Source organism: Gambusia affinis, linkage group LG15 (genome assembly GCF_019740435.1).
Source record: "Gambusia affinis linkage group LG15, SWU_Gaff_1.0, whole genome shotgun sequence".
Classification (NCBI taxonomy): domain Eukaryota; kingdom Metazoa; phylum Chordata; class Actinopteri; order Cyprinodontiformes; family Poeciliidae; genus Gambusia; species Gambusia affinis.
Window position 1 is genome coordinate 195,978 of NC_057882.1, and position 134,023 is coordinate 330,000.

At 38.4% G+C, this 134,023-nt stretch overlaps 6 protein-coding genes and 1 long non-coding RNA gene across 14 annotated transcripts in view; 4 read left to right on the top strand and 3 right to left on the bottom strand.

The window, feature by feature from the left end:
* The first annotated feature begins 2,507 nt into the window (after positions 1-2,507).
* Positions 2,508-10,753, top strand: zgc:171929 (uncharacterized protein LOC100124596 homolog). 2 transcript variants are annotated; one of them, XM_044140705.1, is made up of 4 exons: positions 2,508-2,682; positions 2,785-3,005; positions 7,438-7,627; positions 10,023-10,753. In XM_044140705.1, exons 1-4 carry the CDS (start codon positions 2,583-2,585, stop codon positions 10,343-10,345), a joined length of 834 nt encoding a protein of 277 aa, XP_043996640.1. In that variant the 5' UTR covers positions 2,508-2,582; the 3' UTR covers positions 10,346-10,753. The 2 variants fall into 2 exon arrangements, with proteins under 2 accessions (XP_043996640.1, XP_043996641.1); XM_044140706.1 differs by lacking the exons at positions 2,508-2,682; positions 2,785-3,005 and adding an exon at positions 5,989-6,022.
* A 7,300-nt stretch (positions 10,754-18,053) lies between these two features.
* On the top strand, positions 18,054-36,849 carry LOC122845327 (vasodilator-stimulated phosphoprotein-like). Of its 2 annotated transcripts, none has more exons than XM_044141534.1 (13): positions 18,054-18,227; positions 31,883-32,054; positions 33,145-33,325; positions 33,420-33,468; positions 33,549-33,825; positions 34,502-34,611; positions 34,844-34,892; positions 34,985-35,027; positions 35,200-35,239; positions 35,363-35,425; positions 36,156-36,222; positions 36,382-36,439; positions 36,607-36,849. In XM_044141534.1, the coding sequence occupies exons 1-13, from the start codon at positions 18,223-18,225 to the stop codon at positions 36,630-36,632; spliced, it is 1,140 nt and encodes a 379-aa protein (XP_043997469.1). In that variant the 5' UTR covers positions 18,054-18,222; the 3' UTR covers positions 36,633-36,849. The 2 variants fall into 2 exon arrangements, with proteins under 2 accessions (XP_043997469.1, XP_043997468.1); XM_044141533.1 differs by having other exon boundaries at positions 18,055-18,227; positions 35,197-35,239.
* Positions 36,850-55,590: 18,741 nt separating this feature from the next.
* LOC122845328 (golgin subfamily A member 6-like protein 22) lies at positions 55,591-77,239 on the bottom strand. Of its 6 annotated transcripts, none has more exons than XM_044141535.1 (5): positions 77,096-77,239; positions 76,921-76,987; positions 72,701-73,286; positions 62,996-71,967; positions 55,591-59,370 (listed from the first exon to the last, which is right to left on the bottom strand). In XM_044141535.1, exons 4-5 carry the CDS (start codon positions 63,482-63,484, stop codon positions 57,739-57,741), a joined length of 2,121 nt encoding a protein of 706 aa, XP_043997470.1. In that variant the 5' UTR covers positions 63,485-71,967; positions 72,701-73,286; positions 76,921-76,987; positions 77,096-77,239; the 3' UTR covers positions 55,591-57,738. The 6 variants fall into 5 exon arrangements, 2 of the variants coding, with proteins under 2 accessions (XP_043997470.1, XP_043997471.1); XR_006373009.1 differs by having other exon boundaries at positions 77,060-77,239; XR_006373011.1 differs by having other exon boundaries at positions 72,701-73,999; positions 77,096-77,233.
* Positions 73,995-75,125, top strand: LOC122845329. The gene is made up of 2 exons (XR_006373012.1): positions 73,995-74,119; positions 74,510-75,125. It is a non-coding gene; the product is annotated as an uncharacterized LOC122845329 (long non-coding RNA).
* Positions 77,240-82,218: 4,979 nt separating the features above from the next.
* smfn (small fragment nuclease) lies at positions 82,219-86,826 on the bottom strand. Its single transcript, XM_044141537.1, has 7 exons — positions 86,467-86,826; positions 85,222-85,305; positions 85,063-85,140; positions 84,792-84,903; positions 84,252-84,360; positions 83,351-83,404; positions 82,219-82,355 (listed from the first exon to the last, which is right to left on the bottom strand). Exons 1-7 carry the CDS (start codon positions 86,746-86,748, stop codon positions 82,232-82,234), a joined length of 843 nt encoding a protein of 280 aa, XP_043997472.1. The 5' UTR covers positions 86,749-86,826; the 3' UTR covers positions 82,219-82,231.
* A 7,131-nt stretch (positions 86,827-93,957) lies between these two features.
* On the top strand, positions 93,958-114,499 carry hlcs (holocarboxylase synthetase (biotin-(proprionyl-CoA-carboxylase (ATP-hydrolysing)) ligase)). The gene is made up of 11 exons (XM_044141539.1): positions 93,958-94,401; positions 95,985-96,116; positions 96,730-96,892; positions 98,364-99,352; positions 102,089-102,268; positions 103,007-103,263; positions 110,018-110,085; positions 110,158-110,318; positions 111,738-111,852; positions 111,979-112,192; positions 112,908-114,499. Exons 1-11 carry the CDS (start codon positions 94,132-94,134, stop codon positions 113,077-113,079), a joined length of 2,721 nt encoding a protein of 906 aa, XP_043997474.1. The 5' UTR covers positions 93,958-94,131; the 3' UTR covers positions 113,080-114,499.
* Positions 114,500-116,348: 1,849 nt separating this feature from the next.
* sim2 (SIM bHLH transcription factor 2) overlaps positions 116,349-134,023 on the bottom strand; it is an 18,770-nt gene continuing 1,095 nt past the window's right edge. Inside the window, exons 2-10 of the mRNA XM_044141540.1 lie at positions 123,832-123,908; positions 122,300-122,389; positions 121,853-121,961; positions 121,463-121,548; positions 119,128-119,327; positions 118,845-118,951; positions 118,125-118,272; positions 117,876-118,029; positions 116,349-116,703 (exon numbers count right to left, since the gene is read on the bottom strand). Coding sequence (XP_043997475.1) covers positions 116,662-116,703; positions 117,876-118,029; positions 118,125-118,272; positions 118,845-118,951; positions 119,128-119,327; positions 121,463-121,548; positions 121,853-121,961; positions 122,300-122,389; positions 123,832-123,908 — 1,013 coding nt within the window. The 3' untranslated portion in view covers positions 116,349-116,661. The remainder of the gene's footprint in view (positions 116,704-117,875; positions 118,030-118,124; positions 118,273-118,844; positions 118,952-119,127; positions 119,328-121,462; positions 121,549-121,852; positions 121,962-122,299; positions 122,390-123,831; positions 123,909-134,023) is intronic.

Consider the following 134,023-nt stretch of genomic DNA (forward strand, 5'->3'; position numbering starts at 1 on the left):
GTTTGTCATAAACACTTTCTCTTCCTCATTATATAAAAATGTTGTTTTACTTCCATGTTTCTTTTCTTAGTAATGTAGTGGCATTAGACTGTGTCTATTTCCTCCCACAAAGAAGATAAGATTTCAGCCTGAAAGTGAGCTACAATAAGTTGCTGAAAAACAAAGTAACATTATCACTACATTTTCATGCTGGAGAACACACATAGCTATTTTGCATACAGTTAGAGCACAGCTCTGAAAGTGCAAGGATGCAGAGTCGAGTCAACGTTCTCTGGGAGACACTGTTGGAAATGCTAACAATAAAAGCAACTCCTGTCACTGGACAATCCCAGATTTATTATTAAAACATTTTGAGTAGTACACATGTTATGGTATTTATATTTATGATTAAATATTTCTATTCTTCCAACATTTAATTAACAAAAAATATAAGACTGGGTATCAATGGGTATTTCTTATACAGTAATAGATTTTATTTTTATTTTTCTAACTTCTTATTCTCTAATAGACATTATTTTGATTTACATTTACTGTACTTTATGTAATATTTACAGTATTTCAGTCTTCAGCCACAATTTGAAATACCAATAATTAGAATTAGCATCAAGGCATTTCTGATTCTGGATCCTTTTTTTTTTTCTTTTTTTTTTTTGCAATGAAGAAAATCTGACACGTCCTGTGTAGAAAGATAACAAATGGCACGGCATGAAAGCAATACAAAAGGGAGAATGTATTTTGTTGTCTATTATTATTGGACAACAAAATACTATGTAATGATTGGAAGAGCTCATCCACTTGGTTACAAAATGTTTTGTTTGACGGTGATATTTGCTTTAGTTTCATATTTGTATGTTTCGGGTTTACAGTCTGTTGGGAACAAAATGTGTCATTTTGAATGTCACTGAATAGGCCGGCGTGTTATCCGTTTTGGAAATGTGGAGTTGCTGCTGACTACAATTAAGAACAAACATAACAAAAGTACATTTTATTTAACTAGTGCTTTTCTTAACACTCAAAGATGCTTTACAGAAACAAAGTTGGTGACTTTACATGTCACCAGGGCCCCATTTCAGAAAGCAGTGTTAACAAGCCCTGAGTAAACTTAGCCAGATCTGTGATACTCAGGATTTTAAGTTTCTGAACAGGACATGCCAATTTGGTCACTGAATTACCAGCTGTAACAGCTGTAACTGTGTTGTGTCTCTTTAAGACAGCCTAAGTTATTGCTGTCACAAATATGTAAACACTGTTTACAATGTGGGAGAATCGTGCTGCTGAAGGATAGATGGACTGAAACGGACCTTGATACTCCCTTTATGGGTTATATGGACTCTGCTTTTTTGATGTTTGATTGTGAGGCTGCTTGCAGCTTTAATTATCTTTGGACTTATAGAGGAACAATCTAGAGTCAACAAACAGCTTAAGTTATTACAGCTCGGAACTAGGAAAAGGAAAAGTCTTACAATCTAAAAGAAAATCAGCTTTCTCCTTCCACATGTCCATGTTCTCCTGGACAAGGCACTGAAGCCCCAAGTTGGCCATCGACCTGAGTCTCGCTGTACAAATGTGTGCACTTGTGAGTTGACTATGTGAATGTGGCTCTAGCCCAGGGGTCTCAAACTCCAGTCCTCGAGGGCCGCAGTCCTGCAGTTTTTAGATGTGCCATAGGAAAAAAACACTGGAATGAAATGGCTTAATTACCTCCTCCTTGTGTAGACCAGTTCTCCAGAGCCTTAATTATTCTATTCAGGTGTGCTGCAGCAGAGGCACATCTAAAAGTTGCAGGACTGCAGCCCTCGAGGCCTGGAGTTTGAGACCCCTGATCTAGCCTAAAGCTCTTTGAGTGGAAAACTCAGTTCATTTAGAATTCTCATATGAATATGAAGAGTATTTCCACGAAGTCATTCATTCTTGGATATGTAGTCTTGTTAACACCTGTTTTAGTTGAACTGGTGCACAGCATCTGGCAGTAACCTAAATTACTGTCAGGCCCTTTCTTGAGTCTCCTTAAGTGATCAAATGATTTTTGTGAAAATAAGGTCCACCTCCTCTGCCTGTTAGCCACTAACAATACAGATTGTGGAGGAATATCCACTAGACAATTATCATGAGAAAAATCTGATTTACCTGTCAGTTAAGATTGTGGCTTCACTGTATTTGCTCCTGTTACTTAGACCGTGCCCTTCCTCTGAGACCAGGGCTTAGTCCAGAACTTCAATTTGCATGTCAAAAGCTACTTGAATGAGAAGCTCCCCGGATACTCAGTACCTGACATGCAAATCCATTGGAAGACCGGTTAAAATGGCGGATATGCACAGTCATCACAGGTGTATGACTGTCTACACAGAAAGTCTCCTGCAACAGCCTCCCACACCCACCCCTGCCATTCTCTCTCCACCATTCTGTCAAGAGAGAATGCAAATTTTTCCTGTGATTTTACTGGGATGTTTCACTTGCAGATTGTCTAGGAATAAAACTGTAGTTGTGAAGGGGGATATACATGTTAGTGAGTAACAGATCTCACCAGCTATTTCAATTTTCAACATCAGAGTGTACATTTTAAGAATAAACAAAAGAAAGAAATGCCAAGATCTTTTCTTGTGAAGAAAAAGCGCAGTGCCTGCGGTGCATGGCAATGGAAAGAACCAGAACAGCACCAATGGAAAGAGGACAATACTATACGTAAGATGCATATATTTTTGTTCTGATTTTATTGCAGTATGGATTTAACTTGGCTCAGTTGTTTAATTCTAAACAAATGTTTTCTTAAATCTTATTTTTCAGTGACAGAAAATACTATGGAGAAAATAATATTCAATCATGACATCCAACAGCCCCTCACAGGGAATCACTTAGAACAGATTGCAGGAAGTGGGACAACAGTGGAAGTTAGAGTCCCAGTATCTTCCACAGGATCAGGGGACCAAGGATCAGAAATCAGAAGCTGGTCAAAAATGGGGCCTTTCGGTTTTCCAGCCGCATTAGCTTCCATCGGCAGAGCAAAGGTATTGTCAGTCTTATTGTTTAAACCAACTTTTTGTTTTACCTTCACTGTATTAAGAATGTTGTCCTAACTAGCAAAAATTGAATAAGAACTTTTTGTTATTGGAAAAACATAAATGCACATTAAGAGAGAAAGAAATTTGAATCTATCAAAAAAGATCTTTGACATCCAAGTCAAATTTAAATGTGACAAAGGAACCAATCCCCATTTTAGCACTCTTGTAGTTAAGGACAAACTACAACATTTATGAAGTTGTTTGTCAGATTCAGATTCATTTACAAGCTCAGTCACGTCAATTAAATCACCAGTTCAATGTGAGGCTTTATACAAAAAAAACTAACTTTATTTTAGCACATTAACTGATCAAACCTTGGTTCATGTAAATTAAAAAGCCTGTGCTGTTATTTACATATCAGATGGTCAGAGGAAAACAGGCTCATGCCAGCAAGCTGGAGAATTCTCATTTACATGCAAAACCAGCATGGAGGCACAACTCAGAAGAAGGGTTCGGCTTTGAGCATTAGGAGTTCATCCATCCATCCATTTTCTGTTTACCCTTCGTCCCTAATGGGGTCAGGAGGGTTGCTGGTTCCTATCTCCAGCTGCGTTCCGGGCGAGAGGCGGGGTCACCCTGGACAGGTCACCAGTCTGACGCAGGCATTAGGAGTTCCTTTTTCTATTCTTACAAAACTTGAAAGAGTGTAAGAAAGAGATCCATTTCATTAGGACAGTGTATAACGTTTAACACTGTGTGGCAGCCAGCAGCACTACAACACTTTTTAGATTTAATTCAGTGCAACTAGGAAGAAGAAAACACTGAAAGCCAACATGCTGCATCTACTAAGATTTTTTTTGTTTACAGCACAAAATTAACATGGCCAGAAAAAGTTGGTGATACAGTCACTTGACTAGTAATTAAGTTGTCAGTAAATCTGGAAACCACTGGCATTTACATACCAAGCTCCTATTTACTTAGAAGCTTAATGACTCTCCCAAAGAATGTACCATACAGATAAATAAAGTGTTAAATAAACTCCACAGCTGTTTAGCTGCTAAACAGAGACAAACACAAGGTAATGCTAAGAGAAGGTTGGGAGAGGCTGCAAAAGACTTACGGTAAGACTGTGGCAGAATTTCATAACTCAGTAGAACTGCCACCCTAGCCATGCAGCCAGCACTACAGGGGAGATCAAAGTATTCTCTGTTCATGTTGTTTAATGGCCCAGTCAAAGTCCAGACATACCAGGCACGTGCAGAGGGGGGGGGGGGGGCGAAGGGGGTTTGAGCCCCTGCCCTTTTTATCCGTGATGCCCCTAATGCCCTTTTTTAAAAAAAAAAAAATTTTCAAAAAAAAATTTTTTTTAAATGTTTTATTTCTAATCTGTATGTCAGAAGCCTGTTTGTGCCCCTCAGCAATAATATTTTGCTAAATATAAGTTAGCAAAATAAACTAATCTGGCTGCCCTCAGTCTAATAATGACTCCCAGAGCCTCCATGTTGTTCACACACCGGGTCCATGGTGAGGAGGAGGGGGAGGATCTGTGTCCTCTAACTATCAAATTATGGGCAAGAATATTTTTTATACATTGGTTTGTGAATAAAAACGTAGGTCTGATGTTGACGTTAAAAAAACTGTATATTTTTATAATCGTTCTTGCAATAGAGGGACAAAATCCGCCTCGTCCCTAAACACAGAAATACTTCAGCTGCAGAGAAAACTTCTGACTTTAACTTCATCATTCTGCTAAAAGCCTGATTCACTGCAGGCAGCTTGAGTCGGTCCACCGCAAGTCACAACGCAGCTCAAAGCCCCAGTACCCCCCGTTACCCCCCGTTACCACCCGGTACCCCCCGGGTGGTACCACCTGCTGACTGTTTGCTCTGCTTCTCCTTAACGTTTCTACCAGGCGGTTTAAAGCCGCTGCTGACGGGATCTGGGCTGGAGGTTCGCGGCTGTAGAAGTTATTGCAGAACCTCAAGTGTTAAAGTAAGATTCGGCCCAGAGCATTTGGGCTGAATTCACAAAATAAACATCAGAGAAAATATTGTAGCAATAACTAGAACCGCAGCAAAAAGCCAAACATGCCACAATGAAATGAATCAAAATGTCTCCAAAGCATCGGGGGACTGACAGGGGGATTCCAGGTAGATTCCAGAGATGTGCTTTGCAGCAGCTGCTCATGCAGGGCCGGCCCAAGGTAATATGGGGCCTTAGACAGAACCCCCCTCCCTCCAGAACCATCCTACTAAGAACCTCAGCATCACTAACATGTTTAAATATTGATAAGGTGAATCTGTGAGAGGGAGACCAGGTTTATTGGCAGAGTTTAAAATCAATCACTGATTATTGGTTATTTGCTATGATGTATTTGTGAACAAACCCAATTCAAACACAAAGATTACACCATATTGTAGCCATGGTAACAACAATCAAACTATCAAGATGATTCTTTAAACTTTTACAAAGTAAACTTCCTAATAAAATCCTAAATGTACTATTTATTTTTCTCAGCTGAATGCATTAAATAAAATTTTGAAACGTTGTTATTCTCTATAAATGATGCTACAGGTTTAGATCTATGGCCTGTCTTACAATTTCTAGGGGCCCCTGAGTGTCTGGAGGTCCCTGAATGGCCCCAACCAGCAGTTACTGAGTTTTCTTTGCCTTGACATTCCAATCTTATTATTCTAGATTTCAGAATTGCTAACATCAAACTATTATACAGAGTTAACCCCTTTGAGCTTATTGGATCTATAAATCAGTCTGCAGTCAGGTTGTTCTAGAGCAGGGATGGGCAATCCTAGTCCTCGAGGGCCGGTCTCCTGCAACTTTTAGATGTGTCTCTACTTCCACATACCTGAGTCAAATAATGAGGTCATTAGCAGGACTCTGAAGAACCTGACTGCACTTGGGAGGTGATTCAGCTGTTGGATTCAGGTGTGTTGGACCAGGGAGACATTTAAGAGTTGCAGGACACCAGCCCTCGAGGACCAGGATTGCCCATCCCTGTTCTAGAGGTTAAATAGATATTATTAGGGCTTAATTAGTAAAATGGCAGCAAATTAGCTTATTTCATAACTTTATAACCAGAGACTTTCTCTCCTCTGGTCTGTTTAACAGCCACAATCTCAGATCAACTCAGACCTCCAGGACTGTCAGCAGCAGAAACAGAAACTTTATACCTGTTGGGGAAAATATAGATTATATTTGCTTCGCATTTCCCCGGATGATGGCAATGATATAGTAGGATCCAGTTAGATTATTGATTAATATGGGTTGTTGCTATATTGTTGTACTGAGTTTTTGTTCAATGTGCCCCTTTTTTAAATTTGAGCCCCTGCCCCTCCAAAGGTCTCTGCACGGCCCTGAGACATACAGTACATCCAAGTGAGAATCTTTGGCCAGATGTTTGTATGACTCGCATGCATGGCTTTTTTCCTACTTAATGTGTTGGCCTATCACAAAATTAGCATAGATACCCTAACCCTGTAACCTGACTAAATTCAAATTTGTCAAGTTACTAAAACCTTGCAGGGTTTCCTCCAGAAAACCTATTGAGCCCAGTGGTCGGGGCATCGAGGTGGTCCACCGGGGTTTTGTATTTAGAAGATGTTATGTTGACAGGAAATGGAAAAATATTACTGGTTATGTTATGTTATTGGGAAAACATTGTCAGTGAAATGCTATCTAAACCCACAACTATAAAGTCTTAAAAACAATAAATAATAATAAAAAATACAATTAAAATGAATATTAATTATTTGCACTTCTGTTTAATCCAAATTAGGTCAGTGGCTCCATGTGGCCCTCCAGGGCTTTAGGGACCAATAAATGCTAATATTTTAACACAAATTGCAGAGATATAAATGTAACATTTGTTTATTGAGAATATCAATGCTGCTAAATTTGAACATTTAAATGTAAGATTTTAAGGAGCTTTCAAGTTTCCTTTGTAAAAGTTCAAAGAACAATATTCATAATTAGATTGTTTTGTCACCATACCTACAGTCTGATGCTATGAGTTTAATCTTTGAGTTTGAGATCTGTTTGTTCACAAATACAAATTAGTAAACTGGAATTATAACTTATTTCTTTTTAGGTTATCCAATTAAACTAGTCCCAGATTTCACTAAATCTAACAAAGAATCTGTTTTTAGAAGCAAGAAGGGCCCCTAAGCTAGATTTTGCTCAAGGCCTGATACAACCTTGGACAGGTGTTCTTTCTAAATACATCAACTATAAACCTATTTTCTCTAAATCCATGTTTAATGAATAAATCTGCTCCACCAGTGAAACGCGCAGAAAACAGAGACCTTTGCAATCACTATACAGTAAAACTCAATGGAATATAGTTCCAATTCTTCATAATAACAGAAAATGAATCCTGTAAATGTCTGTAATCAACTTTCTTAAATGAGTGTTTCTCTTGCAGGCCCGCCCTCGCAGTACGCCTGTGTCGGGTGATTTTGGGTGCTCACTGTGCCACAAAATCTTTCCCCTGCAGCGCATGTTGACACGCCACCTCAAATGCCACAGTCTTGTAAAGAGACACCCCTGTCGATTCTGTGGCAAAGGATTCAATGACACCTTTGACCTCAAGAGGCACATGCGAACACACACAGGTTAGAGATGTCAATTGCTTATATAAATATAATTTATGTTCTCTTCACACAGAATGAGAAAATATGTAGGAAAGTTATAGAACATATGGTTCACCGTCTGGAGTTCACAGCTTCAAATAACGATGAAACAGAAGACCAATTAAAGAAAACAGTTATATTAAAACATCCAGATTTTGTAACATTTGTTGTATTGGTAAATTTTCCTTTTTGTGATGACGTGAAAGGGATGAAGCTTGAATAAATGCTGATAATTTAATCCTTGCTCAATGCAGTTTTATTTTTTAACTTCAGACTTTGCTCACCTCTCATCATCAAAGGGGGAGTTTGTGTGTAACATCAAATTCTTGGGCATCCACATGACCTCTGACCTGTCTTTGTCACACATGTCTTTTCTGGAGAAGAAGGACCAACAAAGACTCTTCTTCTTCAGGAAAGTGTTGAACTCTACCCTCAGCTGCTCAGAAACATTTACAGAGTTGTAATTGAGAACATCCTCTGTCACAATATGACTTTGTGATACTGCAGCTGCAAAATTGCCTCTGGCATATATAAAAAAATAGTTTAAATTTATTTTTCCAAATATTCTTCAGAAAAGACATCCAACATCAACTCTCAAAAATATCCCAAAATAATTCAACTAAAGCGTACCTAACTCAGGATACCAAACCAAAAACTGACTTCACACAATGAACACACAGGGGAATTTAAACACAAAGGTTAGCCTACACAAACGAGGAGGGATGGGAGATGAGACAAAGACAAACAATGTATAAACATAAACAACTAATTTAAACCAACATATTTTGACTACAACACAACTGTAAAAACAAAACAGCCCAACACCAACAATGTTTAAGGAATTATGCTATTAATAGAGAGGCAGGTTCTTTAACATCAGGTCTCCTGCTTCCAGCAGCCTGATGGTTTGTTCCACTTCCTGGTTTGTCTTTCAAACAGTCTTCTCCCTCAGCCAGTCCTTTAAACTCAGCAAAACAAAGCAGTTAATAATTAAAATAAACAAAAGGTGTGTACTAAATGTGTGCACCCATAACAGTAAACAACCTAATGCAATAAACACAAAAGAGTGAAATTATAAATACATTGTGTGAACACATTTAAATAAATACTAACACTGGGGAAGAGATGGAGGAACCTCCTCACTCTCCAACTGAGGGAGAGCTTTAAGCAAATTCAGGAGTGCTGGACAGGGGATGGAGGAAAAGTCGCAAGCTTGGAGCTCGTTAAATCTGGACACTGTCCTAAGTTAACTAAGATGCAACTTTTTGGTTGACAAGATAAATCACATTATTATTGGAACTCTATATTCTAGATTTTTGCTGCAAAATGTCTATCTGACCTTTTTGGGGGAAATTCACAAGTTAATTTTGTGAAAAAGTTATGCACAAACTACATTTGAAAATCAAGGTCAAGAAAGAACTTTTTCAAATTATCACAGCCTTTTTTTTCTGGATCAGATGCTATAGTCCTGTATGATATGGAATCCATTCATTGATGGTTATGTTTCTAGGAATCATTGTACTATCTTCTATAGTCCACAGTGTGCATTGATAACCCTCAGATTGAGGAGAAGAAATATTTTACGACCCAGTATAACACTCACGATGTGATTACAGTTAATAGAACAGACAATAAGACCAGTACCAGGTTCGGCGACGCCAGAAGTGAAATGTATAGGTGTATTAATGACCACAGACCAGAAAATAAGTTTAAACTGCCAGCTTATTATTTGTTAAAAAAAAAAAAAAGAACACAACAATATTACAAACAGTTGAAATACAAGGACAGAAAATTCAATCTAAAATAGTTTTCCTGTTTCTTTCAGAATATTTTATTTAATCCCTGTTTTGAAATTTAATCCTAATGTCAGGTATTAAAGGATACTATTTATTCAACCAAGGTTATTTAATTTCCAGTTAATACTGCTAATGTACTTTGATTTAGTTTTTTATCTTTTAAGTCTATTTGAGTTACTTAGTATTTTTTCAAGAGGATAAGTTTTTAATTTCCTATTTTAATCATTTCTTGTTTCTATTTTAAACCCAACAGAAATGTTTACATTTCATCATACACTGTAATAATGAATATTGAATGTGGTTTAAAAAAAAAAACAAAACAAAAGGAAAAACAATAAAACGCAACAGAAACAATCCAGATCGAATAACCTGTGCTTCAAATCAACGTCTGTAATTATTATTTTTTATATTCTTAACTATTTTAAAACCTATTTATTCTCTAGTTATTCATTTATTAATCTCCTATTCATGCATTTTATAGCTATTTTTATGAAAAGGCTTTTATTTAGTGAGGGCTATGTTAACGTGGGTTACACTAACTTACTACTACTTTTTATTCTTTATTCTCCTCCCTTCTGCAGGTATCCGTCCCTACAAATGTGAGCTGTGTGAGAAAGCTTTCACACAACGTTGCTCGCTGGAGTCCCATATGAGAAAGATTCACGGTGTTCACCAGCACTATGCATACCGGCAAAGACGCTCTAAGATCTTTGTATGTGAGGACTGTGGCTATACCTCTAGTCGGCCTGATGAGTACTTCCTTCATGTGAGGCAACACCATCCAACCAGTCCTGCGCTCCGTCGCTACTATCGCCGACAGGCCCATGAGAACAGCTCACTTTCATCAGCAAATTCTAAACTCAACCCTTATCTCTTGTACTCAGCTCAGAATTACTATATGTAGAGTTCATTGCATTTCTTGAGTCATGTGAAAACCAATATTTAATCTGCATTTATTACAAGGTATTTCACTGCCATTCATTAAGAAATACTGGATTGGATTAAACGTTTCATTGTGCAGCATTTAGAAAATCTATTTCCTCTAATATTAAACAATCTTTGGTGTCAACAGTCATGCTATGCTTTGAGTCGATATTTTCTGTCAAGAATTAAAAAAAAGATGTCCTACAAATACCAATTATTTTACTCAGTTATAACTCTTTTCTTTCTTGAAAAATAGTTTTAAGGTATTTGAGGATAAACTGAACCTTATCCTCCCCTGCTGATAGTCTAAACATTAAAGTAAAAGAATCAGGAGAAAGTCAGTTAAGTACTAGATAAATATTGGTATACAAAGGTAAGGTATAGATTAGTGGTGTGTAGTAAATAATATATTTAATACATGTGTTTTATGTACTTCCATTGGTAACAAATACATACATTTTGTAACAACATTGTGCTAGTTGTCCTTTATTGTTGTTCTGATGTTCTGCAAATTATTTACTGTTATTAAATTTATGGACAAGTTTAATTTAATTTTAGCATTTAATTTATGCTAAAATTTATTGTTTTCAATACTAATTGTTAAAACTTAAGCTTTATGCAGTTCATATTGTTGATGAAATGTATAACTTTAAGTATAATTTAAAGTTCTCAGAACTTTATGTTAAATATCACCTGAAGTGATATTAGTAATTTGATATTAGTAGAGTTCTATCACTGAGAACCCTCATTTGGGATCCCAGTGATAGAGCTGGCCATATTGAAAGGTTTTTAGTTCTCAAAGCAGCTTCCTGAGTTCAGTTCCCAGCTCTGGATCATTTACTGCAGGTCTTCCATCTGCTTTTCCTATTTTCTTTTCTCTCAGGTTAAATAAATGAAACTAGTGCCACAAAATCTTTAAATAATAAATATTTTCTAATTTCTTACCTGACCTCTGTTCAGTTCAATTTATTGTATTGATATAGCTCTGTATTAAAGTATTCTAAAGGAGTAATCCACTGAATCTCATTTGGTAAAATTTCACAATCGTCTTTGAATGGCCGCTGATGAATGAAAATGTTCTGTGTTGGTCCTGCTGGACCTCAGTGCCGCCTTTGATATTGTTGACCATGCAACTGTGCTGAACAAGCTGAATGTTCTGTCTGGTATCCTTGGCTCTGCATTGGGCTGGTTATCATCTTATCTAACTAATAGAAAATTCCACATTAACCCTCTAAGATATTGTATTGTATCAAAAGATGACTTCACCAGGTCAAGAAGGACTCATTTACGCATCGTAAATGAGTCCTTCTTGACCTGGTGAAGTCATCTTTTGATACAATACAATATCTTTGTAATGAAAAGTTTTCATCACATCATATTCCAGGTATTCCTCAAAAAATATGTTATTGATATCATGTGTTACGGCCCAAGGCCTTTCCTTTGGGTTGAAATCCCTATTTTGGAGCTTCTGATTGGTTCTGATTGGAAGTGGAGGCAGCTGGCCAGTGTCTTTTGGAGCAGTGTTCTAGAGAACAACTGGTGAAAATTGCTGAGCACTATAAAATAAGTGTTGGTGATAAACGGTTGAAAGAAAATGTTAAAGCAATTTTAAGGGAAAACCTAATTGAAATGGGTGTTTTGTCTTTGCCTTCAAGACCTGAAGATTTGGATTCTCAGGTTTTAGAGCCCAAATTTTTTAATTTTGAACAACAAAAAGAAATGTTAAGATTAAGAATGCAATTGGAAAGGGAAAAAAAGAGTTGGCTTTGGAGAATTTACGACAGCAAGCAGATTTGGAAAAGGTTCTTTCTTTGGAAAAGATAAGACAGGAAACTGACTTAGCAAAAATAACGCTAGAAAGTGAGAAATTAAATCTGATGAAAGAAGGCAAATTGTCTGTGGAATCTGGTGTTATGGACTCAAAATGTAAAGCCTCGGATGTTTTAAGTGACTTGCGTTTGGTGCCTAAGTTTAGTGAAAAGGATGTTGAAATTTTTTTCACTTTGTTTGAAAGGGTTGCAGAGACAAGAGACTGGTCTGATTCAGACCGCATAGTTTTGCTTCAGTGTGTTTTGGTTGGTCGTGCTCAAGAAGCTTTCTCCATGTTGAGCTTAAATGATGGCCAGGATTATACCAAGGTTAAAGCTGCAATACTGAAAGCATATGAATTAGTCCCTGAAGCATATAGACAAAAGTTTAGAAACTGGAAAAAGGTGACAAAACTTATGTAGAGTTTGCAAGGGATTTGGAGGTTAATTTCAATAGATGGTGCACTTCCTCTGACATTAAAACGCTTGGTGAACTCTGTAACTTAATGGTTCTGGAACAATTTAAGAACTCTGTTTCTGAACGTATTGCAGTGTACATTAATGAACAGAAGGTAAAAACTGTATCAGAAGCGGCAGTGTTGGCTGATGATTTCGTCTTGACACACGGAGATGCTGTTGGTGAGCACACAGCTTGGATGAGTGCGTCAAACTGGCGTTCAACACGTTCTGGTTCTTTTTCAGACCGCAGTAACCGTGATCTGGACAAAATTTGTAATTATTGTCACAGAAAAGGTCATTTGAAGAAAGACTGTGCTTTGCTGAAATCTAGAAATAAAAATGGAACTCAGGTTAAACCAGCAGCACTTGCTGCATCAGTTTCTTTAAATGTTTCCAACAAAATGATTGAAGTGCCAATTGCTGAAAAACCTGATTTGAGTTCTTATAAACCATTTCTTATGGAAGGACAAGTTTCTTTAGTTGGGAGTGACGTCAGAGTGCCAGTTACCATCTTAAGAGATACTGGTGCATACGATTCATTCATTCTGTCATCAGTTTTGTCTTTTTCAGATAAGTCTGACACTGGATTATCTATACCTGTGTTGGGTATGGGCATGTCTGTGTTTTGTGTTCCAGTACATAAGCTCATGCTTCATTCAGAGTTGTTTGATGGGGAAGTAAGGATGGGTGTTCGACCTGCGCTGCCTGTGGTTGGTGTCACAGTGATACTGGGGAACAATATAGCTGGAGGAAAAGTCTGGCCTGATCAACCAGAGTCTCCAATTGTTGTTCCAGTGCCTTTGATCAGCAGTGGTCCTGACGACAATGAAAAATCACACCCTGAAGTTTTTCAAGCATGTGCGGTGACACGGGCAATGAAAGCATCCAGTGATGTACATCAGGATGAAGACTTTGGAGAAGATAAACAGACGTCCTCTTTTTGTTTTTCTAATATTCCTTTGTCTATTCCACAGAATGATCTGGTGCAGGAGCAAAGATCTGACCCTACAATACAGCACTTGTTTCAGTCTGCATTACCTGGTGAGGAGATGCAGAGTTATGCTCATGGATACTTTGTTGAAAACAAGGTATTGTTAAGGAAGTGGATGCCATGTGGTGACAATGCTATTGGGGAGCCAGTTTATCAGGTTGTGCATAAATAAATAAGTGCAAGTTTGTACAGATTGGGGTACAGTGACCGATGATTAGCCCAGTATTCCAGGGGGTTCTCCAGCCTGCATATGTTTGCCTCTGACAGGTAGCGCTGGACCTCTATGGTGGCATCTGCTGACACATTTTGAGTCCTGTTTGCCTCCATGACACTAGTGTCCAACCTTTGCCAAAGTCACTTACATAAATGGAAACCACAGGTCAAGTTAGTAAGTGTTGTAATAGGAATAAGTAATCTCAAAATGTAATATAAAAGATAACCTCCAGTGAATTCTTGAGAGGTAGAAGCCTGGGGAATCTCGTGAGTGTTCTCTTCTGTGTTCCTTTACAGAAAATAATAAACAGTGAAAAATACAGTTCCTCATAAGCAAACCTAATGCATCTGCAAATGTTCAGTTCACCTTACCTTGTTAGGGCTTATCAAATCGAAATGATCCCACATAGGGGAAATCCTCCTCTTTCTCGCTGGCTCCATCCTACTCCTATCCTGTCCTCGCGCTCCTAAATCTCCTATCTATCTATCTCTCTCCTAAACTCTCCAAACACCAAACTAACTGTCTCAAACGAAATAACCACTATCCAAACTCTGCTATCCAAACTATCAAAACTCTATCCACTCTCTCAACTGACCGCAACTCGCCTACAACAACCCACATTTTGAAAGCTGTCAAACCCCGTGCCGAAATCTGAGCCACTTCCCGAAGCAGTCATGTGGTACAGCCGGGCAGCGAGGCTTCGGACGTCATCGTTTTTGGCTCCTCCCCTAAATGAAGCAAGCTTCGATACGCGCTTTACGGAAACGCCCCCTCCATTACTCGACACACGCCTCGAAGGCACATTAACTCAAGTTAGAGAACAATATTGGATTTTGAGAGGCAGACAGCTTGTAAGAAACATTGTCAAAATGTTACATTTGCAAAAAACTAAAGGTTAAGGCAGCACAACAGATTACTGCTCCCTTACCTCGAGACAGAGTAACAGAATCACCTCCTTTTGAAGTTACTGGGGTAGATTTTGCTGGACCCTTATATGTTAAAACTAAGGACGGGTCTGTAAAATCATATATAGCACTGTTTACATGTGCAGTGACAAGAGCAGTACACTTAGAGTTGGTCTCAGACAATGCTAGAATATTCAAAGGGGCTGACAAAGATTTAAAAGAGTTGTGGCAAAATATCTTAGGATCGACACTCACAGAGTTTTTCACTGACAAGGGAATCACGTGGAAGTTTATCGCTGAGCGAGCAGCTTGCTGGGGGGATTCTGGGAAAGGCTTGTGAGATCTGTAAAAACATGCTTAAGAAAGGTACTGGGGAAAGCATCTTTGAGTTTTGAGGAGCTCACAACTGTTCTTACTGAAGTGGAGGCAGTGTTGAACTCTAGGCCTCTGTCCTATGTAACTAGTGATGCATTAGAGCCCCAACCACTTACTACATCTCATTTCCTAGTTGGTAAACGCTTAACTTCCTTGCCACCAAGGATTATTCCTTCACCTCACCTAAATCAGGTTCCCACTGCAAACCGCAAACAGCTAGGTAGAAGGTGGAAATACCAACAGAAACGTTTGATAGGCTTTTGCAAACGCTGGCGCAGAGATTATTTGATGGACTTGAAATCAGCCCACAGGGTGAACAGTCTTACTCCAACAGTACTTAAAGTAGGAGATGTAGTTCTTTTGGGGGAGGACAATACACCCAGACAGACATGGAAAATGGGTAGAATTGTAGAGGTCTTTCCAGGCAGGGATGGTCTCATACGTTCATGCAATGTTCGCACTTCGACTGGTGGCTTGTTACGCAGGCCCATTCAGTTATTGTTCCCTTTAGAGGTATCTTAAATGAAAGGAAAATCCTACACAGATGAACAGTTGTTCATCGGGCGGGAGGATGTTGTGACTTTTTTACACTTATATTTTAAGCATAATTTACATGATGATTATTAATTGTATTGAACATGATTGTATATAATTACAAAGGTGAAGTGAAATATATTTAAGTGCAAGACATGATTTATTTGAATAGAGGAAGTCCTTTAATTTGAAGAATGCTTAAGGTTCTGTTACTGTTTTGTTGACTTTTGATAGCTATTGGTTACAAACGTTTGGTTTCCCGTTTGTTTTATCCTTTTCTGCTGAGGCCGTTCTTTTTCTCTCCAATAAATACTGAACAGAAAGGTTCAGTAAAAGAAATACGAGACTCCGTCTTGTTTGAGAAGAAGCTTTACTCCGTAACAGCAAGTTCCTCCTGGATATTCCGACTGGCAGTCGAGCCGTTTCTCTGTCTCCGTTCCGCCTGAACCAACCTGTCCGCCCCCCGACGTCCTCCTTCACTACCTTCTGGTTTTCTGTGGCTAAGCGCAGTTCCTCCTGGACCACAAGGAAATTAGGACCCCGAACACTGCAGTTTACCCTCCAAAAACAACAAACGCCTGCTCACAATGTGCTGATAACTCCGAGAGCCCTTCCCCCCTGGATAAGACTCGTCATCCCCGCTCCATTCTCTAGTTGCTGTTCTAATAAACTCATTTATACATTTTATTGCTCTCCTGTGTCGTGTTCTGCACGTGGGCTAGAAATATAGAACCCAATATGACACATACTCTGTCTTTCCACGTTTCAAAGATGTCAAAGGCTTGGTAATTATTTATTTTAATAATTTCACAGTCATGTAAAAATTGTGTATTTTTGTGAAGTCAAAATGAATACAATTAATGTGGCTGGGAAATGTTTTAAGTTTTTTACTATCTACATTGTAGGTGGAGCAGGATTTTGTCCTGATGTTTGGAGAAGACGTGTCTGGCAAGTTTCTGGAGAAATGGACGACCATGTTCAAGAGAAAGATTGTATTGTGTGTTTTTTCTTTTTTCCGCCACAGATGGGAACCAACATCCAAGAACATCTTGATGCCATCATGACGAGCACACAGCCCTATCTCCTGGCTGTGGGACGGAGGAAGAAAGTAGCTCAACAGTTCTTCATCCTTGACAAAAATGCCATTGCTTGCTGGTCAACTTCCTGTCTTGGTGCTTTTGACAAACTGTTTAAGGCACATTACGTGTTTGCCACAACATACAAACCCATGCTGTGCAACATGTTTATGTTCATCCAAACCACTATGTGCAATATAGATGTAGGTAAAGTGAATGAAAGTCCTTGGGTTAGGTTGCTTCACTAGTAATTGAGAAAATCTGTTGGGTATGAAGTGTTTTGTTTGTTAGGCAGAGTTAAGTTGCACAAATGCACTTGTTTGGTATATACAAGTAGTTAGTTCATGGTTATTTGGATGGAAAAACTCTGCCTTTAATGTACTCTGTCAGCTTCAAGCCGTCTACTGTGATGGGATGTACGTCGTGATGTTACTGTGACACTACCACAAGTTAACAGTGGATGTTAAAAATGTGCTTTAGTTCGATAAATAAGGTAAGGTAAATTTCTGTGGTAACCTGATTTTATTCAATTGTACATTTAACTCTACAAAAGTGTAAAAATAGCACTTCATATTTATTTGTGCAGAGTTGTTTTTTCACAGCTAAAGAGTAAATGATCAACACAGTAGTTATATGGGCCTCCAGTGTAAACCTTCAATAACTCAATGCAGTGTTGAAAAGCACGAGAATCAGTTGTTTTGTCACCATTAAGGAGTAACTTATTAACTCTGATTAGAATCATATATACTCTTATCAGAGTTATTTGACTAGGAGTGTTAAGTTGTATTAACACTGTACAGTGTTAGTCAGTGTGACTTTATTTTGAGTTAAATTGTACTCTGAAAATGGAGCACTGTGGAAAGAGTTAAATTGACACCATTTCTAATAAGGACCAAATAGACTTGGACACTGTTAAATTTAACTCTAAGTGTTTATTTAACACTACAAAATTTACTGTGTAGGAAGTGTTTTGCTTGAGCAAACAAAAGAGAAACTCCTCTAATACACCAAACCGCTTTATGTGAGCCTGCATTGGTTAACGTGAGGATGTCAGTTATGTTAACCACAGAAACAGACAAAGATGTAAGAGCATATTTATTTTGCACTCAAATTACCTATCCTTTCAACTAAACACAAATCATACTCAATATAAACTGATAAAACAAAACAAAACCATGTTCTGAAAATAAAAGAGCAGAACAGCGTGCACCCATTGCCACAGGTGAAAAAAAATAAAGGGGAAATGAGGGTTTAGAAGAAGTTCAAACAAGAACAGGAAGAGAGCCGAAAAAAAAAAAATAGCTGAAGAAATGAGAATACAAAGGCAGAAGTGCAGTTAGTTGGTTTCAGTGTCAGGAGAGAATGCAACAGCGCTTCTCAGACACAAATGACAAGCAGTTTTTCAGCTAACAATTACAAGGGAGTGAGAGATTTTTGAAAAGAAGCATTTTTTTGTAAAGCAACTCAATCACTGGACTTTCATTGCAGCTTTAAAATGAGGTAAGTTATGTTCTAATAAATGTGATATTAAAGTTCTACAAAACTCTACAAAATTGAAGTATAGACTAATTAGCTTCTGAACAGTAAAAAGAAACAACTTTATTATACATGACTCTTTTAAACCTTTTAAATATCATAAAAAACTATTAGTTTAAAATTTTTTCTATAACTTTAAAGAAAAGGAAACTAAATAGTTCTTGTGTGCGGTCTACATGTCCTGCCTTCTATTGCATCTCAACCTCATGTCAGGTTTTTTACTTTTGTCGTTAGAGAGAATGAAATGTAGCAGTTCAGTAAAATGAAACTGGCTTCTTTTCCTTTCATCTCATAGCAGCAAACCTTGAACAGAAAAAAATCTAGTCTTCCATAAAAGGAAATGGACTGATCACAGGAAGTGGTCAAAGATAAAAAGCTGCACTTTGACAGGAAGTTAAGATTTCACACAGACTTAAGTTGAGACAAAATGATGCATGTATATGTCTCTCTCTCTCTCTCTCTATATATATATATATATATATATACATATATATATATATAGAGCACATGGTCACGTTTATTTTCGAATGGGAAACTTACAGGTTCAGCTCACATCTCTTGTGCACAGCAAGAGCACCACCAATGGCGATTTGTTATATTTCCTTTTTCTTCAGATTTACAACCAAACAGCCTCCCAAACAGGAGCTTAATCAGACCAAAAGTCTCTAACAATCTTAAATCTAGAGGTTCAATTATTTCTGTGTCTGGAACACCACAGCTTCTCCCCTGCAAAATTAATACTTAATCAATTTAAAAATTTTCAGGTTTTTTTATGATTTATGAAATCTAGAAACACTTTCTTTTTTTTTTCTCAAAACCCTCATTTAGAGTTGTAATTTCCAGTTCAGTCCATCAGGAGGTCGCCGGTTCCTCACTGGACAAATTGTTTCTTTCGACTGTGGATGATGGCCAGTCTATTGGTTGATTCCCAACAGTTTTTTCTTCCATCTGTTGAGCCACACCTTTGGTTGTATCAAGATCATCATCATCCCAAAAGTTTCCAGCACAAGAGTCTGTTTGTGTCAAATGAGCTGGATTTCCATTTACACCCAGAATCTAGTTTACATGTTTTTTAACACTTCCCATTCACTTCCACACTGTAAGTACAGGATCAGGATTTCTTGTACAACTCCACTCAACCGCTTCTTCCCTCCCCTGTAATTCTTAACCAATACAGGTTGACCTACTGTGAAAACTCGAACACGTGGAAGAGTTGGTTCTGTTTTGTTTTGCATTTTCTGGAAGAACTGAGGTCTGATCAGTGACAGTCTTGTTTGAACCTGTCGTTTTAGGAATAACTCAGCAGGACTTTTCCCTGTAGTGGTATGGGGTGTGTTTCAGTACCCTAAAAGAAAATTTGCAACACAGTGCTCAGGTGTCATTCCACCTCCGGCTTGATTCTTTGCAAGCGACTTCTTAAGATTTTGGACTAAGCGCTCTGCTAATCCATTGCTGGCAGGTGACTTAATGTGCTGCACTCCATTTTTATTTAGAAATACAGTGATCCCTCGTTTTTCGCGGGGGTTACGTTCCTAAAAGAACCCGCGATAAGCGAAATCCGCGAAGTAGGAACATTTATTTTTTTACCAATTATTATACAATTAAATACTCCATAATACATTTAAAACAAAGAACAAAACCTTTTTTTTTACAGGTTCAAGCATTTTTTTTTAACAAATAAAAGTACTGTATAAACGTTTTCTTTTTTTCTTTTTTTTTTTTTTTTTTTTTTTTTTTTTTTTTTACAAATAACTACTATACTGAAAAATAATAATTTTAATCATGAATACGAAGTGAAGGCTTCACATTGCGGAGATCAGCGCTGCCCCACTGCGAGCCGAGTCATTTGATTAGAACGGAAAAATATGATTATGAAAAAAACTACAAAGTGCAGTAGGACAAATAGTGATTCACCTGTATTTCACTGCTCCTCCTGACTCCGCGGTGCAGGTGTGTTTGTTCGGCAGAAGAACATAGATATCAGTAGTTGTTGTTGCTCTTTTTTCTTCTGGGCAAAAGGCTCTTATAAACCGACATACCACCATCGATTATGTTAAATTTGGCAAGTTGTCTTTACGTACATGTACATATTAAACCACAACGTTATAGACACACAGGTATGGAAGTAGCAGAGAGACTGTTTAGCCAATCAGAATACAGAACACAATGCACGATGCAAATCCACGAAGCAGCGAGACCGCAGAAGGTGAACCGCAATATAGCGAGGGTTCACTGTAACTCAAACTCTTGTGAAATAAACTGAGGACCATTATGTGTTACAACCTCTTTTGGTAACCCGTAAGCAGCAAACACATTTCTCAGTGTTTCAATGGTTTTAACTGAAGTAGTAGTAAGTTATGCATAGGAATAATCTCGGGTCATCTAGCACAGGCATCCATAGCTACCAGAAACATCTGCTTGTGGTCTTCTGCAAAATCAAGATGGATTCTCTCCCAGGGATTTCCAGCCCATTTCAATTTATGCACTGGTGCAGTAAAAGGCATACTACGCTGCTTTTGACAAATGGTACACTCACTGACTTCCTGTTCAATGGACTCACCTACTGCTGGCCACCAGAATAAACTTCTGGTGACGGATTTCATCTTTACTATGCCCCAGTGGTGTTCATGCAGTTCAGAAATCAACTGATCCCTTAATTTCTTAGGAACCACCACTGTGGAGAGGATTTCTGTGAAAGTTTAAAGGTACGGACATGGAGATCTCACATTGGGTTTAAATTGTTAAACCAAAGGTAATAATCTGAGTTTGTTGCAGATTACATGTTAGCATGTTTAAAAAAAGACAACTGCCAAAGACTGTCTGCTGTAACCCCACAGCAGACAATCATCTTCAACATCTAACTCAAAACGTCTCTGAAAATATGGTTTCAGCAACTCATCCTGTACATGTTTAGGCCAGCCAGTTAACACCAACTGTTTCACCACCTTTAACACAGGATCTTTGTCTGTTTCTTTTGCGATCTCCCTTGCAGTGATAGGTAACTCATCAAGGTAAGATACTTTGTAAATAGGGTTTGACACCACATCCACACTTGGTTTCATCGGTAACCTTGATAAAACATCTGCATTACTGTGTTGCTCAGATCTTTTGTACTGAATCTTGTACTTGTATGCAGATAGGATTAGAGCCCATCTTTGCAATCTAGCAGCAGCTAGCGTAGGCACACCTGTTTTTGGTCCCAAGAGTTTTAGAAATGATTTGTGGTCCGTCACCAAAATAAATTTCCTTCCGAAAATATAATCATGAAACTTCATAACATTAAACACTAAACCAAGGGCTTTCTTTCAATCTGAGGAGTTTTGTTCTGTCTTAATTAGTATTCTTGATGTATATGCAACCAGTCTTTTGCTTCCATCTTTCATTTGGTGAATGATTACAGCACCAATTCCATAAGGAGATGCATCACATGCTAAGATAATTGGTAGCTCTGTGGCAAAATGTGTCATCTTAAAAAGCTTTCTTTGCATTCTCAAAGGCATTCTGACAGTTTTCTGACCAAATCCAGTCTGCATCTTTGTGTAGCAATGCTGACATTGACTGGATCAGAATCAATAAGTTTGGTTTAATAGAGCCAAGAATGACCTAAGTTCAGTTACATTTCTTGGAACTGGAGCCTTCTGATGGCAGTTGTCTTTTCCTTCATAGGATGAATGCCGGTGGCATCAATGACATGTCTTAAATATGAAACACTGTCTTGCATGAACTCACATTTTTCTTGCTTTACTCTAAGGTTGTAACTTTTGAGCCTCTTAAGAACCTCTTTTAAGTGGCGTCCTGCATCTTTACCAGTTATCAACATATCATCAAGATGGCAGATAACATTATCTATACCCAGAAGTACTTGATCCATTATTTTCTGGAAGATTGCAGGAGCACTGCCAACACCATAGGGCAACCTGTTGTATTAATACAGCCCTTTGTGAGTGTTTATGGTCAGGTAACACCTGGGGCCACCAACACGGTGCCCGTGGGCACCCGGTCGCCCAAGAGGACATTGTCAGTCAGCCAGAACAAGTTCTAAAAATAGCCACTGTCATTATGGAGCACTGCCTAAAAATATATTTATTTAAATGTTTTTACATTGAAGTAATAACATTTGTTTATATTTAGAATTTAAAATTTTTTTATAAAATTTTATAAAAAAATTATAAAAACATTTAAAATAAATTGCTTTATGTATAAAACTTTTTCCTACGGTTAAAGCTCAGAATTATGTGCAGACGCAGATATTATCAGAGGGCAGCAGCGCCTGAACCTGTACACACTTTGCGTACATTGAGATTTTCCTTTAAGTAAAAAAAAAAAAAATAGTTAAACGGAATTTTTATTATTTAACTCTCTTTACTATTGACAAAATTGTGAAAAAAATATATTTTGTGCCAAAACATCTTGTATGTAGCGCACATCTGTGTGAGTCTCTGGGGGTCAAAGGGCACCCAAAGCCTAAATCTTTTTGGTCAGTTTGCTTTTGCTTATTTGGCGGCTTGGCGCTTTTTCTGTAACAATGAATGACAGGAGTTTGAACTTTCCGTAGTTCTAAGAGCAGTCATTTGGACCCAGCAGAGCTTTTTGTGTGCGTTTCTGGCGGGTTGTCGGTTTTTGAGCTTCTTTCATGTTTCCCGATCTGGAGAGCTAATGGGTCACCTGTCGGCTGACATCTGCCGCTCTTCCTGAGTGTCATGCTAAAACTGTGGGTAAAGCAATTAATCTAGTCGACTTTAATCTAGCAAAAACAGTAGAAATTAAGCAAATATTGTTGCTTCACATTTTCGTCCTCTGGACGTCTGACACCACCTTGCAATCAACACTCTCCTCTTTCTGCGGAACACAGAGGAAGGCTTTTCTTTCATGTCTTTCGTATTTAGCATCGTTTGTAAAAAAAGAAAAAAAAAGTCAGCTGCCATTGTGGTTTAGTTTTGTGCTGGTTTTGCGTTGTAGAGGCGGTTGTGCTCTTGTAGGTCAGGTGCAGTGATAGTTTTGTGCTACTCTCTGATCTAACTTTTTTTTGTCCGGCATCTGCTGGTGTCAGCCAGCAGGTGACCCGTCAGCTTTTCAGTTTGCAAAACCACAAAAAAAGCTAATAAACTGGCGATCCGCCAGAACCGCGAACACTGTAAGAAGCTCAGGCGGGATCTTAGAACCACTGGAGGTTCTAACTGCACTCATCATTTTTAGCTCACAGAAAAACGCCAAGCCATGAACTAAACTAAAGCAAACTGACCAATAGGATTTAGGCTTTGGCGTGCTTATCCATACAGACTCATACTGATGTGCGCTACGTACAAGATGGTTTGACATAAAAGATCTTTTTTTTCTCCACAATTTGTCAATAGTAAAGAGGTTTGGATAATAAAAAGTACAATAACTAATTTTTTTTTTTTCTTGAGGAAAATCTCAAGGTACTCAGTCACGGTCCGTACCGCCGTACAGCTGCAGCTGCTACTGCAACAATCCAAACTTTCAGTTACTTGTGTGCAATTTAGTGTAGCAAGTGTCTAAAACTGTTTATATTTCACCTCAAATCTATCCTCATCATCTATGTATATTTGTTTTTTAGTTTTTGAATTGTATTTTATTTTGGCAAAGCTTTTATTTTCTTGTTTCCTGTTTCCGCGTCATATCCTGTGTGTTCCCGCTGCCCTCCTCGGTTCATTCCGAGCTGCTCAAGCCACTGTTCACTCTAACTGCTGAACAGAAGAGGAAGGGCAAAACCAAACAACAACAAATATGGGTTCTTACGGAAAACTGAGACCATCTGACTGGACAGAGGAATGTGAAAAAGCCTTTTGAGTCTTAAAGAAAAGTTGTTGAATTGTGTTGTTCTTGCACACCCAGATTTTTCACAGCCTCTGATTTTGTCTATTGACGCTTCACTGGACGGACTTGGAGCTGTCTTGTCTCAAGTACCAGCTGGAGAAGAGAAGGCTTGCCCCATCGCATTTGCCAGCAAGACACTGAGTAACTCTCAAAAGAAATACCCGGCGCACAGGCTTGAATTCTTGGCTTTGAAATGGAGTATATGTGAGAAGTTCAGTCATTGGTCAAACATTCACGGTGTGGACTGATAACAATCTGCTCACCTACATCATGACAAAGCCAAAACTTGATGCTTGTGAGCAGCATTGCACTGTAAAATGTAATAAGTTCACTTTACTTAAAAAATGTTAGGAAACCGATTGCCTCAAAATCTTCAAGTAAAGTAGCTAATTCATTTTAAGGTGTTATTGCTAAAAATAACTATGTTTAGACCACTCAGATAAAGGCAGTAAACCTGAGTGCCGTTAACTCAAAATCATTAATTGGGTTAACTGTAAAATATTCATTCAGACAACTCATGCAATGGCAGTAAACTTGAGTGCCGTTAACTCAAAATCATTAGTAAAGTTGACTATAAAATGTCAATTATGACTACTTCAAATTGTGAGTTATGTCAATTAAGCAGTACTCATAAAAATAAGTTATGCTTACACGTTTAAGAGTTCACATTACTTGCAAAATATCAGGAAACCAATTGCCTTGATATGTTCAAGTAAGATGAACCAAAAGTGTTAAGTTATTGGAACGAAGAGCCAACAGACAACAGTTTGAATGGAAAAAAATGTTTAATAATTAAACAAGTTTACCTTAAATACAAGGTTCTCAAGTGTGGTTACATACACACTAACCTGGAAACAAAGTTTTCCATAGACTTTTTTAGGGAAAAAAATGACATGACTTTTTTTCTAGGGTAGCCTTCAATCTAATATTGAATCCTTCAAATGGCCCTCAGTCTTTAAAACTTTGAGAATCCCTGCTTAAATGTCTTTGTTGACTGGTGTGAAACAAAAACTCAATTCTCAATACTAGAGCCCAACATTTATCATAACATTGATAAAGTAAATAGTGAAGTAGTGAAGTGAAGTAATGTTTCTCCTCATTAACATAAAACCATTTAGTAGTCTGCAAATGCAATGATGCTCTCTCCAACAAAAAAAGAATCAAACAAGAAATAAAATCACTTTTCCAATAATGGTAAAGGTATCAACGTTGATCCATAACGTCACATCACATTCACTCATTGCATCAGAAGATTTTTGAGTGATTGTATTTTTGGTTTTAGGGATTTATGTCCAAGTGAGAGAAGCACCCTTTGGATGAAGTCAAAGGTGTACTTCAGTTGTTGAGGGTACTCCAAATTCAGAGAATAAATAAGTCCAAAGAGCAAGCACATGGCATGTGGAAGATTCCCAAGATCATTCATGACAAGACTTCCTTCCAAAATGATGGCAGTACTTGAAGACTGGAGGTGCAGTGAGTCAGTGGAGGCCTGCCTGTCCTCAGGAATGATGGTCAGGATCCCAATGGGGGTGTGAGACACGTCTGGGTCTTCGCAGTCCTAACAACAATAGAAGCAACACCACAATTACATATCAACGCAACACTTCTTCATCACGGCTGCTTCTCCTACAGTTTACAGCTGCCCTACCTATGGCAGTCTACTCATCATAAGCCTTCTATAACAGTACAGCGGCTTTTTTAACCCGCCAACATCTTTATCCTTATCCCTTTTCCTTTTTTTGTTTTGCGCCCCGGACAGTTTTTTTGCACTGCCGCTCCATCTTGTTGCCACTAAATAAACATGATATTTTCGACTAACGTTAGTCCCAGGCATCGCTAAATCATTACACATAAAGTTAACCTCAAAACCTGGACTTATGGATGAATTATACGGCCGAGATAACGAATATAAGTTTGCTCAAAAACAGTGGGACTTACCGTGACAAAACGTAGCTGCAGCAACCGCCGTATTGTTGACAGTTTGGCGCTTCTTTCAAACACGTCGTCACTCGTCAGTGTCCAATGCGCATGTGCGTTCAACGAGAGCTGCCGAATGATGCCGAGTTTTTTGCTGGTTATGCAGATGCGTTTTGCTCACTCATAACTCCAAGTTCGGGTTACTTGCTGCTGATGAGTTTGATTACTTGCCTCAGTAGAAAGTTGTCTTTGCTAAGTTTAAGTTAGTATAGTCAACAGAGTAAGCTGGAATGAGTTCAGGTCACTTTTCTTTTTGAGTACACTTTACTTTTACATTTTACAGTGTGGGTTGCAAAACTGGCACTCTTCTCTTTTGATCTGAAACACACACCTGGATCCAAGAACACAGTGGCTGACGCACTCAGTAGGGATCCATTTGCAACAACTGTCAGTCATCGGATCATCACTGAGGGCTATTCTCCTCTCCTTATTGAAGCTCATAGTATTAGCCAAGATGGGGTCCAATATGCTTTTCACCTAAAGGTTCAGAGCCAAAAGGTGAAGAAACCATCTTGTGGTGGTCCAGAACTTCATTGTAGTTCGCAACCTTACCAGTGTGACAGTCAAGGCTCTTCTGGACATGCATGACCAGTGAGATTTGGTTACTGAAACCCATGCAGTAGCACTAATTCAGTCTGTCCAAGATTTGGGCATACCAGGCCAAGATTCGCTCCCTATGTTCACTTTGGATGAATTACAACATGCCCAAAAGCTTGACCCTGATGTTTCCAAAATCTTGCCATTCATTATTCGAGAGAGACGTCCATCCAGACGTGAAAGAGCAGGACTCAGCATAGGAGCTATGGTGTTCATTAAACAGTGGGAGAAGCTCAAGATTAAAAATAGGATCTTCTATAGAGTCGCTCAAGATCCCCTCAGCAAACAGAAAAGACATCATTTTGTTCTTCCTGATAGCCTCAAGGACAGAGCCTTGCAAGGCATTCATGACCTGGCTGGACATCAGGGGCAGGCACGGACTCTTCACCTGGCAAGACAGAGATTTTTTTGGCTGAATATGGATACTGATGTGAAGGAGTATGTCAAGTGTTGCCAGAGGTGCATTCTTGCCAAAACACCATAACCTTGTGCTCGAGCCCCTCTTAAAAGCATAAGAACCTTTACTCCAATGGAGTTGGTGTGTTTAGACTTCTCGAGTGCGGAGGATAAAAAGCAAAACTCAGTGGACGTGCTTGTCCTGACTGACCATTTCACAAAGCTAGCCCACGCATTTCCATGCACCAATCAAACAGGAAAGCAGGTTGCTAAAAGGTTGTGGGACCGCATATTTTGTGTGTATGGATTTCCTGAACGGATCCATTCAGATCAGGGAGCAAACTTTTTTTTCCCCCACCACCAGGGGGTCTTTTTGTGGGCTCTAGTGTCCCTTATATGACAGTAGGCTGACAGGAAAGGGAGAGGGAGAGGGGGGAAGACATGTGGCAAATGTTGCCGGGTCCGGGAATTGAACCCGCAACAGCCGCGTTGAGGATTCAAGGCTTCCAAACGTGGGTCGCGCTGTCCCCTATGCCAGTGGTCCCCAACCACCGGGCCGCGGACCGGTACCGGTCCGTGGACCAATTGGTACCGGGCCGCGCAAGAAATAATTAAATATGTCAGTTCTATGTACTGAGTATGGAGGAGCTTTTATTTTGAAAATCGTACACCGGATGCCGAGGTTTGAGTCATGCGCTAGCTCACAACGCGCGCACCCCCCCCTCCGCCCCCGTTCGACCTTCACAATGCACGCACCTTAATAAATTAAGTTGACCTAAAACATTTGCTTTAAATAGGAGTAACAGAATTATATGGTGCTGAAATAAAGCAAAGTAATCGGGTGGAAAATATTTCCATGATTTTTTTATGTTCATCCAAGGAGTTATTTTTTTCAGTGTATTTATTCTTGCACTTTGACCATAGCCATAATTTTCTGTTTTAATCTAATCAACTTTAGATTAACTCATTAATTAATAACTTGCATCCTTACCTGTTCTGAACATTGTGTTTTTTCTACGATACACTCTTTAAATGGGATGCATAAGTTTTGTCGCAGCCTTCCAAAAACCAAAATTTCCAACAAAGGTCTCTAGGGGGCGTAGAGTAAGAGACAGTAACAGCGAGCTAGCCATCCAGTAAAGTTAAGTGTAGCCATATATTTATAGTTTTCTTCTGTTACCACAGCCAGGGTCTTCGTCTGCTGGTTCCTCTGCCCATTACGCACAACACAGAGTACATACAACAGATGAGTCTGAAGAGGGTGGCTACATTAGAATCACACAAAAAAGCTCCAAAAGGGAATCAAACCTAAAACTCTGTGAACTAAGAAGTTCCAATCACATAATATCAATGAACCATATCTGCTATGGTAAATTATTACTGATAACTATTCTGAGTATTCCCTTACATGAATAAGACCAGACCACATGTAATCATATATGTAAATGTATTATTGTTATAAAGGCTGAGCCAAGAAAATTTTTTGTCTGTATCAAACAAGTAGCCCTTCATATTACTACTCTGTACCCGTGAAGTAGCTCCTAGTCTCAAAAAGATTGGTGACCCCTGACCTAGAGCTTTCATCTAACAGCATTTCTCAGGGGGCGCTGGCGGAAATTTTTACAAAAGGACGGCGCTGAGATTCCTTTAGCGTTTGCTCGAAGGTAAACTTTACACCTTAAATGCACAACAATACCAGTTTAGACTTTGAGCAACTTACTAAAAACTGTATTGTGTAACATCAAAACATCCTTGGCTGCAACTGTATCGATGGCAGCTCTTCTTCTCTTCAGTGTTTGTAGCTTTTTGGCGCAGCTCCGCGGTCCTGCTACTGGTAGCTTCACCGCATCAGTTCAGCGTTACACCAGCTAATGACGGTGCTGTTATTCACTTGTCTGGTGTCTGATTTTCAAATATTTGATGTTTTATTGAGGATTTTTGTACATATGTTTGGCAGTGCTGTGATCATGTCAAAGCAGCAACTTATATTAAAACGTGTTTTATTGCCCGCTTCCATAGAAGAACAACAGAATATTGCTCTTATAAACATGTGATGACTAAAATCACGATACACTCACCGTGTATCCCTCTGAAAAATGAACTAAGATAAATGAAAAAATCCATCCATGGGTGATACCACAGAGACCGTTCATTTGATACCGTTAACCTCGGTGCTGAAAGTGACCCGGTATGAAACGGTAGTACCACAGCACTTTTGAATTTTAATCATCAGAATACCTGAACTAAAAGGTTGACGACAGTCTGCTGTTCTAAATAAATTAAATAAAAATCTAAATTAAATACAGAAGAATAAACTGGTATGGCAAGACCTTTCGAGTATTAATTAACACAGAGGACTATATGGCAAGAATAAACAGACGCTGCTTTCAAATAAAAGGTAAAATAACATTATTGAAGTGCCATGGGGTTTTTTGAGACCACATCTAAGAAGAAATATATTTTACAGACCATAACAGCAATAAGGAGCCTATTGCTTATTTATGTTTTTAATTAGATTTTTTTATTTCATATATTTATTTCTTCAATATTATTTTTCATGACGGTGTTAATGTCATGAGGCTGTTCAGTGACTCCATAACACTTTCAATTTGACTCACTAGGATTTGATTGTTCTTTGTAATTTTTGTCCAGTAAAACTATTAATCTATAAATCAATAGACAGGCTTGTATAAAGATTTAATCCATGTTTCTGTCCCATCTGGAACTTTTACTTTTCCACTGAAAGCTCTGGTTTACACAGTAAATGCCATGCGGGTGAAATTTTATGGATGATACTCTGATGTCCCATTCTCCTGAAGGCAGCACAGAGCTGCACCACCATGACAGAAACACCGAAGAGAAGAGTTATGATTGACATGAATGCAGTTCTACCCATGTTTTAATGCTGCAGAGCACTGTCTTTTTGCAAATACTTCAAAGTTCAGACTTGTATTGTTGTACATCTTTTATCTGGTCATTTTGTGCAATATTTAACATCGTATGTTAAAAATGGCACAGAACAAGAACATGTTTTTCCTCTCTGATTGGCTGCTGATAGGCCTGCCGATTTTAAGTTGAATGTCCATTCATTGCATTTTTTGTAGATGCCTGTAAAAATAATTTCTATTCCCATGGCTTTTTGTTCTTTGGGAAATTATTTTGGACGATAACTTCAGAAACAACCATGAAAATCAAAACATCAACAATATTGATAGTAATATTTATAATACAATACTATTCAGTGCAAAGTAGCCTACAGATTCTTTGATGGGGTGGTGAGGGACCTGGATGATGGATAGCGGGGCGCCGGCCCAAAAAGGTGAGAAACACTGTTCTAGACAATTCAAACCTGGACTAAATTATTCTCAACTCATAGCAGAATATTTAGAACCATGTTTGTGATTTGTGAAACCTTTTTCTGATTTGTGAAACTTCACTTCACTTAACAGACTTCTGCAGAAGATTTTTCCTTCCAACAGCCATCACCATCTACAATTACCCTTTGAAGAGTTACACCAAATTTTATTTCCCATTGGGACTATTAAAGTGGTTTTGACTTATAATTGAATAAAAAAAAACTGCATGGAAGAAGTGTGAATAGTAATCTAAATTTTAGTGAAGTTTCACAAATCATGTAAAGGCTTCACAAATCCCAAACATGGATTAAAATATTCTGCTATTAGTTGAGAATAATTTAGTCTATACTTGAGGAGTCTAGATGTTGTAGTTTTGGAATTGGAGCAGTTATACTATGACAGAGATCCAAAAAAAGTAGTAAAATAGCTCTTTATTGTAGTTTCACAAATCAGAAAAAGGTTCCACAAATCACAAACATGATTTGTCGGTGTCCAGTTAAATATTCTGCTGTTAGAGCAGAACAACACAGTCTAAGAGTCTATGAGTTGTATTTTAGGAACTGGAGTGTGATCCAGATGTAAAAAAGTGGTAAACTCAACCTTTATTTAGATTTCACAAATCAGAAAAAGGTTGCACAAATCCCAATCATGGCTTTAAATATTCTGCTATTAGTTGAGAAGAATTTAGTCCAGGTTTGAAGAGTCTAGGTGTTGTAGTTTTTAAACTAGAGTCAAATAAAGATGAAGAAGGTAGTGAAAAATTAGGTGGAATCGCCCTTTTGCCATTTCCCGAATCGGAAGCTGGAATTGGAAATCAATTTCAGCTTGGTACAGACTGGCAACCTGTCCAGGGTGACCCTGCCTCTTGCCCAGAATGTTAGACCTCCTGACCCCACTAGTGACAAGGGTGTTAGAAAATGGACTGATATTTTATATATATTTTAAAATTTCCCTTCTCACCCACCGCGGGTGGTGATTCTTCTTCCTCTTAGCTCGGGTCCTCTACCAGAGACCTGGGAGCTTGAGGGTTCTGCGCAGTATCTTGGCTGTGCCTAGGACTGCACATTTCTGGACTGAGATGTCTGATGTTGTTCCTGGGATCTGTTGTAGCCACTGTTCCAGTTTGGGGGTGACTGCCCCGAGGGTCCCGATGACCACAGGCACCACTGTGGTCTTCACCTTCCAGGCCCTCTCCAGTTCCTCCCTTAGGCCCTGGTATTTCTCTAGTTTTTCATGCTCCTTTTTCCTGATGTTGCAGTCACTTGGTATTGCCACATCCACCACAACGGCTTTCCTCTGTTGTTTATCCACCACGACTATGTCTGGTTGGTTCGCCCTCACCATTTTGTTGGGCGAACCAACAAAATGGATCTGTTGGAATATATATATATATATATGCTTTATGCTTTATGCTTTTTGCTCCTTGTTTTTCCCATCTGCTTCTCTCTTCTGTAGTGAGTCCAGCTTGTGTGCTGTGAGAGCGACAGTCTTGCTTTATGATGACAGCAGTAAGCGCTGGGTACCGGCAGGGTCAGATGCGACCCATGTCAGCCGTGTCCAGATCTATCACAACGCTACAACAAACACCTTCAGAGTGGTGGGCCGCAAACTGCAGGCTGACCAGCAGGTATGGGACAAGAAAACACGTCCTCCAATACAATATGCAATTTCTCATTTGCTTTGAAAAACGCTGAACTAAGATATTCACTTTAGAGAACACAGAATGTTATCTTAATATTTAAGGGCAACTTTAGTCATAAGACATAATGCACTTTCCTCCATGCTCCATTAATATCATGATCATCTCAGTACAACTGAAATTTCTGTATGACACTCTTATGTTTTCATCATTTATTTTCTGACATAAATCTTACCAATTCTCTCTTCTGACTTTTTTTTGCTGTTTGTTGGATTTAAGGATTTCCTTAATTTGTTTATCCTCCTACAAATTAACCAGCATTATTTTTAACTTTTTTTTTAACACCACAGTACAGAAGCTCTTGTCAGATTTTGACAATGATAATAGCTTTGAAAAAGCAGGATGAATTCCAATGAATATGAATCTGTGCATGTAATCATAGCTAATCTGTACTATTTAGTCATACTTGATGTGAAAAAATTAAGAAAATGTAAACAATAACTTGGAATATTCATAATTCATTTAAACTAAAACAAAATGAAGTAATGCTGTATTAACTACAGGAAGAAAAAAAATGGAGCTTGACAATTCAAACCTTTTGTCGAGTTTTTGGAAATCATGTTGGATTGTATATTTCTGCTGTAAGATTCTGGAAGAGACAAACAAAACCATATCAATCCCTAATTTGTCAAGTCATATTCTTGCATCTTTGCTGCAACCTCTGTCCCTGTTAAGTTGATGTGTTGAATGCAGGCCAACATTTCATTGCCAGCTTGTGCCAATAAGATACTGCCTTGAATCTTCAGTCCATGTTATTCAATCATTTTGCAACAGAAAAAGATAAAAATTCTCAACATTTGTCACGAACCCTCTTACTGCAGAATTATATGAGCATATAAACCAACTCAACATGACAAATTTACAGCTCTTAACATTTGGGCTCTGGCTCTAGTATGAATGACATGAATACTAAAAAAACTAAATAAAATAGAAATAAAAATAATGATAATAATAACAACAACAGCAATAATAATGATGTAAGAAATGTAATACTTCATCTGTGGATCTTTTATGTCAGGTAGTGCTCAACTGCCCCATTGTCAAAGGGATGAAGTATAATCAAGCAACAGCAACCTTTCATCAGTGGCGAGATCCTAAACAGGTGTGGGGATTAAACTTTGGCAATAAAGAGGATGCAGCTCTGTTTGCCAACTCCATGACTCACGCATTAGAGGTTCTCAGTGGATCTGGAAGTACAGGTACCCAAAGCTGAGCAAGGCATATTCTTATATATATATATATATATATATATATATATATATTTGTTGAGTTGATGCACTAACTGTCTCACAGGTTCTGCTAACAATGGACCATCTCCACAGCAACTTGAAGAGCAGAAAAGGTACAACTATCCAGAACAGTCATGTGTTGATTTTTTTTCATTAAACTTTGAGCATAATTTAAGCTTTTGCTTTTGTTCAGACTTGAGCGACAGAAGCAGGAGCAGCTAGAGAGAGAGCAGAAGAGGCCAGATACCCCCGCCTCTTCTCCAGCTGCTCCTCCAGCTGCTCCTCCAGCTCCACCACCACCTCCTCCAGCTCCAACCCCACCAGCACCTCCACCCCCTCCCTCTGGTGGTACAGTCCCACCTGCACCACCTCCACCCCCTGCAGGAGGAAGTGGAAAAGTTGGAGGACAAGGAGGCGGTAGTGATCTTGCATCCGCCCTTGCAGGAGCTAAATTACGGAAAGCAGTAAAGGTAGAGGCATCATGCAGGATGTATAAAGTCTGTGTGTGTAAAAAAAAAAAAAAAACGTCAGAGTTTTCTGACTTGGATGGAAGAATCCACAAAAAAGTGCAATCTCCTTTATTTTTGGTACATTTTTCTTTGTATTATCCACTTTATTTCCACAACAGATCGCATGCAAACCAAACACACCCAAACAGCTGCAAACAGATTGCAGCTGTTTGGAAGCCACGTTGGAGCTGTGCTGTGTTGAGCCACAAACACAGTGCAGGTTACGCTCCTTTGACCACACAATATCACATCGTTGAGCTTGTAGGCACCACCAGAGGGGCAAGAGAGGCTTTTCTTTACTAGCTAACTGTTGGTCATGCAATCAAAGGAGCCTAAAATTCACGTAGCTAATTGAGCAGGATAAAAATTCAGTATTATAAATTCAATGTCTAAAAAATGTTGAATCCTACTGAGATAATTTCCTTCATAAGTATCTTATGTTTGCAAATTTAATCAAGGAGTAATTGTTAAAGGACATCCGTTAAACTTTGTGAATAAGATTTAGTGTTTTTGATCCCTTACCATTTTTTCTCACCATAAACATTAAGCTATTTTGACATTTGTCTTCCTTAACATCAGAAGACAAAAAAAAAACCCAAAAAACCCCCAACTAATTAGAGTGCTTTGATTTCTGAAGGATGAGGGCGCGGCATCAGCCCCGGCTCCCAAAGCACCATCCTCATCATCATCTGGTGGGGGCGGAGGAGGCGGCCTAATGGGAGAAATGAGTGCAATTTTGGCAAGAAGGTGAGTTGGAACTAACAGATCAATTTTCTCAGCATTTCTGATCCACCAAAGCAAATGAACAGAATGAAGTACAACTATTAAGTTCAACCTCCAGAACATTTAGTGTATCATAGGAGTAGTTTCTCATTCCTTCCTACAAACTTACCTATACTACCTATACTTATTAGTCAAAAAGGGTTAGGGTCAGTCTACCTTATGTATTTTTTATATTTATTTCTGTTTCTCTTATCAGGAAGAAAGCTGCTGATAAGCCTTTGGAAAAAGTGAAAGAACCTTGCGATGTAAATATTCCTCTTTTCATGATTTTATTATTTATTGAGTGAAAAGGGGACTATCTTGACACTACATGTGGTTGATTTGTGTGCCACCACAGGAAGAATGTGCTCCTGTAAATGCAAAGTTCTCTGGATCAGGGGGTGAGTAAATTCTTCCATTGTTGTATAACACAACAAAAGGCTTACTTCTTCCTACTTACTATGCCTTCCCTCTTCCAACTTTATAGAAATAATAATTGAATGTGTTTATGAATAAAATTTCACACAGCCAAATAACAATAAGATCACATTGTAAAAATAATTATTTTAGCAGAAACCAATGAGCCGAAATATAAATCTGCTTCAACACCAAGGTAAGAGAAGGCTTCAGTATTTAAGGTACTGAGGGCTGGTGTTATATAATGTGCATTAAAACACTTTTATCCCTCTGTAAATGTTCAGCAAGCCTTTGTTAAACAAATACTGTTATGCAACAGGCCAAAAACTGCCACCCAGAAAGACATCAGCTGCAGCACATCTGCCCAGAGTCCTGGGTCCAGGTACAGCCAGTGTCTTCTCATATTGTATGTGTACTTATGTGGTGCCTACAGTCTTAAGCAACACTATAGCAAAAGGACATTTTTGAGCTATATATACGGTATATATTTAGCAGCTACATTTCATAATCTATTTGGGTGACACAAATCTTTTCTATTTTTACAGCTCAAAATGTTAGCTTTCTGAAGCAAGTTTAAATGTTAGTATAAATGTTTTAATACGTTAGATTCTTTTCTGTTCTGGAAAAAAAATGACACACTTGAGCATATGCACACCACTTAGGTGGATTTAAAGAAGAGTCCTTGTCAAACCTGTTCGATTCGACATAGTGACAGAAAACAGAGAAATCAGTTGAAATAATAAAAATAGATTTCTTTAAAGTAATTTTCTTCCCCCACCTGTTCCTCTAAAATGGATATAAGCACATTGACAGACTGAGAATTACAGTTCATATACAATTATATGGAATGTAAAGTTCCTATAAAGTAGATGTACACAGTGTAACTATAAAGTACATGTTGATAGGTATACAAAAACATAAAACAAAAGCTCATGTGAACCCAGAAAGCTACTTTCTGGGTTCACATGAGCTTTTTTTTCCCCTTTCCTCTGCGAGACAAAATGAGTAATTTTTGGAACTGTCTAAAACAAGCTCTGCTATGTGTATTTTTGGGCATTTGCTTTCAAAATATAGCTTTAACTGAAAGTAAATGTGTTCTTTTGCCTCAACAGGCTGAAAGTGGTGAAGAAAAAGTCAGATGGTGAAGAAGGAGATGATGATATGGAGCGTGTCAAACAGGTTAGGTCCTCAGTTTGTTGCAGCAATCACAGCAAGAAAGCAATGTTTGCTTTTCTTTTCTTTGCAATAATTTAGAAATCAAGTTAATTTGTTTCGAAACACAGAACAATGCTTTTGCAAAAACTGCATAGATCTTACTGTGCCATTTTATGTCTTAAGGAAATTATAGAAGAGGTGAAAAAAGAGCTTAACAAGATGAAGGATGAGATTATCAAAGGTAAGGTTTTAAACTATTTTTTTATTTATTTCAAAATGTCTTCAAGAAACAAAAAAATTCAGTTGCTATTTAAAGTTAGGTCCAACACTTGGTTGTAATTGTGTGCTGTGCATTTACTACAAAATACTAGAAATGTTATGACTGACGTTGATTTTTGTCTCTTCAAGCTTTGATTGAGGAGCTCCAAAGATAAATGATGGACATTCCAGACAGCAGAAAGGCCTAACAATATGATGAAGAGATGTGATTTTTTTTTCCTCATGCAAATCGCTGGCAAATTACTTCTTGCAAGTTTGACTGAATTAAATATCTAAACATCTTTTATCTCTTTTTTGATGCTATTTAGATTTTAATTCTGATATTGATGCTAATATAAACCATTATAAATAATAAATTGATACAAATCTAAATTTACTTTTTTTCTCTGGCTTTATGAGATGAGCAGCAACTGCATTTTTTTGCAGTTGTCACAAACTTCTTATTACACAATCTAATGTTTTAAGTGGATTTTTTAAAATGTCATCTTAAGATTTATGCTAGCAGAAAAGCATTAGTTACCATCTTCATATAAGCATTCAGATACACCATGTGACTACTTAGACATCATCACACATCCAAATGACAACAATAAGCACCATAACAATCAAGAGAATGTGCCGAGATTGCAAATTAACTTACCAATAGCAGAATAGATTTGACTCTAGTGAAACATGCATGTGTTTTTAATACACTGTTTATAAGGAAATGCATTCTCATTTTTGAGCTGAAGCTTTGTGTCATGCAATGACATGCTTCTTAATGTTTATTTCAGAATACAAATACTAATAAATACCAATGCTCTAGATACACAATATCATTTATTATCTTATTGCAATGGTACATTATGATCCAGGATTATTATATTATATTATTATGGTGACTTACATTTTGTCATGAAATGGTGGGGGAGATGCCGTAGACCCAGGTTAAAGTGAGAAATTAATGTTTAATGATGAAATCCCAAATAAAACAAACAGTCCAAAACCCAGGCAGCACTGTGTTAAGGAAGAGTTTTTAAAATTAGCTTAATTTGGAAAAAGCTTGGCTCTCTCTTCCTCTGATCCCAGGTCCTCTCAGCGGGCGGCGACAAGGAAAACAACAATGCGTGATGACGTCACAGAATTACAGAGTTTAATCCCATACAAAGCAGCGTATGAATTAACAAGAAAACCACAGAGTTACAGAGATATACATTCTTTACCTGAGACAAAAAGAAATAGAAAAAGAAAAGATAGAGACAGAAAAGGCAAAGACATGTCTTTGGAGAGAGCTGGTGCCAAAAAGCAAAATAATGGCAGCTATCTGAATTATTATTATTGTGCACGAACTCTTATAGTGAAGGTGTTTCTTTCCTTGTTAATGTATTCAATTAAGGCGTACCTCTGGTTAACCAACCAGAAGCTACCTTGGACACTCAGAAAAACTTAGAACTTCCCTTAATTTCACGCCAAGATCAAAGGCCATTTGCTCTCTGATAGGATAAAGGAGCAAGCAGCTGCATCCTGGCTTTCTGGGCTCTAGGGCCACCTGGGCAAATAAAAGCATAAAACAAGACTTCACAGATACCTGTGAAATTCGGAGTGTCTCCCGTTATCTTCTCCTTAACAAAGCTAAATCCAGTAATTTGGTTCAAGGAAAGGTTACCTTCACACACTCAGTTTTGCTCTGCTGCATCCAGCATTCTCAAAAGACTTAAATCCTTCCTTGCCACATAAAAAACAAAACAAAATGAAACAATTGCTTTTCTTAATCTATGAAACATAACATTCAAACAATTTCCATTTGATTCAGATATTGTCACAGATAGTACAATTTTCAAATACATTCATCATTTACTAGATTAGTAGTTCTAAACTTAGATAATACAATATTAATTTAAAAACCTGCTATTAATACTTAGAAAAATGTCTTAGAAATTAAATAATGGTTTCAACATTCTATGTTATATTCAGTTTTATACCATGCCAGATGTTAGTTGGAAGACCTTTGATATTCTGTGAACCAAACAGGCTTCTGTCCTGCAGTAGATGCTAATTTCATGGCCTCCTGACCTCTGATAACACAGCAGGAGCCTCACAGAGAGATCCCCTTTTGATCTGCATTTGGTTCCTGTTTCTGAATACTTACCGATTGAATAGTTTAGTTTTAAATCCTTAACACAAACCTGTTTAAAATTAAGAAATTTGTTCAAAATAAGAATGTTCAATATACCTTTTACACATGGCGTAAGATTAACTGTATTAAGCACTAAAAATAATCATTTTTCCTCAACAACTGCTAAGCGGAAGCCAGTGCTTAACACAGGTAGCTCTGGGTGAACGAATGGACGTCACGACAGAGACAGCATGATGGCACCAAATGAGACGAGGACCCAACAAAGACACAGAGACACAGGTGACACTAAATACACAAGAGGTAATCAGGGAACGAGACACACCAGGGAATAATCAAGGGGAGACAGGACAACGCGGAGACTCAGACACAGAAACTCGAAATAAATACACAGAAAAACACGGGACATGACACATTTCATCGAATGATTTGAAATACATACATTAGGCCAGCGTTTCCCAATTCCGCTCCTCAAGACACACAGCCCTGGATGTTTTAGATGTTTCTTTGCTTTAATACTCGTGGCCCAAACCAGTTAATCAGACATCAACTGAAATCAGCTTAGTTGAAGCAAAGAAAAGCCTAAAACATACAGAGCAGTGTGCCTCGACTTCCAGGGTTGGGAAGCATTGAATTAGTAATATTTCAGAACGAATGAGTGCAGTGACTTGGTGGGAGAATGTTGTTGGACAACTTTAAAGCACATTTATTAAACATAGACATGTATGTCTCACATGTTCCAATACAGACATTGCGTTAAAAAAAATCCAGGGCAAACACGAATTTGTCTAAGTAAATTCAGGCACCAACCCCCATGACTCAGTTAAGGATTAAGATTTTGCTACTGGACAATTTGAGAGGCTTGGGATTGTCAGAACTAACATTATTTTGAAATTAGCCTTCTTTTTTTTTTTTACTGATGTGCTGTAACTTATTTTGATTTTGGTATGTACTTTGAGAATTTTTTTTTTCCTGTAATTTCAGACAAGCAGTATAAATGTCATAATTTGTGGTGAGGTAAACACGGTTGGACCCAGGAGGAGGTGCAATAATGATGGTTTACTGACAAAGTACAAAATCCAAGCAGCACAGGTGAGCAAAAGGCTAGGAGCTCAATCACTGGTAGTGACTGCTAAAGAAACAAATATAATGCCATATGACTGCAATACACACCTTCCTTGTGTATAAATACACACCTTCCTTCCTTGTGTATAAATACACACCTTCCTTCCTTGTGTATAAATACACACCTTCCTTCCTTGTGTATAAATACACACCTTCCTTCCTTGTGTATAAATACACACCTTCCTTCCTTGTGTATAAATACACACCTTCCTTCCTTGTGTATAAATACACACCTTCCTTCCTTGTGTATAAATACACACCTTCCTTCCTTGTGTATAAATACACACCTTCCTTCCTTGTGTATAAATACACACCTTCCTTCCTTGTGTATAAATACACAGGGAAAGTAATCAGGGGAAACAGAACACAGCTGGGATCAATCAGAGGGTGGACAAGATTACAGGAACTAAATAAACACACAGAAAACCCAAATCCTCACAATAAGACTGATACTTCAGCCTTATTGTCTCTGAAAACTGCGCTGCATTGACTGTTTAAAAAAAACCAAAGCAACATTTACCTAAATTTAGGCCTGTCACGATATCAAATTTTGCTGAACGATTAATTGTCTCAAAAAACTATTGCGATAGACGATAGTATTGTCAGAAGACCTTTTTACACTGATTTAATGGAAATGACGAAATAATGCATGCGATTTCTTGCCAAAGATGTATACCCTTTATTTTCAAAAGAACACTCAACACTAGAACTGGTTAATAAAATAAAACAAGCAGAAATAAAAATAAAATGGACTCAGATTTCAGGTTTTCTCCCAGGGTGTCAGTAGTATGGTTATCTGGGACATTTCTGGTCTCTAAACATTTAGAGTGCAGGGTCCAGCAAGCAGCTATATAGTGAATGGTTTTGCTCATATAAGGGGTCATATTTGAACTTGACCACATATCCGACGTAGCAGAGTAAAATGAAATGTATTTTATCTCCTTCAGTATGTCCTCTTTAATACTGCTGTACAGTTGTGGAATTGCCGTTTGTGATATGTATGTTTTTCCGGGGATTTCGTACCGTCTATCAAATGTTTGCAACATTTTTCGAAATGCCGGCTTTTCAACAATATTACATGGGAGCATCTCTTTAGCAATTAAGCGAACTACGCTGTCTGTGAGCGCGCACCACTTTGCGCCGTCCTTTTTGTACGCTTCCTGTCGATGAAATGTTTCAATGACGGTGGTGTGTCCCGAACTTGAAGACGAAGACGGGCCACCGGTTGTAGCTACTTTTCGTCCTCAGCTGGAAAAACTTTACTGGATGGTTGTGCTTTAGGTGCACATACAAGTTGGTTGTATTGCTGCTCTTAGTTGCTACTGTTTTATGACAAATGCGACATACCGGCTCGCAAAGGTTCAGCGGTTCACCTCGGTCATTTGGTTTGAATCCAAAATACTCCCACACTGCGGCAGTTGCGTTCGGCTTTGAAACCAGTTCCATTTCGAGTCCCTCCTCCCCCAATATGAGATAGTGTTTCTTTACCTTGCTAACTCCTCATGGGGCTCTAAAGCTGCAGCAGTACAAAATGATGCGCGCGCTGACTACCTGAAGTAATAGTCCACTCCTCCTCCCTTCTCATTTTCCCCTTCCTAAAAAATGAGGAAGGGAGGGGTCAGTGGATAGCACCGGAGTTGAGCCTTCACATCCAGCGCCATCAATAGAAAGAGAAAAATACAGGCAGAGACGATATGGACGATAAATTAAATGACGTCGATAGGTTTTTTTTATCGTACGATTAATCGATTTACGGTTTATCGCGACAGGCCTACCTAAATTACATATTAGACTGGTTACTCTTTACACTGTTACTTTTACTTAAATAAAATGTCACCATAGTACCAGCATATTTACCTTATTATGCTTGTGCCTTTTCTACACATGGTTAAAACTTACCGTCCTCACCAGCTGTGGCTCAAACCCCACAGTCAGAGATCAAGAAGCTATTCAAGCATTTTATCCAGAAGGGAGGAAACTGAGATGCAGTTTCCTCCCTTTCAAGAGCTCGGGTGTGTGGGGGCACCAAACGCAGAAGGAAATTATTATGTACAGCAGATTTTCTAAACATTTTATGGATTATAAAGAACTGCAAACAGTCATTCTTTGAATGTGCAGCATTAAGTGGTCACATGTACGGTACTAAAATCAAAAGCTATTTCAATCAACAAACTGAGTTCCATGTTAACATAGAACCTTCTTTGATATCACCTGCACAATTCTTGATCCATTGATCAAGAAGCTGCATTCCACCCTCAGATCTTCCGCTTGAGGAAACTCCAAAGGTTCTCAAAAGGGTTGAGGTCAGAGGAGGATGGTGACCACACCATGAGTTTCTCCCCTTTTATGCCCATAGCAGCCAATGACACAGTGGTATTCCTTGCAGCATGAGATGGTTCATTGTCATGCACCTGAAGGTACGGCTCTTCTTTTTGAACCATGAAGGAAAGTGATCAGTCAGAAAGTCCATATACTTTGCTGAGGTCATTTTCACACCTTCATGGACTCTGAAGGGGCCGACCAGCTCTCTCTCTCTCTGATGATTTCGGCCCAAAGCATGACTCCGCCACCTCCTTGCTGACGTCACAGCCGTGTTGGGACGTGGTGGCTGTCCACCACCGATCCACTACTGTGCCCATCTGGACCATCCAGGGTTGCACTGCAGTTATCAGTGAACAAGTTTGTTTAAAAATTAATCTTCATGTACGGCTGGACCCACTGCAGCCATTTCTGCTTGTGAGCTCTGGTTAGGGGCCCAATAGTAGGTTCATGCACCACAAGCCTCTGGAGCAGGGGTCACCAACACGGTGCCTGCGGCCAGGGGCGCAACTACATATTTTGGGCGAACATCTCACCGGTGCCCCCCCAGGACATAAACTTGTATAAGGAGACGGGGAACGGCTGAGAGCAGGAGCTGCGTGGAGCCGAACGAGAAGCCAAACCAAGCCCTTCTTACAGATCAGGAACGAGGATTACTTCGGACCAAAGAACGGGGAATCTTTATGACCAGGAACGAGGACTCACTGGAAGCGTAGAACCATCTGGCAGCGATATCAGGCTCCGGCTTCTATAAAACCTCTCCTCCTAATGGATAGATGAGCTCCAGCTGGCCGCTCCTGTCCGACACGACCTGCAGGAGAGAGGGTAGGGGACAACACACACTCGCAGCACTGCTTATGGGACATGACAATGTAAGGTTTTTCCATGAATGTTAATATCTCGTTGTGAAATATCTGAAGTTTTATATCTTTCTTTAGAATGCAAAGGCACCACTAACCTATGATATAAACAGAAACCTTCCGTAAGTAGGAAAGAAATATAAATACTGTACATCCAAACTATATTTCTGAGTTATTATCGCGGCGTAATAAGTCATCTGACAGTTTTGATCGTGTCGCTGTTGTGTTGGTTAGCTAAATGGTTTAAAGAGCTGCTTTTATGTTCAGTTCCATCTCAACCTTAACAGACATAAATATGCGGTGAATGAATCGATTTTCAATCAGTTTTTTGCACCAAAGACTTCATAATAATAAACACGTTTTATTATTAAAAACACGACAAACTAATTATGGTAAAGGGCCGTATTGGGTTAACTCGGGGAATCTCATCTGTCCGTGTATCAATTAGCTCCAAACCACTTCTTTGTTCTGTCACATTTATCAATTTATTCCATTTTGATTATTATGCTCCAAACTTTGCAAGGACTGACCAACCCGCTCACCGTTTCCTCATACACACAAACCAGCAGGTCAGTAACCTTCCCATTCATACTTGATGACGTCACTCCCACATCGGCACACCCACCACCTAAGTGTCAAAGTCGCGTGCACCTATCATATCAATAATTACTTATTTCATTCATATGGCTCTTACAGAGCCTACGTGCAACTGTATGGCTGCACACACTCTGCCTACCTTAAGATTTTCCTTGAAGTAAAAAAAAAAAAAAGAATAATTTCTGAATTTTTTATTATTGAACTCTCTTTACAATTAACGAAATTGTGGAGAGAAAAAAAAAGATCTTATGTGTTGTTGTGATTTTAAAAATCACCAGAACGGACCAAAAACATGTGAGCACACGTGCAGAAAATCAGCCGACACAAATAATCAGACTTTACTTAGTTTATTCTTTTTAGCGCTAAAAAGAAAAAGACTGTTACCCTCACAGACTAATTTGTTGTGACGTGAATACACCGGGATTAAACAGCATTTGATCAAAAACGGACGATCCATTCTTTATATCTAAGACACGCCTTACTGGTCGTCTGATGAACTATGTCAGCTAAGGAATGTCTGCTGAGAAGTAACTTGATATGGCGTCAGCTTAAGTTTCACTTCTACAGAAAGCCTTTTGTTTGAAGGTGAAACATGCAAGGTCAAGTTTCATTTCTCCAAAAAGCTCTCTGTGTATAAATGCTATGTGTGAAAAACACCTGTGTGTGAATGAGTATATGTGCAACTCTGGATAAGCGTCCCAACAGTGTCACAATGTCTTGTATGTAGGTACATCTGAGTGTGTGGGGGTGAAAGGGCACCCAAAGCTTAAATCTTATTGGTCAGTTTGCTTTTGTTTATTTGTCGGCTTGGTGCTTTTTGTAGCGAACGCAAGCAATTAGGTCATCACTTGGTCACGTGATGCTTCGATATAAGTCTGTAAGTTTCGTTTTCATACTCAGTTGGTGTGCAAGCGGTAATAGGAAAGACAAAGAACTGAAATACGGAAGAAATGGACTTCTAGCAACTCCTAACCTGGTTGGAGAGGCATACGGTATGGACAATTGAGTGAAATATTCTTGTGTTTGTATATGTGTAATAAGTTTCATTTGAACAATTCATATAAGGGAACATGACGGCTTTACTGATGTATATTTGTCACCGTGTATTTTATTGCAGTGTTCACGGTGGTCTTGGGCATTTATGCAACAGAAAATTCATTTAATAAAACCTTTCAAACCATCAGTCGGAGCGTTGCACCTTCATCAACCAGTGAGAAAACGTTGGGAGTAGCTATACTTTTTCTGTTAGCTAAAAATGAATGAGCAGAGTTGGAACCTCCCGTAGTTCTAAGAGCGCTTTGGATCCCAGCGGAGCTTATTTTTTTTATTTTTTTTATTTATTTTTTTTACCGTGTGCGGTTCTGGCGGGTCGTTTATGAGCTTCTTTGATGTTTCCCGAACTGGAGAGCTGATGGGTCACCCTTTAGCTGACATCTGCTGCTATTCCTCGCGCTAAGACTGTGGGTTAAACAATTTAAGCTAGTCGAAACGTTCCCCAATTAAGCAAACTTTGTTGCTTCATCTTCTCCTCCTTTGGACTTCTGAACCCCCTGAACCTGGGAATCAATACCCTCCTCTTTCTGTGGATCTCATCGGTAGGCTTCGTTTCCATATCTTTATTATTTAGCATCGTTTGTGTAAAAATAAAAAAAGGGTGCGCTGCTTTAGTGGTTTAGGTTTGTGCGGTTTTTGCACGACGCGCAACATGATGCGCGTTGGAGAGGTGGTTGTGCTCTTGCAGGTCAGATGCAGTGATTGTTTTGTACCTTCAGATCTGTCGGGGTCCTACAGACTCACACTGATGTGCACTACATGCAAGATGTTTTGGCACAGAAAAACTTTTTCTTCTCTCCACAATTTTGTTAATAGTAAAGAGGGCTGGAAAACAAAAAATACAATAACTTTTCTTTTTTTTATTTAAAGGAACATCTCAGTGCATACATCTTTATAGCTGCAACAATCCATACTCTCAGTCACTTGTGAGTTTAGAATCACACAGAAAAGCTCCAAAAGGGAATCAAACTTAAAACTCTGAACTAAGAACTTCTGATCACATAATAACAATTAACCATAGCTGCTGTGGTAAATTATTACTGATAACTGTTGTAACATTAACATCTTGTTTGTAGCGCATGTCTAACATTAACCTCTAGAACCCGACGGACCCACCGGTGGGTCCAGCTGCCATGTGACCTCGGCTCGCTTAGGGTGTAAGAGGTTAATATGATTAGGCAGCATGTAATCATGTATATATACTGTTATTATAAAGGCTGACCCTTTATAATAAATAGGAAAATTTATGTCTGTATCAAACAAGTAGCCCTTTGTGTTACTCTGTACCCATGAAGTACCTCCCAGTCACAAAAAGCTTGGTGACTCCTGGTCTGGAGGATTCTCCACCTTGAGGTTCCAGCAGCTTCTAATAACTGTTTGCTGCTTTGTAAGGACATTAATCCGAGGCTTAAGCAATGCATCTGTTGTGGCAGAGAATGTATTGAGATAAATGTTCATATAAATACCAGAGCTTAACCTTGAGTGAAGCTTGCTCAAACTGTTGACTTCTGTTTGGAATTATACGAAGGAGAGATGCATCTGAAGTAGGCCTGTCACAATAGCAAATTTTGCTGAATGATTAATTGTCTCAAAAAACTATTGCGATAAACGATAGTATTGTTTGAAGACCTTTGTACACTGATTTAATGGAAATGACATAATAATGCATGCAATTTCCTGCCAAAGATAGATAAACTTTATTTTCAAAAGAAGATTTAACACTGGAACTGAAGTGTAAATAAATACTGCCTTCAACCAAAAGAGTGCAGATTATGAAGTCTGTAAACTATATTGCCCTTCAGTAATCATTAGATTTAAATAGAGAAGATGGAACAATCTTAGAACTTTGATCGTACTAAGATTGTCGCTTGTGATCATCCTGTAGTGTGTGGTGTGTTACGGTAGATCGTTGTGGCCCCTCTGATTTAAATCAGGGGTTTTCCCCAACGGGGAGAGTAAATGCAGCCTATTGAATGTGCCAGGTAGCCAATCAGAAAGCCGGATTCTCCTCCTGCTTTCTGAGGGGAAATTACAGAAGGGAATCCCAAGCAGCTGACACGGCGCAACCCGAAGTCCAGCGGACATTGGAGATGATATGTGGAAACAACATTAATGTTTATAAAACATTTGGTGCAAAGAATATAGAAATGAGAGGGGAGGAGTTGGAGCCAAATTACTAGGCAATTAATGCACCCGGTAACTTTTCAGCTGTTCTTCGTTAACGTGACATAAATAGGTTCTAATGATTTTCATTCAGTCAGGACGTTACGCTGACACTAGAGACACATGCACTGCAGGTAGATTGTAGTAAAGCATTGATTAATGCCTGGTTTTAAAATGAGTTCACTGGACTTGTGGCCATTATTTTGTACCCATTGTTGGACACCACACGGCCCGATGGAACCCGATGGAACATTTCTGTGGGCTAATGTGTGATCTCTCAGGTTTTGAAAATGGGCAGACAATCGACCGACAGCTCTAAGATGGTGTAGTGTGAACTGGACATTACACTGAGGAAATGAGGAAGGGAGGGTCAGTGGAGAGCAGCGGAGTTGAGCCTTTTTTCATTTAGTGTCATCAACAGAAAGAGAAAAAGGCTGGAAGAGACGATAAAGCTGATAATTAAAATGACGTCGATAGTTTTCATTTATAGTACGATTAATCGATTTATAGTTTATCACGACAGGCCTAATCTGAAGCCTCAACATCTTTACTGCAGCAGGGTAAAATGCAGATTTTTGTCACTGAGAATGAATACAGCAACTTTGTTCTATGGACCAAGAAGGACTTTGCTGTTGTACATTGTGCTCCAGACCTGGCAGCTATTTTTGAGAAGGCAAAATAATTTCCTGGATGTGTGAGTCTCCCTGAACTTGTAAGATGCAACTTCACAAAGGTACAGGGCTGCACGAAATGGGATTCCGCCCCTGCCCTTTTTATCCGTGATGCCCCTAGTGCCCTCTTTAAAAAAATTTTTATTTCTAATCTGTATGTCAGAAGGCCTGTTTGTGCCCCTCAGCAATAATATTTTGCTAAATATAAGTTAGCAAAATAAACTAATCTGGCTGCCCTCAGTCTAATAATGACTCCCAGAGCCTCCATGTTGTTCACACACCGGGTCCATGGTAAGGAGGAGGGGGAGGATCTGTGTCCTCTAACTATCAAATTATGGGCAAGAATATTTTTTATACATTGGTTTGTGAATAAAAACGTAGGTCTGATGTTGACGTTAAAAAAACTGTATATTTTTATAATCGTTCTTGCAATAGAGGGACAAAATCCGCCTCGTCCCTAAACACAGAAATGCTTCAGCTGCAGAGAAAACTTCTGACTTTAACTTCATCATTCTGCTAAAAGCCTGGTTCACTGCAGGCAGCTTGAGTCGGTCCACCGCAAGTCACAACACAGCTCAAAGCCCCAGTACCCCCCGTTACCACCCGGTACCCCCCGGGTGGTACCACCTGCTGACTGTTTGCTCTGCTTCTCCTTAACGTTTCTACCAGGCGGTTTAAAGCCGCTGCTGACGGGATCTGGGCTGGAGGTTCGCGGCTGTAGAAGTTATTGCAGAACCTCAAGTGTTAAAGTAAGATTCGGCCCAGAGCATTTGGGCCGAATTCACAAAATAAACATCAGAGAAAATATTGTAGCAATAACTAGAACCGCAGCAAAAAGCCAAACATGCCACAATGAAATGAATCAAAATGTCTCCAAAGCATCGGGGGACTGACAGGGGGATTCCAGGTAGATTCCAGAGATGTGCTTTGCAGCAGCTGCTCATGCAGGGCCGGCCCAAGGTAATATGGGGCCTTAGACAGAACCCCCCTCCCTCCAGAACCATCCTACTAAGAACCTCAGCATCACTAACATGTTTAAATATTGATAAGGTGAATCTGTGAGAGGGAGACCAGGTTTATTGGCAGAGTTTAAAATCAATCACTGATTATTGGTTATTTGCTATGATGTATTTGTGAACAAACCCAATTCAAACACAAAGATTACACCATATTGTAGCCATGGTAACAACAATCAAACTATCAAGATGATTCTTTAAACTTTTACAAAGTAAACTTCCTAATAAAATCCTAAATGTACTATTTATTTTTCTCAGCTGAATGCATTAAATAAAATATAATAACATTGTCATTCTCTATAAATAATGCTACAGGTTTAGATCTATGGTCTGTGTTACAATTAAACCATTTCTAGGGGCCCCTGAGTGTCTGGAGGCCCCTGAATGTCTGGAGGCCCCTAAACGGCCCCTACCAGCAGCTACTGAGTTTTCTTTGCCTTGACATTCCAATCTTATTATTCTAGATTTCAGAATTGCTAACATCAAACTATTATACAGAGTTAACCCCTTTGAGCTTTTTGGATCTATAAATCAGTCTGCAGTCAGGTTGTTCTAGAGGTTAAATAGATATTATTGGGGCTTAATTAGTAAAATGGCAGCAAATTAGCTTATTTCATAACTTTATAACCAGAGACTTTCTCTCCTCTGGTCTGTTTAACAGCCACAATCTCAGATCAACTCAGACCTCCAGGACTGTCAGCAGCAGAAACAGAAACTTTATACCTGTTGGGGAAAATATAGATTATATTTGTTTTGCATTTCCCCGGATGATGGCAATGATATAGTAGGATCCAGTTAGATTATTGATTAATATGGGTTGTTGCTATGTTGTTGTACTGAGTGTTTGTTCAATGTGCCCCTTTTTTAAATTTGAGCCCTTGCCCCTCCAAAGGTCTCTGCACGGCCCTGTTCAGAAGATTTGCCTTTACCTTTCCAGAGCTCTTTGGTTCCTCCTATCAGTCTGTAGCTTCTCATATTGAGGTCAAAGTTCAGATCTATCATAACTGACTGACACCTCAGGTTTGCAACCAGCTTGTGACTGAGAAACCAGTAACCTCTTCCCAGATGATGACATGAACTTTTTAGTTCCTCTGTCCATTGTAGTAGCTGATATATTGTGAAAATCCGGTAGAAATGATGCACTAATCGAGTCATGTTTACATGGAAACAAAGCACCGCGAGGCTTGCGGTCACGTGGGTCGTTTGTGGGCGGAGCTTGGTAAGGTCCATTCCATGTTATGTCTCATGGTTGGTTTACACTCAGAATGTAATAATGAACACAAGACCAGGTTATGAGTGATTAACATCAGAGTTTACATCTAATATATAGGAATCAAATGACAAACAAGCTCCTGCATGGAGCCATGAAGATTAACTAGGCTAAACTTGTTCTGTGTAAATATTCTTCATCATATATTAAATGTATTAAGTGTTAAAAATGAGATTCAAAACAAACAGCAAACAGACTTCACCGACGGAAGAATATGGTACGCTATCATTTCTTTAATAAAAAGAATATATAGGAAACTACAATGACATTGCACTACATTTCTAGCCTTAAACATGATGCATACTTACACTCAAGATTTGCAAAACAAAATTGACACTATCTGTGCTGAATCTTAAATAAAATTGTTATTCGCAAGACATCTAACATTTTCATTTACTAAGAGTAAAATTGCCAGCAGAAATACTTAGCTTACACACACACACACACACACAGACATTTATATATTTTAGGCATTCATGATTCCATTTTTCTTTGGGCACACATGTTTTCGACAGGTACAGCAATGACAGCAGCAGCGGCAGCAGTAATGTTGCAGCAAACAGAGGAGTCTGCTTGATGTCACTGCATCGTTTTCTCCTCTTGCTTCGTCCTGCTCTTGCATTTCTTGCACCTTTGCTGGAATTATTTCCTTCTGAAAAGTTTGATTATTTTTTTCATAAGAAAAAAGTGTCTCACTTGTGTTCTCTTTCAGTTGAAGTCTTTCTATCTGACTCAGCATGTGAAACTTAAGCTGTTGAAGCTCAACATATTTTATTTTGGCAGTTTTGGTAGAACTGTCAAAGTTCCCCTGAGTTGATGTCTGGGTTCCTTTTTCTGGTAATGAATTGTCTATAAGGGTTTCTTTTAGTGTTATTTTACCAAAATGAATTATTTCTTTTAGCCTTTTATCCAAATTATTTCTAATCTCCTGACCTCTGTGCTTCATCAGATTAATCTCCTTGAATTCCATTCTGGTGTCCTTCCAAGACCTTTGTAAGGAATTACTTTTCAGATGTTTAGAATAGTCCTCTGTCCTAGTTGAAACCCTGGAAGAAGTTGCAATCTTCTTTCTGTCCACTACATCACTATTATCTATGAGTGCTGGTTCTGGCCATTCCCTGTCAAAGGTTATATATTTACTCAAAGTTTTTAAATCATCATCCTCCTTAGAACCTAGGTGGTACTCAGTTTCAACAGGTTTGAGATTCTGAAACTTCATTTCAGGTGTACCTATTTTAAATGGACTCACATTCTGTTTATTTGTCTCAACTCTCTGAAGACTCAGACTCACAGTTTGTGTTGCCTTATCACATACGATTTGGTTCAAGTGTTGTCTTTGTTGTTTTATCCAGTTTAAATGACGATGGATCCTGTCTCTAATGAAATGAATTTCTTTACTGGTTTTCAATGAAGACAAAGAGTGGGTGAGATCTTGACTTTTTCCTTCCAAACAGTCTATGCTGTTTTGGAAGAGTTCAACTATCATAACATTAAGATGTCCTAATCTTTCTGCGAATGAAGAAAACATCTCGATCTTCATCGGTGCTTCATCTATGCTCTGGTCTAGTTCCTTAATTTCTTCAGAGAAACTGTTGGCTTCTTCTGCCTTCTGGTCTAGCTCAATTGTTGTGCTGTTCACTCTATCGCTTTCTTCCTTAAGTGTTAGTCTTAGGTTTGCTGTTGGCTTCATTACATCCAAGAGTTCATCTTGTCTCATTTTGCACTCTGACAATTCTCTTTCCAGGCGCTCCTTCTCACTTGACAGTTTCTCTCTGTCTTTTCCAATGTTCTTCTTCATGGAAATGATTTGTTCTATGTCTTTATGGACACTGCTCCTGGAATCTTTAACCTTTTCCTTCATGCTGTTAGCATTCTTCATCCAAGCCTCCAGCTCTTGTCTTTTCTCCTGTAATTTCTTCCTACAGAGTTCCAGATTTTGTGTTTGTGTGAGAATTTCTGGGCCTTTTTCTTCTTGTTCTTGCGGTTTTGAACTGATTGCTTTCATGAGAGCCTTCAGTTGATCGCCTTGTGTTTTCAGACTGAGGTTAAGACCTTTGAGCTTAGATTTCTCTTTGTTGACTCCATCAAAGAGATTCTTGGTTTCTTCTGTCTTCTTGTGCAGTTCCACCATTGTGCTTTCCAACTCTTGCTTATGTTGTTGAATGTCTTGCTTGTCTTGCTGTAATATTTCACTTTGTTTCTGGATGCCATTCCTAATCAGCTCTAGGACCAGTTTGTCTTTCAACATCTTTTGTTTCTCTACTTCCAGATCCTGCTTTTCTTTTTTCAGGGTTGCTTCAAGAGAAGTAACGTTTTCTTTTTCCCAGTTGATTGTTTGCTTCCAACGGTTGTCCATATCTTCTCTTTGTTTTAGTGTATCACAAAGGAGACCACGGAGAATTCCTTTTCTCTTTCAAATACCTCTTTATAACCAGCCACATTTTCCTTCTGTTCAGTAAGACAAAGAAGCTTCTGTCCAAACCAACAGAGAGGTTTTCTACACCTGCAATCCTTTGTTGTATCCGGGCCATTTTCACTTGAATGTTTTCACTTAGTTTCTCTTTTATGTATTGGATCTGTCCTTGGTGACGTTCTGTTATTTGACTTTTATCCAAGCCACTTGGTGTCAACCCAGGCCTCTCTCTCAAGTTCTATATTCTGTATTGAAAGCATTTCTTCTTCTGGCTTGTGCGTCCTCATATAATCCACTTGTTGCTTTTCCTTTTGGGTGGTGATCATTGCAGCTTTAATCCAGTCTCTCATCTGACTAACAGTTGTCATCAAACGTTGCATCTCTTCCTTTTCTTTCTGTAGTAGAAGTCTTTTAGATTGTAGTTCCTGTGCTTGCGTTTGGAACAGGTGATCTTTCCGTTCTCTGCCTTGTCGTTTTAGGGCAGTCGTGTTCATGATGTCATGGAGTCTTTCATGATTTCTTTGGACTGAAACCGACAAATGTCTAAGTTTGAGTTTCTCTTTGTCGATCTCTGCCAAGCAACTGCTGGCTTCTTCTGCCTTCTGGTCTAGTTCAGCCTTTGTGATGTTTATTCTCTCTCTTCTTCTTGAATATCTTGTTTTTCTTGTTGCAGTATTACACGCTCTGTCTGGATATTGGACATCAACACTTCCAAGGCCTCTTTTTCTTTGTCTACTTTGTCAGCCGCTCTTTCCAGATTGTGTGTTTCCCGTTTCAGTTCTTCCTTCGTTTTGTTTAGATCTTTTATATCCCTGTCCACCATTTGTTTCCATTGATGTCCCATCACTTCTCTCTGATTCCTCAAGGAAGAAATGATGGATGTTAGATTGACCTTTTCTCTTTCAACTACCTCTTTGTAAGGAGTTAGTGTTTTCATCTGGTCACCAATAGACGAAAGACTTTTCTCCACTGAAATACATAATAACTGTGTGTCTTTATGACCTTTGTGTAATCTTCTCATTTTAACATTGGTCAAGTCACACGCTTTGTCCTTTACTCCTTCAAGTCTTAGTCTTAGGTTTGCTGTTGGCTTCATTACATCCAAGAGTTCATCTTGTCTCATTTTGCACTCTGACAATTCTCTTTCCAGGCGCTCCTTCTCACTTGACAGTTTCTCTCTGTCTTTTCCAATGTTCTTCTTCATGGAAATGATTTGTTCTATGTCTTTATGGACACTGCTCCTGGAATCTTTAACCTTTTCCTTCATGCTGTTAGCATTCTTCATCCAAGCCTCCAGCTCTTGTCTTTTCTCCTGTAATTTCTTCCGACAGAGTTCCAGATTTTGTGTTTGTGTGAGAATTTCTGGGCCTTTTTCTTCTTGTTCTTGCGGTTTTGAACTGATTGCTTTCATGAGAGCCTTCAGTTGATCGCCTTGTGTTTTCAGACTGAGGTTAAGACCTTTGAGCTTAGATTTCTCTTTGTTGACTCCATCAAAGAGATTCTTGGTTTCTTCTGTCTTCTTGTGCAGTTCCACCATTGTGCTTTCCAACTCTTGCTTATGTTGTTGAATGTCTTGCTTGTCTTGCTGTAATATTTCACTTTGTTTCTGGATGCCATTCCTAATCAGCTCTAGGACCAGTTTGTCTTTCAACATCTTTTGTTTCTCTACTTCCAGATCCTGCTTTTCTTTTTTCAGGGTTGCTTCAAGAGAAGTAACTTTTTCTTTTTCCCAGTTGATTGTTTGCTTCCAACGGTTGTCCATATCTTCTCTTTGTTTTAGTGTATCACAAAGGAGACCACGGAGAATTCCCTTTTCTCTTTCAAATACCTCTTTATAACCAGCCACATTTTCCTTCTGTTCAGTAAGACAAAGAAGCTTCTGTCCCAAACCAACAGAGAGGTTTTCTACACCTGCAATCCTTTGTTGTATCCGGGCCATTTTCACTTGAATGTTTTCACTTAGTTTCTCTTTTATGTATTGGATCTGTCCTTGGTGACGTTCTGTTATTTGACTTTTATCCAAGCCACTTGGTGTCAACCCAGGCCTCTCTCTCTCAAGTTCTATATTCTGTATTGAAAGCATTTCTTCTTCTGGCTTGTGCGTCCTCATATAATCCACTTGTTGCTTTTCCTTTTGGGTGGTGATCATTGCAGCTTTAATCCAGTCTCTCATCTGACTAACAGTTGTCATCAAACGTTGCATCTCTTCCTTTTCTTTCTGTAGTAGAAGTCTTTTAGATTGTAGTTCCTGTGCTTGCGTTTGGAACAGGTGATCTTTCCGTTCTCTGCCTTGTCGTTTTAGGGCAGTCGTGTTCATGATGTCATGGAGTCTTTCATGATTTCTTTGGACTGAAACCGACAAATGTCTAAGTTTGAGTTTCTCTTTGTCGATCTCTGCCAAGCAACTGCTGGCTTCTTCTGCCTTCTGGTCTAGTTCAGCCTTTGTGATGTTTATTCTCTCTTTCTTCTTGAATATCTTGTTTTTCTTGTTGCAGTATTACACGCTCTGTCTGGATATTGGACATCAACACTTCCAAGGCCTCTTTTTCTTTGTCTACTTTGTCAGCCGCTCTTTCCAGATTGTGTGTTTCCGTTTCAGTTCTTCCTTCGTTTTGTTTAGATCTTTTATATCCCTGTCCACCATTTGTTTCCATTGATGTCCCATCACTTCTCTCTGATTCCTCAAGGAAGAAATGATGGATGTTAGATTGACCTTTTCTCTTTCAACTACCTCTTTGTAAGGAGTTAGTGTTTTCATCTGGTCACCAATAGACGAAAGACTTTTCTCCACTGAAATACATAATAACTGTGTGTCTTTATGACCTTTGTGTAATCTTCTCATTTTAACATTGGTCAAGTCACACGCTTTGTCCTTTACTCCTTCAAGTCTTAGTCTTAGGTTTGCTGTTGGCTTCATTACATCCAAGAGTTCATCTTGTCTCATTTTGCACTCTGACAATTCTCTTTCCAGGCGCTCCTTCTCACTTGACAGTTTCTCTCTGTCTTTTCCAATGTTCTTCTTCATGGAAATGATTTGTTCTATGTCTTTATGGACACTGCTCCTGGAATCTTTAACCTTTTCCTTCATGCTGTTAGCATTCTTCATCCAAGCCTCCAGCTCTTGTCTTTTCTCCTGTAATTTCTTCCTACAGAGTTCCAGATTTTGTGTTTGTGTGAGAATTTCTGGGCCTTTTTCTTCTTGTTCTTGCGGTTTTGAACTGATTGCTTTCATGAGAGCCTTCAGTTGATCGCCTTGTGTTTTCAGACTGAGGTTAAGACCTTTGAGCTTAGATTTCTCTTTGTTGACTCCATCAAAGAGATTCTTGGTTTCTTCTGTCTTCTTGTGCAGTTCCACCATTGTGCTTTCCAACTCTTGCTTATGTTGTTGAATGTCTTGCTTGTCTTGCTGTAATATTTCACTTTGTTTCTGGATGCCATTCCTAATCAGCTCTAGGACCAGTTTGTCTTTCAACATCTTTTGTTTCTCTACTTCCAGATCCTGCTTTTCTTTTATCAGGGTTGCTTCAAGAGAAGTAACTTTTCTTTTTCCCAGTTGATTGTTTGCTTCCAACGGTTGTCCATATCTTCTCTTTGTTTTAGTGTATCACAAAGGAGACCATTGAGAATTCCCTTTTCTCTTTCAAATACCTCTTTATAACCAGCCACATTTTCCTTCTGTTCAGTAAGACAAAGAAGCTTCTGTCCCAAACCAACAGAGAGGTTTTCTACACCTGCAATCCTTTGTTGTATCCGGGCCATTTTCACTTGAATGTTTTCACTTAGTTTCTCTTTTATGTATTGGATCTGTCCTTGGTGACGTTCTGTTATTTGACTTTTATCCAAGCCACTTGGTGTCAACCCAGGCCTCTCTCTCTCAAGTTCTATATTCTGTATTGAAAGCATTTCTTCTTCTGGCTTGTGCGTCCTCATATAATCCACTTGTTGCTTTTCCTTTTGGGTGGTGATCATTGCAGCTTTAATCCAGTCTCTCATCTGACTAACAGTTGTCATCAAACGTTGCATCTCTTCCTTTTCTTTCTGTAGTAGAAGTCTTTTAGATTGTAGTTCCTGTGCTTGCGTTTGGAACAGGTGATCTTTCCGTTCTCTGCCTTGTCGCTTTTAGGGCAGTCGTGTTCATGATGTCATGGAGTCTTTCATGATTTCTTTGGACTGAAACCGACAAATGTCTAAGTTTGAGTTTCTCTTTGTCGATCTCTGCCAAGCAACTGCTGGCTTCTTCTGCCTTCTGGTCTAGTTCAGCCTTTGTGATGTTTATTCTCTCTCTTTCTTCTTGAATATCTTGTTTTTCTTGTTGCAGTATTACACGCTCTGTCTGGATATTGGACATCAACACTTCCAAGGCCTCTTTTTCTTTGTCTACTTTGTCAGCCGCTCTTTCCAGATTGTGTGTTTCCGCTTTCAGTTCTTCCTTCGTTTTGTTTAGATCTTTTATATCCCTGTCCACCATTTGTTTCCATTGATGTCCCATCACTTCTCTCTGATTCCTCAAGGAAGAAATGATGGATGTTAGATTGACCTTTTCTCTTTCAACTACCTCTTTGTAAGGAGTTAGTGTTTTCATCTGGTCACCAATAGACGAAAGACTTTTCTCCACTGAAATACATAATAACTGTGTGTCTTTATGACCTTTGTGTAATCTTCTCATTTTAACATTGGTCAAGTCACACGCTTTGTCCTTTACTCCTTCAAGTCTTAGTCTTAGGTTTGCTGTTGGCTTCATTACATCCAAGAGTTCATCTTGTCTCATTTTGCACTCTGACAATTCTCTTTCCAGGCGCTCCTTCTCACTTGACAGTTTCTCTCTGTCTTTTCCAATGTTCTTCTTCATGGAAATGATTTGTTCTATGTCTTTATGGACACTGCTCCTGGAATCTTTAACCTTTTCCTTCATGCTGTTAGCATTCTTCATCCAAGCCTCCAGCTCTTGTCTTTTCTCCTGTAATTTCTTCCGACAGAGTTCCAGATTTTGTGTTTGTGTGAGAATTTCTGGGCCTTTTTCTTCTTGTTCTTGCGGTTTTGAACTGATTGCTTTCATGAGAGCCTTCAGTTGATCGCCTTTGTGTTTTCAGACTGAGGTTAAGACCTTTGAGCTTAGATTTCTCTTTGTTGACTCCATCAAAGAGATTCTTGGTTTCTTCTGTCTTCTTGTGCAGTTCCACCATTGTGCTTTCCAACTCTTGCTTATGTTGTTGAATGTCTTGCTTGTCTTGCTGTAATATTTCACTTTGTTTCTGGATGCCATTCCTAATCAGCTCTAGGACCAGTTTGTCTTTCAACATCTTTTGTTTCTCTACTTCCAGATCCTGCTTTTCTTTTTTCAGGGTTGCTTCAAGAGAAGTAACTTTTTCTTTTTCCCAGTTGATTGTTTGCTTCCAACGGTTGTCCATATCTTCTCTTTGTTTTAGTGTATCACAAAGGAGACCACGGAGAATTCCCTTTTCTCTTTCAAATACCTCTTTATAACCAGCCACATTTTCCTTCTGTTCAGTAAGACAAAGAAGCTTCTGTGCCAAACCAACAGAGAGGTTTTCTACACCTGCAATCCTTTGTTGTATCCGGGCCATTTTCACTTGAATGTTTTCACTTAGTTTCTCTTTTATGTATTGGATCTGTCCTTGGTGACGTTCTGTTATTTGACTTTTATCCAAGCCACTTGGTGTCCACCCCGGCCTCACTCTCAAGTTCTATATTCTGTATTGAAAGCATTTCTTCTTCTGGCTTGTGCGTCCTCATATAATCCACTTGTTGCTTTTCCTTTTGGGTGGTGATCATTGCAGCTTTAATCCAGTCTCTCATCTGACTAACAGTTGTCATCAAACGTTGCATCTCTTCCATTTCTTTCTGTAGTAGAAGTCTTTTAGATTGTAGTTCCTGTGCTTGCGTTTGGAACAGGTGATCTTTCCGTTCTCTGCCTTGTTTTAGGGCAGTCGTGTTCATGATGTCATGGAGTCTTTCATGATTTCTTTGGACTGAAACCGACAAATGTCTAAGTTTGAGTTTCTCTTTGTCGATCTCTGCCAAGCAACTGCTGGCTTCTTCTGCCTTCTGGTCTAGTTCAGCCTTTGTGATGTTTATTCTCTCTCTTTCTTCTTGAATATCTTGTTTTTCTTGTTGCAGTATTACACGCTCTGTCTGGATATTGGACATCAACACTTCCAAGGCCTCTTTTTCTTTGTCTACTTTGTCAGCCGCTCTTTCCAGATTGTGTGTTTCCCGTTTCAGTTCTTCCTTCGTTTTGTTTAGATCTTTTATATCCCTGTCCACCATTTGTTTCCATTGATGTCCCATCACTTCTCTCTGATTCCTCAAGGAAGAAATGATGGATGTTAGATTGACCTTTTCTCTTTCAACTACCTCTTTGTAAGGAGTTAGTGTTTTCATCTGGTCACCAATAGACGAAAGACTTTTCTCCACTGAAATACATAATAACTGTGTGTCTTTATGACCTTTGTGTAATCTTCTCATTTTAACATTGGTCAAGTCACACGCTTTGTCCTTTACTCCTTCAAGTCTTAGTCTTAGGTTTGCTGTTGGCTTCATTACATCCAAGAGTTCATCTTGTCTCATTTTGCACTCTGACAATTCTCTTTCCAGGCGCTCCTTCTCACTTGACAGTTTCTCTCTGTCTTTTCCAATGTTCTTCTTCATGGAAATGATTTGTTCTATGTCTTTATGGACACTGCTCCTGGAATCTTTAACCTTTTCCTTCATGCTGTTAGCATTCTTCATCCAAGCCTCCAGCTCTTGTCTTTTCTCCTGTAATTTCTTCCTACAGAGTTCCAGATTTTGTGTTTGTGTGAGAATTTCTGGGCCTTTTTCTTCTTGTTCTTGCGGTTTTGAACTGATTGCTTTCATGAGAGCCTTCAGTTGATCGCCTTGTGTTTTCAGACTGAGGTTAAGACCTTTGAGCTTAGATTTCTCTTTGTTGACTCCATCAAAGAGATTCTTGGTTTCTTCTGTCTTCTTGTGCAGTTCCACCATTGTGCTTTCCAACTCTTGCTTATGTTGTTGAATGTCTTGCTTGTCTTGCTGTAATATTTCACTTTGTTTCTGGATGCCATTCCTAATCAGCTCTAGGACCAGTTTGTCTTTCAACATCTTTTGTTTCTCTACTTCCAGATCCTGCTTTTCTTTTTTCAGGGTTGCTTCAAGAGAAGTAACTTTTTCTTTTTCCCAGTTGATTGTTTGCTTCCAACGGTTGTCCATATCTTCTCTTTGTTTTAGTGTATCACAAAGGAGACCACTGAGAATTCCCTTTTCTCTTTCAAATACCTCTTTATAACCAGCCACATTTTCCTTCTGTTCAGTAAGACAAAGAAGCTTCTGTCCCAAACCAACAGAGAGGTTTTCTACACCTGCAATCCTTTGTTGTATCCGGGCCATTTTCACTTGAATGTTTTCACTTAGTTTCTCTTTTATGTATTGGATCTGTCCTTGGTGACGTTCTGTTATTTGACTTTTATCCAAGCCACTTGGTGTCAACCCAGGCCTCTCTCTCTCAAGTTCTATATTCTGTATTGAAAGCATTTCTTCTTCTGGCTTGTGCGTCCTCATATAATCCACTTGTTGCTTTTCCTTTTGGGTGGTGATCATTGCAGCTTTAATCCAGTCTCTCATCTGACTAACAGTTGTCATCAATCGTTGCATCTCTTCCTTTCTTTCTGTAGTAGAAGTCTTTTAGATTGTAGTTCCTGTGCTTGCGTTTGGAACAGGTGATCTTTCCGTTCTCTGCCTTGTCGTTTTAGGGCAGTCGTGTTCATGATGTCATGGAGTCTTTCATGATTTCTTTGGACTGAAACCGACAAATGTCTAAGTTTGAGTTTCTCTTTGTCGATCTCTGCCAAGCAACTGCTGGCTTCTTCTGCCTTCTGGTCTAGTTCAGCCTTTGTGATGTTTGTTCTCTTTCTTCTTGAATATCTTGTTTTTCTTGTTGCAGTATTACACGCTCTGTCTGGATATTGGACATCAACACTTCCAAGGCCTCTTTTTCTTTGTCTACTTTGTCAGCCGCTCTTTCCAGATTGTGTGTTTCCCGTTTCAGTTCTTCCTTCGTTTTGTTTAGATCTTTTATATCCCTGTCCACCATTTGTTTCCATTGATGTCCCATCACTTCTCTCTGATTCCTCAAGGAAGAAATGATGGATGTTAGATTGACCTTTTCTCTTTCAACTACCTCTTTGTAAGGAGTTAGTGTTTTCATCTGGTCACCAATAGACGAAAGACTTTTCTCCACTGAAATACATAATAACTGTGTGTCTTTATGACCTTTGTGTAATCTTCTCATTTTAACATTGGTCAAGTCACACGCTTTGTCCTTTACTCCTTCAAGTCTTAGTCTTAGGTTTGCTGTTGGCTTCATTACATCCAAGAGTTCATCTTGTCTCATTTTGCACTCTGACAATTCTCTTTCCAGGCGCTCCTTCTCACTTGACAGTTTCTCTCTGTCTTTTCCAATGTTCTTCTTCATGGAAATGATTTGTTCTATGTCTTTATGGACACTGCTCCTGGAATCTTTAACCTTTTCCTTCATGCTGTTAGCATTCTTCATCCAAGCCTCCAGCTCTTGTCTTTTCTCCTGTAATTTCTTCCGACAGAGTTCCAGATTTTGTGTTTGTGTGAGAATTTCTTTTTTCTTCTTGTTCTTGCGGTTTTGAACTGATTGCTTTCATGAGAGCCTTCAGTTGATCGCCTTGTGTTTTCAGACTGAGGTTAAGACCTTTGAGCTTAGATTTCTCTTTGTTGACTCCATCAAAGAGATTCTTGGTTTCTTCTGTCTTCTTGTGCAGTTCCACCATTGTGCTTTCCAACTCTTGCTTATGTTGTTGAATGTCTTGCTTGTCTTGCTGTAATATTTCACTTTGTTTCTGGATGCCATTCCTAATCAGCTCTAGGACCAGTTTGTCTTTCAACATCTTTTGTTTCTCTACTTCCAGATCCTGCTTTTCTTTTTCAGGGTTGCTTCAAGAGAAGTAACTTTTTCTTTTTCCCAGTTGATTGTTTGCTTCCAACGGTTGTCCATATCTTCTCTTTGTTTTAGTGTATCACAAAGGAGACCATTGAGAATTCCTTTTCTCTTTCAAATACCTCTTTATAACCAGCCACATTTTCCTTCTGTTCAGTAAGACAAAGAAGCTTCTGTCCCAAACCAACAGAGAGGTTTTCTACACCTGCAATCCTTTGTTGTATCCGGGCCATTTTCACTTGAATGTTTTCACTTAGTTTCTCTTTTATGTATTGGATCTGTCCTTGGTGACGTTCTGTTATTTGACTTTTATCCAAGCCACTTGGTGTCAACCCAGGCCTCTCTCTCTCAAGTTCTATATTCTGTATTGAAAGCATTTCTTCTTCTGGCTTGTGCCTCATATAATCCACTTGTTGCTTTTCCTTTTGGGTGGTGATCATTGCAGCTTTAATCCAGTCTCTCATCTGACTAACAGTTGTCATCAAACGCTTGCATCTCTTCCTTTTCTTTCTGTAGTAGAAGTCTTTTAGATTGTAGTTCCTGTGCTTGCGTTTGGAACAGGTGATCTTTCCGTTCTCTGCCTTGTCGTTTTAGGGCAGTCGTGTTCATGATGTCATGGAGTCTTTCATGATTTCTTTGGACTGAAACCGACAAATGTCTAAGTTTGAGTTTCTCTTTGTCGATCTCTGCCAAGCAACTGCTGGCTTCTTCTGCCTTCTGGTCTAGTTCAGCCTTTGTGATGTTTATTCTCTCTTTCTTCTTGAATATCTTGTTTTTCTTGTTGCAGTATTACACGCTCTGTCTGGATATTGGACATCAACACTTCCAAGGCCTCTTTTTCTTTGTCTACTTTGTCAGCCGCTCTTTCCAGATTGTGTGTTTCCCGCTTTCAGTTCTTCCTTCGCTTTTGTTTAGATCTTTTATATCCCTGTCCACCATTTGTTTCCATTGATGTCCCATCACTTCTCTCTGATTCCTCAAGGAAGAAATGATGGATGTTAGATTGACCTTTTCTCTTTCAACTACCTCTTTGTAAGGAGTTAGTGTTTTCATCTGGTCACCAATAGAAAAGACTTTTCTCCACTGAAATACATAATAACTGTGTGTCTTTATGACCTTTGTGTAATCTTCTCATTTTAACATTGGTCAAGTCACACGCTTTGTCCTTACTCCTTCAAGTCTTAGTCTTAGGTTTGCTGTTGGCTTCATTACATCCAAGAGTTCATCTTGTCTCATTTTGCACTCTGACAATTCTCTTTCCAGGCGCTCCTTCTCACTTGACAGTTTCTCTCTGTCTTTTCCAATGTTCTTCTTCATGGAAATGATTTGTTCTATGTCTTTATGGACACTGCTCCTGGAATCTTTAACCTTTTCCTTCATGCTGTTAGCATTCTTCATCCAAGCCTCCAGCTCTTGTCTTTTCTCCTGTAATTTCTTCCGACAGAGTTCCAGATTTTGTGTTTGTGTGAGAATTTCTGGGCCTTTTTCTTCTTGTTCTTGCGGTTTTGAACTGATTGCTTTCATGAGAGCCTTCAGTTGATCGCCTTGTGTTTTCAGACTGAGGTTAAGACCTTTGAGCTTAGATTTCTCTTTGTTGACTCCATCAAAGAGATTCTTGGTTTCTTCTGTCTTCTTGTGCAGTTCCACCATTGTGCTTTCCAACTCTTGCTTATGTTGTTGAATGTCTTGCTTGTCTTGCTGTAATATTTCACTTTGTTTCTGGATGCCATTCCTAATCAGCTCTAGGACCAGTTTGTCTTTCAACATCTTTTGTTTCTCTACTTCCAGATCCTGCTTTTCTTTTTCAGGGTTGCTTCAAGAGAAGTAACTTTTCTTTTTCCCAGTTGATTGTTTGCTTCCAACGGTTGTCCATATCTTCTCTTTGTTTTAGTGTATCACAAAGGAGACCATTGAGAATTCCTTTCTTTCAAATACCTCTTTATAACCAGCCACATTTTCCTTCTGTTCAGTAAGACAAAGAAGCTTCTGTCCCAAACCAACAGAGAGGTTTTCTACACCTGCAATCCTTTGTTGTATCCGGGCCATTTTCACTTGAATGTTTTCACTTAGTTTCTCTTTTATGTATTGGATCTGTCCTTGGTGACGTTCTGTTATTTGACTTTTATCCAAGCCACTTGGTGTCAACCCAGGCCTCTCTCTCTCAAGTTCTATATTCTGTATTGAAAGCATTTCTTCTTCTGGCTTGTGCGTCCTCATATAATCCACTTGTTGCTTTTCCTTTTGGGTGGTGATCATTGCAGCTTTAATCCACTCTCTCATCTGACTAACAGTTGTCATCAAACGTTGCATCTCTTCCTTTTCTTTCTGTAGTAGAAGTCTTTTAGATTGTAGTTCCTGTGCTTGCGTTTGGAACAGGTGATCTTTCCGTTCTCTGCCTTGTCGTTTTAGGGCAGTCGTGTTCATGATGTCATGGAGTCTTTCATGATTTCTTTGGACTGAAACCACAAATGTCTAAGTTTGAGTTTCTCTTTGTCGATCTCTGCCAAGCAACTGCTGGCTTCTTCTGCCTTCTGGTCTAGTTCAGCCTTTGTGATGTTTATTCTCACTTTCTTCTTGAATATCTTGTTTTTCTTGTTGCAGTATTACACGCTCTGTCTGGATATTGGACATCAACACTTCCAAGGCCTCTTTTTCTTTGTCTACTTTGTCAGCCGCTCTTTCCAGATTGTGTGTTTCCCGTTTCAGTTCTTCCTTCGTTTTGTTTAGATCTTTTATATCCCTGTCCACCATTTGTTTCCATTGATGTCCCATCACTTCTCTCTGATTCCTCAAGGAAGAAATGATGGATGTTAGATTGACCTTTTCTCTTTCAACTACCTCTTTGTAAGGAGTTAGTGTTTTCATCTGGTCACCAATAGACGAAGACTTTTCTCCACTGAAATACATAATAACTGTGTGTCTTTATGACCTTTGTGTAATCTTCTCATTTTAACATTGGTCAAGTCACACGCTTTGTCCTTTACTCCTTCAAGTCTTAGTCTTAGGTTTGCTGTTGGCTTCATTACATCCAAGAGTTCATCTTGTCTCATTTTGCACTCTGACAATTCTCTTTCCAGGCGCTCCTTCTCACTTGACAGTTTCTCTCTGTCTTTTCCAATGTTCTTCTTCATGGAAATGATTTGTTCTATGTCTTTATGGACACTGCTCCTGGAATCTTTAACCTTTTCCTTCATGCTGTTAGCATTCTTCATCCAAGCCTCCAGCTCTTGTCTTTTCTCCTGTAATTTCTTCCGACAGAGTTCCAGATTTTGTGTTTGTGTGAGAATTTCTGGGCCTTTTTCTTCTTGTTCTTGCGGTTTTGAACTGATTGCTTTCATGAGAGCCTTCAGTTGATCGCCTTGTGTTTTCAGACTGAGGTTAAGACCTTTGAGCTTAGATTTCTCTTTGTTGACTCCATCAAAGAGATTCTTGGTTTCTTCTGTCTTCTTGTGCAGTTCCACCATTGTGCTTTCCAACTCTTGCTTATGTTGTTGAATGTCTTGCTTGTCTTGCTGTAATATTTCACTTTGTTTCTGGATGCCATTCCTAATCAGCTCTAGGACCAGTTTGTCTTTCAACATCTTTTGTTTCTCTACTTCCAGATCCTGCTTTTCTTTTTTCAGGGTTGCTTCAAGAGAAGTAACTTTTTCTTTTTCCCAGTTGATTGTTTGCTTCCAACGGTTGTCCATATCTTCTCTTTGTTTTAGTGTATCACAAAGGAGACCACGGAGAATTCCCTTTTCTCTTTCAAATACCTCTTTATAACCAGCCACATTTTCCTTCTGTTCAGTAAGACAAAGAAGCTTCTGTGCCAAACCAACAGAGAGGTTTTCTACACCTGCAATCCTTTGTTGTATCCGGGCCATTTTCACTTGAATGTTTTCACTTAGTTTCTCTTTTATGTATTGGATCTGTCCTTGGTGACGTTCTGTTATTTGACTTTTATCCAAGCCACTTGGTGTCAACCCAGGCCTCTCTCTCTCAAGTTCTATATTCTGTATTGAAAGCATTTCTTCTTCTGGCTTGTGCGTCCTCATATAATCCACTTGTTGCTTTTCCTTTTGGGTGGTGATCATTGCAGCTTTAATCCACTCTCTCATCTGACTAACAGTTGTCATCAAACGTTGCATCTCTTCCTTTTCTTTCTGTAGTAGAAGTCTTTTAGATTGTAGTTCCTGTGCTTGCGTTTGGAACAGGTGATCTTTCCGTTCTCTGCCTTGTCGTTTTAGGGCAGTCGTGTTCATGATGTCATGGAGTCTTTCATGATTTCTTTGGACTGAAACCGACAAATGTCTAAGTTTGAGTTTCTCTTTGTCGATCTCTGCCAAGCAACTGCTGGCTTCTTCTGCCTTCTGGTCTAGTTCAGCCTTTGTGATGTTTATTCTCTCTCTTTCTTCTTGAATATCTTGTTTTTCTTGTTGCAGTATTACACGCTCTGTCTGGATATTGGACATCAACACTTCCAAGGCCTCTTTTTCTTTGTCTACTTTGTCAGCCGCTCTTTCCAGATTGTGTGTTTCCGTTTCAGTTCTTCCTTCGTTTTGTTTAGATCTTTTATATCCCTGTCCACCATTTGTTTCCATTGATGTCCCATCACTTCTCTCTGATTCCTCAAGGAAGAAATGATGGATGTTAGATTGACCTTTTCTCTTTCAACTACCTCTTTGTAAGGAGTTAGTGTTTTCATCTGGTCACCAATAGACGGAACTTTTCTCCACTGAAATACATAATAACTGTGTGTCTTTATGACCTTTGTGTAATCTTCTCATTTTAACATTGGTCAAGTCACACGCTTTGTCCTTACTCCTTCAAGTCTTAGTCTTAGGTTTGCTGTTGGCTTCATTACATCCAAGAGTTCATCTTGTCTCATTTTGCACTCTGACAATTCTCTTTCCAGGCGCTCCTTCTCACTTGACAGTTTCTCTCTGTCTTTTCCAATGTTCTTCTTCATGGAAATGATTTGTTCTATGTCTTTATGGACACTGCTCCTGGAATCTTTAACCTTTTCCTTCATGCTGTTAGCATTCTTCATCCAAGCCTCCAGCTCTTGTCTTTTCTCCTGTAATTTCTTCCGACAGAGTTCCAGATTTTGTGTTTGTGTGAGAATTTCTTTTTCTTCTTGTTCTTGCGGTTTTGAACTGATTGCTTTCATGAGAGCCTTCAGTTGATCGCCTTGTGTTTTCAGACTGAGGTTAAGACCTTTGAGCTTAGATTTCTCTTTGTTGACTCCATCAAAGAGATTCTTGGTTTCTTCTGTCTTCTTGTGCAGTTCCACCATTGTGCTTTCCAACTCTTGCTTATGTTGTTGAATGTCTTGCTTGTCTTGCTGTAATATTTCACTTTGTTTCTGGATGCCATTCCTAATCAGCTCTAGGACCAGTTTGTCTTTCAACATCTTTTGTTTCTCTACTTCCAGATCCTGCTTTTTTCTTTTTCAGGGTTGCTTCAAGAGAAGTAACTTTTTCTTTTTCCCAGTTGATTGTTTGCTTCCAACGGTTGTCCATATCTTCTCTTTGTTTTAGTGTATCACAAAGGAGACCATTGAGAATTCCCTTTTCTCTTTCAAATACCTCTTTATAACCAGCCACATTTTCCTTCTGTTCAGTAAGACAAAGAAGCTTCTGTCCCAAACCAACAGAGAGGTTTTCTACACCTGCAATCCTTTGTTGTATCCGGGCCATTTTCACTTGAATGTTTTCACTTAGTTTCTCTTTTATGTATTGGATCTGTCCTTGGTGACGTTCTGTTATTTGACTTTTATCCAAGCCACTTGGTGTCAACCCAGGCCTCTCTCTCTCAAGTTCTATATTCTGTATTGAAAGCATTTCTTCTTCTGGCTTGTGCGTCCTCATATAATCCACTTGTTGCTTTTCCTTTTGGGTGGTGATCATTGCAGCTTTAATCCAGTCTCTCATCTGACTAACAGTTGTCATCAAACGTTGCATCTCTTCCTTTTCTTTCTGTAGTAGAAGTCTTTTAGATTGTAGTTCCTGTGCTTGCGTTTGGAACAGGTGATCTTTCCGTTCTCTGCCTTGTCGTTTTAGGGCAGTCGTGTTCATGATGTCATGGAGTCTTTCATGATTTCTTTGGACTGAAACCGACAAATGTCTAAGTTTGAGTTTCTCTTTGTCGATCTCTGCCAAGCAACTGCTGGCTTCTTCTGCCTTCTGGTCTAGTTCAGCCTTTGTGATGTTTATTCTCTCTCTTTCTTCTTGAATATCTTGTTTTTCTTGTTGCAGTATTACACGCTCTGTCTGGATATTGGACATCAACACTTCCAAGGCCTCTTTTTCTTTGTCTACTTTGTCAGCCGCTCTTTCCAGATTGTGTGTTTCCCGTTTCAGTTCTTCCTTCGTTTTGTTTAGATCTTTTATATCCCTGTCCACCATTTGTTTCCATTGATGTCCCATCACTTCTCTCTGATTCCTCAAGGAAGAAATGATGGATGTTAGATTGACCTTTTCTCTTTCAACTACCTCTTTGTAAGGAGTTAGTGTTTTCATCTGGTCACCAATAGACGAAAGACTTTTCTCCACTGAAATACATAATAACTGTGTGTCTTTATGACCTTTGTGTAATCTTCTCATTTTAACATTGGTCAAGTCACACGCTTTGTCCTGTACTCCTTCAAGTCTTAGTCTTAGGTTTGCTGTTGGCTTCATTACATCCAAGAGTTCATCTTGTCTCATTTTGCACTCTGACAATTCTCTTTCCAGGCGCTCCTTCTCACTTGACAGTTTCTCTCTGTCTTTTCCAATGTTCTTCTTCATGGAAATGATTTGTTCTATGTCTTTATGGACACTGCTCCTGGAATCTTTAACCTTTTCCTTCATGCTGTTAGCATTCTTCATCCAAGCCTCCAGCTCTTGTCTTTTCTCCTGTAATTTCTTCCGACAGAGTTCCAGATTTTGTGTTTGTGTGAGAATTTCTGGGCCTTTTTCTTCTTGTTCTTGCGGTTTTGAACTGATTGCTTTCATGAGAGCCTTCAGTTGATCGCCTTGTGTTTTCAGACTGAGGTTAAGACCTTTGAGCTTAGATTTCTCTTTGTTGACTCCATCAAAGAGATTCTTGGTTTCTTCTGTCTTCTTGTGCAGTTCCACCATTGTGCTTTCCAACTCTTGCTTATGTTGTTGAATGTCTTGCTTGTCTTGCTGTAATATTTCACTTTGTTTCTGGATGCCATTCCTAATCAGCTCTAGGACCAGTTTGTCTTTCAACATCTTTTGTTTCTCTACTTCCAGATCCTGCTTTTCTTTTTTCAGGGTTGCTTCAAGAGAAGTAACTTTTTCTTTTTCCCAGTTGATTGTTTGCTTCCAACGGTTGTCCATATCTTCTCTTTGTTTTAGTGTATCACAAAGGAGACCACTGAGAATTCCCTTTTCTCTTTCAAATACCTCTTTATAACCAGCCACATTTTCCTTCTGTTCAGTAAGACAAAGAAGCTTCTGTCCCAAACCAACAGAGAGGTTTTCTACACCTGCAATCCTTTGTTGTATCCGGGCCATTTTCACTTGAATGTTTTCACTTAGTTTCTCTTTTATGTATTGGATCTGTCCTTGGTGACGTTCTGTTATTTGACTTTTATCCAAGCCACTTGGTGTCAACCCAGGCCTCTCTCTCTCAAGTTCTATATTCTGTATTGAAAGCATTTCTTCTTCTGGCTTGTGCGTCCTCATATAATCCACTTGTTGCTTTTCCTTTTGGGTGGTGATCATTGCAGCTTTAATCCACTCTCTCATCTGACTAACAGTTGTCATCAAACGTTGCATCTCTTCCTTTTCTTTCTGTAGTAGAAGTCTTTTAGATTGTAGTTCCTGTGTTTGCGTTTGGAACAGGTGATCTTTCCGTTCTCTGCCTTGTCGTTTTAGGGCAGTCGTGTTCATGATGTCATGGAGTCTTTCATGATTTCTTTGGACTGAAACCGACAAATGTCTAAGTTTGAGTTTCTCTTTGTCGATCTCTGCCAAGCAACTGCTGGCTTCTTCTGCCTTCTGGTCTAGTTCAGCCTTTGTGATGTTTATTCTCTCTCTTTCTTCTTGAATATCTTGTTTTTCTTGTTGCAGATTTGCGCGTTGTGTCTCAATATCCTGCTTGATTTTCTCTTTGTAGGTCTCTGCCAATGAGCTGTTAGCTTCTTTTGATTTCTGGTTTATTTCTGTCTTTGGTAATTCCACCTTGTTTTTTCTTGTTGCAGTGAGTTGATTTTCATGTCGTAATATTCTTTCTTTTATATTTTTTATAATGTCTATCAGTTTCACCATTTTCACGCTATTGTCTTCTAATTTTATACACATGTTTGAAAGAGATTCCTGAGTTGCTTTAATTTTATGTAACTCTGTTCTTTTTTTTCTGTTCTTCAAAGTTATCTTTTTCATCAGTACTTGAAGAGTTTCCATGTTTGTTTTCACATGTTTTTCCAGATTGTCAGTCGTTTTCTTTTTATTGATTTCCCCCAATGGGTCTTTAGCATCCTTTCTTTTTTTCAGTTTCTTTTTTCTTGTTTCGTCAGACATCATTTCAGTTATTAATGCTTTTCGCTTTTGTGCTGTTTGTTTAGTTGTCAACGATGCGATCCTTAACTCCTGCTTATGCGTAACCTTCCTTTGTTTCCATGTTTCATCCACATCCCTTGTAGCTTGTTTGGTCATTTTATCCATTCCTATCAAGGATTTGATTCTGGTTATGTTTTCTTTTACTGAGTTGTTCTCAACTGTTAATGCTTTGACTTCATTTCTCTTTTTGTCTAAACCAACATTTTGTTGCTTGAGAAATTGACATATTTCACTTTTAACTGTTTCTAAATAGCCATAGATCTTTACTCCGAGGTCTCGAATATCGTTGATGGTACTTATAAGTCCTGGAAATTTGTGTAACATTTCATATTTTGTGTTTGTGATTTTCCACCCATTCTTTTCCAAATCCTTTGGTTCATTTTCACTCGAAACGCAGACAACTGTCCTCTGGTCTTGTGTATTTTGGTTGTCATGGAACATTGCTGCCCTTGGTTGTTTCAGTTTTAATTTTAACATCTCTAATTCATCCTGCTCTCTTCTGATTTTCTCCAGTCTTTGGTCTAGTTCTCTTCTCTTTCTTTGTACCTCCCTCTTAAATGATATCTTTGCTTCTTTTATTTCATTCATCATTCTTTCATTCTTTTCCCCTTCTCTCACCATTTTTTTAAAAATGGCATTATTTTCTTTTCTTTTGATTTCCAGCTCGGTATTCAGCACCTCTATTTCTGCTATTTCTCTTGTCCATTTAATGCTGTCCTGCCCTTCAGTCATATGCTGTTTTTGTCTTTCATTTGTTTCACTTAACAAAGCCTTTTTATTATGTTCAATTTTCATTTGTGACAGTTTTCCATTCTGTCCCTCAGTTCCAGTTTCTTGTGCCAACATCTCACTTACTTTTCTTAATATGTCTTGTATCACTGTTTCACTTAGTTCTAGGTTTTGCTCCTCTCTTTTACATTTCCTATAATTAAATTGATTCATTATCAGCTTTATTTTCTCAATCAGTCTTTCTTGATGTGGTGTGAGCACTAAGAAATCTTCGGATGTTTCTTCAGCTTGTGTTGCTTTTGTACTTGTGAATGGTTTGTCCCTTGCCAATTTCTCAGATCTTTTTCTGTTTTCTCTTTCAAATAGAGATTCTCTTTCGTTTTCATGTCCAAGTTCAGTCTTTAGTTTTTCAGTTAAAGCTTTATGCTGAGAGGTTAAAAGGTAGATTTCGTTCCAGCGTTGTTTTGAAGCTTCAATCTTCTTGTTTAAATCTTCAATCATTCTTACTTTAGCATCACTCTTCTTCATATTACACATTATTACTTTGCTTCTCTCTTTGGCCTTACCAGCTATTTTTTCAATGTCATTTTGACATTTTCGAATCTTTTCCAACTGCCGCTGATTCCCTTCAGATTTTCTTTGTATTTGTGTTTTTAGCATTTCTAATTCATCCCTCTCTCGTAAGATATTCTCCAATTTAAGATCCAGTTCTCTTCTCTTTTTCGTCATTGTACTTTTCTGACTGCATGTATCTACATTGAGATTCAGTCTCTTCTGCCCCACTTCCATTTCCAAAAGCTTCTGAAACTGTCTGAGATCCTGCAGTAGTCCCTTGATTTCATTATCAATAAGGTCTTTGGTCTCATTACCTGTTCCATATTGGCACCCAATTTCTGGTTTGATCAATTTCAAGACTTGCTGAGTTTGATATATCCTAGCCCAGAGTCTTTGTAAATCTGTAAGTTGAAGATACTTTCCATCAGAACATACTTGTGTCTCTTTAGCAAGTGCCTGGGGATCCTTCCATTTTTCCACTTTGTCAAGCTTTTGCTCAACATTAGTAGTTTTTGTCTGATCTTTCAAGTCAGTCTGCATTATTTGTTTCTTAAAAACATTTGTTCTCTTCATCAGATGATCCCTCAGTTGTACGTCTTGCAGCAGTTTACTTTCTACAGTCCCCATTTCCCTGATTATAACTTCAGCGTCTTCCTTCTGACACTGTAGTTCATCTAATTCTGTGACAATACTTCTCATTTTTAGAGCTTTATCTTGCAATTTTCTAATATTTGTTTTGATTTGCACCTTTAAGACTTCCTCTTGCTCATTTAGCATATATATCTGCTTTTCCAATGCCGGTATTTCTTGTGAAAATGATTCTCTCTGACCAATATGTTTTGAAAATTTCTCATGGTTTTCTGTCTTTTCTTCAATTACATAACCTTCTGATGTTCGAATGTTCTCCAAAGGATTTTTTTCTGCAGCTGATTTTTTTGCTTTGTCAGTCAGAATTTCTGATCTTACTTCTCTATGGGTGCCATCAAGTTTTTCTTTCAGAAGTCCGGAAGTAACTGGAGGCTGTGACAATTTCCATTCGTTGATCTGGTTCTTTATGCATGTCAGCCTGTCCTAAACATAGCATCACAGATGTATTAGCATGTTTTAAACTGCAAGATCTTCCAAGTAGAAAAAGACATTCTGTCTGTCAGAAATGGCTTCAAAATGTGGGAGTTTAGAGAATAGAAGTGTAAAATTGTCCAAGTATTATCTTCTAAGTTAGAACTAATAATTATCTATAACCGTCAGTTGCTTTTCAGTTTCAGTTGGAAAAAAATACAGAGCTCATCTACTTTAAGTTGTTTTTAAAAACAGTTTAGAATGACCAACATTACTATGCAGACATTTCTTTTTGCACTTTCTTGGCCCTAGAAAGCATTTTCTCACAACCAGCCATTTGCTGGTTTGCTTTCCAAAATGTATCTGTTTGCAGTCTGAATTCCAAACCCAGAGCCTGCTCACATACTAAAGCTAAAATAGCCAGTAACTCTGTGGCAGAGACTAGAATATGTGTAATTGGTCATTTAAAGATTGTCCCTGTTGTACTGTGAAAAAAGAATGTTCTTAAATAAATGTACATTGGGGAAAAAAAGCAAAGATTTCATGTTATCATAATGTTGCACTAAAGGCAATAACTGTATTTAAAGCCTGAAGAAATTGTTCTCCAAAATTAAACTTGAAAAACACAAATACAAAAAACGATTTAAAAAAAAAAAGCTTTTCCACTTGTGCATTTTAAAAATAACTTTTCAAATGTTTGGCTTCCTACTTTTAGTTAATAAAGCAAAATTTAAAAAAGACTTACCATGTATGATTTGAGTTCATTGCTCTTTTTGATCTTCTGTTGGGTTTTGAGCATTTCCTCGTTTGTGCTTCTAATTTCTTCAGTAGTTTTTTCTAAATTAAATTTTATTTTTTCTGAAATCAAAAGTAAAGTCAATATTTCTTTACTTTTTTTTTCAGTCTCTTGTCTTTGCTGGTCCATTTTTTTCTTCAGAATGTCTAACTGATCACCTTCTTGAATTATTTTCTCCAACTTCTGGTCAAGCTTTTTTCTCCTTTTCTCAGCCTGAAAACTCACCCATTTCATTTGGGTCTTTTCTTCAAACAAGTGTTTCTTGCAAAGTTTTGTGTCTTCTCTAATCATATGCAACATTTCTCTGATTTCATCTGGTTCAAAAATTACTCTTTCCATGTCAGGCCTCACTTTTTTCTTGAAATATTTGAGTCTACCTTTCTCTCTTCTCATATTTTCCCAAGAATGCTTGACATCTTCAGCTTCTTGGCTCATGAGTTGCTTTTGCCCTTCCATTTTGTCCCTTTTGCGTTCCATATTTGTTTTTTATGTATCTGCAGTCAGTTTTCCATTTTCTTCATATTGTTTTGGTGTTCTGTTCAAAAGAAAATGAGAAAGCAAAAGAAATTAGGAAAAACTTAAACTACACTGCTGCAGTGTAGTATCTCATCAGATTTACAGATTGTATCTTGCGGTGCACATAAGCATAATAATTACAGTTATGTCAGCTGAGAACTGATTACGTTGGGCTTTTCTTTGCCCTTTGGTTATCACTTTATTTGACGGGATGTGAATAAGCCTGACATGACACTTTCATAAACGTGACACAACACCAGTCATAAATATTTATATTTATGATTTTATGTATGTTTATGATTCATATTTATGAAGACTAAGTTTATATTAGACAAAATATTTAAGTTTTCATATATATTTATGACTGTTGTCATAAAGTGTCATTTGGTAAATCTTGATACTGTTAATACAAAGTTCAAAATGTCTTTGTTATGAGAACTTGACATTAACCAAGAGATTATGGATCTAACATAAATTTGTTATGAAAGTATTACAAATTAACTTTAAAAATTATGTAGCTTTATGTGGTAATATTGTATTGCTCTGCCATGTTGTTTAGTCTTAAATTTCTTAATTTAATTGATCCTAAAGTTTTACAGCAAGATGTCTACAAAGGACTTATGAGCTTTGCTTTTGAAACATTATTTAAGGCTGTTTTAAGTAGTGCAATACACCGTCTCCACCAGTGAGAGGCAGTAGTTGTCATCATCATCTTGTGGGAGAAGGACCTCGCTGCAGCAAACGGAAAGGGTTAGGGTTAGACCCCAGGGATTATGTTAAGTAACCCAACATTATAACGGCCAGACCTCCTTTTTAAAAAGATGCTGAAGTTTGTCACCTAATACATATGAGGTAGGTGTCTTATTAACTTTACATTTTCTTTGAGAAAATAACAAATAATTATGTTTCTCTTTCTTTGTAATGTTAGTTATGAGCAATTCAAGTCAATAATACTTTGCTGTAAATTAATGTTGGCTAAAGTTATTAAACTGTATGTCTGTATGAACTTCTGCCAAACAAATATTTGATCAGAATAATTTTGTTCAGCTTTAGTCATTATGCTTCTTGTATTAAAAAAATCAGAATATTACACTTTATAACAACCAGTCATGTTAACTTGACATTTGTCTGCCAGTCTACTATTCTGAGAGTGCAGCAAGGGAGATTCTTGGAATGGTACTTAAATAAGTGCTGATTTAAGTCCACATTGTTTTTTTAATTTGTTTTTGTGTCTTTTTTAAGTGACCACAGTGGATTGAGTCATCACCCACTATGAGAATGTCCTGGAGAAATTCACCAAGTTTGAATTCATGAAGGGACTTTCACCGTTATTAACAGACCACAACTATTGCAAGAACAGCTATAATTTCTGAGCATTTCTGGACACTTTCAAAGAGCTGTTTCCAGGAAGGAAGATCTCCCTGTTTCCAGAGCATTACAGGAAGGCTATAATGAAGGAGATGGCTGACACATTCAAAGCAAAAAAAAAATAAAAAATTTTAGGATTCTTTAAAAACCTAAAACAGAATTACTTATCCTTTAACTTATGAAAAAAGGTTCTTTCAATCAGTATTTCAGAGTTACAATATGCTGGCCAGACGTTAAAGTGTCTGTTTGAAAAGCAGGTAATCTTTTGTTTTATTCCCTTATACAAAGGGTTTGTTCTACAGCTATGATGGTACTTATAAATAGTCCAGTGTATTCCACCTTATTTGTGATAAAACTTTGTTAACATAGCATTTGAGACTGTAATGACATCTTCATAGGTCTTGCTGCTTGTTTCACTTCATGTAAAAGAAATTATTAATGACTATTATTAAATCATTTGACATTGTAATAAAGCTTGATGCAATCTTTATTGTTGGTCCTACTTGTTTCGCTTTATTTCAGGTAGGGGAAATATTAATTACTGTTATGTTAAACATTTTGACAGTGTATTAACATTTAAGGGCATTATTATGACTACTATTATGACATATGGTGATTTGTGGTTAATGTCAAGTTGTCATAACAAAGACATTTTGAATAACATCAACTTTACATTAAAAGTGTCATGAGTTACTGAATGACACTCTATGACAACAGTCATAAATATTCATGAAGACTTATTCATGTTTATGATAGTGTCATGACAGTCTTATGTACACCCCGTCAAATCAAGTGTTACCATGCTGGGTGTTTCTATAACTTGATTGTATTATTAACCATGTGCAGAAACATGCTCCACAGCAGAGGAAGGTCTAATGACTTCTGGGTCATTGACTTGGTATTTCTGACCAAACTGTATCAAACATATTTCACAAGGACAACCTAAGGAAGTAATGCCAATTTTTTATCTTTTATTTCAGTGCATCAGAGACACAATTAATGGCAGGTTGTAAAAGTGGGATGATTTTATTTTCATATTAAAATTTTCAAAAGTGTATTAGTTAGTATTGAAATCACTAAAGCAGCAGTGTCCAACAATGCTTGTGTGCAGTTTTTACTGATGCAAGGCCTTTTAAAGTCAGAACAGACAAATTAAAGTCTCCTGGAAATGGAAAATATACAGTGCAAAGCAAATAGTTTATCTTTTGTGAGCCATGTTTTTACTTTAAACTCGTAGTAAATAGGACCACAAACATTCACATGTATCAGATGCATCCATTTATTACTGCAATAATAATTTTAAAAAGTCTTTGTAGTTTTGCTACAAAAAAAAAAAAAAAAAAAGAATACAAAATATTGTGAATTCCTAAGTACTTTCAACTTGACATTTTGGGCTCCCATGGCAAAACATTTGGACAGCCCTACTGTAAAAGGTAAGAAAGGACTTTCTGTGAGACATTTGCTTGTTTGCTCTTCAGTTTTAATCTGGGTGGAATTCAGGCTACATGCATCTTGTCACATTGGCAACATTTTCAGCACCACCCTTTCTCACCAAAGTTCATAAAGCAAAAGACTCAAAATAATAAACTATGCTCAAATACTCTCCAAGAGTGCAACATTTATTATGACTGGGAAAGTTTAATGTCATGAAGAGGACCATAGCCTGATCCCAGCAAGTCACTTTCACATTTAACTGTTAATTGTTTTTAGTCATTATATATGACCGGGAGTTGGACACGGATATTTAGAGATATGTAAACTATTTTATGTGTATTGGAGATGTATCTCAGCACATACCCAATAAAAGAATTCTGTCTGTCAGGAATGATCTGACAATTACACTAATATTGGGAATAATATTTCAATCAGGTCTGCTTATGCAATAGTTCATTGTGAATCATATTTAAATTTTACAGCAATTGTTTTGTAAGCACAAAATAACATATATTATTTGTTCAAGTATTGACACCACTTTTACAATGTTTTATCACATTTTGAGAGATTACTGTCTCATTTCCAATCAAAAATAAATTTCTACTTTGGATGAAATTAGCAATATGAATATTTTGGACTTAACTGTCTTCTATTTCAACAGAAAAACATGTACGTATATGGAGAAATGTACAATTGCTGTATAAAAAGTGCAAAAAGCTAGCTTCATAACTGTGCTCACTTAACCAGCTTTTAAAATGGCAGTTTTTGTTTAAAAGCAGTTTGCCAGATTGTTACATGTTGACTTTGCAGCATGTGCCCTCCCCATAATCTGTCAGATTATGAAAACTCACCATTTTCTCCAAATATAGCCATGCTCCAAAGTTACAATATCAAAGGTGATGCCATCACAATACAGACCTGAATAGAAATGATAAAAAATGAATCAGAAAATTATCCAAAGGTATAAAGGTAAAGTATTTCTTTATGTACCTCAGTTGTTGTTCCATTTCCATTTCTTAAACCTACCAAAATGATGCTGCATTTCATCTGTCAAGAGTAATGGAATGCGTGTTAGGCTGCTCTTACATCTGCTCTAAAACTTGTACATTTGAAAGTGTGAACTAAGTACTGAGAAAGTGCCTGAATGATTGGATCCTGGTAGCTGTTTCTAAACTGAAACGTCATGCTCACCAAGTCTGGATTCTGCTGATAAGGGAGGGACATGTCTGGCATAAACATACCCCCCCGACCTCCCCCCACACAGATATACACATTTACACACATTGGATATATATATCCAGGACACGCTGGCGGGACTATGTCTCTCGGTTGGCATGGGAACGCCTTGGGATTCCTCTGGAGGAGCTGGAAGAAGTGGCTGGGGAGAGGGAAGTCTGGGCCTCCCTTCTGAAGCTGCTACCCCCGCAACCCGACCTTGAATAAGCAGAAGAAAATGAATTAAAAAAAAAAATACATTTGTTGGATGGACTTAGAGAATTTTTCAGTGACTTTGAGATCCAATATGGCAGCACCTCAAATCGACCATAAGCGTGAATAAAAACATATTTTTACAATGAATGTTTGTAAGGGAGCATCTAAAATCAATGTTACTTAGCATCTGCAATTGTAAATGTAACACATCAAAAGTGGTATGTACTGATAGAAAAAGCTGCATAAAATGTTGCTTTCAAGAGGTAGTATGAGCAATGGCTAATTGGGCCTTGATTTGTTGAAATTTTGACTTCTCGGAATGTTAACTGGAACATTGTTAGCTTAATGTGATGTCATTCTCATTGCAACAGACATAAGGTCCAAAAAAATAGCTTAGGAAATGTATTTTCTGAGAAGTAATGTATCATAATAATTTAAATACTTTTCAGTAATAAATTGCTGTGGTCCTGTCAATTCTGTTAACATGTAAACTCTTGTTTATGACCTACATTCACAAGGGAAAAAAGGAAACTGTTGTCTAGATCAGTGTTTCCCAGTTCCAGTCCTCAGGCCCCCTGCCTGCATGTTTTAGATGTTTCCCTTCTGCCACACACCTGGATTGACTCTTTGGGTGATTAACAGGCTCCTGCAGTACTTGGTGGCTGCAGAAGATGTCATGCAATCATTTGAATCAGCTGTTCTGGTATAGAGGCACATCTAAAACATGCAGGCAGGGGATGAGGACTGGAATTGGGAAACACTGGTCTAGAGTACCATACACATTATTGGTTGACTTCTGTAATTTAGTATTCTTGAGACATTTTATTCCTAAAACAATGATGGTTTTCAATGAGTTTAATGACAAATTTTTTGCCCCAATGCGAACAGATCTTTGAAAAGTTGAGTATGTTTTAATTTTTTACAATGTATTTTTAAGTAAAACTTCTGAATTTGAAGTATTGGGGTAGTAGGACACTTGGTGTAATGGAATCAAAGTTAGAATTTATTGTTTTTGTCCCACTTACTGTCTATATCAGAGCTGTCAAAACTCACCCTTATTTCTTGCGTCCAGGCTGAGAAGTGAAGGTGGTGGAGGGCCTCCAGGGTGACCAGTGTTGGGGTTTCTTCACAGTTGCGTGTACGTCCACAAGTGCTTGAGGTGATTTATTTGGATTTGTTTATTTTTGTTGTTGTTTAGGAACCAGTTCCTCACCCTTGAACTGCCCTCCCCCTGCTGGTAGGCCTCAGTGCTGCTCACTTCTCTTTCTCTTCCCATTGTAGTTTACTCTTTAAATTTTAAATGTCTTTTAAAAACAAAATATGGAAGAATAAAATGTAACTTTTTGTGCAATCACATCTGGTTCTCATTGGTTCTCACCTAAGAACCTTACTGGGCCTGTACCTATTTCCTTGGGTATAATTTCCAAGGTGGATTTGTAGAAATCTTTTGGTTACCCTGCTCTGAGAGGTACATTTAAGGGGCAGAGAATCAAACTAGTTTATACCCTTATGTTGTCACATTCTGACATAGATACATATATATGTAGCCTATAATCTGTCTGTATAATACAATAACATCTCCTAAGAACATTACAGTCTTAGACAGGGCAGGTTCTAGGGCAGTACATGAGGGGGCATGTAGAAATGTGAAGGGAGCGTCATCATATGTATACATTATGCTTTATGATATTTATTTTGACTAGTGTTTTCTTCATGGGAAGGCCTCATGGGATTGGGGTAAATTGTGTCCAACAGCGTCATTTATTGAACTTTCAGAGACTACAGAAGCTGCAATGTGCCACAGCAAAGGGAAAGTAAAGTAGAAAAACTGATTAAGAACTGAAAACCTCTCCATTTCTTCTCTCGATGTGTCTGCTTTAAGCTACACACAGATCCTTTGCCATAATAACAGAATGACAATAAGTCCACTACCTGACAGCAGAGATTACATTCAAGTATCAAGTTGACTGTGTGGGTCGCCTTTTTATTACGGAACCAAAACACACAAAACTGCACAGAACATCTACATGTTAAGGTTCTCACAGTCAAGCTAGATTAACTAACAGGCTACTTTGTTTTCCTCCCTATTTATATATTAAAACCTTACTGACTTGTGAAATGTGATAATCATAGACCTTGTTTTCTCGTGGTCATAGTTAGCAAAACACAACATTCCTTTTTCTTTCATATATGAAGCGTACAATTAAGATTAGACAATTTAAAAGCTAAAACCAAAGACAGTCATAGATGGTGAGCAGGTTTTTCTGCCCTCTCGCAGTGAGCTGGTTGAGCGGGCTCTTGCTCACATGACGTGGCCTTTCAGGGCTACTTGTTGGCTCATTTGTATACTGAATGTTGATTGGGTGTTTACTAGTGGTAGAGGGGTATGAGCTCTATGCTGACTGAAGACAGACTACTATCAGAGACCCTCAGGAAATCCCCACTTCTCCAGAACTCTATCAGGTATACTGCTGCTGAAAACGTCAACACAGATAAAACATGTTTCTGCTCTGCTTAATACACCAGAATAGCTCAAGAAGTTAGAGAAATTTCACATTTGTAATACATTTCTGAAAAACTTAAACAATTCCCTACAACAATAATGCATTGATATTCAATAATTTACAATGTGTGTGCCTAAGAGATTTATCTGTCAGATAAAAGATATCTTTTGAAAATAACATTTAAACATATTTTCCATTAATTTCACATTTTTTATTTTAAATAGCTTTTTATTGGTCTGATGTAAAACTCTACTTTTAAATTGTGTTTTCATTACCTATAAGTCAAAAATCATCATAATTAACAGGAATAAAGGGTTTCAAATAATCTCTGTTTACAATCTACATAATGTTTCACTTAGTGATGTTTCTGAAATAAATTGGCTTTTCAATTATATTCCAATTTTTGTAATTTGCAAATATAAGTAGACAAGGTAATGGTAACTGTTTTTCATCTCCATTTATTGAAACAGAAGTTAATAGTAGTTAGATCTACCAGACGTCTCGTGTTATTGACAAGGGGATTTATTGCCTGCTGAGGAATGATGCTCTTCTCTCTTGTTAGAGGAGTTAGTCTTGCTCATGCCTCAATAAATGGATTCAAGTTGTTATTCAGATAAAATCATTTCATTACAGGTTACATGGTGCAGCAGAGCGACATCTTGTTTCTGCAAGCATGTGTGGTTCCTCCCATGCTGAGGCGCCGGTACCAAAAGGCCGATATCAAACTGATACTGAGGCCGTATCAACAGGCTGTTTTTTTATCAGTGATACCAAAAAGCAAGTTATCAACTTGGTAGGCCACACCCTATTTTGCAAATGTGAATACATGCGAGATCTCTTAGTGTCCTGAGGAAGTTTGCATCAGATGAAAATCCCAATTAACAAGCAAACTGTACCAAAATGTCAGGCAAAAAGCTGTTTCAGTATATCAGAAAGCTTCTGCCTACCAGTCTGCTTTTCAACAGCTGACAACACATCAGGCTTTTATCTGTGTGACCACCGGTTCACAAACCACACCCGTCATAACCACATGGTGCTTAGATTGATTATTTTGGCTTATTCTCAATATAGTAACAGGAACTGATGGAACCACCTTCCATTTAAATGTACAAATCCAGAGACTTGTAAGAAAAATGCATTCATTTAAAGCTTGTGTTGCTATTATCTCTCCAACTGACTTACTGAATAATCTACATCAGTGGTCCCCAACCTCCGGGCCTCGGACCGATACCGGTCCGTGGACCAATTGGTACCGGGCCACACAAAGAATAATTAAATATTTCCTTTTGATGTATTATTTGAGTCTGGACGTACATCTGGAGGCGTTTGATAAAAGTCAGCGGGAGCAGCCGCTCTATTCGCTGCACTGTTTGGAGGTGAGTTGTTTTTTTCTACTTAACATTTTTAAGTGAATAAACGTAACAACTTATAATAAACATATATAAAAATTATCTTTATATATAGTAATAAACATATCACCTCCGATGTCCACCGGACTCGCAGTTGCCATGTCAACTGTTTGGGATTCCCCTCCGCTCTAACGTCACCGCGCTTTCTGATTGGCTACCTGTCTGTGTTTCGCTCCCAGTCAGGGAAAACCCCACAGGCTGTGATAATCAGGCCAAGACATTGTGGAATATGGACGATTTTAGATTGGACATATTCAACTCACCACCAAGTAACACACTGCAGGATGTTGTAAGATTATCGTAAAGGGATTATCGGGGGAAAAAAAAAAGTTTTTGCTGGAACACCAACATTCAGAAGCATTATCTGACAACCCTTCCATCCTCCCTCTGGGCCACAGCAAAGTTGCCAAGTCTTGACCGGTCCGTGGTAATAAAAAGGTTGGGGACCACTGTTCTAGATGATTACCGGAATGCTAGACTTGATTGATAATTTCACCATGAACTTAGCTTATAATGTACCACTTGTAAAGCTTGAATGTTCTCTATATAAATGACACAGATTGCCTTTTTCTTCACATTAAATAAAAAGTAAAATACTGAGTGATTCTGCCAAAATTATATTTATGTTGAAATAATTATTTTCTGAAGAAACTTTTTTAGAGTTTTATTTACTCCAACAAAACTTCTGTAGAACTTACTAAGTGTTGTTGATTAAAAAAAAAAAAACTAAATTATGAAATACAAAATCCCTTCTTGAGGGAAACGTAACAAGAAAACAAAAATCCAATTGAAAGTATTTCAACAGTCTCATTCATGTACTAACACCTTTTATTGCCACTATTTTCTACAATCTTGTGTTTCTTTTCCTCTGATGGTGCTTTGAAAATGCAGGATCTGTAATACTGCAGCTCCTTAATACTCTCCTTTATGTCATCTAGGGCTCTGGAAAAACAGAAAATGTCAGAGTGTAAGAGAGTTTTAAAGTGACCATTGTTTAGTAAAGTATAACTGTTACTTATACAGCTGAGAAAAACAATTATGCGGTTACCTAACTTTGTTCTTTATCTTCATTCAGTGTAGCACATCACATCCCAACCCCACGCCTCATATTTCACCACTTATAGAGCAGTCAGTGCGCCACAGACTGCCGTCGCTATTACTGGCCGTTCATTTTATCAACTTCCTTCCTGTTATGATCTTGTGACAATACTGTCAGCTCCTATTGCTGAATAATGTTAAAATTGATCCAAAAACAGCAGAATCCATTATTAGTGCCATAAACAGAGTGCCACAGTGTGATGTCAGCATTCTTCCTCTATGCATGTGGGTTGCTTTTTCCCATCACAAAGATTTTCAGCAGTGAGAGTTTCTTCATTTGCCTCTGCATTTGACATGTAACTGAATACAACTAATACTACATGTGCAGTTAAAGAGAAAAGGTATAAAATACATTAAATATGTCCTTAATCCTCCTGTGACCCTAAGAGACAGGGTCCTTTAGACCCCATGAGTTCTTTATGCTGTACGCAGTCTGGCAGGATCCAGCTGATCTTGTGTGCGCTTTTTTTACAAGGGTTTTTTTTTGTGTGTGCGTGGAGGTGCATGTGTGTGTGTGTGTGGTTTTGGAAGCCACACACACAAACACACACATGATGGTCTGACGGGACAACTCCCAGCTTCCCCACTGTCTGACTGTGGCACTTGCTGCACTGTTCTTGAGCATTATGCTAACACCATGGAAGAGACAAAGAATTTATTCTAGGTTTTAACTTAAGTGTTGAGAGTAGCCATAATAATTGCACCTATTACACCACTCAGAAGATTATTTAATCTAAGCACACAGTAATACCTACTGAAATACAGCTCTATGGTATTTTACGTCACATTGATTTAATGAATGATAAAGCAGTAATTTCATGTGTTTTGTTTTTATTAACCTGTGGGTTGCGCTCTTATGAGGTGCCATCTTGAATTCTTCTGGGAACCACCGTCTGTAAACATTCAGAGCCGAAGCAAAATCACATCATTCATTTTTTTAAATATATCAAAACAAAATAAAACAAGATCATTCAAACACAGATATTTTAATACCATAACCAATTATGTTTTCCTTCTTAGTAGTATTAGCAGAAAATATTAACATAACAGAAGTCAATTGAAAGATTATTAAAAGAAAAACAGAATATAAATGACATGTTTTAAACTCAGGATTTTGCCAAAATATAAAGTTTTTAATCAGCGCTTGAAAGACAAAGCAAAACATCAAAACCCCACCCTGATAAAAAATAGAAGTTACCAATATTTGTGTTGTGGACTCTCAACATGAAAACCAGGTTTCATGATGATTGGTTGGTTTTAATAAACACTTACACAAGTGATAAATTCTGAAGTAGTGGTGCTTTAACTGCTTCCCCCCCCTGATAAAAGGTAAGCACAGCTACCAGAGTAGATGGTGAGACTGATGGTGAGACTGACCCAGTCTCAGCTGATTTTCTCTTGCTCTGCAAATAAAGCGCTCTAAGGATTCACGTCCAAGTGAACCAAGACCAACCCCTTCCAGGCAGATCACAATTAACACCACAGTTCAAATTAATTTTCTCACCATGCCAAACACATTGTGGTCAGTTAAGATGGATCGAACACTAATGGAATATGTTTATGTTGTACTTCTTACATTTTAACAGTTTTATTTTATTTTTATAATACTGCAAGTGTTCTTCAGGTTGCTCAGCAGCTCATCTCATCCATTCAGCATTCTCAGTAAATTTGGGAGGCTTTTGATGTGTGTGAACAATACTTATGGAAGCTTCTCAACTCATTGGACGATCAAATCTTTACCTGCAGAGCTCTTTGATGGTGCTGACATCAATGATTCTGTAGTGAAGATGGTACATGAATTGTGGCATGTACTTGTCCAGGAACCTTTTGTCTGCATGCACAGAGTTCCCTGGAGAAGAAATAATAAAACATGAATATTAAGGCCTTGACACAACAACATGAGACAAAGACAAATTCTTCTTCTCATGAGGGTAAAAGGTAACACAAGATAACATTTAGCTGTGAGCTAAAGTGGTGATCTGTTTTTAAAAAGAGTTATTATTAGATGTACCCATTATTAATTTGGTCACTGGTCAGACAATTTATGCTAAACACATTTACAATGCTGAGTATGATGCTGAAATAGTTCAGTAGAATCATACTCTGTAGTTCTCGTGCATTCTGACAAATACATTCAGAGCTGCAACGTTGTTGCACACCACAACACAGCACACTCGTGTATGAATCACTTAACACGAGTGTGTTTCTATAGCTTTTCTAGACAAGCTACTGTAATGTTTACATGAATCTATGAATAGTTACAGTGTGGATTAAACTTACCGGCAAGGGGACATTGTCCAGGTGGAGTGTGCTGCCTGACAAAGGACAGAAATTCATACTCTGCTTGTTCCAGGGTCATTTTACTGTTTTGGACAGCCTGGGTCAGTCCTGACTGATACAAACAGATAAAGTAGTAGAATAAAGCAGCAAGTATGACACCATTCATAGAAATGCCTGAATGGATGGATGAAAGGATGGACCAGTTCATTAAAAAAAATACAAACCAAATACTAAGAGACACAGTCTGTCGCAGTTTGAGATGAGTGTCTACCTTCCCATGATGCTCTTTACACCAGTCCGACATTCCATCCAGAAGCTCATCTGGTTGGTTGATGATCATGGATGGTCCCTACCAATTAACAACAAATGAGCTTCATTTCCAAGACAAACTGAAGCCATCACACACTGAAGCACTCATTGTTTGTATTACCTCTGCTATAATGTTCAGATCAGAGTCTGTGATGATGCAGGCCATTTCAATGATTTGGTCCTTCTCAACATCTAAACCTGTCATCTTTAAAGAATAAAAATAGAACACAATTAGAGGAAAAACTCAAATGTGTCATAGTTTAGTCTCTGACTTTACTAAAGTTTTTAACAGAACAAATATCTTTTGAGCAGAAGTTAATGAGTGACTTATATTAACATATAAGCTGATACTATACGCTTATAATATAAACTTATATTAACATACATTATATGTTAATATAAGTTTATATTAACATATAAGCTTATATTAGCATATAAGCTATGCATGTTTGAAAGCGTCTCCCCATATTCCTTGAGAAGAAAACATTTGTTTAAAAAAATAGATCTTTTAAGAAAATGAATCCACTTTTTTCCACTTCCACAAAAAATAAAGAAATTCATTTCAAAATTATGTAAGTTGAACTTGTAATGACTTTCTAAAAGAGAAATCAAATATAAGTACCAATTCTTGTGTGCTCTGTCACTCAGATATCAAGACAGCAGAACCAATTTTTTTCAATTGCAACTTCAATAATGTTATTGGAAAGATTTTCAAAATAGAATATTGTTTAAGAGAGCTATTCCTCTTTCACATTTTAATATAATAAAATGTTGCTTTTAATGACCCCTTTTTTATTCCTCCTATAATTAATGGAGATAGATATATATTATTTATAATATATAAAGGTCTTGTTATGTCATTTAATTAGCCCTACATCCTTAAGAAAATGAAAAAATATTATGTTTTATAAGATAATTTATCTTTTTCGGTGCCACTAATGCCGGAATTAATAGCAAATAATAAACATTTAGTAATGCAATTATATTAGTTGTGTTACCACCCCCACGCCACTAGAGGCACCAGAAAAGATGTAACGAAAGAGCAGATTTTGAACTACACAGAAAGCTACAGAATTTAAGAACTGTGAGCTGCGCTGAAGTAAATAAAAGAGAGAAGTCAAATACATACTGAGTGTGAAACTCCTTCCTAAAGATTAAGATCACAGATTTCAGAAGAATAAAAATGGGAGACCGCGGATAACATAGGAAATAGCGCCCCTTTCTGTTTGCTGCAGCGAGGTGCACAAGGACGACAAATCCACCTACATATTTAAGCTTTTAAGTCTACATATAATTTTATGTGAGCCTTTTTACATAAGTAGTTTCTAAAGCCAGACCACACAAATGCCATGAACAACTGACTTGCCTCCAGGTCCACCCACACCATCCTGTGTGACATTGAGCTGGAACACATGCTGATTCTCCTGTCCAACTGAACAGCTGAAACGCAACCAAGTGATGAAAACCAACTGAGAGCAGCTTCTGGATAAACAAAGCCCTTTAGGACAGCTCCAGCGCGCTGCTGCGATCCTTTAGTGCGGTCTGAACAACAGTGTCTGGAAAAGAACGAAGACAAAAACGGTTTCTTCCCGCATCCCAGTTTGAACCGAACTAAAGTCCACGCGATGTTCCGTGACAGAGTGGTCATGCTACAACTTTTTTCTTCTTCTCTCCGGTCCAGATCGACGGAAAGCGCACCGCTGGAGTACTGCTGCCACCCGCTGTTCTGACAGCGGGTGGCAGCAGAGGCATTCTTCACAGAGGCTGTTCATTTCTGCAATCAAGTTTGATTACCTCTGATTTTTCTGAAGCTCTCCGCTGATTTCATATAATATATCGTGTACATTGAATCAGAGAAGTTTAGGAGCTAAAGCTTTGACTATTTACCTTATATGAGGATACAAATCTGAAAACAAAGGCCCTACTTTTAATACAAAATACCTGCTTGGTACAAAATATCAAGTCAGCCCAGTAGTTGGCAGTAGAGCGTCTGATGGGTACAGTGGTGGAGTAACTAGAACTATAAATGCATAATTCATCATGTCACTGTTATTCTATGTAAGTGTAGCTGAGTTAATTTTATTTATTTATATTTTATTTTATGAACCTTCTCAAAACATTTTTATTTGCTTTTGGACTGTGGCAGGCTATTTCTGTTTTATACTCCTTTTATTTTTTGTTCCTAATGTAAATAGTGTTCTGGAGGGACGATTATTAGTGTTACTCAAAGCAGGGTTCTGTGACGTAGCTGCAGCAGCCAGGCAGAAGCTGCCAAATTGAGCTGCTGGTAAGATGCATGCTAATGCTACCTCTCACTTTTAATAATGTTTATAATGTTAAAAATAGTTCTCACAGCGTTTGTTCTTAATAAAAAGTAATATTAATTGTGAAAGTGTTTTAAGCAAAGCTTTGGGGTTGTTGAAAATAAAATTGTTACGTTAATAGAACTTGTATAAAGTTTTGATGAAATAATATTAATTATAGTGGGCAATTAATTTCCTGCATCAGAAGCCTTTAAAAAATTATCAGAAACTTTCCAATGATCTATCTCAGTGGCATGCTGATTTTGAAAGCCACACTGAAAGAGCATAAAAATAAGTAACGTACATTGTAATCTGTTTTGACTTTTACAACTTTTTCTACGAACGAATCTAAAGAAATTGTGGTTTTGAAGCTGCCTGAAAATTATCAGCAAAGTGGCAATCAAAGTTGGACTTCTTCAGTAAAAGAGTTACCAGAAAACAGGCTGGAATCTTAGTGAGCTCTTAATCACTGACAACAATGAAGAACCAATAAGGGTGAGACTCACAAGACCAAAGGAGATAAGTCTAAAGAGAGCATGATGACGACTAAGGTTTCATTTTGACAAGTCCTTTAGATCAATGGTCCCCAACCACCGGGCCACGGACCGGTACCGGTCTGTGGACCAATTGGTATCGGGCCGCGCAAGAAATAATTAAATATGTCCGTTCTATGTATTGAGTCTGGAGGAGCTTTTATTTTGAAAATCCTAAACCGGATGCTGTTGGTTACGTTTTGCGCGCCAACGTGCAGCAGAATGAGCAAGAAAATCAGGTTTTCATAAAAATTGAGAGATAAGAATGAGAAAAAGACAAGTGTCAACCGGATCCTAGCTGAAGGACAAGACAAAGTGCAGCCCAAAGACCCAACGGGGACCCACTCTGGAGCCAGGCCTGGAAGTGGGGCACGACGGTGAGCTCCTGGTGGCCGGGCTTTTACCCATGGAGCCCGGCTGGGCTCAGCCCGAAGACGAAACATGGGCCCCCCCTCCCATGGGCCCACCACCCGTGAGGAGCCAAAGGGGTCGGATGCATTGTGTGATGGGTGGCGGCCGAGGGAGGGGGCCCTGGCAGTCCAATCCTCGGTTGCGGAGCTGGCTTTTGGGACATGGAATGTCACCTCTCTGGTGGGGAAGGAGGCGGAGCTAGTGTGTGAGGATGAGATGTTCCGGCTAGAAATAGTCGGTCTCACCTCGACGCATGGCTCTGGTTCTGGAACCAGTCTCCTTGAGAGGGGCTGGACATACTTCCACTCTGGAGTTGCCCAAGGTGAGAGGCGTCGGGCAGGAGTGGGCATACGGCGCCTGTACGTTGGGGTTTACCCCGGTGAACGAGAGAACACCCTCCTTCCGCCTACGGGTGGGGGGACGGGTCCTGACTGTTGTTTTGGCTTACGGGCTGAGCAACAGATTACCCACCCTTTTTGGAGTCCTTAGAGGGGCTACTGGAGAGTGCTCCTCCTGGGGACTCCCTTGTTCTGCTGGGGGACTTCAACGCTCACGTGGGCAATGACAGTGAGGCCTGGAGGGGCGTGGTTGGGAGGAACAGCCCCCCCAATCTGAACTAGAGTGGTGTTCTGTTGTTGGACTTCTGTGCTCATCATGGATTGTCCATAACAAACACCATGTTCAAGCATAAGGGTGTCCATATGTGCACTTGGCACCAGGACACCCTAGGCCGCAGTTTATGAAGAGAGGTGTCGAGCTGTCCACTGACCACTACCTGGTGGTGAGTTGGCTCCAGTGGTGGGGGAGGATGCCGGTCAGACCTTGCAGGCCCAAACGTGTTGTGAGGGTCTGCTGGGAACATCTGGCAGAATCCCCTGTGAGACGGAGCTTTAACTCCCATCTCCGGCAGAGCTACAAACACGTCCTGGGGGATGTGGGGGACATGGAGTCTGAGTGGACCGTGTTCCGTGCCTCCATTGTCGAGGCGGCCTATCGGAGCTGTGGCCGCAAGGTTGTCGGTGCCTGTCGGGGCGGCAACTCTCGACCCCATTGGTGGACACCTTCGATGAGGGAAGCTGTCAGGCTGAAGAAGGAGTCCTATCGGGCCTTTTTGGCCTGTGGGACTCCGGAGGCAGCTGGTGGGTACCAGCGGGCAAAGCGGCATGCAACCCGGGTGGTTGCTGAGGCAAAAACTCGGCCGTGGGAGGAGTATGGGGAGGCCATGGAGAAAGACTTCCATACGATTCTGGTCCACCATCCGGCGTCTCAGGAGGGGGAAGCACGTAGACAGCACCAACACCGTCTACAGTGGGGATCAATTGATTGATTGAAAGTCACGAGACTTTCAATCAATCAATCTGCCCACCGGCCCACAAGGTGGGCCGGTGGGCAGAGTACTTCGAAGACCTCCTCAATCCCACGAATGAGGGAAGAATGGAGCGGGAGATCGATGGGCAGATTGGCGTAGCGTCTGCTGTCAAGCGGGTGCTGTACCGGTCCATCGTGGTGAAGAGAGAGCTGAGCCAAAAAGCGAAGCTCTCATTTTACCGGTCGATCTACAATCCAACCCTCATCTATGGTCATGAGCTTTGGGTCATCGCAGAAAGAACGGCTACAAGTGGCCAAAATGGGTTTTCTCCGTAGAGATAGGGTGAGAAGCTCAGTTATCCGGGAGGGACTCAGAGTAGTACCGCTGTTCCTTCACGTCGAGAGGGGCCAGTTGAAGTGGCTCGGGCATCTGGTTAGGATGCCTCCTGGACGCCTCCCTGGTGAGGTGTTCCGGGCACGTCCCACCGGGAGGAGGCCCCGGGTAAGACCCAGGACACGCTGGAGGGACTATGTCTCTCTGCTGGCCTGGGAATGCCTTGGGATTCCTCTGGAGGAGCTGGAAGAAGTGGCTGGGGAGAGGGAAGTCTGGACCTCCCTTCTGAAGCTGCTACCCCCGCGACCCGACCCCGGATCAGCGGAAGATGATGGATGGATGGATGGATGGATGGATCATCATAGTTAGCTTAGCTACACACTGTTTTCCTCCATTTCACTAACATTTAATAAATTAAGGAAAAAAATGACCAAGATACTCATATTTTTAACTTGTCCCTGCACTGAAAAAAATGAACTTAGGGGGTTATCACATTAACAAAAGAATATCATGCAGTTTTAACTAAATAATTTCATGTTTCAAACAAAAACGTGATACAATCATGTTGGATAAACAAGAAATTCAACAACTTAACGTTTATGACATTTAATCATGTCGAGATAACATGATTCATTATAGTCAGACTGAACTTGTGCTGAAGACGACGAGTGAAATCACGCGTGTTCACGCGAGATCATAGGAAATCACGGGATATCACAGAGATCACGCGAGACAATCGTTTTTTGTCTCAAATTGAATAACATATTCAAGTTGAGATAACGTGATTCATTGTAGTCAGATTAATTTCCCTCTGAAGAGGGTCTATCGAGATCAGGGGATCACGAGACTTTCAATCAATCAATCAGCTTTATTGTCAATTCCTCTTACATGTCCAGACATACAAGGGAATCGAAATGACGCAGTGATACAAGACAGGGCGTTACTAACATTGAGTAACAATAAAAGGCACAGTCTAACTAAAATTATCCTAAGCAATTAATAAATAGATGTACAATAACTAGACATATAGTGTAAAAAGTTTTACAACTGAAAATGTATATGTATATATATATATAAGTATATAGAGATATACAAATAAAGATTATGGAAGATCACGCAACATAACTGTTTTCGCCTGGGAAAACTTACAAGCGGTTTTAGTTACAGATTAAACTATAGATATTTGTTTTATAGATATTTGTGAACAGATTCACTGTTACAGTGAATCTGTTCACCTTTAAGAACTGTAAAAAGAGTCTTTGACTTTTAAAAAAAATTGTCTTTGAATTAACGTAATTAAATCATGGAAAGGATTTCCACACGATTAAATAGCTTTCTTTCAGCATGATGCATGTTTGTTGTGCTAACTCAATTTTCATGAGTTGGATCAACTTAATAAGTAGTGTGAAGGTGTCACTGTAACATAAGATGGTTTCTCCAGCGTGCTGTGGTGGCGCAGGGGTTTAGCACACTGCACGTTTGGAGGCCTTAGTCCTTGACGTGGACGTTGCTGGTTCGACTCCTGGTCCTGGGCACCCTGTCTGTCTACTATCTCAAAAAAAATATGAGCAGCAGCAGCTCTAACTCACATACCTCCTGACCCGTCTTCTCCTAAGTGAAATTAAAGCTAAATTGTTAAAAAAAAATATTTTTTTACATATTTGTTAAAACTGTCATTGTGTTGTAACAGTACAGCATGAGAGATAATTTGTGAAAAATCTATTTCCTCTGCCTTTCCCAGTGATATCTAGAAACAACCAATCAGTGGCAGGAGAGTTTTACTGCTGTCAATCACAATCTTATGTGGTGCTGCTCATTCTCCCTCTCCTTCCTCTGTGGTATGCTGTAGCTGGCACAGCCTGTTAGCATAGCTACCAATGACAGCAGATGAACATTTTTCCTGTAATGATAAGTTGTTTCTCCACCATTAGCCCATTTAGCAGTGAGTGAATGAGGTTGATTGACAGCATTAAGACCTTCCTCATGGTTCTGATTCGTTATTTTGGCTGGAACGTTGCATTACTTTAGCTAGCAATAGTAATTCAGGGAGAAGAATGGAGGAGATTGATTTTTTTGACACATTAGTTGTAGCAAATTGTCACAACATGGTCACAACTTTAACAAATATGGAGAAAACTTTTTTTTTTATTAAAGTTATATATTGCAGCTTGAATAAAATGAAACTACATAGCATTTTTTGAGAAGTCTGGATTGTTTTATGTATATTTTACACGTTGTCCGTGACTGTTGCTTGTGGGGAGAGACATTTCAGTAACAGAAAAAATGTAAACAACCTACTTGCATACTGTATGTGAACTGTTGTATGTATAATTCATGAGCAGTAAGTATTGTCCTAGTATCAGTATTGGACCAAAGAAAGTAAGGCAGGTGCAAGCCTTTAAAGTTGTGATGCTTTTTGTGGGCCAAATAGACTCAAAAAAGCGTAACAGCAGCTGCACGGGGGGCCAATCTAAATTTTTGTCATGGGGCCCAAGATTCCTGGTGGCTCCCCTGCCAGGTGGACATGGCCCTGAACCCCCCCCTGCCCGCCACCCCCCTCTCTTGGTAGAAATTAGACAGACTGTGGCACCCATTTTAGACTGTTCCAGAAAAGGTTTACCATCTCTGATTGTATTAGTACACGTAAACCAGATGGTGGGTCTAGAGAGCTTGTGCCACAGCTGTGATGCAATAAGATTATTTAAAACCAGCACCTTGCCCCGGTATGACATTTGTGACTGCAGCCACCTCCACTGTGACTACCAGGGTTTTTTTTTTGTGGGCTCTAGTGTCCCTTATATGACAGTAGGCTGACAGGAAAGGAGAGGGGGGAAGACATGCGGTAAATGTCAGCCGGGTCCAGGAATCGAACTCGCGACGGCCACGTCAAGGACTCAAGGCCTCCAAATGTGGGTTGCGCTATCCCCTACACCACCACAGCACGCCCGTGAAATCTTATTTTTAATTGTTTGCTTGATGTTTTTCCAGGTAAGTTAATTTGTTCCCATGTTATGGAGAGGGAATGGATTATTTCAGTCGGCTAAAATATATGGTTACCCTCCTTTAACTTTGGCAAATAATGATAAAATGTCACCAAATCTATAAGATTTCTTGTTGATGTAGAGAGGGATAGACACAGGAAAGGCTTGTTGGTAAATTAATTTCTTCCTATTTTGTATAGGGGGGACAGATAATTTCAGGCAGCTAAAACAGCTAAACTAAAGGGTTCCCCCCTCATAACTTTGGAAACTAAGAAGCAAACGTCACCAAATCAACAAGATTTCTTGTTGATTTGAGAAGAATAAGCACAGTTAAAGAGTTTCTGGTAAGTTAATTTGTTCCCATGTTATGGAGGGTGAATGGATTATTCGAGGTGGCTAAAATATATGGTTCCCCCCTCATAACTTTGGCAAATAAAGAGCAAATATTTTCAAACTTGCAGGATTTGTTGTTGATGAAGAGAGGAATATCAGAGTAATAAATGGGCATTGCAATGGGGATTTAAGTTTTCAGTTGAGAAAACAAAAGTAACGATATTTAATCAGAAAAAAATAAACAAGGAAATAAAATTTTAATTATATAACCAAGAATTAGAGCAAGTAAAGTGTGTAAAATTTTTAGGGCTATGGTTTGATGAAAAATTTAAATGAAATCCTTAGATATTCTGAGGAAGAATTTGGTGAGTAAACATATACAGTTATTCAATTTTTAAAGAAAACTTCATAAAATTTCATAGAATTTGATTTTAAAATAAATTTATATATATATATATAATTTATATGAATATAAATTATACATTGATACATTTATATATAATGTATAAATTATTATAGACCTTCTATTTAGATAGACCATCACAAACCACACTCCATACCAGTAAGTGGCGGTAATGCTACTAAGAGTTTGTTGCCATCCGCCAGTAAAACCAGGAAGAAGAAGAAAAAGAGATAGAGAAGAAGAAGAAGTTACCTGCTAATAAACACTAGAAGAAGAGTAGGCGGACTCTGCTTCGTTTCCTTTCAAGGTTATGGTGATAGAACTCTGTTTCTGTGGGCTTAGAGACAGTAGATTTGGATTGATATCATTGAAGGAAATCAATATGACAGCAAAACTTAATAGAAAAGGGGCGCAGGGTGGATAAAATGTTAATAACTCTGTGTTATGTCTATATGTGGGTCCGTTTTCACAAGTGTTACTCGGTGCTGATCCGCAACAGTCTGTCCAGGCTGAGAAGCAGGAAGAACAGCCTCTGTCTCAGCTTCTGTTCCGGCTCCAGCTCGGTCTCTGCGCCCCCCACAGCACCGCCCCCAGGACTCCACACAGCCGCTCCACATTTCCAGCAGCCTTTTCCTCCCGAGGACAATGTTTTCCTCCAGCTCGGAGACAAGGCCGTCTATGTCACGGAGGCTCAGGTTAGACATGTGAGCTTAGTTGGAGCACAGGTCGCTTTCTACCCCCTTTATGTTCTTGGGAGGGGGAGGAAACACGCAAGAATCTTCTGCTTTCATGGAGAACACAGCAGGTGGAGAAAGTAAAGTGTTTTTTCCAGAGGAGATTGATGTTGATTAGCCCCGAAACAGTCATTTCTTCAAAATTTAAACTTATAGTTTACCAAACGTTTTACAGAGCAAATCAATGTCGTCTTAATGCTCAGTTTATTTGGTAATCCTCAGTTAAAGGCTTACAGATTGTGCTGAAATTATATCCGAAAAATTCAAGCGCATTGATTATTGGTATTTGTTTTTATATTTCTGTGAATACTGATGGCTCAGTGACCATGAAAAATCCCGAGTCACTACAGACATATTTGTTGCTTTACATACATAAAAAAAACCCTGCTGGAATGCTTGTTTTCAGAGTTTTCTGCTTCTTATCTGTAATTAGATGTTCACATACAACATTCAGATTTGTCTTCCACGCCTTTCATATAGATATTAATGTCTTAATTATTTGCTTAAACCCCTGTCACTCTGTGTACACGATAATGTTTTTATACAGAAATTAAGTTATGAGTACCGAATGCCAAACACTGTACCTAGAGGTATCGCCATCATGTTCTCTCAGAGGCCATAAATTTGATTGTGAGATTAATTAGTCCCAATAAGTGGTAGTGTGTGTGTGGGCTTGCATGTTTGTTTGTTCTGGGCCCACACTTGCATGTTATTACAAAATCCTATGGTGGAAATTACTGGAGAAAAGCAGAAGTAATTATGGTGAATTTAGCTTTATTTTGTTAGAAGGAGAGAATAGGAAAATACTACAGGCACCTTTTCTTCACTGTTTTAATACTATTTTAGGCTTTTGGCTTCAGTTAAATCATAAACATCGATGGAGTGGTTATTGTTTCATCTTTACAAAAAAAGATTACTCATGAAGAATAATTGTTGCATCGTAGCATGCATTCATCATCCAATTTTTATCATTTGGACTTAACTTTAAAAACTTTTCAATTTTTTAATATGATTCAAAGGCTATTAGACTGTTACATATACCCTAAGATGACCCAAATCAGTCCACTATAAACCATCCAGCTGGCTGTGTAGAGAGGCTAGCTGGATGGACAAGTTGATACAGCTGCCATGCAAAACATGAATACTCCACTTGAAATTTAGTTCACAATTTTTATAATGAAAATAAACTTGACATTTGTTGTAATGGAAATAAATGTATTTCCTTTTAACATCTGGTTGTCAGATGTTGTAAAGAATAGCTCTTTACAAAGCTATTCAAATTAGAGGAGTTTTTTTTTTTTTTTTTTTTTTTTAAACCTTGATTTATTTTTAAACCTCTTCTCTTGGGAGCCACTTTGTTGTTGGTGTGCAAACATTAAAACCTGATCAAATACATTGTAGGTTGTACTTGTAACATCACAAACTCTGAAGATTTAACAGACATGAATAGTTTTTCAAGGCTGTTTTTTTTGGCATTGTGTCTACACTCATTTGCCAAAATTCAGGAATAATCCTCTTTATTCCTTCCTGTGATGATCCCCCAGGCATGTGATGACCTCAACCAATGGACTGTTCTTGGATCCTCTTTAATTGATGCTCAACGAATAGATAATATTTCATTCATAATAGAAGCTGCAGAGAACCAAGTGGGATATTCTCCTCCAACCAATAAGCAAGTAAGCTCCACATCTTTCAAATTTAAGCATTACATGACAAGAACATGTGGACAAGTAGGTTACCTAAAAAATGAATCCAAAAGGTTAAGAAACAAAGTCGAAATGATGAGAAAAAAAAGAAAAAATCATCTACTATTAAAAGAACAATAAAATGCAAAGATAATGAGATTTTATTAAATAAGAAAGAATGGTACTCTGCCCGGCTTTCTAACCAATATGGCCAGACAGATTTGCAAAAGCAAAGGAGGTGGATTAGCAGTGATTGCCAATAACTGATGATGGCCCCCAGGACAGGTTATTGTGGAAAATTCTTTCTGCTTTCCCAAAATTCAGCTGTTAACATGACAGTCGTGAGACTGTCATAGTCTTCAGTCAGAGGCTTCTTCAGATTTGCTGCAAGATTGACTGCTACTAGAGATCTTTCCAGTCTAAAGCATCACCAACTGCTTGAAGATTCTTTGATGATATGAGTTATAACATTTAATTTCCCCTTTGGGATAAATAAAGTATTTTTGATTTGATTTAAATTGTAGATTTTTGTGTTGGAAAACAATTCAATTAGATTTTATTGTGTATGAAGGAGTAATAGCATTCATGTTTTATTTTTATTCAGGTGCTGAAGTGGTCTGACTACTGTTTCCCCCTGGCCTTCAGCCCGGGCCAGCCATTCAGGGCGGTGGCACAGACTAGTCTAGATAACTTCAGCCGTCTTGGGGTCGCTTTCATTGAAGACCGCCTTCAACTGGACAGTGGACTGGTGCCTTCAAAGATAGTCCGTATGTTGCCCTTCACTGCATTTTGTCATCAGCCACTGGTTACAGAAGAGAATTACCACATGAAAAAATAAGCTGTTAGTTTGTCTGTGCAACATGTGCAATACTTGATTGGCTTACTGGTGGGAATGTTCAAGGTAGGTCAGTAATCCTGGTTTTTATCAGGTGTATCGGGGATATTTATTGTTAACATGGTGTCAGCTTGTCAGCTCCAACTTACCTTTATGAGTATGTAGATGTTTATTCTACAAAATCTAACTTGGTTGTTTATGAACAGCAAATTTTGGTTGTTTTATGACCAGTAAAAATGTCACATGTCAAAGTGTTTCCCATTAGTCTGACAGAAGGAAGCTGAACTTGTCCTTCAATGTTTGGTCAGAATGTTAAAGCTTTGGGACAACCACAATACTGCTTAGACTAGCACACTAAACCCAACTTAGATTAAAGATTGAGGTGCAACTAAACTCCTTATTGATAATTCACAATAAGGTGAGAGTTGGGATGTTTTAAAAGTAAGATTTTCTTGAACGTTTATGACCTGCCAGTAACTTACGTGCTGCTGGTAAGTCAATGTACAGATTGATTGACTCAAACAGAGAAAGTATTGTTTAATCCCTTTTTTTAACCATAAACATTCTAGTTTATAAATCCTTGTCAGTCAAACAGTTTCAGTAGGCATATGCCAATGAGGGTATCTTGTAATGATTGTTTTCGACTGTACCCTCTGGGGTCACTATATCACATCGGGGTTGTGTGTTGGATGTTGGTCAACTTGCTATACGTTGGTAAGGTTGTGCTCGGCTTGTCTATTCAGTCTTTCACTTACCTTCATTATATCACAAGATGTCTCTGGTGTTTGACCCAGTTACTACAGACGTAAACAGCAACTCTCTGCATTTATAGTACTGTACTCTGTGAGAAATATTTGACTATTTTAAACTATTTGTGTACACAGAATGAAAGCATAGTAGTGAGTTCATCTTTTAAGATCATTTTAAAATCAAAATCATGTCAGTGGCATTTGAATGGGTTCTGCAGTGGGTTCAGAGGTTAATGACACTAACTCCCATTGATTTTCTTTGTAAATGACCACAGAGTTTTGTGTCAGTAGCATTCTCATTTTATCCTGATCTTGGCTTAAAGAATCGTCTGCCTGAAGGGCTGTTATTTTACTGAGTCGTTCAACATCTTGTTGGCTGGAAAGCTAATTTCTGTTTGCTGATCCTTAGGTGGTCAAAAAGAAACAAGTGAAAAAGACTTTCACATATTTTCTTACTCACTGTTTTTTGTATTTCTGCTGAAAGAACCTAAATATTGTTTTAGGAAGCATCCATGTTTGAAATCTAACCTGATGATTAAATGAAAATCTATTTTCAGTCTTACCTTTAAATGTCCCTATGTTAATTTATTCTATTGAATATCAATATGTCATATGACTGACTATGATTGACGGATCTTGGCTTTTTTCATGTAGCTGTTTTGCTCCAAGACAGCACTCTCAGTAAGGCGTTGGAACGGCAGTGTCTTGAGAGGCCACAGCCTGTGGGGGCGCTCTTACTGTCGTCCACTACTCCTGAGGCGGGCCTCTGTGAGTCAATCTCTCAACTGTTGCCTGCTGACCAGCAGAACCTGCACTTCCGAAAAGGTAGTCTCCTGTTACCCCCTGAGGTGAAGAAGAGGCTGCAGGAGCGGCGGGGATCAGAGCCTCTGCCCAACTCTCAAACTGTTCATTTGGAATCCCATCATCACCACATGGAGGGCTATGGACACCACCTTCATCTCTCCAGCTGCCATGAATGTTTAGAACTGGAGAACAGCACCATCCTCTCTGTCAAATATGCCTCGGCCGAGAACATTCCAGATCTACCTGATGACACCTCTGTGGGGGTGGACAGTGTGGATGGGTGTCTGACTGAACTAGAACATGATTCTGCTGGGTTTTTTGGAAAAGCACCAAACATTCTTGTGTACACAGGTGGATGTGAGGAACGTTTCCAAGCAATTCATCAGCTTTTGTTAGACTGCATAAATGTGGAAAACAACACTATTTATCCCCTCCTGCAAGAACAAGCGCTAAGTGACCCATGGCTGGACAACACCAGGCTCCTGGTTTTGGCAGAAGACGAATCCTTAACTGCTGAGCTTCAGACCCGCTTTCTTACTTACTTAGGCAAGGGTGGGAAAGTGCTAGGGCTGGGCTCCGCTTTGTGCCCAGCAGGTCTCCATCTGGAAGTTAAGGAAGGACAATGCCTCCAGTGTAGGAAGTTGATCTTCACCAGAGAAGACAGCACAGAGCTGGAAGCAACCATTCTGGCAAGTGGAAAGGTCTACATTCGGGATCCTCAGGGAGGAGGGGAAGTGGAGCTCTGGGGGGAGCTGAGAAGTGATGTGGCCAACCAGAGAGAAATGGTTATTGTCAGGCTAACCCATGGAGCCGACGGCGGGGAAGCTGTCTTCTGTCAGGTAAAGATATTATACATAAGGAGTACAAATGTTAATGGTACAGGTACAAATTTTAACACCAGGACAACAGTTACATGTTTTCAGGTTTTATGCTGCTGGGTTGGAACCAGGTTGGAAGTGGGGCTTCAAAAGGCTCCTCAAAAGGTTTAAAATGTAAAACGTGTTTTTACATTTTGAAAAAAGACATTTTTCAAAACGTAAAAGACAAGCTCCCAAAGCTCCTGTTCACATTCCCTGTCCGACACTTTTAGGAGAATCGCATTCATCCTTTAAGATGGATGGAAGTGGATGTTTACAAACCAGGCGGGGATTGTGAAGTGCAGCGTTGTTCTGTTCAACAGCCTGCTCTTTGCTACATAGGAGACAATCCTCAGTCCAGAAGGATATTGCTGCTAGGTGTCCATGTCCTCAGCAGAATTAAATTAAAATAATGGTCTTGCTGCATCCAATTTAGCTTTGCTTTTGCACCTTTTGCAATTCCAATTATGGTGGTTGTGGTAGTCTGAAAGTAGGCGCTGACTTTGACTTTTAAACTACAGAGTTACGCTTCTAATCAGCTGTTGGCTCCTGTTTTTTTTTGTTGTTTTCTCAATTTACATTTTGAAGTTTAAGTTACAAGCAAGCTGGTTATGATTCACCAGTGAACCTGATTTCTATGGAGAGTTTTTGATTTGCTAAGATGCCTGTAATTGTAAAGGTTTGTTGGGTGTTGTATCTCAGATCATCAATCAATAAAATTTTATTTGTATAGCTCATTTCAGCAGCAAGACATTTCAAAGTGCTTTACATCATATGGGACACAAAAACACAGTGCAACATAGAATCAACAATAAAAACACAACATTAAATCAGATTCCGTCATTAAATTTGTAATTGATCATGTTTCAAATACAACTCTAAACAAGTGGGTTTTTAGTTGAGATTTAAAGGAAGTCAGTGTTTCAGCTGTTTTACAGTTTTCTGGAAGTTTGTTCCAGATTTTTGGTGCATAGATGCTGAATGCTGCTTCTCCTCATTTGGATCTGGTTCTGGGGATGCAGAGGAGAACCAGAACCAGAAGACCTGAGAGTTCTGGAAGGTTGATACAACAGCAGCAAATCTTTAATGTATTGATTCAGTGATTTATAAACTAACAACAGTATTTTAAAGTCTATTCTTTGAGCTACAGGGAGCCAGTGGAGAGACTTTAAAACTGGTGTTATGTGCTCTATCTTCCTGGTTTTAGTCAGAACACGAGCAGCAGCATTCTGGATCAGCTGCAGCTGTTTGATTGATTTGTTGGACAGACCTGTGAAGACGCCGTTACAATAATCAATGTGACTGAAGATAAACGCATGGATGAGTTTCTGTAGATCTGGCTGAGACATTAGTCCTTTAATCCTGGAAATGTTCTTCAGGTGATAGAAGGCCGACTTTGTAACTGTCTTTATGTGGCTCTGGAGGTTCAAGTCAGAGTCCCTCACTACTCCCAGGTTTCGGACTGATCGCTGGTTTTGTTTTGCTACCCTTCAGATGCTGTAGCAGTAGGTAAAGAATTCTAGTAGTAGCTGGTACAATGATCATAGAGCCACATAAACCAGACAAAAAACCACAAATATCAGACAGTTGGGAAGTTACTTTAAATTTATGCTCCATACCATAAACACATCTTTAATAAGCCTTCCTTTTATTCCTACAAAGGTGTGACATAGAGCTGTTAGTACCAATTTAGTGAAACAGATTTTGTTTGCATCTGATAAACTAGGAGAAAACTCATTGTGCATTTGTGAGTTTATTGCATGGTATTGAAATACAACTTAAATGCTCTTTTCAATTATCAAGGCGTTGACAATTTTACTCATTTTGTAGCCATAATTTCCAACAACTATGACCAGAAACAGTCCCGTCCTGACTGGAGGTGATTGATCCAACCATGGGACACATTTTCATTAAATACTCAAGCCATTAGAGCACATATGTCAGAGTCAAGGCCCGCGGGCCACATCCGGCCCGCGGGAAGATTTTCTACGGCCCCTGGGATGATCTTGATTTAGGCCGCAGCAAGCGGCACCCGTCTGAAAAGTTCGATCCTCACAACGCAGCATCCCCCCTTCGATCCTCACAACGCGCATCCCCCGTTCGATCCTCACAACGCACGCATCCCCCCCCCCCCATTCGATCAGTCCGGCCCTCGGCTTGTAGCTAAATTTTTTATTTGGCCCTCCGTCCAATTGACTTTGACACCCCTGCATTAGAGTATCTATCGAAAAGTCTGAAATGTTGTTTATAGTTCTAATTTTTTATGGGGTGTATATTACTTTGACTTTGATTTTTTTTTTAAATGTGTTTATTTTTATTTTATTATTCAGTCTGGATCATGTGGTAAGGGTTCACATACAGGAAATCAGCCTTAGCTGGAGTTTGATGCATTTATGTTTATGTTGTTCAAGATAATAATGTATATTTTAAGCAAACAAAAAAAAAAAATCATATAAAATGAAATAATTAAAGCAGACTAAGGAGGCGACCATGCTGGAGGGAAGGGTTCTAAACCCAGATGGAGGAAAAAAACCATCACACTGGTTGTTTCAGGGCCACTAAGACATCAAGAGAAGTAAATGTGTCAATTTTTCCAAAGTCAATATTAACTCTCTTCTGAAGTTTTTTTGATTTTGCAGCCCTATTTTCTACTTGATCTGTTGGACTGACTGTTAAAAGAGCATTTTAATCGTGATATGTGTGTGTACGTTTCTTTAGGTTCATTTTGACATTGCATCCTACTCAAAGAAAATGGATTCAAAAGATTTCAATGAGCTGAAGGTCAGCAATGCACTGCGATATGAAATTTTGACAGAAATCCTTAATTCCTTGGGAGTCAGCTGTGAACCAAGCCAGACTCCTGCCCCAAGTCCTGTCTACCTGCTGGCCACCTCCCAGGTATGTGACAAGTGAAACTTTTCCTCACTGTGAAAAAGAGTCCCTCTTCATAATACTACGGTACTTGAATTTTTGCCAACAAAGGAACTAAACTTGGGATTCAGAGTTTTTCTGGCTTCTATGTTTGAGTCCATGTGTATTCAGAATGTGAACAGTTATGTTTATGGACACTGTGAACAGGAGTGTTTCAATTACAAGATTGTTAAAAACTTCTGAAAGAATAAAAAAATCAGAGAAGCAAATTCTTTTGCTACATTGTATTACATTATTATCCTTTTGTTCTCCTTCCTTCCCATCTTCAAGTATAAATAGTGGTTAACTTATTCTTCTGATATTTTTCATAGTACACAGATGGAAACAATCTGACTCACTAAGTGCATGCAAAAATCTGAGCAAATCTGCAGAGGAGTGACAGCAGGTCTGTCTACAGAAGGCTTGTATAAACATGAGAGGGCAGTGAGCTAAAGTATCATCGGCCATTTTAAACATACATTTCCGTCCTGTTCAGTTTAGAGAATTGGTCTTAGCTTCTTCTAGTCTTTTTCCTTTTTTTAACTTTTAAACTGAATATAAGTGCATATCATTGAGTGCAAATGATTTATGGGCAATACCCTGAAGTTTTCTCTCTACTAAAATTATTCCTCTAAATAATTTATCTCCACAAACTCTGCTTATATTGCTCCTTCCTACTTAACCGCCACTATCTAACTAAACCTAGACACATTACTTTCCACCCAGGATGCCAAGGAAAGTTTTCTGAAGTTCCTGCACACATGGGCGGATGAAGATGCTATTGTTCGATTCTCCAAAGCCTCCTTCAGGGTAGGCCCTGAACCACATGAAGGTCCCTCGGACTTTCTGTCCTTGGTCACAGAATCCCAAGAGATGACCCAATTTGTTATGGAGACTTACTGCAAAAATCTGAAGACCAACCATCTGGGAAACACCCTGCTCTACACTGAGGTTACCACTTCTACCATGAACCTGCTGGAAGGGTAACATCAATTTTACAATGATTTTTAACGCCTAAAATGTCTGTTCAGACCAGAATCTGTTGTTTTTTACAGATTAAAGGCAGTGATTTTAATTCTTTCAAAGCTACGGTTTATTAACTGATCAGGGCCAGACTGAAGCAAACCATCAAATCTGCAAAGAAGATCACCAGGGCTCGGCTTTGCCTTCATTGGGACTTGTGCAGTTCTAGAGTCAGGGAAAGCACAGTTAACCTCTCTGCAGACCCCCAGAGCACAGTAAGGCTGGAGTCGGGGCAGCTTTAAATGATGAATATGAATACATCTTCTAACAGTTTGCTGTGGGTGAGGGCCCAAACAAAGCTATCAGCTGATCTCCTGGTAATCATTACTGACTTGAAATTGAGAATTTAATTTCATTTTATTTCATTCCAGACAATGAGAGAAAAAAAATATTTTTACAGATAAATCTAAATGTCTGTTTTCAGATGTGCTTCAGCATTCCATACTCAAAGCAAATACATTTAATAACATGCCAGCAAAACCTTACCCCATCAGTTCAGCAGGTGTGAGCAGTTTGCATGTTTTCTTCCATCATATCACAAATGTTCTCACTACCTGGTCTTATTATGACTTCAGGTATCAAATATTTTACTAATTAAGTACTATTTTAAATAATCCATCGATTTTTGTTTTTCTACATTATTCAGTTATAGGTGTTATTTGAGAAAAATATGAAGATGACATCAACACGCTCAATTAGACATATTAATATTAGGGATGTACAATATTAGGAAAATGAGCAATATGTGAAGGTGAGGGTCTAACTTCTGATGAATAGTTAACCAGATAGTTTATGTATATGTCTATGTGTATATGTAGTTTCTTAATACCCTTCTAAAACATTTTTACTGCATTAAGAGATCTGAAAACATGATGCTTATACAGTCATATTCAATAAAACAGTGTACTATTAAACTGTTCATCTATTTCAGTAACTCACTTCACCAAGTCATTATATAGATTAATTACACACAGATTGAAATTTTAAAGTCTTTATTACTGTTAACGATAATTATTTTCTGCTTACATATAATGCAACCCAATATATAAGGTTATAATATTTTGTTAAACTAATTTAAAGGCAAAATGTTTTTAAAACAAAAATGTGGTTTTAATAAAATATATGTTTCATACTTTCTTAAAGGATTTTATTTCAAGAAGGTACTTTTAATCTGATAAGAGAGCCATATTGGATGGCATTATCTAATTCATTGAATTTTAATATTACTGCAGTCCAGAAAGTTGATTATGTTGATCAACTTGTGTCTAATTCACAGACAGTTAATGTTTGAAAAGAACCTTTATGTTTTTCTAATGGTGCTGATGTTTTTCACATTACTGACCATGTGTAATGACGCACCTTTTCCTCCCTCTGGTGTTTTTAAGTTTAACTGTGTATGTTCTTTCATACACTGCTAAAGGGATAGGCAGGCTGGAACTAATTTATTGCCTCAGTGACCTTTCCACAGCAAATGAACATTGCTTCTAGCCTTCTTTGTTTGCATCCACACACGTGGGTAAAAGTGGTGTCTTGAGTGGGTCAGTCGGGCTGCAGGTGGCACCAATTAAAACTGTCAGAAAGTTTGAAAAATGGGCTCTGGAGCAGCATTGAGTTGATTGGAACAGACATAGTTGTCATTAAGGTTATAGGGAAACTAAAGCTGGGTGAATGAGTACAGCAAATAACCCCAGATCTGCTGCTGCAGTTTGATTTCACTGACAAGGTTAAAGATTCCAGATGGCCCTCTCAAGCAACCCTTGATTAATGTTATTATTAAGAATCTCTGTTTCATGTCTTGCAGTATTTGCATTGATAATACTGGATATTTTCAGGCAAGCCCTCTTTTTTGGCACATATACAGTTTTGGAAAGAGCTAAGCTGGACTCACAATGTCAAATTGAGCTAAATGTAGCATTTAGCCTTTAGTGTTGTTCAAATAAATATTTAGGTGAAGACTAAATTAACGACCTGTGAAAAATCTGCCATCCTTCAGAAAACCTTTTAAAAATGAACTCCTTATATAGAGGCTGGCAATTTTTTCAGATGGCTGTAAAATATATTGCATGACTGTGTTATCCAAAAAGAAGTCTAAAGTTTTGAGTGGTGACTTCTTCCATCATGGCTCTGCGTTATAGGAAATTCTTAAACCTTCAGATAAAAATACTACTGCTCTCAAGGTGCATTGTGTCTTTGTTTAAGGAGAGAAGTAAACCACAAGACATTTAATAAAGACTAAATCGACACTATGTATCTGGAAAAAAACAGTACTGGCGTTATCATCTAGAATTGGTTAAGACTTTAGAGAGATGATGCATGCAGCTTGAAAATATCCCGTAACTCTTGACCACAACATCTATTACACAACATTACTTTACCATCTAAAAGGCTCTTCACTGTTACATAAAGAATGTTTAAGCCAATGATGTCATTGGACCAAAAAGTCTGTTTATTGTCTTTGGAAAGGTGAAACTAGTTAAAAAAACTGGAGACAATCCAACTTCTAGTAGCAAACATTTTAGCCAAAACTGTATAGCCTTAATGTCCACACAGTAGTTTTATTTTAGTAGTTGAGTTTAGTGCCACAAACGTCAGGTAGAACGTAAGGGTTTTTCATAGCAATGACTTGACTTTGGTAAATGTGTATCAATTCACTAGTAAACTGAAAGTTCACAATAACATCAGTGTTTAATTCATCTACCATATAAAGCCTTTAGTTGAATGCTTGAACCATCTTTCTTGGTTAGGGATGCAAACAATTAATCGACTTATTATTACTTCACTATTAATGGTATATTAGATTAAAATTGCTTCTAATGGATTTACTAATAACATCCACTTAGACCTTCTTTCAGTGATGTAGATTGGTTGCCATCCAACACTCTTTAGGGAAGTTGCAGGTTTTCTCTAGTGGGTTCTGTTTGTTATGTTTGTTGACGTCCCAAAGTCTTAGAAATGCTTTGTGACCCTTTCCTGACAGATAAATGTCTATTACTATTACTAATTGTCTCTATTACTAATGTTTCCTTCAATTTTGACATTTTTTAGATGATATGTGACTTTTTGAATTCTGTGTCATCAGAGAGCTTTTTTTGAGAAGCTTTCTTATATCTGCAGATGAGATGATTGTATTGTGATAGAATGAGTTGTACTGATTTGACTCCATTTGTGACGAAATATGAAACCTGCAGGACCCGTATTCTAGAAGAATCCTAAAACTGAATCCAGCTCCTGATGACATCATTATAGGAAAAATCTTAGGATTTATGAAATTCTACAATTATTTTTAGAATTTTACATAAATAAGATAAGTTACATGTATTGTTCAGGGCTTTCAAGAAAAACCAGACTAAAGTTGATGCTTTTATGGAATTAGCATGTTTAATGTCTTTGTGCTCTGTCATTTCTGGTGCACGTCATTGTGCTCAACCTCTGCTCCAGTGGTCTCTGCACAATAAAGATTACATTAGTAATAAATACATAGTGGTAATGTGTTGGTTGATTTGGCCCATTTATCTCATTAAGGTTCTGCGATGATGGACACCTGTTAGACAATGAGCAGGTTATTTCTACAATGCTCACAAATTGACATGAGCATCTTTAGGCAGTTATTGAGACAAAATGACTGTTGAAATAAATGTAATAAGTAAGGACTCCTCTTCAACAGACCAATCAGATGACTGGTCAATTAGCTCCAGAGCTCCTAGCTGTTTTAGTATTTTTTTTTTTACATTAAGAAGCTTGACATGCCAGTTTACTTTATATACTTTATAACAAATATGTGATTTTATAGCAATTATGCCTTGTCTTTAATATGCTTTGTTTTTTTATTTGTGATATGGGTTGAAAACTCCAGTTATGTAGTTATTGAAATAATTGAAAATATTTACTGCAATAAATAGATGCTGCTGGTACTGAATTGAAGTAGAAATATTTATGTAGCAGTGAGAGCACTTGGCACATCCACAGAGTATAATGATTCTTTTCCTGCTCTGCTAAATTTGATCCTTATGCCTGGAGCAACACTTGCACTGCTGACTTCTACTCAAACTAAGAAATCAATGAGGCCCCTTTTACAAATCTGTTTTGTATGTTATCTACACCAAAACTGACCGACATTTTTAGGAAGGATTGCTTATTTTGAGGACACATCTTGTGTTTAAAAGCTATGTTTTCTGTCAACATAGCTTTTAAAAAGTTTAATCATGAAACAGAAACACAAAATGCTTGGTTTTCGATTCCTTAACTGTAGCAACTTGTGTAGCATCTTTGGTCAATCAGCTCTGGCCATCTTGGAGCTTTGCTTAAAGGGGCCTTGCTTTTTATGGAAGGTCACCCCTCGGCTGTCTGGTGGGCTCTACTGGCCCTGGCCTTTGACTGAATGTCTTTGGTGGTCCCTCACTTGGATTCCTGAACTAAATTGTAAGCAATTAAACACAATTCTAGAAGATTAAAGATTGGCCAGTAGGAGAATCTTGTGGTAAAAGGCCACAGTTTCACAATATTAGCCCAAGATAATGTAACTAACTTGTTCTTATTAAACACAAAAAAGCAAGATATTTCTGTTGCTCCTGCTAGAATAATTTTATTACCGTACAGAGACAGTATTGTTGTTAATTAAAAGCACATCGATTAGACTTTTTGCAGTCAGCTGTTTCATTTAACCATAAGAGTAGATTACAAATAAAAAGAGTTTTCTTTTCAGACGATGTTTTATGCAAAACTTTTATGCAGCTTTTTACCTGCTGTGAAAATGTGTGGCAGCCACTCAAAGTCCAAATTCCAAAGCACCAGAACTCACCAGAACTCACCAGAACTCACATTTGACTCTGTGCAGTGTTGTTTAAAAACTCAATGTTTTTCATGATTTTAATCTTATTGTTTAAACTTCAACAATGAAACTGAACCACATTTATTCCCATACAATAAAATAACACACACACACAAAATAAATAAATAGAACAAAACTAAAATGGGAGGGCAATCGCCATTGGATGTGAACCTGTGTTCTGTTCCTCTGTTTTTGTCACATGCAGATGTAAACGTGATCAGTCTGTGTACAGAAAATGCATGTAAATATTTCATTCTCCCTGAAAAAGAAAATGGGATGGGATCAGTAGATTAACTCTAAATAGGTCAGAATTGATTCCTAAGGTGGAGAAAACAAAGAGAATCACACATGTCCATAAATAGCTGCACAAAGGAATCCCTCAGTCATTTGTCTTTAGCAATGTGTCTTTATGAATAGAAAGCATCTGCATTCTATAAATGTGCAACTTCTATGTCCAAAAATCTCCCGTTTAGCCAGTTAAACAATGCTTTTCAAGTTGGAGTTCCACCATTCAGTTTGAATGACATGTATCTTTTTGTTTGGTGTGATGAAAACACTTTGAGGCTCACAGTGCATTTCAGTGGGTGACATTGCATTATAGTCCACTGCCATGCAAGGTATATTCATATACCCAAAAGAACTGAAGGCCATTTATCAGTAGTGGTCGTGGAGCAGCCATCACCCACAGATCACTTCCATCAGAAAATTCTAATTTTAGCTGTTCCTCAGTAAACAGGATTATTTTATTTAATCACATTTATGGATTAGATTGTTCTTTATTGATCTGAATAATCAATGTAAATGTGCTTATGAAAGGAAATCTTGTTTCAAGGTTTTTTTCTGATTGGAAAAGCAATCATCTTAAATTGAAAGTTAAACCTTTTTATGGCAGTGTCCGAAATGTGGAAGCAGTTCCTAGAGAATCAACTCCTTGTTGCATTTAAACCAAGCTTAAACTCACTAAAATCCCACACATATAATGAGTCTAAAGAAGAGCTATTTCAAACTCTCAGACTAATTTCTGCTTTCACTGTTTTATCTTCCTTCCTCCTGCAGCTTGTGTTCAACTTAGCACCCCTCCCCCACGCTGCCTTCAATTCAAACAACACTTCTGTGTTATAATACTTTATTGCCTCTTGTGAATATACCGGTGATGTATACCTATTTGTTTCCAATGGACTGCTAATCTTACTGCATATAGTATAGGTAATGTCATGGCATTTTAATGAATTATTTGACCTGGAGTTAAGTATAATGATAACTTCTTAGCCTCTATTCTAAATTTATTGGTCTGTATATGTTTCAACGTTCATCTAACACAAAGATGAACGTTTTCTGTTTTCTGAAGTTTTGTTATAGAAAGGTTATACTCTATAGGCTGATAGGCTGAAGCGTCATCTGGTCTTTTGATTAGACTTATCTGCAGAGTGAGCTTTACTTGGACCAGTCTTAAACTGATCAACCAACCCAATCATCATAATGACCTAAAAGGTTAAGAATCTCTTGGTCTTTGCTCACCAATAGATTGTATTTACCTTAATCCCTTTTGGAAATGTGAGATTGTACTAACATTTTCTTTTTAATTTGATAAGCTCTGCACATTAGTGAGGTTAAATCTGCAGTTCAGGATCTTACACTCTTGTGCATTTTTTTGCCGTTGGTGACAATTCTTCAGTAGCTATACAGCAACTACTTACCTTCATTGTATGTTTATTATTATTATTATACAAATCAAAATTAAGAATAGTGTTGTTTTGTTATAATAGAAATTAAATTTCCAACATGTCTTCAAAATAAAGCAAAACAAAAGAAGCACAAATATTTAATTAAAGGTGTCATGAAGTCAGATGTTCTAATAACCACAACTATTCACTGCTTTCTCACAGGATGGTGCAGCACTTACCTAAGAACACTGGTTTGATAGCAGTAGCTGCTCGACAAACACAAGGAAGAGGTTGGTGCTAAACAGGCAAAAACACCTTTTACACAGAGTGTTTTGAATCCGTTCACTTTCTTGCTTTTTCAGGCCGAGGCAGAAATGCTTGGCTCAGCCCTCTAGGCTGCGCAATGTTCACAGTTGGGGTCCAAGTCGAGCTGAACTCCAGGCTTGGTCAAAGAATTCCTTTCCTGCAACATTTGGCTGCTTTAGCCATGGTGGAAGCTGTTCGCACACTTCCTGGATATCAGGTAGAAGCTCCGCCCATCTCTTCGAACACTTACACTAATGGATTGCTGTACAGCGTGAAGTTCTGTTTGACTGTAATACCTCTGCAAACCACAATGAGCTAAAAAAATAGTTTATTACATGAATAACATATAACGTAGCATGGTAACAGCAATAGCCACGCTTTGACTTTATTTAACTATTTAACATGAGCAGACCACTGGCACGTCAAGATGAGAATAAGGAAAATTTAAGAGTCGAAATAAGTAATAATCAATAAAATGCACAAAGGAAAACATAATCCATCAATATCATCACATACAGACATATACTATTATACAAGGTATGTTCTAGTTATGCCGTAAGGCAAAAAGCTGAATTGAGACAATTTTGATGGCAAAAATAACTGGGGCTTGATTTGATAAAGTTATCAAATTAATCAAAGATTTTATAATAATTAATCATAGTTGATCATATTTTATCTAACGATAATATTTGACACAAAGTTTCCTAATTCTAATCAATTTTGTACAATGATGGAATCAGCAAATAAGCTCAATTTCAGTTCAATGGAACAGTTTCCATGTTACTGTACTGTCATGGCTTGTAAGTGGACGGTTTAAAACTTCATATTGATACTAAATCATGCAACAGTGTTGGGTGAAAAACTAGTGATAAATAGTAAATTGCCTGTATTTGCATAACCTTTTATAGGGTTTCCCCCAAAACACTTGCTAAGCCCAGTGGTCAGGGCGCCGAGGCGGTCCACCGTGGTTTTCTATTAAAAGATGTTAAATAGACAGGAATAGTAAAAATATTAATGAGTAATTATATATTACGGGAAAACATCACCAGTGAAACGATATTTAAACCCACAACTGGTTTTAAAAACAAACAAATCAAAAATCCCAATTAAAATGAATATTAATTATTTGCACTTTTGTTTGATCCAAATGAAGTCAGCAGCTCCATTCGGCCCCCCAGTGTTTCAGGGGCCCATAAATGTAACATTTATTTATTGAGATGATCAATGCTGCTAAATTTGATTTAATGGTTTCAGCATACATAAACTAAAATATTTTAAATTGTTTAACATTTCTATGTAAGATTTTAAGAAGCTTGCAAGTTTACTTTGTAAAAGTTCAAAGAACAATATTCATAGTTAGATTGTTTTGTTACCATAGCTACAGTCTGATGCTATGAGTTTAATCTTAGGGTTGGATGAGAGCTAAACTCAAATTCCCATGGAATTGATCTTATCCACATATCAACTGAATTGTTGATGTTCTTCATTAAATACATTATTATAGTAATAGAGTAGGTTAGCCAGGAAATTGACTAAAACTTCAGTTAAACTGGCAACTTGATTTTTTTTTTTATGTTTTTGTTTTGTTGGGTACTCTTTTATTAACTTTAACCATGAATATTAAAATATTCATCAGGAAATAGATGTGAGGGTGAAGTGGCCCAATGACATCTACTACAGTAACCTGATGAAGCTGGGAGGAGTTCTGGTAACGTCAACTTTTGTAGGATCAACTTTTCACCTGCTGATAGGTAACAACCCAGGGCGTTAGCAACACTGTCTATGGCTATTGTAACACACCCTTTCTAGAGACGTCATAACACATGCTTTCCTCCTCTCCTTTTTTTGTCCTTTTTCCTCTAACATTTTGCCTCTAGGATGTGGCTTTAATGTAACAAACAGCAACCCAACAGTGTGCATTAATGACCTGATCCAGCAGTACAACACTCAGAACGGCTGCAGCCTGGAGCCCCTCAGCTGCTCTCAGTTCATCGCTCTCACTCTGAACTGCCTCCAGACTCTCATCACCAGTTTCCAGCAAAGAGGCCCCGACGCTGTTCTGCCTACTTACTATGAAAGATGGCTTCACAGGTGTGTGCTGCAAACTATTGCCTCTACTGCTTTATTCTCAGTATTCTTTACTGAGAAAAATTAGATAGCCATCATACATGAGCAGCTTCCCAAAACTTCTTTCTGATGAACTGTACTATTTTGCCTGGAACATCTCCAAGCAGAATTCCAGCTCCTTTCAATGTTTTAAAATTTATGGAGGGGTAGATGGGAGAGAAAGATGTGTAAGTGTGAGCAAAGTTCTAGAAACTCCTCTGATGCAGATATTATCAAGCAGAACAAGATATGACCTTTTCAAATATATTCTAGGCATATGTAAAAAAAATCAGATAATCTTTCTGAAGAAAAAAGAATTATGCTGGTTTGTGCCAGAAACAATACTGTCAAACAATAACATGTATTGAAATCACTTCACTCTACACATTAGCTCATTTGTTGGCAACAAAAGTACAAATATGATAGAATTCAGTGTTCCCAGTTAATGAACCATATCATACTTCTGAAATCTACTGGTTGCAGTAAGGTGTATCTTTTGCATTGACTCACCTTTAAACAGTTGATCAAGTGCTGTTTCCTGTGTTCTTGTTGAAATCAATCAGTGTTGAAATGTTATTGATCCTGCATTTTTAAGTAAAATTGATCACTTTGAAAACCTGAAATTCAGACATAGTTTGATGAAGATTTTGGAACCTGATAAGAACATGCTGGCTTTAAACTGTCTTTGCTTTGGCCACAGTGGGACTCGGGTCCGTCTGTGGAGTGAGGAAGGACCAGAAGCGCAGGTGGTTGGTCTGGATGACAACGGCTTTCTGCAAGTGTGCAGTAAAGAGGAAGGAGTGGTCTCTGTGGAGCCTGATGGAAACTCGTTTGACATGTTGAAGAACCTCGTGGTCATGAAGCAGCGCTAGGATAAGCTGCTTTTATTCCTAATAACTTTCTACTCACTGAAGCAACACTTCAGTTCAGTGTGAAAGAGATTTGGTTGAGTAATATTTGGAAGCCAACAGGTTTTTTTTAGACATCTGACAAAATCCATATATGCTCCAGTTATATAATGAATTTGCTAAACCTTATTACATTTGCTTCCTGTTTGGAGGGACTACTTTGTAAACTGTTTTTGTTTTTAAAGTGACCAAAAATAGTTGGACCATAACCTGAACTTTTTTATGGATAGCTGTGGTGGTTTCTTTTGGTTCTTTTAGTATTTCATCAGCTGAAACCTGCAGAACGAAATTGGCTTCAAATGACACTGAGCAAAGCATTTCAAAAAGTGGATTTTTAGACCATAGACCTGATTGGGTCCAAAGACCCAATCAGGTCTATGGACGTTGTGGCAGCAGTTTTTGAAAAGAATGCACTGTCATCTCCTTTTTGCTTAGAACCACAAACACTTCCAGGTTTTGAGGAAGGAGGATGGGTCGTCAAATTGGATGGAATTTTGTGAGAAGTAAAAGTTCTGTCCCCAACAACATTGCACTTTTGGTGCAATATAGCATCCAGTAAGAGACGCAATAAAAACAATCTCTGTCTCTGATCCAGTCATATATCTCCTGAAATGAAACAGAGTGAATGGTTGCTAAAACTGCTATTATTTTACACAAAAACTGTTGTGACTCCTTAAAGTATACTGACTTACATTTACAGGAACAAGCAGCTTTATGCAGCATTCTCCACAACTACAGGCACCACTGGTAAAGTTTGGAGGTTAAAGGTTAAAGTGAAATGTTCTTTATGGTGCCTTGTTGAACCTTGTTCTGATCTCTACTATTACTCTTACTGTTGAAAAGAACTTCAGCTCAGTTGCTCCTCTCTTCCAGTCACTGCCTGCTCTGTGATTATTAGCACACATCTGTGCATGGAGAGTTTTCCTTTTCCATTTCTTGTAAAATAAAAGTGAGCACTTTCCTTCCTTGTCATGGGAACATGAAGTAATGGATTACTTATCAAAACATTTTAGATATTTGGATCAACTTACAAAAAGTAAAGAATACCTACAAAAATGTCAGATTTTTATCTTTAAAAACTATGCCACTAATTGTGGGGATTTTGTTAAAATGATTATTTCTAAATACTTTTCCCTTTGAACAAAATAAAGACAATGAAATGACATGTTTACCTGGGGTCCCAGTCATATGTTGGACTTGTATTGTCTGGGTCACTGTTGTGACCAACAAATGTAGCCAGTCTGTTATTTTACAGTAAATTCTGGAAGAAGGATCCTCTTTCTCTGAAATGGGTTGATTCTCGTCTCTTACTGTTGCACAGTAACTGTAAATAATGCAGCATGTGCTGTGATGACCAAAAGCTAAATAAAGGTTTTCCAGATAATTGTGTGTCGTAAATTTTCTTTTAGGAGAACTTCTAGACACATACCTGATCTCAGCAGTTTTCAAAACTCTCAATAGAAAACTTCCAGATATTTAACCCCAGACGTTTCAGTCATTTGGGAAAACAGCAGATCCATTTTTGACCACTGACCCCTGATGGTGTACTTAAAAGCCGGTCTTCCAATTTAAAGCTAACCCTTTTATCACTCACCCAATCAGGTCTATGGACGTGGCAGCAGTTTTTGAAAAGAATGCACTGTCATCTCCTTTTTGCTTACATGAAAAGGAAGAGAAGGGAATATTATTATAATAATAGTATTGTTAGAGTGATATTACATGAAGTAAAACATGCTACTTGTTTTTTTTTTGTTGCTTTTTTACAGTTTAGGCTTTCGTTGCAGTCATAAATTGTCTTTTGCTTCTTCCACTTAAAGACACTGAAGAATTGCACTGACATGGTGGCCGAGTCAACATGAAACCTTCATGTTGATTCTTTTTTCCTCCTTGTCCGGATGAGTCCGTGTTCTTCATAGTTTCTGGGTCTTTAATAGTATTTGACTATTGTAGAAAATAATCTCAATAAAACATTTATTCTGCATATTTTTTAGGTCTATTGAAAAACCTTTATTTTGAACACAACATCAAAAGGAAAACAAACCTTTAAGTAAGGTCAATATTTATTACAGTATACAGCAGCCAGAGAATATCATAATCAAACAAGCTACTTCAATCATGTGTAATATTTTGACATACAAGCATGAACATTGTATTCAATAAGTTGCCTGGCAAAATAACACTTATTCCAAAATAGGTGAATGTGAGAGACACCAAATTTATTAGTTTATTTATTTATTGTACTGTTCATGTGTACTATAGTTCACAAGTACCCCACCCAATTTGTTTTGTTTATTATAATAAGTTCATTCATTTTTCATTGTAGCTTGATAACTTAGTAACTGATATTTCCTGTTTGTCATTGAATGCGGCTGTTTTTGACGCGTGTTCCTGGAACGTTGGGGTGCAGTGCTCGTTAGGCACCGAGTATAAAGGTTGAATAAAACCTTTTTTTAAATTCCCAAAGACAACTCTGAATGTCATCTGAGCCGAGCAACATTAGCTTTATTTTTTGGATCACCACATCCAGGTAACCTGTTTGCAAGGTGTAAAATGTGAGGTTTAAAGTCATTCGTGGTTTGTTTTGTTTGTTTTTAGAAATGTCAAAAAACTGACCCAAAGATGGGGACGTGACAGTCTTTTGTTGTGGAACTATTTTGCGACTCCACCAGGGTGCACTTTGACCTGTGGTTGGTTATTCCTCACACTGGATTTACGTAAGCTTAGCCATTTTGCTTTCAGTAAACTTTCAGTAATTAGCGCTGTAACTAAGGTTGCATTGCAGCCTTAGTCAAACCTGAACATGATCCCGGTGCTAACCAGGGTGTTCAGCTGAAGTATTGGAGTAGAGCTGATTCATTAAGCTTTTAGGGTTTTATATTCATATTTTGCTCTTTTTAACTAAATGCTATGTCATTGTTTTTAGATTCTGTACTTTGCTTGTATTCTGTGAGTTTTTAGCTTGCCTTTCACTTGCAGTGTATGGCACTATAAAGTACCGTAGTAATTTATTTAAAGAAAGATGATGTACTAACATGCTAAACACTAAAATATTCTCACTCCCCACTTATACCAGCATGCCTGAACTAAAACAAAGATGTCTTATTTAAGAGCTATTTATTCTTGACCAACACATAGACAGTTTTGTATAGACCCTGCATTTGAATTAAATATATGTAAAAATGCATTCCACAGTTTATACACATAATGACCATCCACCCTGGCGGATCATTTCTGATAATGGCAGATGAACCGATGTGTTCTCTTTCCATTGCTGACTGTAGAGCACTTCCTTTTGTACAGAACAGTTTTTCTCCAGCACCATGGAAACTGGCAGAGTATAAATGATGCAATATGATGCTTATTTGATACCAGACTTCACGCTGAGGTAAAAGCAGCTTTGGGTCAGACGATCTGAAAGTCTGAGCCTTAAATTCTTTGTTTTCTGGATAAATGCAGTGACGTAGACCAGGTCCCTCCATGTACTGCAGAGGAGTCTGCAATGACTCTTTAACTTGTCCTTCAGATAGTGGAGAGCAGGCTGATTACCTACTGCTGAGGTAATCTTCTAACCTGCTGACAACCCAGGTTCTGAAAAAAAAACCCCAACAATTTCAAAGGTTAAAAAATACAGGCAGTGAGTTAGTAAAGAATTATGTGTTAAGAACAATCCTTAAACATTAACAGGCCATTATCTAAAAATGACAGAAGACAACGCCGACACTTGCGCCAGTCATATTTCTATAGCTGTGTAATCATCCTCTTTAAGCAAGAATTTTTTTATGATTATCATTTAGGAAGAATTAGTTGGAAAATATTGCCAGCAATGTCTCTCAAACTTCTGTCAATAACTTAACTCTATATAAATGGACTGAAATGAATTTTGGACACCAATACATTGAATTGAAGAAAGGTCAGTTTCTGTTTGGCCTGTATTAAATTATTTCTTCCTTGTTTTTTCTGGTGATAATACCAAAAGAAAATATATTGGAAGGTGGGTCTGGATTTTAAAGCCCATATACAAAATTATTAGTACTTCTAAGGACTCTTTAAATCTGTGAACATCACCTGTGTGTTTGTTGGAGGCTGCAGAGCTCTCAGTATTACTCACTAGGCATTTTAAAGTCCAAAGAGCCAATGAGTGGATGAGGCAGTTGAGAAGAGGGAACTGAATGAGGAAGTCGGCAATGTAGGTGTTTGTAGGGATATTGGACATTCAGACTGTATTTAGGGCTGCAGGAAACCTGATCTGCTTCATTTGTCAAATCAGATCTTTTCTTTCTGTAGACTGTATCAATTAGATTCTTGGGTCTCTCCTTCCAGAGCCTCTTCCATGGGGAGAAACTGGAGATAGCTGGCTGGAGAAGCCTAGTGACCTCCTGCTAGACATCAACAAACCCATGTTAGCAAATTATTTAGTTGGGTTTCATAATTTCATCTTTAGCTATGTCGCTCTGATGTGAGACTTTTCTTCATACCTATTTGTTGAAAAACAGATTTTACTTTATCTGCTCAAATAAATATAAATGTAAGAACCTGCCTTCCTACATTACTCCTGTTTTATTTCCCTAAGCTTGTCCCATAAAAAAAATTACAACCTTCTTTAACATTAGAAGCACTATTTTAAATTAGTCACAATCTTATTAGGATTTAGTCACAAAATAAATAAAAATGTAAACGGTTCATCTGGTCACTTAAGCTGGCAAAAAAAAAAAAAAAAAAAGGCAGAAAAGCAAATGAGCAAAAAACAGCAGAAAAGCCACCTGTGTGTATGGAGCTGGTCTGAGTTTGGTCCTCTGCTTGATGTCTTTAGTTCTCAGCTGTTTGTGGTTGTCCTGACTCAACACAAACTGTGAAGTAAGCTTGGCAACTTGGATCTGGTCTTCAGATAACTGCAGTTCCTTGCACTCAGTGTCTCTGTGGGGAAAAAATACAGACGGTTAAGCTTTAAACTGGTTTATCATTTATTCTTCACGTAGAATATTTGATAAGCTGCTAAGACACAAACTCACGTGAGAACGTAGTTCACACTGACCACGCAGTGAGGTCTGGAAGAGCGGCTGTTGTGGACAATGGTTGCATAGCTTTGCACCCACACCCAGCCTCCATGTTTTACTAACATGCGGTAATACTTTGTTGTCACTTGTCCTTTAACAAGTACTAAAAGAACACAAAGACCATAATCAGACAAAATATTTTACTAATTACAAAATTAGTAAAACCTTTCAGGGTCTGGGGGACTTTCCATGTTTTGCTTCTGTTAAATAGCTCTGATTATTACAGCACTCTGATGCTGTAATAACTAGCACCAAAGTGCTGGACCTGATCTTGGACCTGATCCAAGATTAGCAACTTGGATCAGGTCTTCAGATAACTGTCATTGGTACACTAGTGGAAACTGACTGTAAAGCTGGAAGTCAGTTTCAAAAATGACTTTGTTGATGAGCAAGAGTGGCTGGGTTTGAACTTTAACATTAAAAATACCAATCCCTTGTACAAAAGGATTTTAAACTGAGAGACGACCACAAAATAAAAGTTAGACTATTCACCCTGTATTGGTACCAGGTTGTCTTAAAGACTGTGAAACATAGGCATTCTGTGAGGTAAAGGAAAATGTGGAATCAACACTTGTCCATTTTATTTTTAGTTCCAATATTTGTCTTTTCATATTCCTTAATTATTCCTTAATTGCAAATCAACTGAAAATATTCCCAGAAATTTAGAAAACTCACATAAATGGTGTGCATAGCGTAGGTGTAGAACGTCACATGTGTGAACATGATGGTAGAGGGTTTTCTCAATCAGATCTTGAGGCTCAAAGCCTGTCAGCTCAGCAACGCTGGCTCCAGCACAGCAGAGGACACAAGTTAGACACTTATCTCAAAAGCAAAGGGCTGCAGTAAAGTGGTTAGCAACAGAATAGTTCAAAGGCAATATTTGAAAACAGCTATATAAAGAACATATTTTTACATGACTAGGTGAGATTCTTCAGGAAGCAGCAAATGTGTCTCTTACCTCATGTCCAAAAAGATGAGTTTTAAGTCCAGGTTTGCCCGAAACATAAACATGTTGCTGTGAAGTTTGATTTCAGTGATCCCACTGGGGGGCAGGGAATGGCCGACTCCCACCAAACCCACAATCTGATAACAGCATTCATACAATGTCATCTCAGTCCTGTGTAGACTGAGTTTTAGGTAGCCACTGCAATGGATCACCTAGAAAACAGCATGACAGTTCTACTGTCCCATGGTACTTCATATACACACAAGGACAAAGTTGTTGGGAAGTCTCTCAATGACTGCAAAGCCCACAATGATCTTCAACCTCTTGGAAGACCATTGTGGTCTTCCAAACCTGTGACTGGAACCGAGCTTTCTGACACTAACAGTACATTTCTCTCCAGAATGCCTTGACAGTCTAGCAATTTCATCATAATACACAGATTCGAGGCACCCTGTACCAGATGCAGTAAATCAGCCTCCGAACGAAACTGAGCGTCCTCCATTTTTCACAGTGGGGACGGTGTTCTGTCCTCGGTGACTCCTGGCCACATAGTGCTGATGTGCCTTGTTGGAACGCTCTAGTTTTGTCTCATGACTTTATGGTAATGGTGAGTAACAAAATAAATACTGAAATGTAGATTAGGGTTCGGATATCAAAAAGCATATTTAATACCTTTTGATTGTCATGCATTCCGGGATTAACATTTATTATATTTGTGTCCCCTATATGTCCGTCATGACTGGGTTCCAAAAGTAAACTGGATGCTATCAGGTCTGTCTGATAATTTTATGGTTGCTGATGGACAGAATCGAAAGGAGTAATAGTGAAATGATGGGTATCTGGTTGGACAACTTCAAGATTTTTACTTTTTGCAAATGAAGCAGCAGGAGTGAGATTGGGAGTATAGCACTCAAACAAACAGAATCTGTAAACAGAACCTCCAGATTGTGGGTAAAAGTCAGCTTCAGGCAGAAGAGTCTGAACTTCTCCACAGGTGTAGCATGGCTGACAGGTTTTTCCCAGTCATCCCCAGCCAGATTTGTCCCCATTTAGAGATCCTGCATGGTTTCTCCCATTTTTCTTTTTTTTGGCTGGTACAAGCCATAAATGCACAGAAGCGATTTGATTGGTAGAATCTGTGACGAAACCATAGTGGTAGCAAATCCATAATTCCGTGGTCATATCTTAAGATCCAAAGCTTTTTATCAATTATGGCAGAAGAGCGGATGCAGCATCAATGGTGCAACCTGCATCAAACCGCTATGCCAAGAGATTTCAGAGAAACTGGACACCTAAAGTACACAGGCAAAATGACATCATCATAGAGTCAACCGACACTCACACCACACCCACCTTCACACCCACATTAATGTTAACATAACAAGGAAGTTGGGATGTTTGAACTTTATGGTATCAAATTTATGCCAAAAGTCCACCACGAGCATGTATTGCACTCCACAGTCCAATGGAGGCACCGATTTAAATTCACTACAAACGTTTAAAACATCGGATGGTTTAAACGTTTGTAGTGTAAACGATCCTTGGCATCTTGGGGGACAGTTGTGGGAGCCGCAGGCATCCTGTGGCACTCTGTCACCGTCGTGGCCAGGGATACAGTGCTAGCATATTTATTGATTCATGAAAATTAATGAATTGAAATAATTTATGCTCAGTTCATTCAATGGCTCTTCCTCAACCTCTCTGCACCTTATACAAACACATAGTGCAATGTAGGACATCATTTCCATGTGAAGTAAATGCAGTCACATTGTATTCCAGATCTTACAGTGTTTGTTACATAACAACCAATAAAATCACAATTTGAAAGTAATTATTGATTAACAGGCAATAGTTATTGACTAGTTTTATTACTATACCAACCTCACAGTAACTGAATTGTGTAATACATTTTTGTGGTGGACTATTGGCATAAATTTGATGCCATAGGACTTAACCTGTAGCTGGGAGTAATTTATCTACTCACTTTAGGGATCTGGATTCAGTGTTCCCAGGCTGCCTGAACTTGGTTACTTACAGAATCCCCCTTTACTTTGACACTTTCATACCACAGACAGTGCAGCTTTTTGCTTCTGGACATACAACATTTGCATACTCAACTTTTAGAAATCTGAACTTGACAAAGTGATTGGGGTTTTTCACACATCTTTTGATTTTTAAAAAATACTTTTATTGGTTGTGTTGAAACTGGTGTCTCCTCTTTTGCCGTGGGATTATTAGGTTCCCTGAGCTTTATGCGCAGTTTACAGGTCAGAGCGCTAGATAATGTGGAAGTTATCAGTACTGTGAGAAATTGTAAATTAGAATAAGAAAACCCTGCTGCACATACCTTATAGCCCCCACATGTCAATCCTGCATTCCTTTTGGCAAGGACACATTTCATCCTCAAAAAGAAGGATCGTTCAACTTCATATTCTGGAGCACAGAAGCCAAAAGATTGAGTCACATGTTGTACATACAATTACCTTTATATTCTTTATTGTTCTTCAGCAACATGGTGTAGCTTAATGTAAATATAGAAATCGACAAACACACAAGGCAAACCTATTCTACCTGTTAGACACAGGTGTGTCGCCCCACACTCAGCAGATTGAAAGAATTTTCCTTTTTGATTTCTTTCATCTAGTTTAAGTGTTGTAATGTCATGAATGATCATACACATTAAATTAGAACATTGAAAAGACTTTAGAACAACCTAAATTGTGAGAGCTTGAGGTACCTGGACAGAAGTGATGGTGAGGTGGCTGTTGAAAACTTAGTACTGTCGTCATCTCGTCATGGTCTGAGGGGTGGATGTATTCAAATATACTGTTTCCTGTTAGCTCAACCTGCAACATGCAGATTTGCAGCAGCTAATATTTTTTCCAGGCTGTGTAGTGTTCATTGTTACAACTAAACACTGGTTTGATGGGTCCAAATCAAGTGCTTACAGACACAAAATGTAAGTTACTTACAGTAATCCTTACAAATATATTCAAATATATATCAAATAGATAATATACCATATAATATGTAATATATTCATGAGGGACACTGTGTTTGAAATTGTTTGTCCCATCAAACTTAATGTGACAAACCTGGCAAAAAACGGTTATTTAAAAAAACCCCAAAATGAACAAATTGTATCATACAAGAAAAAACCCACAGATCTGAGCTGAGCTCCTACCTGAGACAAGCCAAGGTGGACAGATGCCGTTTCGGAGATGTACAGGATTTTCCCATCAGATGCAACAACAAACAGAAAGCCATCTAGAGTCTGAAAAGCATAATGACAAGGTCAGTGCCATTTTCCATCAGCAAGAAAGGTTTATGTTCTGCTTTTGAGAAAAGGCAAAACTACAACTATTTAGCAAAATGTAAAAGGCATTTTGCTAAAATGCCAGCAAACGGTTCTGCAGACATTTTAGAATATCTGTATGAACACAGCGTATATTACATATGCTGTATATATATATATATATATATATATATATATATATGGAATTACATTTAAGTCAATAGTCCCACAGTGCAGTACAGTAATCATGAGCTAATGTTGTGTTTCAAAGGCACACATATTGGCTGCCAAATGTAATGACTCATGCACAGAACTTAGCAGCAATAGAAGCCATCATTAATGTGGGAATATTTGCGTTTTGAAAGTTATAGGACAAATACACTGGTCACATTCTTAAACAATCAGACGGTGGATAACCTGGGGAAAGTCATGGCAACACACTGTTGACAGGGCTTTTTATCTAAAATACGCTGGTAAACTTCTTACCGGCGTACTGATGATTTGTGCCTTAGTAATTAAGTCTCTACCATGAAAGCCTTCTATATCATACAACAGTTTTCACTTCAATGTAATCCTATTCATATTTTGAGAAAGAGATGTCTGCTGTTTTTGCTTTTTTCCCCAAGTTTTTTGTTTCAAGTCATCACGCACATTTTAATTCCAGAAAAACACAGCTATAAAATAAGCAAGTTTCAAATAATCATTTCATTTTCATGGAAAGATAATTATCTGAACCAATTTGTGTGAAAAATAATTGCCTCCTAAACTTACAACTACTGTCATCTGCTGTTTGACTGTGTGGGGGAATTCTGGCCCACTTCCTTTGCAGAACAGCTTTAATTCAACCGTATTGGTAGTTTTGAAGTATGCGTTACCCGTTTGCGGTTCTACCACAGCACCTCAATCAAATTTAAGTTTGAATGCCTTCTGTTTTTCTGAGGCATTCAGAAATGGGTTTGTAGGGTGTGTTGATCATTGCATAACAGCATTTTGCTGCAAACCTTTTACACAGTTAAAATTTTCACATAAAAAAAAAAATCACAGTTCTTCACAAAGATCCAATCATGATTAAGCAAAGCATGAATTAAAGGCAAAGAGAGTGACTTGAATTAGAATGTCTTCAGCTCCTATTTAAACGAATAAAGATTCTGAAGTCAAAGAAAGTTCAAGGTTCAGAAGTTTCCCTCAAGTTTTACAGCTGATCTTTGGGATGATGAGTAGAGCAAAGTTTATATTCAGTTCTTTCAAACTTGACAGTTTGTTAGTTCAACTTAATAATAAATGTTTGTTTTGTTAGAAAATATACATATCCTGTGGAAAGCATTAAAACTAATTGAGTACAAAGCATTACTTTCATTCAAAACACTACAACATGTCATATTCAAACAACAGCTGGAGAAAATGAAAGACAATGTACTTACTTGTAAAAGGTGGGAACTCAGGTCTTTGGTCAACATGTTCAGACCCAAACTTGGCAAATGGCTCCATCCACCCATACCTACATGATGGACACGTTGATGTAAAGATTTGATTTATGAATATGTATAGATACATAATTAAACTAATGTATTTCTAGCATCTCTCAATGCTAGAAGTGCATTACTAGAGCTTTAATATTTGATACAGCTAAATAGCTAATATCTACTGTTGTCCAAGCAGTATTTTGCTACCAGTATGTCCACTAAATGCTGTTCAGGTTTATTACTAACATTTTCCACAAATAAAAACTCTCAATCTGTTAATGTAACAGCAACCCAAACTTGTATGGCCAGATTTGCTGAGCACTGACCAAATTTGTCTACTTTAAACACAAAGCTTATCTCAGTTTTATTTTACCTTTGAAATCAACTGACCACACTTATGAACCAGCCGATGATATAAATTCTGCAGTTGTTACTGAAAGGATGATTAAAATAAAGAATGAAGGGGATGAAGAGCTGAATATGAGGGAGTTTTGAAAGTAAGTCCTTGACCTTGAAATAATAAAGAAGGATCCATTTATAATGGAAAGGTACAGATCAGTATACAAAGATGGATTATACAATTCCAGGCTTCAAAATTGAACAGACTTCAGAAATGAAAAGGAAATCTGTAAAAAAAAAAAAAAAAATGGAAAAAAAGGCAAATACAAACCTCATGATGTACATTTTTAATCCTTTAAGGTTTATAAGTTTGCTTCTGTAAACATACTGAAAAGATATTGCATAAATCTCTTGTAAATTCTGACAAGGCAGTAGTGGTTGTCTTTGGATCAGAAATTCTAAAAATGAAACTGCTTCATCAATCACTTAATGTGGATTTAATAGGATGGTGGAAGTCTGGACATGTGACCTTTAGGTAACTGCCTGCTGTGAATATTCACCTTTATTATATCCCCACAGAGTTTATGAATGCTCCTCAGCTGACTGGGCTGCTACATATGATATGATCCAAACAGGAGTTGCCAGACTCCAGAATAAATATGCAGAAACTTTTTTATTCTGTAGAATGGCGTCAATGAGCTAAATAATGTCTTTCAGAGACTCAAACCCAATCCACTACCAACAGCTAAAAAACTAATCCATTCATTTTTTACTGACCACCCAGTTCAGCCAATGATCAATCAGTTTTGTGAAATAGACTTAAGGTGCATCTCATGAACCATCAACTGGCAAATATGTAACGTATAAAACTGGAGAACAACACAATGTTACATTTCTGACAGTGAAAGGACAAGGATTAAAAGAAGAGTGAGACTGAGGAGTTAGGGAGTAAAACAGAGGAAGAGGAGAAGAGGCCAATAATGGGGTCATAATGTCTCCATTGATCCAACACCATCAGGCAACAGTTTACGACCCACAGAAGGATTCTGATGGAGTTCCTCTCATCCTGCTCCTCATTCCTTAATCACACCGAAGATTTTCTCTCAGCATGTAAAGGAAGACAGGACTGTAATTCCTACAGCACATCGTCTCACACGTCCCTATTCTTTTCTTTTCTTTGTGCTCTGCTTTCTGTGTCACAAACTGCAATAAAAGCATAAATGTCAATCTTGTCCAGTATCTTGCCATTGTAATAGACAATTTTTGTCATCAAAATTGTAGCCATATTTTACCTCATGATATTCCTCCAGACTACATGGCTATATTGACAACATGACTAATCTATTTGACTTTTCTTATCCGTACTCAATGAAACAAGTCCTGGGCATTCTGAAGCACTGACATATTCATTGCTGCAGGTATTTTGAGAAAAAAAAACTTGCTTTTGCATGTAATCCATTCTGTTTTGCTATTTGTACAAATTGTTTTGAGAAATCCATGCACTACTTGGCAGTTGTCGAGAATAATTCAAGAAATGCACCTTAGCAACTGAGAAAAACAGCAACTTTTTTTCTTTTTGTTGACATGTTTCCTACATCACTTCATCTGTTTCTTCTTGTTTTCAAATTCCCAGTCACTTGTGATAGGTGAGTCAGGTTCTGGTTCTGCTGGAGGTTTCTTCCTGTTAAAGAGGAGGAGTTTTTTTCTTTCCATTGTCACTCTATGTTTGCTCAGTATGAGGGTTTGCTGGAAAGTCAACAACTCAATACAATCTGCTATGTTTCCTTAGAGAATAACTTTTTATGATGAACTGAGCTAAATGCACTTATTGATAACTAGAATCAAATGTGAGATTGAATTGAAAAGACTTCTTTTTACAAAGTGCCTCCAAAGGAAATTCATTGTTAATTGGTGCGATAAGAAATAAGTTTAATTTAAATGAGTCTATTAGATATGATCAGTTACCTTAAGTATCATCAATGGAACCTTAATGAATTAACAATACAAATCAAACGTGGGACAACTAATGCTGTAGATACAATGAGCAGGCAAACCCCATAACTGTCATCTCCAAATCCTTACATGTCAGAAGAAGGCTCATGAAAGATTAATAAAAATTTCAGTTATATATAGAGAGAGTGAAAAAAGAAAGAGATGAAGATAATTTTATTTGACTGTTTTGGGAAAACCTTTCTGCCATAATTCAAGAGCACACATTTTCATTTTGAAAGCAGGATTATGTGTCTTTCATCGCTCTCTTGCAGAGCTCTCTGCTCGTTTACAAAACATTCTCTGCTTGCTTTAGGAACCGCCTTTTGGGACCGTCTCCTGGCAACCTCTCAGCCAATAGTGTTGCACAGGGTTGGTTTGTTTCCTTTTAGTGGGTGTGCCTGTGTGTCCACCCACTGGATTTAGTGAGTTGGTTTGGTGAACAAACACCTGCCTAATATCAGAAAGATGTTAGCGATCAGCAGCACACTGCTAGTGGATGTTTAGAGTAACATGAAGCAGAAAGCTAAGGCTGTTGTTTCTCCTTACATAAAGTGGGTGGCACAGGTTGCTACAATCGATTGTAGCCACACAGGCACACCCGCTTGAAAGAAACAAACGCACCCAGTACAACACTTTCATTCTATTGGCTGAAAGGCTGCCAGTGACGGTACATTTTTGTTCCACAAGCAAGCAGAGTTTCCTACAGGAGCAGAGAGTCTGAGCAGAGACTATAGCTCTACAAGTTTTGAAAAGAAAGACATGAAGTCCTGCTTTCAAAATAAAAATGTAAGCAAAAGTATTAAAAGTTTTGAGAACAAAAGACATGAAATCCTGCTTTCAGATTGAAAATGTGTGCTCTTGGACTATGGCAGAAAAGTCCCCCATAGAACTTTTTTTTGTGTTTTTTTTATGTTTGCTTGTTTGTTTAATTATTTTTCTGTTTCTGTTTGACAGTCATGTAAGCCCCATTGCAACAGGAGGAACCGCAGCAGGTGCGCTCTATCACCGGACCGTTTGAGAATTTAGTGAAACTCTTGAGTTCTGGGTTTTCACTTTCAACTCTGTGTGTCACATTAACTCTTTGCTGTAGCAAGATTCGTATTCTTTTTTTTCTAAACTTTTTTTGTTGTTGTTGGTTTTGAGAATGTCTTTATTCCGTCACTAAATTTCTAGTTACAGGGGGACGCGGAGGAACACCATGGAGTGAAGACGTGCTTCTCGAGGCTCCGCAAAAGCAGGGACAAAACATTTATTTTAAAGCACACCCCTACTTATAAATCAGCCTCGCATATGTATATAATGGTGCGCTTCTAATCCCTGGTTCATTTGACACCTTCTTTGGTCGATAAGGCGTTTGTTTTTAATAACTTTTTGTAACAGGCCGCGGTCGTCGTCTCGAACCTAGCCAGCGTGCACTAGCTACATAGCGCCCGACCCGGGCCCGAAACGGACTGGTTTGTCACTTTTGGGTTGATCCCTTGTCCCCTGCACGGTGGCACTAGGACTGATATTACTGCGGGCACGGGTGAGCATAAAAGAGTGGTTTCCGTCCTTGGATGGTCCATTGTGCTAAAGCTAATTATTGGTTGCGCTCGCTCGTGTCGCTGAACTGTGACGTCATCGTTTACGCCAACTTTCTTCGGCACTGTTTGGGACCATTTTCTGTTTTAAAGTACTGCGACTCTTGTAAAATGGACAAGAGGGAAACTAAGGGTCCTCGTCAGAGACGTACTGCCGCTGAGACGAGCTCCGGATCGGGCGCGCTCCGGATGGATGAGACGCCGCTGGGGAGCGACGAGCGTGGATCAGATACACCGCTCAGTGAGGCAACATTCACCAAAGCACTGCAAGGTCTGAAGCAAGACATTTGTGATACTTTTGACTCGAGGATCGACTCTCTTACTCTCACATTAAGGTCAGAAATTAAATCCGTGAAGGCTGAGCTTAATGCTAATATAAACTCCATCCAGTCTCTTGTTGAATCTCAGGGAGCCACAATCAAAGAGCTCGAGGTCTCTGCTACCTCTTGCAGTGATGATTTGTCCTCCCTGCAGTCCTCTGTATCTGTTTTAGCAGAGGAAGTTAAACAACTACAGGCTAAATGTGAGGATCTGGAGGGAAGGTCAAGGCGTAATAATATTCGTCTCATCGGGCTGGCTGAAGGACTGGAACTGCCCAACCCTAGAGAATTCATCTCACAGCTTCTGCGTGACCTTTTGGGATTGGAGGATGTGCCGCTTCTGGACCGGGCTCACAGATCTAGCAGGGAAAAACCTAAAGAAGGAGCTCCACCTCGACCAATTATCATCAGAGTGCATTATTTTCATGTGAAGGAACTGATTCTGCGCCGGGCAGGAGCTGCTGCACCTCTTCTCTATCAGGGCAGGAAAATTTTTATCTTTCCAGACTTTACGTCATCAGTGGCCAAAAAACGCTCACAATTTGGGAATGCCAAACGTCTCCTACACTCGTGCCCTGGCGTTAAGTTTGGTCTGTTCTACCCTGCTGAGTTAAGAATCACACTGCCAAATGGAGTTGTGCGCAAGTTTTCCGACCCCGAAGCTGCCACAGACTTTATTAAGAAACTGGGAGGTGGTGCTCCTTCTGACTAATAACTTTGACTTGGTTTGAGGCTGATGTTCGTTATTTCTGATTTATATTTGTGAAATGGTAACCTAACTGAAGGTTTTTTGTTTTTTTTTTGGGATTTCACAAAATGTAGGGGGTGCTTTTAGTACCAGATTTTGTTAAATATTTTTTTATTTTTTTTTTATTTTTTTACATATTTGATTCTAATCATTTACTTATCTTATTTATGATGTTTTATTTATTTTTGTTTAATTTTTAAAATTTATTATTTTATAAATATTACTATATTATTTATATTTTATTAAATTATTATTATTATTATTATTATTTTTCAAATACCTTTTTAGTTTTTCTATCCTTACTACTGATTTATTTCCTATATATACTTTATTTGTTTATTTATATTTCTGTGTGTGTATGGGTATGTAGATGCATATCTATTTATACACTTAATCAGATAATATAATTTGATCCACTTATTTTTGTTCCTGCTTTGCACTGGTGTGAGCTTGAGTTCTACTGGGTCCGTGGATGCTTGGAAAGAGGTATCTAGTAGTTAGCAAAAGGGGGTATGCGCGCATCTTGTTTGGGAAGATGCTTCAGCAATCAGGGGTAAGTTCTAACGTTCTTGTTTTGTCGTACTGTTTTTCACATGTTATTTGGTCTTTAAGTGCTATCAATGGGTCATCCTTTACACAGATTGATGGATGTCACAATCTAATTGTGATAATTTACTAAAGGGTCAGGTTTTCAAGTTTTGTAGCTGGAATTGTAAGGGTTTAAATCAACCCATTAAAAGGAGTAAAGTGCTCCATCATTTACAGCATTTGGGTGCTCAAATTGTGTTTTTACAAGAAACCCACTTGAAAATTTCAGATCATTCTAGACTCCGGAAGGGCTGGGTTGGCCAAATTTATCATTCAACTTTTCAAGGTAAATCTCGAGGTGCTGCTATTTTAATTCACAAATCAGTACCATTTGTGTCTTCTAACATTATTACTGATCCTAATGGTAGATACATTATTGTTTGTGGGAGCATCTTTAATACAAAATTAGTTTTGGCTAATGTGTACGCACCGAATTGGGACGATTATAATTTTTTTAGTTCCTTTTTTACCAAAATTCCAGATTTATCTTCACATTTTCTTATCTTGGCTGGCGATTTGAACTGTTGGCTGGGCCCTTTGGATCGGTCATCAAATAATGTTAACAGACAATCACATTCTTCCAAAGTTGTTAATAATTTTCTTAAAGAATTTTCAGTTATTGATGCCTGGCGCTTTCTTAACCCTACTCGTAAAGAATATACATTTTTCTCCCCAGTTCACCATACATACACTCGTATTGATTACATTCTTTTGGACAGCCGACTGATACCGCATATCCGATCTTGTTCTCACAATGCCATTGTAATTTCAGATCATGCTCCTGTGACATTGGACCTGGTGATGGGAGGTGGCTCTCCTTCTGTTGTTCCTTGGCGCTTGAACACACGTCTGTTGTCTGATGATAAGTTTGTTGCCTTTGTTACTTCAAAAATAGACTTCTTCATTGCCACAAATGATACTCCAGGTACATCACCCTCTCTCTTGTGGGAGACTTTTAAGGCTTTTATACGAGGACAGATTATATCCTACAGTAGTTTTGAAACTAAACAGAGAGAAAGGCAAAGTTGTCAGAACTTACAACTCGAATTCTGCAGTTGGATGAACTATCGCAGCTTCCCTTCACCCGAGGCATACAATGTTAGGTTGTCTTTACAAGCAGAGTTTGACCGATTGGCATCAGTACAAGTGGAGGAGATGCTTTTGAAGTAGCATGCCCAATATGAATATGGTGACAAGGCCAGTAAACTACTTTCTCACCAACTTCGTAACGCGTCAGCAACACATTTTATCCCACAGATCCAAACTCACAATGGCATTTCTTCGGATCCACAAATAATTAATAACCAGTTCCAAGAATTTTATTCGTCATTATACGTGTCTGAATGTCCATTTGATATTTTGTCTCTGGACTCTTTCTGTGATAACCTTGTTTTTCCTGTACTAGACCGAACTTATAGTCTTAAAATGGAAGAGCCCTTGGCTGTAGAAGAAGTTCTACGTGCTCTTAATAATATGCAAAATTCAAAATGCCCAGGACAGGATGGATTTCCTGTCGAATTTTATAAAAAGTTCAGTCTTAAATTGGCTCCCCTCCTACTGAACATGTTTAGGCACTCATTTGAAACTGGAACTCTCCCACCATCCCTGTTACAGGCTTCTATTTCTTTGATCCTGAAGAAGGATAAAGATCCTTTATCTTGTGGCTCCTATCGCCCAATTTCTCTTTTAAATGTAGACTATAAAATTCTCGCCAAACTTTTAGCCCTCCGTTTAGAAACTGTCTTGCCATCCTTGATCAGTCCTGACCAGACTGGATTTATTAAGGGGAGATATGCCTTCTCCAATGTTAGACGGTTATTTAATGTGCTCTATAACCCCACAGATTCTTGTGAAGCTGAATTTGTGATTAGTCTGGATGCGGAGAAGGCGTTTGACAGAGTGGAGTGGGGTTACCTTTTTTATGTACTTCAACGTTTTGGATTTGGTAATAAGTTTGTTTCATGGATAAAGCTCTTGTACACTTCCCCACTTGCCTCTGTCAAAACAAATTCCATTTACTCTAAATACTTTCCTCTTTTCAGAGGCACTAGACAGGGGTGCCCCATGTCCCCACTACTTTTTGCAATAGCTATAGAGCCATTGGCCATCTCACTTAGATCCAATACACATTTAAGTGGGGTCACAAGATCAGGCATTGAACAACGGCTTTCCTTGTACGCCGACGACTTGCTTCTCTATATTTCTAAACCAGCCTCTTCAGTCCCTATTGTACTTTCAACTCTTGATCAATTTAGCCGCGTCTCTGGCTATAAACTAAACCTTGGTAAAAGTGAAATTTTTCCAGTGAATTCGGTGGCTCGAAAATATTCACTTGCTTCTCTCCCATTTAGGGTTGCCCTTGATGGTTTTACATATTTAGGGGTTAAGGTCAAATGTAAATTTTGCGACCTTTTTAAATTTAACTTTGAGCCGTTGGTGGACAAGGTCAAACAAGACCTAGATAGATGGTCTTTGCTTCATTTATCTGTTGCTGGGAGAATTAATACGATTAAAATGAACGTGCTTCCCAAGTTTTCTTTTCTCTTTCAGTGTGTCCCTGTTTTTATCCCCGTTTCTTTTTTTAGCAAACTGGACCAAATCATCACTGGATTTATTTGGGATCATAAACCCTCTAGAATTCGTAAATCATATCTTAGGAGACCAAAAAGTGTGGGTGGAATGGCATTACCGGACTTTATGTTTTATTATTGGGCATCCAATATTAGAATTCTTAATTATTGGTTAAAGGCAAATGATTTGGACAGTGCCCCGGCTTGGTTGGATTTGGAAACCTCATCCTGTATACGATCGTCTCTGTCTGCTTTAGTTTATGCTCCCAAATTGCTATCAGGAGCTGAAATTCCGAACAACAAAATGGTGAGGGTGACTCTGAAAATTTGGTTTCAGTTCCGCCGCTATTTTAAATTAAACTTTTTTTCTTTACAATCTCCTATCTTCAAGAACCCTTTATTCCGGCCCTCTATGATCGATAGTGCTTTCTCCGTTTGGTTCTCTCATGGTATCAAAAGCTTTGGTGACCTCTATGAGGAGGGCATTAAATCTCCTTCGATCAGCTTTCTGCAAAATTCGACCTCCCAAAGAGCCACTTTTTCCGTTACCTACAGGTCCGAAGTTATGTTAAGGAAAAAACTTCTCTCTTTCCCTCTAAACCTCCTGTTAATGATTTGGATAATCTTTTGTCACCTCCCCCACCGAAAAAGGGTCCTATTTCATGTTTGTATGAGAGATTGTGCTGTTTTCGTGAGTCCCCAATTCTCTCAATCAAAGCGGCATGGGAAGAGGACTTGGGTTTTCTGTTTCCAGATGACTTGTGGGATAGAATTCTTTACCGTGTCCATGGTTCGTCACTGTGTGCCAGACATGGACTAATTCAGTGTAAGGTCCTGCATCGCACTCACTGGACTAAGGCCAGGCTTTCTAAAATATACCCAAACGTTAGTCCGGAGTGCGATCGTTGCCATCGAACACCTGCCTCACTGATCCATATGTTTTGGTCATGCCCATCACTAACGCAATATTGGACAAACATTTTTGCAGCCTTGTCTGAAGTAGCTCATATGTCCATCCAGCCTGATCCACTAACTGCATTGTTTGGTGAACTTTCTGAGACGGTTTCTTTGTCAAGACTTGAGGCTGATCTGGTTGCATTTCTCACTTTGTTGGCGAGGCGTAGAATATTGCTGTGCTGGAAATCAGCTTCACCTCCCTCATTTGAAATCTGGATTAAAGATGCTTTACACTTTAGTAAACTTGATAAGATTAAATTTACCCTACGAGGTTCCACAACTAAATTTTTAAAGATTTGGCAGCCGTTTTTTGATTTTGTTCAGACATTGCCGTCCCGTATGGTGCCCAACTAAATTTTGCTTTTGCCTGACCTTTTTATTTACATTATCATATTATTTATCAAATTATTTATTTTGTCATTAATACCCATTGATGTGCCTTTTTTTTTAATCCTTCCCTTTTATTTCTTCTTCTAACATATCTACTTTTTGTTTTTTCTTGTTTTTTTTTCTTATTCCTCTGGATTTTATTTGGGAAGGCTTATCCGTGTGTTCTGTACGACTTATGTTCGGTTCTGTTATAGAAAAAAGTCTACATATGTTGTTCATATATTTTTGCACATTTTGTATTTTGATGTTAAAACCTAAAAAAAAAAAAAAAAAAAAAAAATAACAAGCCAAAACCTGAATGTTCTAATAAAGTTTGTGCGAAATAAAAAAAAAAAAAAAAAAAAAAATTTCTAGTTACATTGGCAAGAAATTTGCACTTTTTCAGGGTTCTTTTTCTCTCCTGTTGCCATGGTGAATCACGCTATCTGTCTTCCATTGATGAGTGTCACAGACATGATTAGGTTTATTCAGAGTATCTGCCTTCTACTCAGAGCTTGTTAATCCCGCTTTCTGAACCGACCCCTGGAGATCCACAAGAACCAGATCAAATTTCAGACTGTAAGCTTTTGGTACCAAAGAACACTTCACTCTAGAAGACCCAAAAGCAAGCAAGGCTTTAAACAACTCACTTGTTATTAAACACCTTTAAAAAAAAAAAACAAACTG

Coding starts and splice junctions, on each gene's coding strand:
- zgc:171929 (XM_044140705.1), top strand. CDS start 2,583: ATGCCAAGATCTTTTCTTGTGAAGAAAAAGCGCAGTGCCTGCGGTGCA. Junction 2,683..2,784: donor GAAAGAGGACAATACTATAC/GTAAGATGCATA, acceptor CTTATTTTTCAG/TGACAGAAAATACTATGGAG. Junction 7,628..10,022: donor GCACATGCGAACACACACAG/GTTAGAGATGTC, acceptor TCCCTTCTGCAG/GTATCCGTCCCTACAAATGT.
- LOC122845327 (XM_044141533.1), top strand. Junction 33,826..34,501: donor AATTACGGAAAGCAGTAAAG/GTAGAGGCATCA, acceptor TGATTTCTGAAG/GATGAGGGCGCGGCATCAGC. Junction 35,028..35,196: donor AAAGTTCTCTGGATCAGGGG/GTGAGTAAATTC, acceptor TAATTATTTTAG/CAGAAACCAATGAGCCGAAA.
- LOC122845328 (XM_044141535.1), bottom strand. CDS start 63,484: ATGAACACGACTGCCCTAAAACGACAAGGCAGAGAACGGAAAGATCAC. Junction 59,371..62,995: donor ATGTGGCTGGTTATAAAGAG/GTATTTGAAAGA, acceptor GGTTATAAAGAG/GTATTTGAAAGAGAAAAGGG.
- smfn (XM_044141537.1), bottom strand. CDS start 86,748: ATGACCACTCTGTCACGGAACATCGCGTGGACTTTAGTTCGGTTCAAA. Junction 85,306..86,466: donor TGGTGTGGGTGGACCTGGAG/GCAAGTCAGTTG, acceptor TATTCTTTAAAG/ATGACAGGTTTAGATGTTGA. Junction 83,405..84,251: donor ACCATCAAAGAGCTCTGCAG/GTAAAGATTTGA, acceptor GAATGTTTACAG/ACGGTGGTTCCCAGAAGAAT.
- hlcs (XM_044141539.1), top strand. CDS start 94,132: ATGTTAATAACTCTGTGTTATGTCTATATGTGGGTCCGTTTTCACAAG. Junction 96,893..98,363: donor GGTGCCTTCAAAGATAGTCC/GTATGTTGCCCT, acceptor TTTTTCATGTAG/CTGTTTTGCTCCAAGACAGC. Junction 103,264..110,017: donor ACCATGAACCTGCTGGAAGG/GTAACATCAATT, acceptor GCTTTCTCACAG/GATGGTGCAGCACTTACCTA.